Below are 130,780 nucleotides of genomic sequence, written 5' to 3'. Positions count from 1 at the left end.
TGGGCTTTGACTAGGCCATTCCAATACATTTAAATGTTTTCCATTAAACCACTCGAGTGTTGCTTTAGCAGTATGCTTAGGGTCATTGTCCTGCTGGAAGGTGAACCTCCGTCCCAGTTTCAACTCTCTGGAAGACTGAAACAGGTTTCCCTCAAGAATTTCCCTTTATTTAGCATCATCCATAATTCCCTCTATTCTGACCAGTTTCCCAGTCCCTGGGATGGGGTTCTCAGGGTGATGAGAGCCAGACATAGCGTTTTTCCTTTATGACCAAAATGCTCAATTTTAGTCTCATCTGACCAGAGTACCTTCTTCCATATGTTTGGGGATGTCACGTTCATTATAGCGATGAGACCAAGGCGCAGTGTGATGTGAATACATCTTCTATTTTAATGAAACGAAGAACACTTCAACAAACTTACAAAAACGAACGTGAAGCTATATAGAATAAGTGCAGACACAGGCAACTGATACATAGACAATCACCCACGAATTACCCAAGGAATATGGCTGCCTAAATATGAGACAACGATAAACAGCTGCCTCTAATTGAGAACCAATCTAGGCAACCATAGACATACAAAACACCTAGACTAGTAAAACCCCATAAACATACATAAACCCTAGACAGGATCAAACACAACAAACCACCCCTTGTCACACCCTGACCTAACCAAACTAATAAAGAAAACAAAGATAACTAAGGTCAGGGCGTGACAGGGGAGTCTCCCACTAACCGTTTGGCTAACACCAAATGTGTTTGCTCATTTTTTTCTTTAAGCAATGTTTATTTTCTGGCCACTCTTCCGCAAAGCTCAGCTCTGTGGAGTGTACGGCTTATAGTGGTCCTATGGACAGATACTCCGATCTCCATTGTGGAGCTTTGCAGCTCTTTCAGGGTTATCTTTGGTCTCATTTGTTGCCTCTCTGATTAATGCATTCCTTGCCTGGTCCGTGAGTTTTGGTGGTCGACCCTCTCTTGGCAGGTTTGTCATGGTGCCCTATTCTTTCCATTTTTTAATCATGGATTTAATGATGCTCCGTGGGATGTTCAAAGTTTCGGATATTTTTTTATAACCCAACCCTGATCTGTACTTCTCCACAACTTTGTCCCTGACCTGTTTAGAGAGCTCCTTGGTCTTCATGGTGCCGCTTGCTTGGTGGTGCCCTTTGCTTAGTGGTGTTGCAGACTCTGGAGCCTTTCAGAACAGGTGTATATACAGTTTAAGTCTGAAGTTTACATACACTTAGGTTGGAGTCATTAAGATTCATTATTTTAACCACTTCACAAATTTCTTGTTAACAAATTATAGTTTTGGCAAGTCAGTTAGGACAATACTTTGTGCATGACACAAGTAATTTTTCCAGAAATTGTTTACAGACAGATTATTTCACATATAATTCACTATATCACAATTCCAGTGGGTCAGAAGTTTACATACACTAAGTTGACTGTGCCTTTAAACAGCTTGGAAAATTCCAGAAAATTATGTCATGGCATTAGAAGCTTCTTATAGGCTGGTTGACATCATTTGAGTCAATTGGAGGTGTAGCTGTGCATGTATTTCAAGGACTACCTTCAAACTCAGTGCCTCTTTACTTGACATCATGGAAAAACCAAAAGAAATCAGCCAAGACCTCAGAAAAGAATTGTAGACCTCCACAAGCCTGGTTCATCCTTGGGAGCAAATTCCAAACGCCTGAAGGCACCACGTTAATCTGTACAAACAATAGTGCGCAAGTATGAACACCATAGGACCACGCAGCTGTCATACCACTCAGGAAGGAGACATTTTCAGTCTCCTAGAGATGAACGTACTTTGGTGTGAAAAGTGCAAATCAATCCCAGAACAACAGCAAAGGACCTTGTGAAGATGCTGGCGGAAACAGGTACAAAAGTGTCTATATCTACACAAAAACGAGTCCTATATCGACATAACCTGAAAGGCCGCTCAGCAAGGAAGAAGCCACTACTCCAAAACCGCCATAAAAAAGTCAAGACTGCGGTTTGCAACTGCACATGGGGACAAAGATCGTACTTTTTGGAGAAATGTTTTCTAGTCTGATGAAACAAAAAAATAACTGCTTGGCGATAATGACCATCATTATGTTTGGAGGGAAAAGGGGGAGGCTTTCAAGCTGAAGAACACCATCCCAACCGTGAAGCACGGGGGTGGCAGCATCATGTTGTGGGGGTGCTTTGCTGCAGGTGTCACGCCCTGACCTTAGATATCTCTGTTTCTATATATTTTTGTTAGGTCAGGGTGGGTAATCTAGTTGTTGTATGTCTAGGGTTTTTGTCATCCAGTGTTTTTGTTCGTCTATGTTGGCCTGACATGGTTCCTAATCAGAGACAGCTGTTTATCGTTGTCTATGATTGGGGATCATATTTAGGTAGCCATTTTCCCCATTGTTAGTTGTGGGATCTTTTTTATGTTTAGTTGCCTTTCAGCACTAGTTTGTATAGCTTCTCGTTTCGTTTGGTTGTTTGGTTGTTTTTGTTCATTCATTAAAAAGAGAATGTAGGTATACCACGCTGCGCCTGGTGGCGCTATCATGGAATACATTTAGCACTGTAGACACTGTAAATCAATCAACTCTAATTATCACATGTAGGACAGTATGTAGGTGTGTGTGTGCATGGACTTTGCAGATGTATTTCTCACATGTGCAGCACATAGTATTCATTTTACAGTCCTTCTTTGGGGGGCAGAATTGGCATATCCTCCTCTTGCCTTCCCCAGCTCAGGTGGATCAGGACAAGATTTGAACCTGAACAGCTTTCACAAGCGCTGCAGAGGCTGCTGTGCGGGGGAGGAACTACCTTCTTTGAATGTGTGGGGTTACAAGTGCCTTCCCCAGCTGCTCCAGGAACACCCTCCTCTTGTTCCACTTATCAGGCATCCAGGTAGGGTTGATCTAGTTCCATATCATGAAGGCATTGTATGAGGACACATCAATGATGTTATGGAAGATGACCAGGGGTCAGCGGGGGGGGGGGGGGGGGCGTGTTGCAGTCATCCTCCTCCAGCTGTAAGTTCCAATCACCTTGTCCAGGTTGTACACGCCTCCTTTGCTGTGGTTGTAGTCCAGGATGATGGCTGGCTTCCTGTCCTCACCATCACTGATCTCAACCGTTTTGTGCAGTGTGCTCAGGAGGACCACATTCTTGTTCCTCTTTGGGAGGTAAGAAACTAGAGTGGTGGTGGGGGTGAAGGCAAACTTTGATGAGAAGGCCTCTCTCCCCTTTGTTAAGAGGAGTTCAGGGGGAGCTCAGGTTTGTTCTTTCTAACTATGCCAACCATGGTGATCTTCCTCTTCAGCTGCTGGCTGAGTTCAATCAGTAGCACATAATCTCAATTTCTCATTGTGTTTCTGTGTGTATTTGTGGTTTTTGTGGTGTGTAAATGATTGTATAAATGCCGGGTCAAAAATGACCTCAAGACAATCTTTGTACCCTGATGGTGTACAGCTTTAATGGAAATATGCACCAAGGCGATCTTTCACTTTTTCTAATGTTGAGGTCACTTTAGGAAAAGTCATAAAATTTCATGAGAAAAAATATAATTTAGGGGGTTTTCTCTGCTGTTAAACATAGTTGCGGGTCATTTTCTTTTTACCCTTGAGACAACACAAGGGTTAAACAAAGTTATACGACACCCAATGCCCCGGTGTGAAAAAATAATTGCCCCTTTACACTCAATACGTGGTTGTGCCACCTTTAGCTGCAGTGACTCCAACCAACCACTTCCTGTAGTTGTTGATCAGTCCACCTTTACCTGCAATGACTCCAACCAACCACTTCCTGTAGTTGTTGATCAGTCCACCTTTAGCTGCAATCACTCCAACCAACCACTTCCTGTAGTTGTTGATCAGTCTCTCACGTCACTGTGGAGGAATTCTGGCCCCCTCTTCCATGCATAACTGCTTTAACTCAGTGACATTCGTGGGTTTTCAAGCATGAACTACTCATTTCAAGTCCTGCCACAACATCTCAATGGGGATTAGGTCTGGACATTGACTAGGCCATTCCAAATGTGTTGCTTTTTAGCCATTTTCATATAGACCTGATTGTGTGTTTTGGATCATTGTCTTACTGCATGACCCAGCTGTGCTTCAGGTCACAAACAGAAGGCCTGACATTCTCCTGTACAATTCTTTGATACAGAGCAGAATTCATGGTTCCTTCTATTAAGGCAAGTCGTCCAGGTCCTGAGGCAGCAAAGCATCTCCAAACCATCACACTGCCACCACCACGCTTCACTGTTGGTACGAGGTTCTTACTGTGGAATGCAGTGTTTTAGTTTTCATCAGACATTATGGGACCCATGTCATTAAATTAATACGTATATTGTTGTTTTTCGTTCACTCAGGTTCCCTTTTATCTAATATTAGGTTTTGGTTGATGATTTGATTTACATTCAGTATCAAAAATATGCAAAAATAGAGAAAATCATAAATCGGGGGTCAAATATTTTTCCACGACATTGTAGGTTTTCAGGGTGTCATTTTGGGATGGATGCTGTCTGTCTCGCAGGACACGGTTCTATTCTTTAACATGGCTCTGTGGTTCTTGTGTAAACTACATGGTGATTTTGTGTGTGTTGTTCAAACGGCTATGTGTCATCCAGCAATTGGAGTCCCCCCCACCCCATTGGAGTCCCTAGCACCCCATTGGAGAACCCCCACCCCATTGGAGTCCCCCCCACCCCATTGGAGTCCCCTCCCCCCATTGGAGTCCCCCCCCACCCCATTGGAGTCCCCCCCACCCCATTGGAGTCCCCTCCCCCCCATTGGAGTCCCCTCCCCCCCATTTTTACTCTAATTAAACTCAACCAGAATCACAAATCTTAAAATGAGAAAAAAAACAGACACGCACATGTTTGAAATACACAAGGTATATTTGTCATTGATTCAGATCAAAACAGGAAGAAACATCACAATCTTTGTTGGAGGTTTTCATGCAACAGAAAAAATAATAATACTATTGATCCAACTGAAGGTACCAGTTTTAGAGGCAGTGGGAATTGAAGAGGGGTAGGTAGGATGGAATAGAAGAGGAGTAGGTAGGACGGAATTGAAGAGGAGTAGGTAGAACGGTAGAGAAGAGGGGTAGGTGGGACGGAATAGAAGAGGGGTAGGTAGGACGGAATAGAAGAGGGGTAGGTAGGACGGAATTGAAGAGGGGTAGGTAGGACGGTAGAGAAGAGGAGTAGGTAGAACGGTATAGAAGAGGGGTAGGTAGAACGGAATTGAAGAGGGGTAGGTAGGACGGAATAGAAGAGGGGTAGGTAGGACGGAATTGAAGAGGGGTAGGTAGGACGGTAGAGAAGAGGAGTAGGTAGAACGGTATAGAAGAGGGGTAGGTAGAACGGTATAGAAGAGGGGTAGGTAGGATGGAATAGAAGAGGGGTAGGTAGAACGGTATAGAAGAGGGGTAGGTAGGACGGAATAGAAGAGGGGTAGGTAGAATGGTATAGAAGAGGGGTAGGTAGGACGGAATAGAAGAGGGGTAGGTAGAACGGTATAGAAGAGGGGTAGGTAGGACGGAATAGAAGAGGGGTAGGTAGAACGGTATAGAAGAGGGGTAGGTAGGACGGAATAGAAGAGGGGTAGGTTGAACGGTATAGAAGAGGGGTAGGTAGGACGGAATAGAAGAGGGGTAGGTAGAACGGTATAGAAGAGGGGTAGGTAGGACAGAATAGAAGAGGGGTAGGTTGAACGGTATAGAAGAGGGGTAGGTGGGACGGTAGAGAAGAGGGGTAGGTAGGACGGAATAGAAGAGGGGTAGGTAGGACGGAATAGAAGAGGGGTAGGTGGGACGGAATAGAAGAGGGGTAGGTAGGACGGAATAGAAGAGGGGTAGGTAGGACGGAATAGAAGAGGGGTAGGTAGAACGGTATAGAAGAGGGGTAGGTAGGACGGAATAGAAGAGGGGTAGGTAGAACGGTATAGAAGAGGGGTAGGTAGGACGGAATAGAAGAGGGGTAGGTAGGACGGAATTGAAGAGGGGTAGGTAGGACGGTAGAGAAGAGGAGTAGGTAGAACGGTATAGAAGAGGGGTAGGTAGAACGGAATAGAAGAGGGGTAGGTAGGACGGAATAGAAGAGGGGTAGGTAGGACGGAATAGAAGAGGGGTAGGTAGGACGGTAGAGAAGAGGAGTAGGTAGAACGGTATAGAAGAGGGGTAGGTAGAACGGTATAGAAGAGGGGTAGGTAGGACGGAATAGAAGAGGGGTAGGTAGAACGGTATAGAAGAGGGGTAGGTAGGACGGAATAGAAGAGGGGTAGGTAGAATGGTATAGAAGAGGGGTAGGTAGGACGGAATAGAAGAGGGGTAGGTAGAACGGTATAGAAGAGGGGTAGGTAGGACGGAATAGAAGAGGGGTAGGTTGAACGGTATAGAAGAGGGGTAGGTAGGACGGAATAGAAGAGGGGTAGGTAGAACGGTATAGAAGAGGGGTAGGTGGGACGGAATAGAAGAGGGGTAGGTAGAACGGAATAGAAGAGGGGTAGGTAGAACGGTATAGAAGAGGGGTAGGTAGGACGGAATAGAAGAGGGGTAGGTGGGACGGAATAGGGTTGCAAAATTCTGGTAACTTTTCCAAAATGTCCAGTTTTTTTCCAGAAATCCCTGTTGGAAAAATCCCTGGAATCAGCAGGAAATCTGAGAATCTTCCTACTGAGATTTCTGGAAAACCTGTCAAATAATTTAGCAGCAGTGTAGCAGCGACTGTTCCTCATCCAACCAGCAGGGGGCAGTGACACTGGGAGACCATTAGCAGAGGTGCAGTGTAGTATACATTCTGAAGTATGCACTGGTCCAGAGCCCTATGGGGCCTTGGTCAAAAAGTAGTGCACTATATAGGGAATAGGGTGTCATTTGGGACACATTTTTCTTGGTGATCAGTGTCTTAAAACAACTCTACCTACTGCCTGTTGGCTAAGTACACATAGGAAGATAACACAAACGCATTGGGATTGAGAATGATAATGAAGCCCTTAGTGTGTTCTCTATGTCTAGGAGACGAGGGAGGGAAGGAGGGATGGAGGGAAGGGGTCTGTCTCAAAGTGGCACACACGGACACACACGAGTGCGCAAAGACGGGACATGCATCTTCTGTGTGTAGTCTGGTAGGCTACAGTAAGAGTGGTCTGGTAGACTACAGTAAGAGTGGTCTGGTAGACTACAGTAAGAGTGGTCTGGTAGGCTACAGTAAGAGTGGTCTGGTAGACTACAGTAAGAGTGGTCTGGTAGGCTACAGTAAGAGTGATCTGGTAGACTACAGTAAGAGTGGTCTGGTAGGCTACAGTAAGAGTGGTCTGGTAGGCTACAGTAAGAGTGGTCTGGTAGGCTACAGTAAGAGTGGTCTGGTAGGCTACAGTAAGAGTGGTCTGGTAGGCTGCAGTAAGAGTGGTCTGGTAGGCTACAGTAAGAGCGGTCTGGTAGGCTACAGTAAGAGTGGTCTGGTAGGCTACAGTAAGAGTGGTCTGGTAGGCTACAGTAAGAGTGGTCTGGTAGGCTACAGTAAGAGTGGTCTGGTAGGCTACAGTAAGAGTGGTCTGGTAGGCTACAGTAAGAGTGGTCTGGTAGGCTACAGTAAGAGTGGTCTGGTAGGCTACAGTAAGAGTGGTCTGGTAGGCTACAGTAAGAGTGGTCTGGTAGGCTACAGTAAGAGTGGTCTGGTAGGCTACAGTAAGAGTGGTCTGGTAGGCTACAGTAAGAGTGGTCTGGTAGGCTACAGTAAGAGTACTGCTGAAGAGAGAAAAGCTACTAATCTTATTTTCGGTGTTTTTTTTTGTGTGTTTGTACCATGCAGTGTTTGTTGACAATGTGACGACTTTACTGCTCAGTGATGTAATAAAGTGTTCAAATAAATAACTTTTAAATACTTTATATTACATGTCAATAAACAACATTATTGATTAGACTGTTAAGTTAGCCTGGACATACACAAACTGTACACATGCATACTGTACACACATGCACACACACACACACACTCAGACACACACACACACACACACACACATGCATGCATGCATACATACACTCGTGGCGTCTCAAATGATATGATTTGCTGCTACCGGTTTCGTTGATCAAATGCATTATGTTATCAAATGTTCTTCGTTTTCCATCGTGGACAGATATGAGACAGACGGTCTCCAAAGACAAGTCATTATCCAAGTATCTTTCTATTTCTCTCTCTATCTTTCTTTCTTTCTTTCTTTCTTTCGATTCATCTCCAGTATTGGGTTACGATCGTCTTCAATGGCAAAATCAAAAATAACAACCACAATAATTAAAATGAATCAATATTAGTAAACAACATGAGGAGGAAAAACAATAGTATGTAATAAAATAATAACAATCAATAATAAAAACCAAATGGTATTTTCAACAGCTTTTTTTCCCCCCCAGTGGAAGATCAGTTAGCAGGAAAATTCCCAACTCCTTTCCTTCCCCTGTCTCATAATTCCCTCTACGGAAAACCACTACGGAATTCCCAGATCGGAATCAGAGCAAGCACAGCTCCATAATACTGCCTTCTGAATGCAACGACTTATGAAAGACAGATATACTTGGCTATTCATTTTGTATGATGTCATATATATATATATATATATATATATATATATATATATATGCATTCTTTTTACACATCAACATGTAAGAGAATTCTAGAAGCTGTGCCTTGATTGGAGGAGAAACAGAATCTATTGAACAGAATAATTAGAACACAGAGGGCCATGGATGGTTCTCAGGATGGAATGTCCCCTTAATTCTCTCCCCCAAAAATTCCCGACTGTAAAAAATGGCAGACGGACTTCCCGGGCATTGTGAGGCAGCGGAGCTCAGCAGAATTCCATTCCATCCTTCCAGAATTCCATCCTTCCGGAATTCCATCCTTCCGGAATTCCATCCTTCCAGAATTCCATCCTTCCGGGTCCGGAGAGAGACAGGAAAACACATCGGACAACGAAATGCCTTGGCAACGCCTTGTTTTTTGTATTCTCAGTTGTCGTATTATCGTCTTAATAATAATCTATGCATGTCCCTTCTTTCATTTATATTCATAAAAAACAAACAAAAAAACTTAGAATGATTTTAGTTTCATCTCATTTTAAAACTCTTCTTCCAACTTGTACAACAAAAGATATGAGAGACGAGAACCATCATGCACTGATTTGAGCGTTTCCATAGCAACCGGGGTGGACGTGGCAGGCCAGGTGGGCGGGATTAGAACTGGGAGGCGGAGCTGGGGTCACACTGGAGTAGCCGCACGATGGAGGGATCACTTTTGGCACCTTTAATGAACTCCTCCAGGGACAGTTTACCTGGGGGGAGGGGGAGAGAGAGACAGAGGGAGAGACAGAGAGACAGGGAGCGAGACAGGGAGAGAGAGAGACAGAGACAAAGAGAGAGACAGGGGGAGAGACAGAGAGACAGGGAGCGAGACAGAGAGAGATAGAGAGAGAGGAGAGAGACAGAGAGAGAGAGAAACAGAAGAGAGAGAGAGACAGGAGAGAGAGAGAGAGAGAGAGAGAGAGAGAGAGAGAGAGACAGAGAGAGAGAGAGACAGGGAGAGAGACAGAGAGAGAGACAGAGAGAGAGAGACAGAGAGAGAGACAGAGGGAGAGAGAGACAGAGAGCGAAGAGAGAGAGAGCGAGAGCGAGAGAGCGAGAGCGAGAGAGAGCGAGAGAAAGAGAGAGCGAGAGCGAGAGAGAGCGAGAGCGAGAGAGCGAGAGAGAGCGAGAGAGCGAGAGCGAGAGAGCGAGAGCGCGAGAGAGAGCGAGAGAAAGAGAGAGAGCGAGAGAGAGAGAGAGAGAGAGAGAGAGAGAGAGAGAGGAAAAGAGATACAGGGAGGGGAATATTAAAAGAGGACAGAGAAGAGAAAGAAGAAGAGAACAAGAATAGAGAGAGCGTGAGAGAGAAACATTAGGTTCACTATGGGAAGAACTGAAATACAAATAATGTTCAGGCGCACTCAGAACTATATCACCTGACAGTGACCCGAACCCAACCTCCCCCTTCATTTGTCCTTCCCTTCCATCCTCCCTCCCTTTCCTTCTCTCTCACCATCGTTGTTGAGGTCCATCTGTCTGAAGATCTTGTCTGTTCTCTTCTCCGGCGTGGACTCATCCTCCGGCATCTTCATCACAGACGACACCATTTTATAAATGGCCTGAGGGAGAGAGATGGAGAGAGACAGAGAGAGAGAGAGAGAGAGAGAGAGAGAGAGAGAGAGAGAGAGAATGTAAAGAAAGAACTGTAGGATTTCTTGAACTGCCTGTTGAGGAGAGAATCTGCATTTGGTCTCCAGATTATGTTCTGTTCTGTCATAATATAATAGAGACAATAGATCTATCTGGTCTGTCATAATATAACAGAGACAGTAGATCTAGCTGGTCTGTCATAATATAATAGAGACAGTAGATCTATCTGGTCTGTCATAATATAATAGAGACAGTAGATCTTGCTGGTCTGTCATAATATAGTAGAGACAGTAGATCTAGCTGGTCTGTCATAATATAATAGAGACAGCAGATCTATCTGGTCTGTCATAATATAATAGAGACTGTAGATCTAGCTGGTCTGTCATAATATAATAGAGACAGTAGATCTATCTGGTCTGTCATAATATAATAGAGACAGTATATCTATCTGGTCTGTCATAATATAATAGAGACAGTAGATCTAGCTGGTCTGTCATAATATAATAGAGACAGTAGATCTAGCTGGTCTGTCATAATGTAATAGAGACAGTAGATCTAGCTGGTCTGTCATAATATAATAGAGACAGTAGATCTAGCTGGTCTGTCATAATGTAATAGAGACAGTAGATCTAGCTGGTCTGTCATAATATAATAGAGACAGTATATCTATCTGGTCTGTCATAATATAATAGAGACAGTAGATCTAGCTGGTCTGTCATAATATAATAGAGACAGTAGATCTAGCTGGTCTGTCATAATGTAATAGAGACAGTAGATCTAGCTGGTCTGTCATAATATAATAGAGACAGTAGATCTAGCTGGTCTGTCATAATATAATAGAGACAGTAGATCTAGCTGGTCTGTCATAATATAATAGAGACAGTAGATCTAGCTGGTCTGTCATAATGTAATAGAGACAGTAGATCTAGCTGGTCTGTCATAATATAATAGAGACAGTAGATCTAGCTGGTCTGTCATAATGTAATAGAGACAGTAGATCTAGCTGGTCTGTCATAATATAATAGAGACAGTAGATCTATCTGGTCTGTCATAATATAATAGAGACAGTAGATCTAGCTGGTCTGTCATAATGTAATAGAGACAGTAGATCTATCTGGTCTGTCATAATATAATAGAGACAGTAGATCTAGCTGGTCTGTCATAATGTAATAGAGACAGTAGATCTAGCTGGTCTGTCATAATATAATAGAGACAGTAGATCTAGCTGGTCTGTCATAATATAATAGAGACAGTAGATCTAGCTGGTCTGTCATAATGTAATAGAGACAGTAGATCTAGCTGGTCTGTCATAATATAATAGAGACAGTAGATCTATCTGGTCTGTCATAATATAATAGAGACAGCAGATCTATCTGGTCTGTCATAATATAATAGAGACTGTAGATCTAGCTGGTCTGTCATAATGTAATAGAGACAGTAGATCTATCTCCAGATTATGTCCTGAGAGAGTAAGAGCAGAGAGAGATAGGATTGGATGGTTTAATGGGAAGAGGGAGTGACAACAGAGAGAGATAGGATTGGATGGTTTAATGGGAAGAGGGAGTGACAACAGAGAGAGATAGGATTGGATGGTTTAATGGGAAGAGGGAGTAACAGATAACATGGAGTGGGAAATCCACTTGAGTCATTGCTGTAGGCTGAAGAGAGCAAAGCTTTCTGTATTGATCTCATCCGTCCTCTATCTGCCCGTCCTCTACCCTATATAGTGCACTATTTTAGACCAGAGCCCTATTCCCTATATAGTGCACTATTTTAGACCAGAGCTCTATTCCCTATATAGTGCACAACTTTAAACCAGAGCCCTACTCCCTATATAGTGCACTACTTTAGACCAGAGCCCTATTCCCTATATTGTGCACAACTTTAAACCAGAGCCCTACTCCCTATATAGTGCACAACTTTAAACCTGAGCCCTATTCCCTATATAGTGCACTACTTTAGACCTGTATAGTGCACTACTTTAGACCAGAGCCCTATTCCCTATATAGTGCACTACTTTTGACCAGAGCCCTAATGGGCCTTAAATAGGGAATATGGTGCAATTTTGGGATGCAACCTTTCCTGCAAGAGCTACAGTGCATGCAGTGTTTTGGTCCAGCCCATCACTAACACGCCTGATTCAGCTACGTAGTAGCATAACTAATAACTAATCATGGGTTGCACGCCTGATTCAGCTACGTAGTAGCATAACTAATAACTAATAATGGGTTGCACGCCTGATTCAGCTACGTAGTAGCATAACTAATAACTAATAATGGGTTGCACGCCTGATTCAGCTACGTAGTAGCATAACTAATAACTAATAATGGGTTGCACGCCTGATTCAGCTACGTAGTAGCATAACTAATAACTAATAATGGGTTGCACGCCTGATTCAGCTACGTAGCAGCATAACTAATAACTAATAATGGGTTGCACGCCTGATTCAGCTACGTAGTAGAATAACTAATGACTAATAATGGTTTGCAAGCCTGATTCAGCTACGTAGTAGCATAACTGATAACTAATAATGGGTTGCACGCCTGATTCAGCTACGTAGTAGCATAACTAATGACTAATAATGGTTTGCAAGCCTGATTCAGCTACGTAGTAGCATAACTAATAACTAATAATGGGTTGCATGTTTCGTCACAATATTGTTTTTTTAATTAACGTTCGTTTTAGGACTGATGCACTACTGGGTATTCTTCTTGGTGCATTATTAATGTGAGCTATAGAAGACTTCTTCTAAAGTGCATTAATGTGGATGGATTTTCAAAAAAGGAGGCAAAAAATTAATAGGACAACCTTTTGTCAAGGTTGAGAGGACTAAATGTATAATTGCTCGCAATTTTTTTATGAACTTTGCTAGCTAACGTTAGCATTGCTAGCTATATTTTATAAACTTTGCTAGCTAACATTAGCATTGCTAGCTACATTTTATTAACTTTGCTAGCTAATGTTAGCATTGCTAGCTATTTGTTATGAACTTTGCAAGCTAACCTTAACATTGCTAGTTATTTTGTATGAACTTTGCTAGCTCTTGACCGCATGATCACATTGCCCACTGTCTAAAGTACATTTTACAACATCATAATGATCTTTAGGGGTAGCCTAGTGGTTAGAGTGTTGGGCTAGTAATCGGAAGGTTGCAAGTTCAAACCCCTGAGCTGACAAGGTACAAATCTGTCGTTCTGCCCCTGAACAGCAGGTTCAGCAGAACACCACTGTTCCTAGGCTGTCATTGAAAATAAGAATTTGTTGACTTGCCTAAAATAAAGTAAATAAAATAAAGGTAAAAAAATGATGGCAAAGTTGTTTTCCTACAAATGATTTGCCTACGTTAGCAACGTAATCGTATTTCCAGGTCACTGTAGTGTCATTTTGACGAGACAGCCATTAGCCCCCATTCAGAATGACTGGGCACCTTTAGGAGGCGTTTTTTGTACCTGGAATCAGCAGTTAAAACAATAACAAAGTGGCCACCCACCACTAATTTGGTCAATAATATTCACCCTCTTGGCATTTTTCCTATTTTGTTGCCTGACAACCTGGAATTTTTACAACCATTTGTATAATTTGATTTACACAACATGCCTATCACTTTGAAGATGCAAAATATGTTTTATTGTGAAACAAACAAGAAATAAGACAAAAAAAACTTTGTAGAGACACCTTTTGCAGCAATCACAGCTGTAATGTCTCTATCAGCTTGGCACATCTTGGCCACTGGGATTTTTGCACATCCTTCAAGGCAAAACTGCTCCAGCTCCTTCAAGTTGGATGGGTTCCGCTGGTGTACAGCAATCTTTAAGTCATGCCACCGATTCTCAATTCGATTGAGGTCTGGGCTTTGACTAGGCCATTCCAAGACATTTAAATGTTTCCCCATAAACCACTCAAGTGTTGCTTTAGCAGTATGCTTTGTACTGCTGGAAGGTGAACCTCCATCACAGTCTCAAATCTCTGAATGACTGAAATAGGTTTCCCTCAAGCATTTCCCTGTATTTAGCGCCATCCATCATTCCTTCAATTCTGACCAGTTTCCCAGTTTCCCTGCCGATGAAAAACATACCCACAGCATGATGCTGCCACCACCATGCTTCACTGTGGGGATGGAGTTTTCAGGGTGATGTGAGGTGTTGGGTTTGCGCCATATATAGCGTTTTCCTTGATGGCCAAAAAGTTAATTTGAGTCTCATCTGACCAGAGTATCTTCTTCCACATGCCTCTTGGTGAACACCAAAAGTATTTGCTTATTTTTTTCTTTAAGCAATGGCTTTTTTTCTGGCCTCTCTTCCGTAAAGCCCAACTCTGTGGAGTGTACGGCTTAAAGTGGTCCTATGGACAGATACTCCAATCTCCGCTGTGGAGCTTTGCAGCTCCTTCAGGGTTAACGTTGGTCTCTTTGTAGCCTCTCTGATTAATGCCCTCCTTGCCTGGTCTGTGAATTTTGGTGGGCGGCCCTATCTTGACAGGTTTGTTGTGGTGCCATATTCCTTCCATTTTTTAATAATGGATTTAATGGTTCTCCGTGGGATGTTCAAAGTTTCGGGTACTTTTTTCTAACCCTACCCTGATCTGTACCTTCTCCACAACTTTGTCCCTGACCTGTTTGGAGAGCTCCTTGGTCTTCATGGTGCCGCTTGCTTGGTGGTGCCCCAGGCTTAGTGGTGTTGCAGACTCTGGGGCCTTTCAGAACAGGTGTATATATACTGAGATCATGTGACACTTAGATTGCACACAGGTTGACTTTATTTAACTAATTATGTGACTTCTGAAGGTAATTGTTTGCCCCAGATCTTATTTAGGGGCTTCATAGCAAAGGGGGTGAACACATAAGCGTAGCACCTTAAGCAACATCATATTACCGTTCTAGAATAAGTGTTTCGTTGAGTTTCTTTCATCACACAAGGACATTGCATGCTATCACAAGTGGCAAACTGAAATAACAGAATCTTTAAAGATGAATACCACAGCTAAGGGCCATTGTTGTTCTTTCCAGGTATTTTCAAGTCCAACATTTATTACATTCAGTTGAAGGATGTTCTCATATCTGACTGAGGGAAAATTACCAGATGTGATGTTGAGATATGAATTAGGGAGACATTTCCTGTTGTCTATGGCAGAGTGAAGTGTGGCAGCGACAGAGAGGCCAAGCCTTCGTGACGCACAATCACACACTCATTATTTTCACAACTCAGTTCACAAGGATTTCCTAATAATGTTTACAGGGTAGATCCCTCCTTCCTCTGTCGTTATCTGTCCCTCTCTATCTTCTCCCCCTTCATCACCCCTCATCCAACTCTCACACATCTATATCTCTCCATCACCCAACACAGTGATAATAGCGTGAACTCTCCCTCTCCTCTCTTATCTCGTCCTCTTCTCCTCACGCTCTCCTCGCTCCCTCTCGCTCTTCTCTCCTCTACCTTTCTCCTTCCTCTCCCTCTCTCCTCCCCTCCGTCTCTCTTTCCTCTCCCTCTCTCCTCCCCTCCGTCTCTCCTTCCTCTCCCTCTCTCCTCCTCTCCCTCTCTCCTCCCCTCCGTCTCTCCTTCCTCTCCCTCTCTCCTCCTCTCCCTCTCTCCTTCCTCTCTCTCTCTCCTCCCCTCCGTCTCTCCTTCCTCTCCCTCTCTCCTCCCCTCCGTCTCTCCTTCCTCTCCCCTCCCCTCCGTCTCTCCTTCCTCTCCCTCTCTCCTTCCTCTCCCTCTCTCCTCCCCTCCATCTCTCCTTCCTCTCCCTCTCTCCTCCTCTCCCTCTCTCCTCCCCTCCGTCTCTCTTTCTCTCATTCAACAGGGCATAACCAGGGGATAATCCCAGTATTCTGCACACTGAGGGATAAACCCGGGTTAAATTTAACTCACTAATCCTGGAGCACACAGTGCATGTAGCCGTACATGCTCTCAGAACAATACAGAACCCGTGTCTGTCTGTCTGTCTGTCTGTCTGTCTCTTTCTCTCTTGTTACTCGCTCCTTCGGCTAAACATGGTGAATAACGTAATAACTGACACCAAATATTAAAGGCCATTCCTATCTAACCTCTTTACTGGCCAGCTAAAATACAAACTGTCAACATGCCTGCAAAGGAAGGGTATACTACTGGAAACTTTCTAAATTTGCCAGTAAACTACCAGAATGTTGGTAAAATTCAAAGACATCTAGTGGCCATTTTGGGTACTTCAGCGGTATTCATCTCTGGCCCTTTGTCTTATCACAGGTAAAATTAAGTATTCTGAATTCTCTGTCTGTCAATCTAAGGATCCGTTATCCGTTGAGACTGAACGTTTAAACTGGAATTAGAAGAGGTACAACACCACTGTGTTCTAAATCTAAAATATTGGCAAGTTTCCCTGTTTAAATCATCCGTCAGATGATGACGGCTTCATGGCCTGAATGGTTTATGACTTAAAATGTCTATTTATTTGTTTTTGGGGGGGGGGGGGCGCCCAAAATCTCAAATGTTCAATGATTATCAGAGTAACAAGACCCTACTTTAGGACATCCAGATTCTGTTTGATGGGTATTTCACATTTCCTGACATTTAATCTGAGTAAATATTACCTGTTTTAGGTCAGTTAGGATCACCACTTTACTTTAAAGAATGTGAAATGTCTGAATAATAGTAGAGAGAATGATTTATTTCATCTTTTATTTGTTTCATCACATTCCCATTGGGTCAGAAGTTTGCATACACTCAATTAGTATTCGGTAGCGTTGCCTTTAAATTGTGGGTCAAACATTTCGGGTAGCCTTCCACAAGCTCCCACAATATGTTGGGTGAATTTTGGGCCATTCCTCCTGTCAGAGCTCATGTAACTGAGTCAGGTTTGTAGGCCTCCTTGCTCGCACACGCTTTTTCAGTTCTGCCCACAAGTTTTCTATAGGATTGAGGTCAGGGCTTTGTGATGGCCACTCCAACACCTTGACTTTGTTGTCCTTAAGCCATTTTGTAACAACTTTGGAAGTATGCTTGGGGTCATTGTCCATTTGGAAGACCCATTTGCGACCAAGTTTTAACTTCCTAACTGATGTCTTGAGATGTTCCTTCAATATATCCACATCATTTTCCTGCCTTATGATGCAATCGATTTTGTGAGGTGCACCAGTCCCTCCTGCAGTTCTTCGGCTTGCAAGCCTCCCCTTTTCCTTCAAACATAATGATGGTCATTATGGCCAAACAGTTCTATTTTTGTTTCATCAGACCAGAAAAAGTACGATCTTATGGCCAAACAGTTCTATTTTTGTTTCATCAGACCAGAAAAAGTACGATCTTTGTCCCCATGTGCAGTTGCAAACCGTAGTCTGGCACATATTTTGAGGTTTTGGAGCAGCGGCTTCTTCCTTGCAGAGCGGGCTTTCAGGTTATGTAAATATAGGACTTGTTTTACTGTGGATATAGATGCTTTTGTACCTGCTTCCTCCAGACTCTTCACAAGGTCCTTTGCTGTTGTTCTGAGATTGATTTGCAATTTTCGCACCAAAGTACGTTCATCTCTAGGAGACAGAACGCGCCTCCTTCCTGAACGGTATGACGGCTGCGTGGTCCCATGGTGTTTATACTTGCATACTATTGTTTGTACAGATGAACGTGGTACCTTCAGGAGTTTAACAATGGCTCCCAAGGATGAACCAGACTTGTGGAGGTCTACCATTTTTTGGCTGCCTTCTTTTGATTTTCCCATGATGTCAAGTAAAGAGGCACTGAGTTTGAAGGTAGGCCTTGAAATACATCCACAGGTACACCTCCAATTGACTCAAATTATGGCAAATAGCCTATCAGAAGCTTCTAAAGCCATGACATCATTTTCTGGAATTTTCTAAGGTGTTTAAAGGCACAGTCAACTTACTGTATGTAAACTTCTGACCCACTGGAATTGTGATACAGTGAACTATACTACAGTAGGCCTCTGGTATTGTAGGCTAAGCTAGCAATGACCAGTTTGCCTCTGTTACAGTAGGTTAAGATAACAATGACCCGTTTTACTCAAAATTTGGTTGTAAAATACAACAACATTCTTTAATTGAACTACATACAGCTCACACAAAAACCGTCTCCCTGTTCGCTCTGTTTCTCCTGTAGGATCTCCTTCCCCTCATCATAACTGGTGTGTCTATTCTCCTGTAGAATCTCCTTCCCCTCATCATAACTGGTGTGTCTGTTCTCCTGTAGGATCTCCTTCCCCTCATCATAACTGGTGTGTCTATTCTCCTGTAGGATCTCCTTCCCCTCATCATAACTGGTGTGTCTATTCTCCTGTAGGATCTCCTTCCCCTCATCATAACTGGTGTGTCTGTTCTCCTGTAGGATCTCCTTCCCCTCATCATAACTGGTGTGTCTGTTCACCAATTGTTCAGGGGCGGCAGGTAGCCTAGTGGTTAGAGCTTTGGGCCTGTAAGCGAAAGGTTGCTAGATCGAATCCCTGAGCTGACAAGGTAAAAACAAGGCAGTTAACTGTTCCTAGGCCGTCATTGTTAATAAGAATCTGTTCTTAACTTACTTGCCTAGTTAAATCAAATTCAAATGTATTTTATGAATCATTTTTATATCAGCAGTTGTCACACAGTGCTTTACAGAAACCCAGCATGAAACCCCAAAGAGCTTTACAGAAACCCAGCATGAAACCCCAAGGAGCTTTACAGAAACCCAGCATGAAACCACAAAGAGCTTTACAGATACCCAGCATGAAACCCCAAAGAGCTTTACAGATACCCAGCATGAAACCCCAAAGAGCTTTACAGAAACCCAGCATGAAACCCCAAAGAGCTTTACAGATACCCAGCATGAAACCCCAAAGAGCTTTACAGAAACCCAGCATGAAACCCCAAAGAGCTTTACAGAAACCCAGCATGAAACCACAAAGAGCAAGCAATGCAGTAGCAGAAGCACAGTGGCTAGGGAAAACTCAGCGGAAGACAGGAACCTAGGAAGACACCTAGAGAGGAACCAGTAGGAAGTCTTCATCCACTTTTGAATGAGAAGCATTGACTACAGATAACAAGCTGGGCAAGCTGGAGCAGAAACTGAAGTGGACCGTCTCACCTGTACAACCTCCACAAGGACTACAAATCCCATGTCTCACCTGTATGACCTCCGACAGGACTACACATCTCATGTCTCACCTGTACAACCTCCACCAGGACTACAAATCCCATGTCTCACCTGTATGACCTCCGTCAGGACAACACATCCCATGTCTCACCTGCATGACTTCCATCAGGACGACAAATCCGATATCTCACCTGTACGACCTCCACCAGGACTACAAATCCCATGTCTCACCTGTACGATCTCCAGCATCTCATCACGGCTGATGTACCCATTCCCATCCAGGTCATACATGCTGAAGGCCCACTTCAGTTTCTGCTCCAGCTTTCCCCGTGACGTGACACTCAGCGCGATGATGAACTCCCGGAAGTCGATGGTTCCGTCGCTGTTGGTGTCGAACGTTCGGAAGACGTGCTCGGCGAACTTGGAGGCATCTCCGTACGGGAAGAAGTTGGCGTAGATCTTCTTGAACTCCTCTACGTTCAGGTTGCCGCTGGGACAGTCCTTTAGGAATCCCTAGGGGGGGAGGGGTGGAGGAAGAAACAAGATTAAATATACGGTATGTCAAAGAATGACCTATTCTAGCCTGAGAGAGAGACGGAGGATGTTATATTTGGCCCTAAACAGAGAGTACACAGCGGCAGAATACCTGACCATTGTGACTGAACAAAAATGTATTACATCTTTGACTATGTACAGACTCAGTGAGCATAGCCTTGCTATTGAGAAAGTAGGCAGACATGGCTCTCAAAAGCGCACTGCCCACAAAATGAGGTGGAAACTGATCTGCACTTCCTAACCTCCTGCCAAATGTTTGTCCATATTAGAGACACATATTTCCCTCAGATTACACACACAATTTTGATAAACTCCCATATCTATTGGTTGAAATACCAGTGTACAATCACAGCAGCAAGATTCGTGACTAGTTTCCTCAAGAAAAGAGCAACCAGTGAAGAACAAACTCCATTGTAAATACAACCCATATTTATGTTTATTTATTTTCCCATTTGTACTTTAACTATTTGCATATCATTACAACACTGTATATATACATAATATGACATTTGAAATGTCTTTATTCTTTTGGAACTTTTATGAGTTTAATGTTTACCTTACATTTTGTATTGTTTATTTCACTTGTGTTTATTATCTACTTCACTTGCTTTGGCAACGTTAACATATGTTTCCCATGCCAATAAAGCCCCTTGAATTGAAATTGAAAAAATTGAAATCGGGGGATGACATAGTACTTGTTACTGGTAAGCAATATGTTGATAACTGATAATGTACCCAAAATAGTCATTAAAGGAAATGACATGCTATGTTAAACCTCTGGGTCCAAACCAATCACAGCTAATAGATCATGAGCATTGCTTTAGATCAAACCCAGTGATGTCACACAACATACATTCATTACGGTCTTCTGGGAAAATGTATGTGACAATACGACAAAATTTATATTACACCACCCCCAGGCGACACAGGGACACAGAGATTCACAAACCTATTTTTTTTTAAATAATAACACACTCAACCATAACTATGTCACAATATAATCCCGGGAATTATGTCATTTCATACTAAAGTTGTGTAGATCCACTGTCAACACCAGCAGTGAGTATTAACCCTAGGAGAGAAGTTTAATGGCTAACGCAGAGACTTTTATGTCCCAACGTGAATCTATGACAACATTACAACGGTGTTAAAACACCACAGTGATGATCTACTGCAGCTGGACATAGCAGTCTCAGGCTGCACCCTATCCATATATAGTGTACTACTTTTGACCAATGCCAAAAGGGACCAGAACATACTGTATAGGGTGATATTTGGGATGCACACCCAGCCTGTTAATCTAGGAGGAGGGAAGAGGAAGGAGACGGACAGGGGACACACCCAGCCTGTTAATCTAGGAGGAGACAGACAGGGGACACACCCAGCCTGTTAATCCAGGAGGATGGAAGAGGAAGGAGACAGACAGGGGACACACCCAGCCTGTTAATCCAGGAGGAGACAGACAGGGAACACACCCAACCTGTTAATCCAGGAGGAGACAGACAGGGGACACACCCAACCTGTTAATCCAGGAGGATGGAAGAGTAAGGAGACAGACAGGGGACACACCCAGCCTGTTAATCCAGGAGGATGGAGAAGGAAGGAGACAGACAGGAGACACACCCAGACTTTTAATCTAGGAGGAGACAGACAGGGGACACACCCAGCCTGTTAATCCAGGAGGATGGAAGAGGAAGGAGACAGACAGGGGACACACCCAGCCTGTTAATCCAGCAGGAGACAGACAGGGGACACACCCAGTTTGTTAATCCAGGAGGAGACAGACAGGGGACACACCCAACCTGTTAATCCAGGAGGATGGAAGAGGAAGGAGACAGACAGGGGACACACCCAGCCTGTTAATCCAGCAGGATGGAAGAGGAATGAGACAGATAGACGACATCCCCAGCTGTTAATCCAGGAGGAGGGAAGAGGAAGGAGACAGACAGGGGACACACCCAGCCTGTTAATCCAGGAGTAGGGAAGAGGAAGGAGACAGACAGGATACACACCGAGCCTGTTAATCTAGGAGGAGGGAAGAGGAAGGAGACAGACAGGAGACACACCCAGCCTGTTAATCCAGGAGGAGGAAAGAGGAAGGAGCCAGATAGACGACACACCCAACCTGTTAATCTAGGAGGAGGGAAGAGGAAGGAGACAGACAGGAGACACACCCAGCCTGTTAATCCAGGAGGAGGGAAGAGGAAAGAGACAGATAGAGGACACACCCAGCCTGTTAATCTAGGAGGATGGAAGAGGAAGGAGACAGATAGACGACACACCCAGCCTGTTAATCCAGGAGGATGGAAGAGTAAGGAGACAGACAGGGGACACACATAGCCTGTTAATCCAGGAGGATGGAGGAGGAAGGAGACAGACAGGAGACACACCCAGCCTGTTAATCCAGGAGGAGGCAGACTGGGGACACACCCAGCCTGTTAATCCAGGAAAAGGGAAGAGGAATGAGACAGACAGGGGACACACCCAGCCTGTTAATCCAGGAGGATGGAAGAGGAATGAGACAGACAGGGGACACACCCAGCCTGTTAATCCAGCAGGATGGAAGAGGAATGAGACAGATAGACGACATCCCCAGCCTGTTAATCCAGGAGGAGGGAAGAGGAAGGAGACAGACAGGGGACACACCCAGCCTGTTAATCCAGGAGGAGGGAAGAGGAAGGAGACAGACAGGGGACACACCCAGCCTGTTAATCCAGGAGGAGGGAAGAGGAAGGAGACAGACAGGAGACACACCCAGCCTGTTAATCCAGGAGGATGGAAGAGGAAGGAGACAGACAGGAGACACACCCAGCCTGTTAATCCAGGAGGAGGGAAGAGGAAGGAGACAGACAGGAGACACACCCAGCCTGTTAATCCAGGAGGAGGGAAGAGGAAGGAGACAGATAGACGACATCCCCAGCCTGTTAATCCAGGAGGAGGGAAGAGGAATGAGACAGACAGGAGACACACTCAATTTGTTAATCCAGGAGGAGGGAAGAGGAAGGAGACAGATAGACGACATCCCCAGCCTGTTAATCCAGGAAAAGGGAAGAGGAAGGAGACAGACAGGGGACAGACCCAGCCTGTTAATCCAGGAGGAGGGAAGAGGAAGGAGACAGACTTGGGACACACCCAGCCTGTTAATCCAGGAGGAGAGAAGAGGAAGGAGACAGGCAGGGGACACACCCAGCCTGTTAATCCAGGAGGAGGGAAGAGGAAGGAGACAGACAGGGGACACACCCAGCCTGTTAATCCAGGAGGAGGGAAGAGGAAGGAGACAGACAGGAGACACACCCAGCCTGTTAATCCAGGAGGAGGGAAGAGGAAGGAGACAGATAGACGACATCCCCAGCCTGTTAATCCAGGAAAAGGGAAGAGGAAGGAGACAGACAGGGGACACACCCAGCCTGTTAATCCAGGAGGAGGGAAGAGGAAGGAGACAGACAGGAGACACACCCAGCCTGTTAATCCAGGAGGAGGGAAGAGGAAGGAGACAGATAGACGACATCCCCAGCCTGTTAATCCAGGAAAAGGGAAGAGGAAGGAGACAGACAGGGGACAGACCCAGCCTGTTAATCCAGGAGGAGGGAAGAGGAAGGAGACAGACTTGGGACACACCCAGTTTGTTAATCCAGGAGGAGAGAACAGGAAGTAGACAGGCAGGGGACACACCCAGCCTGTTAATCCAGGAGGAGGGAAGAGGAAGGAGACAGATAGACGACATCCCCAGCCTGTTAATGCAGGAGGAGGGAAGAGGAAGGAGACAGACAGGGGACACACCCAGCCTGTTAATCCAGGAGGAGGGAAGAGGAAGGAGACAGATAGACGACATCCCCAGGCTATTAATCCAGGAGGAGGGAAGAGGAAGGAGACAGACAGGGGACACACCCAGCCTGTTAATCTAGGAGGAGACAGACAGGGGACACACCCAGCCTGTTAATCCAGGAGGAGGGAAGAGGAAGGAGACAGACAGGGGACACACCCAGCCTGTTAATCTAGGAGGAGGGAAGAGGAAGGAGACAGACGGGACAGCACCATATGCTTGCCGTTATGTTGCTCAGTGCACCATGATACTTCTTCCACAGTGAGAACATTTCTGGTCCAAATCTCAGCATGAGGTGACAGTTGACCGATGAACTGCCTCATCAACAGTGTGTGTGTGTGTGTGTGTGTGTATGTGTGTGTGTGCGTGCGTGCGTGTGTGCGTGTGCGCGCGTGTGTGTGTGTGTGTGTACAGTATACGTTTCCGCATGCATATACAGTACCAGTCAAAAGTTTGGACACACCAATTAATTTAAGGATTTTTCATAATTTTATACATTGTAGAATAATAGTGAAGACATCAACACTATGAAATAACACTTATGGAATCATGTAGTAACCCCAAAAAAGAGTTAAACAAACCTAAATATATTTCGTATTTGAGATTCTTCAAAGAAGCCAACCTTTGCCTTGATGACAGCTACTGCATTTAACACTAGTGCTACCACCACCACTACTGTTTTTATAGATTTTTATTTAACCTTTATTTAACTAGGTAAATCAGTTAAGAACAAATTCTTATTTACAATGACGGTCTAGGAACAGTGGGTTAACTGCCTTGTTCAGGGGCAGAACGACAGATTTTGACCTTGTCAGCTCAGGGATTCGATCCAGCAACCTTTCAGCAACTGGCCCAACACTCTAACCACTAGGCTACCAGCCACCCCAATACTACTGTTGTTACTAATACTACTGTTACTGGCCCAACACTCTAACCACTAGGCTACCAGCCACCCCAATACTACTGTTGTTACTAATACTACTGTTACTGGCCCAACGCTCTAACCACTAGGCTACCAGCCACCCCAATACTACTATTGTTACTAATACTACTGTTACTGGCCCAACGCTCTAACCACTAGACTACCTGCCGCCCCCAATACTACTGTTGTTACTAATACTACTGTTACTACTACTGTCACTACTACTACTGTTACCACTACTACTACTACTACTGTTACTGGCCCAACGCTCTAACCACTAGGCTACCTGCCACCCCAATACTACTACTGTTACCACTACTACTACTGTTACCACTACTACTACTGTTACTACTACTGTTACTACTACTACTGTTATTGGCCCAACGCTCTAACCACTAGACTACCTGCCGCCCCCAATACTACTGTTGTTACTAATACTACTGTTACTACTACTGTCACTACTACTACTGTTACCACTACTACTACTGTTACCACTACTACTACTACTGTTACTACTACTACTACTACTGTTACCACTACTACTACTACTGTCACTACTACTACTGTTACCACTACTACTACTACTGTTACCACTACTACTACTGTTACCACTACTACTGTTACCACTACTACTACTACTGTTACTACTACTACTACTGTTACCACTACTACTACTGTCACTACTACTACTGTTACCACTACTACTACTACTGTTACTACTACTACTACTACTGTTACCACTACTACTACTACTGTCACTACTACTACTGTTACCACTACTACTACTACTGTTACCACTACTACTACTGTTACCACTACTACTACTGTTACCACTACTACTACTACTGTTACCACTACTACTACTACTGTTCCCACTACTACTACTACTGTTACCACTACTACTGTTACTACTACTACTACTGTTACCACTACTACTGTTACTACTACTACTGTTACTACTACTACTACTACTACTACTACTACTGTTACCACTACTACTACTGTTACCACTACTACTACTGTTACTACTACTACTGTTACCACTACTACTACTGTTACCACTACTACTACTGTCACTACTACTACTGTTACCACTACTACTACTGTTACCACTACTACTACTACTGTTACCACTACTACTACTGTCACTACTACTACTACTACTGTTACCACTACTACTACTGTCACTACTACTACTGTTACCACTACTACTACTGTTACCACTACTACTACTACTGTTACCACTACTACTACTGTTACCACTACTACTACTACTGTTACCACTACTACTACTGTCACTACTACTACTGTTACCACTACTACTACTACTGTTACCACTACTACTACTACTGTTACCACTACTACTACTGTTACCACTACTACTACTACTGTTACCACTACTACTACTACTGTTACCACTACTACTGTTACTACTACTACTACTGTTACCACTACTACTGTTACTACTACTACTGTTACCACCACTACTACTACTGTTACCACTACTACTGTTAGTACTACTACTACTGTTACTACTACTACTGTTACTACTACTACTACTGTTACTACCACTACTACTACTGTTACTACTACTACTACTACTGTTACCACTACTACTACTACTGTTACCACTACTACTACTGTCACTACTACTACTACTGTTACTACTACTACTACTACTACTGTTACTGATACTAATACTACTGTTACTATTACTGTTACTACTACTACAACTGTTATTAATACTACTGTTACTGATACTAATACTACTGTTACTATTACTGTTACTGTTACTACTACTACTGTTACTGCTACTACTACTACTGTTACCACTACTACTACTACTGTTACCACTACTACTGTTACTACTACTACTACTGTTACCACTACTACTGTTACTACTACTACTGTTACTACTACTACTACTGTTACCACTACTACTACTACTACTGTTACCACTACTACTACTACTGTTACCACTACTACTGTTACTACTACTACTACTGTTACTACTACTACTGTTACTACTACTACTACTGTTACCACTACTACTACTACTGTTACTACTACTACCACTACTACTACTGTTACTACTACTACTACTACTGTTACCACTACTACTACTACTGTTACCACTACTACTACTGTTACTACCACTAATACTACTGTTATTAATACTACTGTTACTGATACTAATACTACTGTTACTATTAATGTTACTGTTACTACTACTACTGTTACTGCTACTACTACTACTACTACTGTTACTACTACTACTACTGTTGTTATTAATACTACTTCTACTGTTACTACTACTACTGTTACTACTACTAATGTTACTACTACTAGTACTACTGTTATTAATACTACTGTTACTGATACTAATACTACTGTTACTACCACTGTTACTACTACTGCTACTACTGTTACTGCTACTACTACTACTGTTATTAATACTACTGTTACTGATACTAATACTACTGTTACTACTACTGTTACTACTACTGTTACTACTACTACTACTGCTACTACTGTTACTACTACTACTACTGTTACTGCTACTACTACTGGTACTACTGTTACTGCTACTACTGTTATTAATACTACTGTTACTACTGTTACTACTACTGTTACTACTACTACTACTACTACTGTTATTAATACTACTGTTACTGATACTAATACTACTGTTACTATTACTGTTACTACTACTACTACTACTGTTATTAATACTACTGTTACTGATACTAATACTACTGTTACTATTACTGTTACTGTTACTACTACTACTGTTACTGCTACTACTACTACTGTTACCACTACTACTACTGTTACCACTACTACTACTGTTATTAATACTACTGTTACTGATACTAATACTACTGTTACTATTACTGTTACTGTTACTACTACTACTGTTACTGCTACTACTACTACTACTGTTGTTATTAATACTACTACTACTTCTACTGTTACTACTATTACTACTGCTACTACTACTGTTACTACTACTACTACTACTGTTATTAATACTACTGCTACTGATACTAATACTACTGTTACTATTACTGTTACTACTACTACTACTACTGTTATTAATACTACTGTTCCTGATACTAATACTACTGTTACTATTACTGTTACTACTACTACTACTACTGTTATTAATACTACTGTTACTGATACTAATACTACTGTTACTATTACTGTTACTACTGTTACTGTTACTGTTACTACTACTACTACTACTACTGTTATTAATACTACTGTTCCTGATACTAATACTACTGTTACTATTACTGTTACTACTACTACTACTACTGTTATTAATACTACTGTTACTGATACTAATACTACTGTTACTATTACTGTTACTACTGTTACTGTTACTGTTACTACTACTACTACTACTGTTATTAATACTACTGTTACTGATACTAATACTACTGTTACTGTTACTGTTACTACTACTACTACTACTGTTATTAATACTACTGTTACTGATACTAATGTTACTATTACTGTTACTACTACTGCTACTACTACTACTACTGTTTTGCAGACTTGTTTTTGAGTTGCTGTGCGTTTTGTTGCCAACCTGTTTTGCTACCTGACAAATTTACGGTTTTTACTTTTTAATTACCGTTTATATTTTTGTTTTTTCCTCAACTTTTTCACTCCGGACGCTTTATCTGGACGTGGTTCGTCAGGACCTCCACCAGCCGAAGCTAAGTAGTAACATTAACATGATGCCTTCTAATTGCAGTCGCTGTACTCGCCTTACGGCGAGGATAGCTGTGCTACAAGCCCAGCTTCAGACGCAATCGCTAGGCAAGGGTAATTTCAGTGTAGGAAAGGATGAAACAGCGTCTGTGCCACCAGTAAATACAGATAGTAGTATAAATCCCCTGGCACAGTCCCCGCAGCCGGACAACTTTCTCACGGTTTCTGGAAGGAAATGCTGTAGGAACGCTCAACCGGTGTCGCTCATTCAGCCGACAGAAACTTTCAACCGGTTTTCCCAATTAAGCAGCGGGTCGGAGTCAGAGGCCGAGTCTTCTCTGGTCTCTACTCCTCCCGTTACGGGGTCTGAGACGCCGAAGCTTCCCACCATTAGCTCTGACAAATTGAAAACTCTAGTCATTGGCGACTCCATTACCCGCAGTATTAGACTTAAAACGAATCATCCAGCGATCATACACTGTTTACCGGGGGGCAGGGCTACCGACGTTAAGGCTAATCTGAAGATGGTGCTGGCTAAAGCTAAAACTGGCGAGTGTAGAGAGTATAGAGATATTGTTATCCACGTCGGCACCAACGATGTTAGGATGAAACAGTCAGAGATCACCAAGCGCAACATAGCTTCTGCATGTAAATCAGCTAGAAAGATGTGTCGGCATCGAGTAATTGTCTCTGGCCCCCTCCCAGTTAGGGGGAGTGATGAGCTCTACAGCAGAGTCTCACAACTCAATCGCTGGTTGAAAACTGTTTTCTGCCCCTCCCAAAAGATAGAATTTGTAGATAATTGGCCCTCTTTCTGGGACTCACCCACAAACAGGACCAAGCCTGACCTGCTGAGGAGTGACGGACTCCATCCTAGCTGGAGGGGTGCTCTCATTTTATCTACCAACATAGACAGGGCTCTAACTCCTCTAGCTCCACAATGAAATAGGGTGCAGGCCAGGCAGCAGGCTGTTAGCCAGCCTGCCAGCATAGTGGAGTCTGCCACTAGCACAGTCAGTGTAGTCAGCTCAGCTATCACCATTGAGACCGTGTCTGTGCCTCGACCTAGGTTGGGCAAAACTAAACATGGCGGTGTTCGCCTTAGCAATCTCACTAGGATAAAGACCACCTCCATTCCTGTCATTATTGAAAGAGATCATGATACCTCACATCTCAAAATAGGGCTACTTAATGTTAGATCCCTTACTTCAAAGGCAATTATAGTCAATGAACTAATCACTGATCATAATCTTGATGTGATTGGCCTGACTGAAACATGGCTTAAGCCTGATGAATTTACTGTGTTAAATGAGGCCTCACCTCCTGGCTACACTAGTGACCATATCCCCCGTGCATCCCGTAAAGGCGGAGGTGGTGCTAACATTTACGATAGCAAATTTCAATTTACAAAAAAAATTAAATACGTTTTCGTCTTTTGAGCTTCTAGTCATGAAATCTATGCAGCCTACTCAGTCACTTTTTATAGCTACTGTTTACAGGCCTCCTGGGCCATATACAGCGTTCCTCACTGAGTTCCCTGAATTCCTATCGGACCTTGTAGTCATAGCGGATAATATTCTAATCTTTGCTGACTTTAATATTCACATGGAAAAGTCCACAGACCCACTCCAAAAGGCTTTCGGAGCCATCATCGACTCAGTGGGTTTTGTCCAACATGTCTCTGGACCCACTCACTGTCACAGTCATACGCTGGACCTAGTTTTGTCCCATGGAATAAATGTTGTGGATCTTAATGTTTTTCCTCATAATCCTGGACTATCGGACCACCATTTTATTACGTTTGCAATTGCAACAAATAATCTGCTCAGACCCCAACCAAGGATCATCAAAAGTCGTGCTATAAATTCACAGACAACACAAAGATTCCTTGATGTCCTTCCAGATTCCCTCTGTCTACCCAAGGACGCCAGAGGACAAAAATCAGTTAACCACCTAACTGAGGAACTCAATTTAACCTTGCGCAATACCCTAGATGCAGTTGCACCCCTAAAAACTAAAAACATTTCTCATAAGAAACTAGCTCCCTGGTACACAGAAAATACCCGAGCTCTGAAGCAAGCTTCCAGAAAATTGGAACGGAAATGGCGCCACACCAAACTGGAAGTCTTCCGACTAGCTTGGAAAGACAGTACTGTGCAGTACCGAAGAGCCCTTACTGCTGCTCGATCATCCTATTTTTCTAACTTAATTGAGGAAAATAAGAACAATCCGAAATTCCTTTTTGATACTGTCGCAAAGCTAACTAAAAAGCAGCATTCCCCAAGAGAGGAGGACTTTCACTTTAGCAGTGATAAATTCATGAACTTCTTTGAGGAAAAGATTATGATTATTAGAAAGCAAATTACGGACTCTTCCTTACATCTGCGTATTCCTTCAAAGCTCAGTTGTCCTGAGTCTGCACAACTCTGCCAGGACCTAGGATCAAGAGAGACGCTCAAGTGTTTTAGTACTATATCTCTTGACACAATGCTGAAAATAATCATGGCCTCTAAACCTTCAAGCTGCATACTGGACCCTATTCCAACTAAACTACTGAAAGAGCTGCTTCCTGTGCTTGGCCCTCCTATGTTGAACATAATAAACGGCTCTCTATCCACCGGATGTGTACCAAACTCACTAAAAGTGGCAGTAATAAAGCCTCTCTTGAAAAAGCCAAACCTTGACCCAGAAAATATAAAAAACTATCGGCCTATATCGAATCTTCCATTCCTCTCAAACATTTTAGAAAGGGCTGTTGCGCAACAACTCACTGCCTTCCTGAAGACAAACAATGTATACGAAATGCTTCAGTCTGGTTTTAGACCCCATCATAGCACTGAGACGGCACTTGTGAAGGTGGTAAATTACATTTTAATGGCATCGGACCGAGGCTCTGCATCTGTCCTCGTGCTCCTAGACCTTAGTGCTGCTTTTGATACCATCGATCACCACATTCTTTTGGAGAGATTGGAAACCAAAAATTGGTCTACACGGACAAGTTCTGGCCTGGTTTAGATCTTATCTGTCGGAAAGATATCAGTTTGTCTCTGTGAATAGTTTGTCCTCTGACAAATCAACTGTAAATTTCGGTGTTCCTCAAGGTTCCGTTTTAGGACCACTATTGTTTTCACTATATATTTTACATCTTGGGGATGTTATTCGAAAACATAATGTTAACTTTCACTGCTATGCGGATGACACACAGCTGTACATTTCAATTAAACATGGTGAAGCCCCAAAATTGCCCTTGCTAGAAGAATGTGTTTCAGACATAAGGAAGTGGATGGCTGCAAACTTTCTACTTTTAAACTCGGACAAAACAGAGATGCTTGTTCTAGGTCCCAAGAAACAAAGAGATCTTCTGTTGAATCTGACAATTAATCTTAATGGTTGTACAGTCGTCTCAAATAAAACTGTGAAGGACCTCGGCGTTACTCTGGACCCTGATCTCTCTTTTGAAGAACATATCAAGACAATTTCAAGGACAGCTTTTTTCCATCTACGTAACATTGCAAAAATCAGAAACTTTCTGTCCAAAAATGATGCAGAAAAATAAATCCATGCTTTTGTCACTTCTAGGTTAGACTACTGCAATGCTCTACTTTCCGGCTACCCGGATAAAGCACTAAATAAACTTCAGTTAGTGCTAAATACGGCTGCTAGAATCCTGACTAGAACCAAAAAATTTGATCATATTACTCCAGTGCTAGCCTCTCTACACTGGCTTCCTGTCAAAGCAAGGGCTGATTTCAAGGTTTTACTGCTAACCTACAAAGCATTACATGGGCTTGCTCCTACCTATCTCTCTGATTTGGTCCTGCCGTACATACCTACACGTACGCTACGGTCACAAGACGCAGGCCTCCTAATTGTCCCTAGAATTTCTAAGCAAACAGCTGGAGGCAGGGCTTTCTCCTATAGAGCTCCATTTTTATGGAACGGTCTGCCTACCCATGTCAGAGACCCAAACTCGGTCTCAACCTTTAAGTCTCTACTGAAGACTCATCTCTTCAGTGGGTCATATGATTGAGTGTAGTCTGGCCCAGGAGTGGGAGGGTGAACGGAAAGGCTCTGGAGCAACGAACCGCCCTTGCTTTCTCTGCCTGGCCGGTTCCCCTCTTTCCACTGGGATTCTCTGCCTCTAACCCTATTACAGGGGCTGAGTCACTGGCTTACTGGGGCTCTCTCATGCCGTCCCTGGAGGGGGTGCGTCACCTGAGTGGGTTGAGTCACTGATGTGGTCATCCTGTCTGGGTTGGCCGGCCCCCCCCCCCCCCCTTGGGTTGTGCCGTGGCGGAGGTCTTTGTGGGCTATACTCAGCCTTGTCTCAGGATGGTAAGTTGGTGGTTGAAGATATCCCTCTAGTGGTGTGGGGGCTGAGCTTTGGCAAAGTGGGTGGGGTTATATCCTTCCTGTTTGGCCCTGTCCGGGGGTGTCCTCGGAATGGGCCACAGTGTCTCCTGACCCCTCCTGTCTCAGCCTCCAGTATTTATGCTGCAGTAGTAGTTTATGTGTCGGGGGGGCTAGGGTCAGTTTGTTATATCTGGAGTACTTCTCCTGTCCTATTCGGTGTCCTGTGTGAATCTAGGTGTGCGTTCTCTAATTCTCTCCTTCTCTCTTTCTCTCTCTCGGAGGACCTGAGCCCTAGGACCATGCCCCAGGACTACCTGACATGATGACTCCTTGCTGTCCCCAGTCCACTTGGCTGTGCTGCTGCTCCAGTTTAAACTGTTCTGCCTTAATATTATTTGACCATGCTGGTCATTTATGAACATTTGAACATCTTGGCCATGTTCTGTTATAATCTCCACCCGGCACAGCCAGAAGAGGACTGGCCATCCCACATATGCTCTCTCTAATTCTCTCTTTCTTTCTCTCTCTCGGAGGACCTGAGCCCTAGGACCATGCCCCAGGAATACCTGACATGATGACTCCTTGCTGTCCCCAGTCCACCTGACTGTGCTGCTGCTCCAGTTTCAACTGTTCTGCCTTATTATTATTCGACCATGCTGGTCATTTATGAACATTTGAACATCTTGACCATGTTTTGTTATAATCTCCACCCGGCACAGCCAGAAGAGGACTGGCCACCCCACATAGCCTGGTTCCTCTCTAGGTTTCTTCCTAGGTTTTGGCCTTTCTAGGGAGTTTTTCCTAGCCACCGTGCTTCTACACCTGCATTGCTTGCTGTTTGGGGTTTTAGGCTGGGTTTCTGTACAGCACTTTGAGATATCAGCTGATGTACGAAGGGCTATATAAATAAATTTGATTTTGATTTGATTTACTGTTACTACTACTACTACTACTACTACTACTACTACTACATTTACTAATGTTGTAGTTATTAATTGTCCCATCAACAATCATCCATATTAGCAAACATATTTAATTTCAAACTTCACATTTCTCTAGAAGGACCCTGTAGGTTATTTATGGTAATATCAGCTATAAGTGGCCGGTCAGGTCAGTTTATCGTCTCAGCTCTACTTTATCTGCCATACGAGGCTGAGGGAGGTTAAATATCACAGACACGATGTGATTTATAGACGCCAAGGGGTCTCTGAGGTTGGACGTCAATACTCTCTTTCCTGGTATTACAGTATAGGGGAGGCAGCGTAGCCTAGTGGTTAGAGCATTGGACTAGTAACCGAAAGGTTGCAAGATTGAATGCCCCTGAACAAGGCAGGTTAACCCACTAGGCCGTCATTCTAAAATAAGAATTTGTTCTTAACTGACTTGCTTAGTTAAATAAAGATAAAATACATTTTAAAAAGTACTGGGCTAGCCGCTCTGTAGCCCCATGGCAAGGAGCTCAGTCCCAGTGACGTGCTGGTCTATCCGTGGTATTGCTGTACCAAGCAGTGACGCAGCCAGCCGAGATGCTCTCAATGGTACAACTGTAGGCACCACACTGTCAGGTCACTGACCTCCTAAACTGTAGGCTGACTCATCGTCAACGGTGACCAGGCCTACCACTGTTGTATCTTCAGCAAACATGATGATGGAGTTGGAGTCGTGGGTGAACAGGAGGGACCATTTCTCAACGGAGCGAGTCACGGGTACTTCCTATTTGAGCTTCTGCTTGCAAACAGGAAGCAGGCGTACAGAGTCATGATCTGATTTGCCGAATGGCAGACAAGAGAGGGAAGGCCTCGTATGCATGCTTCATGGTAGAATGACAGTGGTCATGGATTGTATCACCCCCTAATGGCAAGGGAGATGTGTAATAGCCTCGTACAGTTTGATGAATGCCAGCTTGTTATTTGTATATTTGTTATATTACAGCCTCTGGATGTAGGGTTTCCTGCTTGGTTATAGCCTCGTACAGTTTGATGAATGCCAGCTTGTTATTTGTTATATTACAGCCTCTGGATGTAGGGTTTCCTGCTTGGTTATAGCCTCGTACAGTTTGATGAATGCCAGCTTGTTATTTGTCTTGTCCTGAGATGGAACGTATACAGCAGTCACAATAACAGCTGAAAAGTCCTTTCCTGAAAAGGCATTTGATCATCAGTTATTCCAAGGCGGGTGAACACACTTCTACCGCGCTCGAGTCAGCACACCAGTTGTTGTTGATGAAGAAGCAAAGCCCTCCCCCCCTCCACTTCCGACTCCACTATCCTGTCGGTATCTTATAGCCACGGGGGTGTATCTTATAGCCACGGGGGGGGGGGGGGGGGGTACCTTATAGCCACGGGGGGGTATCTTTTAGCCACGGGGGGGTATCTTATAGCCACGGGGGGTGTATCTTTTAGCCACGGGGGGTATCTTATAGCCACGGGGGGTATCTTATAGCCACGGGGGGGTGTCTTATAGCCACGGGGGGGTGTCTTATAGCCACGGGGGGGTGTCTTATCCGAGAGCCATGTTTCAGAAAAGCAGAGAATATTACAGTTTCGAGAGTCCCACTGGATCAGAGATTATCCATTTTATTATCAAGTGGCTGTACATTAGCCAATAGAATGGAGAGAAGAGGTGGCCGGTTCTCCCTTCAGCTCAATCTCACCAGCTGTCCCTCTTTGGTAGCTCGAAAATTGGGTTGGGAATTCCAGAAAGCGTCCAGGGCGAACTTGAAGCCGGAATTGATGTAAGTAGCTGCCCATCTGATGTTCAAACGTTCTTGTCGTTTGTATGAAATGATAGCAGATACATTTAGAGAAAAAAATAAACGGCAACAGAATCACAAAATAGCAAAGTTGGGTTGAAGTTTGCAAAACAACTGCCATCCGGGATAGCAACAACTTATCTGTGTGTGTGTGTGTGTGTGTGTGTGTGTGTGTGTGTGTGTGTGAGTGTACTGTGTAGTGACCTTGTACCACTCCTGTAGTTCGTGGTCAGAGAACTCTGTGTTCTCTCTCAGGTCCTGAAGCATCTCTGGCCGTAGCTTGCTGTTCTGTTTCCCCATGGCAACGACGCAACTCCGTGGCGACACACACTCGGTCTCAGTGGCAACAACACCTACCAGGCCCCTGGTTACAACCTGCCAATCACAGTGAAGAGAGAGTGTGAGTGACCAATCACAGATGACGGAAAGAGAGTGAGTAACCAATCACAGAGGGTGAGTGGCCAATCACAGACTAGAGAGAAAAGGTCAGCGACCAATTAAATCAGGAAGCAATCTGAAACCAAATAATAAATGACAGAAGTGTCTACGGGCTGTAACCATGACAACAGGGGTCTGCTGTCCAATCAAAAATCATCCCTACAGTGGCTTTCAGAAAGTACTTACGCCTCTTGATGTTTTCCACATTTTGTTGTGCAACATCCTACATTTAAAATTGCTTTAAAAAGCTACGGCAAGACTTGAAAATGGCTGTCTAGCAATGATCAACAACCACAGTGAGTGTACATTTAGTCCAATCCAGGTGTGTAAAGCTCTTACAGATTTACCCAGAAAGACTCACCGTTGTAATCACTACCGATGTGGATTCAAACATGTTGTGACTCGTGGGGTGTTAATACTTACGTAAATGAGATATTTCTGTATTTCCTTTTCAATCATTTCTAAAAATTATGATTTCACTTTGTCAGTACGGGGTATAGTGTGTAGATGGGTGGGATTTAAAATATATATATTTAATACATTTTGGATTCAGTCTGTAACACAACAAAATGTGGAATAAGTCAAAGGGTGTGAATACTTAGTGAAGACTCTGTATATAGTCTTCCATCAAAAGTAAGTCAAATAAAACATCATACACTTTGAGCCCAGGATTACACCAATTGCAGGGTTTTACCCACAGTATTACAAACTGTGTAACGCATTTCAGTTCAGCAATGTTGTACCTCACATGCAACAGTTCTATTTCTGGTCTCTCCTATTTCACTTATAACCACTTCCTCACCCATTACAGGCATAAAACAATTCACAACCGTTCGATAATCCTGAAGGTCCCTTTAGCCTTTACTATGACGTCAATGAGACAGACTGGGTTCATATGCAACCAACTGAGAGTTTAATATGAGTCAGCAGAGAGGGGAGGAGCAGAGAGGGGAGGAGCGGAGAGGGGAGGAGTGGAGAGGAGCAGAGAGGGGAGAAGAGGAGGGGAGCAGAGAGGGGAGGAGCAGAGAGGAGATGAGCAGAGGGGATGAGCAGAGAGGAGAGGAGCAGAGAGGGGAGGAACAGAGAGGAGAGGAGTGGAGAGGGGAGGAGCAGAGAGGGGAGGAGCAGAGAGGAGAGGAACAGAGAGGAGAGGAGCAGAGAGGCTACATTCAGTAGGGAGGCTATATACAGTAGAGAGGCTATATACAGTAGAGAGGCTACATACAGTAGAGAGGCTACATACAGTAGAGAGGTTATATACAGTAGAGAGGTGATATACAGTAGAGAGGCTATATACAGTAGCGAGGCTACACACAGACCAGTTAGTCAGGCTGATTGAGGTAGTGTGTACATGTAGATATGGTTAAAGTGACTATGTATTTGCGTAGTCAGGTGCAGGAGTGCAGGAAATCGTGAGCACACTTTATTTCGGCAGGAGAGAATATACAGACGGACACAGCTGCGTCCAAAAACCTCCAGCCAACAAAGTGTATAACGCGCAAAACAGTCACAACACATCAAATGGATACAACACAGGCCTCGTGAATAAAAAACACGTGAAAAACGCACACAAGCCTAGTGCGTTCAAAACGCGTAACACACAAACAATCTTCCACAAAAGACATGAGGGGGAACAGAAGAATAAATACGTGTAGTGTGATCGGTGGCTGACTAAATACCTTTTTTGCCCACTGTGTATATATATATATATAATATACACACACACAGTTCAATCGGAAGTTTACATACACTTTAGCCAACTACATTTAAACTCAGTTTTTCACAAATCCTGACATTTATAATCCTAGTAAAAATTCCCTGTTTTAGGTCAGTTAGGATCACCACTTTATTTTAAATAATGTGAAATGGGCGCAGTGGTTAAGGGCGCTGTACTGCAGCGCCAGCTGTGCCATCAGAGTCCCTGGGTTCGCGCCCAGGCTCTGTCGTAACCGGCCGTGACCGGGAGGTCCGTGGGCGACGCACAATTGGCCTAGCGTCGCCCGGGATAGGGAGGGCTTGGTCGGTAGGGGTGTCCTTGTCTCATCGCGCACCAGCAACTCCTGTGGCGGGCTGGGTGCAGTGTGCGCTAACCAAGGTGGCCAGGTGCACGGTGTTTCCTCCGGCTCATTGGTGCGGCTGACTTCCGGGTTGGATGTGCGCTGTGTTAAGAAGCAGTGCGGCTTGGTTGGGTTGTGTATCGGAGGACGCACGACTTTCAACCTTCGTCTCTCCCGAGCCCGTACGGGAGTTGTAGCGATGAGACAAGATAGTAGGTACTACAACAATTGGATACCACGAAATTGGGGAGAAAAAGGGGTAAAATAATAATTAAAAAAAGTGAAATGTCAGAATAATAGTAGAGAGAATGATTTATTTCAGCTTTTATTTCTTTCATCACATTCCCAGTGGGTCAGAAGTTTACATACCCTCAATTAGTATTTGGTAGCATTGCCTTTAAATTGTTTAACTTGGGTTAAACGTTTCAGGTAGCCTTCCACAATAAGTTGGGTGAATTTTGTCCCATTTCTCCTGACAGAGCTGGTGTAACTGAGTCAGGTTTGTAGGCCTCCTTTTTCAGTTCTGCCCACATATTTTCTATAGGATTGAGGTCAGGGATTTGTGATGGCCACTCCAATACCTTGACTTTGTTGTCCTTAAGTCATTTTGCAGAAACTTTGGAAGTATGTATCCCTCTTTTCCTTCCAAACATAACGATGGTCATTATGGCCAAACAGTTATTTTTTTGTTTTAATCAGACCAGAGGACATTTGTCCAAAAAGTACAATCTTTGTCCCCATGTGCAGTTGCAAACTGTAGTCTGACTTTTTTTATGGCGGTTTTGGAGCAGTGGCTTCTTCCTTGCTGAGCGTCCTTTCAGGTTATGTCGATATAGGGACTCGTTTTACTGTGGATATAGATACTTTTGTACCTGTTTCCTCCAGCATCTTCACAAGGTCCTTTGCTGTTGTTCTGGGATTGATTTGCACTTTTCACACCAAAGTACATTCATCTCTAGGAGACAGAACACTTCTCCTTCCTGAGCGGTATGACGGCTGTGTGGTCCCATGGTGTTTATACTTGCGTACTATTGTTTGTACAGATGAAAGTGGTACCTTCAGGCATTTGGAAATTGCTCCCAAGAATGAACCAGACTTGTGGAGGTCTACAATTGTTTTTCTGGGGTCTTGGCTGATTTCTTTTGATTTTCCCATGATGTCAAGCAAAGAGGCACTGAGTTTGAAGGTAGGCCTTGAATTACATCCACAGGTACACGTCCAATTGACTCAAATTATGTCAATTAGCCTGTCAGAAGCTTCTAAAGCCATGACATCATTTTCTGGAATTTTCCAAGCTGCTTAAAGGCACAGTCAACTTAGTGTATGTAAACTTCTGACCCACTGGAATTGTGATACAGTGAATTATAAGTGAAATAATCTGTCTGTAAACAGTTGTTTGAAAAATGACTTGTGTCTTGCACAAAGTAGATGTCCTAACCGACTTGCCAAAACTATAGTTTGTTAACAAGAAAATTGTGGAGTGGTTGAAAAACAAGTTATAATGACTCCAACCTAATTGTATGTAAACTTCCAAATTCAGAGAGAGAGAGGCCCTTTAAAGAGAGAGAGAGAGAGAGAGAGAGAGAGAGAGATAGAGAGGAACTTGAGAGAGAGGCCCTTGAGAGGTCCTTCAGAGAGAGAGGGGCCCTTCAGAGTGTTTGTGAGAGAGAGAGGCCCTTCAGAGAGTGAGAGAGAGAGAGAGAGAGAGAGAGAGAGGCTCTTCAGAGAGAGAGCGAGGTCCTTGAGAGAAAGGCCCTTGAGAGATAAAGGCCCTTGAGAGAGAGAGAGTGAGAGGCTCTTTAGAGTGAGAGAGAGGGAGAGGCCCTTCAGAGTGAGAGTCTCATCAGAGAGAGAGAGAGAGACCCTTCAGAGAGAGAGGCCCTTCAGAGAGAGAGAGGTCCTTCAGAGAGAGAGAGAGAGAGAGAGACCGTTCAGATCCACAGGGGAATGTTTGGAGAACACACACACACACACACACACACTGGAGAAAATCAGTACCTGCAGTAATTAATAACCCTGCCTACTTTGTGTCGGCAAGCAACCCCCAGCCACACTGTGTGTGTGTGTGTGTGTGTGTGTGTGTGTGTGTGTGTGTGTGTGTGTGTGTGTATATGAGTGCAAGTGTGCGTATCTTCAGGATTCAAAGCGGTGTGTGTGGGGAGGAATGGACTGTTGAATAATGATTTGATCATTCATTATATTCATCCCAGGTTTTTCATTTCCATAATCAAATCCAAAGTGATGGTCTGGCTTGGTGTGTTAAAATGAGATTGACATTTTCTTTCAGTTGATAAATCACAAATGCTTTCACAACCAAAGCATAGCAATGAGCATTACATAAGAACATAAATCAACCCTCACAGAACCTGTCACGTTCGTTAGAATGAGGAGACCAAGGCGCAGCGTGGTAGGCGAACATCTTACTTTTGTGTTTGAAATAGCCTACTTTCAGCATTTATGATACTAATTAAGATAGATACCATCTGTAGCCTAGAGGTACTAACTGTGCATTAGCATTGCCATGTGTGCTCCCTCTCCGAGCCTCAGAACCATCATAGAACCAACTCTTAACCAAATCAATCAGATTTATTTCATGAATCCCATTTTCTTTTTTACATCAGCAGTTGTCACAAAGTGCTTTTACAGAGACCCAGCCTAAAACCTCCTATAGCAAGCAATGCAAATAGGAACTAGACTCCAAGGTGTGGAACCAGGCTATCCAAAACGTGGGTTTAGTGAAAACTACTTGCCTGCATGTCATGTAGATACCAAAGGCTCTAATATCATTCTAAGAATCCTAAAAGAGATTTGTTATCATTCTAAGAATCCTAAAAGAGATTTGTTATCATTCTAAGAATCCTAAAAGAGATTTGTTATCATTCTAAGAATCCTAAAATAGATTTGTTATCATTCTAAGAATCCTAAAAGAGATTTGTTATCATGGAACACTTGGTGACATCTTGGAGGATATTTTGCCAAACTGAATATTTATGGTTTGTGTTTGGAGCTGGAACTATGGATTTAGGACAGAGACCAGGGTTTAGGCCTGGTAGATCGAGAGATAGAGAGATAATCCAGCGACATGTACAATTCAGTGGTGACCTAAATGCCAAAACCTGACACCCTCAGGACAAACACCTGCCTGCAGGTGACAGCATACCCTCCCCCATGTGCCCCCCAAGGCACAACTTTGACAACATAACCAAAAAAATCAGGTCACAATTCCTGCAGCTCTGTTGCACTCTGGGTATGTACATAGTCAATTGTAGGCTTCGAGGGGACTCCTACGATAGGTACACCTATAGCTCATCTCTTGGCAGTAGTACTGTGGACTACTTTATCACTGACCTCAACCCAGAGTCTCGCAGAGCGTTCACAGTCAGTCTACTGACACCCCTATCAGAACAACAATGACAAATGGTTTGAGAAAGAAATTGAGAAACCTGTCCAACCAGAAACACAGAGACCCAGAAAACCTGAGCCTACGCCTTCACTCTGGTGAATCACTAAAATAATACAGAAATACACTACGGAAAAAGAAGGAACAGCATGTCAGAAATCAGCTCAATGTAATTGAAGAATCCGTAGAATCTACCCACTTCTGGGTTAATTGGAAAACACTAAACAAACAACAACATGAAGAATTATCTATCCAAAACGGAGATGTGTGGATAAACCACTTCTCCAATATTTTTGGCTCTATAACAAACAGCAAAAAACATATACATGATAAAATTCAATATACATGTTAAAATTCAATATACATGTTAAAATTCAATATACATGTTAAAATTCAATATACATGTTAAAATTCAATATACATGATAAAATACAAATCTTAGAATCAACTATTAAAGACTTCAATTACATTGAATGAACTACAGGACAAAACACAAACAGTCCAACCCAAAAAGGCCTGTGGTGTTGATGGTTTCCTCAATGAAATGATAGAATATACAGACCACAAATTACAATTGGCTATACTAAAACTCTCTAACATCATCCTTAGCTCTGGCATCTTCCCCAATATTTGGAACCAAGGACTGATCACCCAAATCCACAAAAGTGGAGACAAATTTGACCCCAATAACTACCGTGGGATATGCGTCAACAGTAACCTTGGGAAAATCCTCTGCATTATCATTAACAGCAGACTTTCCTCAATGAAATGTACTAAGCAAATGCCAAATTGGCTTTTTACCAAATTTACGTAAAACAGACCACGTATTCACCCTGCACAGCCTAATTGACAAACAAGTAAACCAAAAAAAAAGGAAAAGTCTTCTCATGTATGTTGATTTTCAAAAACTTTTTGATTAACTCCCATATCTACTGGGTGAAACACCACGGTGTGCCATCACAGCAGCAAGATGTGTGACCTGTTGCCACAAGAAAAGGGCAACCAGTGGAGAACTAACACCATTGTAAATACAACCCATATTTATGTTGATTTCTCTTCCCTTTTCTACTTTAACTATTTTGCACATAATATGACAATTGAAATGTCTTTATTCTTTTTTTGAACTTTCATGAATGTAATGTTTTCTGTGTTTAATTTGTATTGTTTATTTCACTTTTGTTTATTATCTAGTTTACTTGCTTTGGCAACGTTAACATATGTTTACCATGCCAATAAAGCCCATAAATTGAACTGATTTGAATTGAGAGAGAGAGAATTAAGAGAGAGAGAATTGAGAGAGAGAGAGAATTAAGAGAGAGAGAGAGAATTGAGAGAGAGAGAGAGAATTGAGAGAGAGAGAGAATTAAGAGAGAGAGAGAGAATCGAGAGAGAGAGAATTGAGAGAGAGAGAATTAAGAGAGAGAGAGAGAATTGAGAGAGAGAGAATTAAGAGAGAGAGAGAGAATTGAGAGAGAGAGAATTGAGAGAGAGAGAGAAAATGGAGAGACCAACGCTGAATCAAATCCACTGTCAATCAGCTCTTTCCCTTACAGCATTATAGTGTATCATGAAAACTACAAGACTCCCTGCTGCATCACTAGAGAGAGAAAGGATAGAAGAGACGATAGAGAGGCATAGAAGGACAGGCTGGTTGTGTTATCAAAGGAACGATTTCATCCCACGTTATTTTGTCATTAGGCTAGAGAGGGGGATAGGATGGAGACAGAGAGACGGGGGGTTAGGATGGAGACGGGGGATAGGATGGAGACAGAGAGACGGGGGACAGGATGGAGACAGAGGGACGGGGGACAGGATGGAGACAGTGAGACGGTGGACAGGATGGAGACAGAGAGATGGGGGATAGGATGGAGACAGAGAGACGGTGGACAGGATGGAGACAGAGAGACGGTGGACAGGATGGAGACAGAGAGACGGGGGGATAGGATGGAGACGGGGGATAGGATGGAGACAGAGACGGGGGATAGGATGGAGACAGAGAGACGGGGGACAGGAGAGGAGAGAGAGGGATATAGAGACGGGGGATAGGATGGAGACAGAGAGACGGGGGACAGGATGGAGACAGAGAGACGGTGGACAGGATGGAGACAGAGAGACGGGGGGATAGGATGGAGACGGAGGATAGGATGGAGACAGAGAGACGGGGGATAGGATGGGGACAGAGAGACGGGGGACAGGATGGAGACAGAGAGACGGGGGACAGGATGGAGACAGAGAGACAGTGGACAGGATGGAGACAGAGAGACGGTGGACAGGATGGAGACAGAGAGACGGGGGACAGGATGGAGACAGAGAGACGGTGGACAGGATGGAGACAGAGAGACGGTGGACAGGATGGAGACAGAGAGACGGGGGGATAGGATGGAGCCGGGGGGGGGTAGGCTCGAGACAGAGACGGGAGATAGGATGGAGACAGAGAGACGGGGGACAGGAGAGGAGAGAGAGAGATATAGAGAAGGGGGATAGGATGGAGACAGAGAGACGGGGGACAGGATGGAGACAGAGAGACGGTGGACAGGATGGAGACAGAGAGACGGGGGGATAGGATGGAGACGGGGGATAGGATGGAGACAGAGAGACAGGGGATAGGATGGGGACAGAGAGACAGTGGACAGGATGGAGACAGAGAGACGGGGGACAGGATGGAGACAGAAAGACGGGGGACAGGATGGAGACAGAGAGACGGGGGACAGGATGGAGACAGAGAGACGGGGGGATAGGATGGAGACGGGGGATAGGATGGAGACAGAGAGACGGGGGATAGGATGGGGACAGAGAGACGGTGGACAGGATGGAGACAGAGAGACGGTGGACAGGATGGAGACAGAGAGACGGTGGACAGGATGGAGACAGAGAGATGGGGGGATAGGATGGAGACGGGGGATAGGATCGAGATAGAGACGGGGGATAGGATGGAGACAGAGAGACGAGGGACAGGAGAGGAGAGAGAGAGATATAGAGACGGGGATAGGATGGAGACAGAGAGACGGGGGGATAGGATGGAGACGGGGGGTAGGATGGAGACAGAGAGACGGGGGATAGGATGGGGACAGAGAGACGGGGGACAGGATGGAGACAGAGAGACGGGGGACAGGATGGAGACAGAGAGACAGGGGACAGGATGGAGACAGAGAGACGGGGGACAGGATGGAGACAGAGAGACGGGGGATAGGATGGAGACAGAGAGACGGGGGATAGGAGGGAGACAGAGAGACGGGGGGATAGGATGGAGACGGGGGATAGGATGGAGACAGAGAGACGGGGGATAGGATGGGGACAGAGAGACGGTGGACAGGATGGAGACAGAGAGACGGTGGACAGGATGGAGACAGAGAGACGGTGGACAGGATGGAGACAGAGAGACGGGGGGATAGGATGGAGACGGGGGATAGGATTGAGACAGAGACGGGGGATAGGATGGAGACAGAGAGACGAGGGACAGGAGAGGAGAGAGAGAGATATAGAGACGGGGGATAGGATGGACACAGAGAGACAGGATAGGATGGAGACGGGGGATAGGATGGAGACAGAGAGACGGGGGATAGGATGGGGACAGAGAGACGGGGGACAGGATGGAGACAGAGAGACGAGGGACAGGATGGAGACAGAGAGACGGGGGACAGGATGGAGACAGAGAGACAGGGGACAGGATGGAGACAGAGAGACGGGGGGATAGGATGGAGACGGGGGATAGGATGGAGACAGAGAGACGAGGGACAGGAGAGGAGAGAGAGAGAGAGAGAGATATAGAGACGGGGGATAGGATGGAGACAGAGAGACGGGGGGATAGGATGGAGACGGGGGATAGGATGGAGACAGAGAGACGGGGGATAGGATGGGGACAGAGAGACGGGGGACAGGATGGAGACAGAGAGACGGGGGACAGGATGGAGACAGAGAGACAGGGGACAGGATGGAGACAGAGAGACGGGGGAAAGGATGGAGACAGAGAGACGGGGGACAGGAGAGGAGAGAGAGAGATATAGAGACGGGGGATAGGATGGAGACAGAGAGACGGGGGGATAGGATGGAGACGGGGGATAGGATGGAGACAGAGAGACGGGGGATAGGATGGGGACAGAGAGACGGGGGACAGGATAGAGACAGAGAGACGGGGGACAGGATGGAGACAGAGAGACGGGGGACAGGATGGAGACAGAGAGACAGGGGACAGGATGGAGACAGAGAGACGGGGGACAGGATGGAGACAGAGAGACGGGGGATAGGATGGAGACAGAGAGACGGGGGATAGGAGGGAGACAGAGAGACGGGGGATAGGATGGAGACAGAGAGACGGGGGATAGGATGGAGACAGAGAGACGGGGGATAGGATAGAGACAGAGAGACGGGGGATAGGATGGAGACAGAGAGACGGGGGACAGGAGGGAGACAGAGAGACGGGGGACAGGAGGGAGACAGAGAGACGGGGGACAGGATGGAGACAGAGAGACGGGGGATAGGATGGAGACAGAGAGACGGGGGATAGGAGGGAGACAGAGAGACGGGGGATAGGATGGAGACAGAGAGACGGGGGATAGGATAGGATAGGATAGAGACAGAGAGACGGGGGATAGGATGGAGACAGAGAGACGGGGGACAGGAGGGAGACAGAGAGACGGGGGACAGGAGGGAGACAGAGAGACGGGGGACAGGAGAGAGATATAGAGATGGGGGATAGGAGGGAGACAGAGAGACGGGGGACAGGATGGAGACAGAGAGACGGGGGATAGGAGGGAGACAGAGAGACGGGGGATAGGATGGAGACAGAGAGACGGGGGATAGGAGGGAGACAGAGAGACGGGGGATAGGATGGAGACAGAGAGACGGGGGATAGGATGGAGACAGAGAGACGGGGGATAGGATAGAGACAGAGAGACGGGGGATAGGATGGAGACAGAGAGACGGGGGACAGGAGGGAGACAGAGAGACGGGGGACAGGAGGGAGACAGAGAGACGGGGGACAGGAGAGAGATATAGAGATGGGGGATAGGAGGGAGACAGAGAGACGGGGGACAGGATGGAGACAGAGAGACGGGGGAAACAGAGAGATGGGGGTAGGAGGGAGACAGAGACGGGGATAGGATGGTTCCAGAAGGCATTTAGTGACGTAGTGACGTAGTGACGTAGTGAAGTAGTGACGTAGTGAAGTAGTGACGTAGTGACGTAGTGAAGTAGTGAAGTAGTGACGTGTGACGTAGTGACGTAGTGACGTGTGACGTAGTGACGTAGTGACGTAGTGACGTAGTGACGTAGTGATGTAGTGATGTAGTGACGTGTGACGTGTGACGTGGTGACGTAGTGACGTGTGACGTAGTGATGTAGTGACGTGTGACGTAGTGACGTAGTGATGTGTGACGTAGTGATGTAGTGACGTGTGACGTAGTGATGTAGTGACGTGTGACGTAGTGATGTAGTGACGTGTGACGTAGTGATGTAGTGAAGTAGTGATGTAGTGACGTGTGACGTGTGACGTGTGACGTAGTGATGTAGTGACGTGTGACGTAGTGACGTGTGACGTAGTGACGCAGTGACGCAGTGACGTAGTGACGTAGTGACGTAGTGATGTAGTGACGTAGTGAAGTAGTGACGTAGTGACGTGTGACGTAGTGACGTAGTGACGTGTGATGTAGTGACGTAGTGATGTAGTGAAGTGTGACGCAGGGATGTAGTGACGTGTGACGTAGTGACGTGTGACGTAGTGACGTAGTGATGAAGTGACGTAGTGACGTAGTGACGTAGTGACGTAGTGACTTAGTGACGTAGTGACGTAGTGACGTGGGACGTGGTGACGTAGTGACGTGGTGACGTGGTGACGTAGTGACGTAGTGACGTAGTGACGTGGTGACGTGGTGACGTAGTGACGTGGTGAAGTAGTGACGTGTGACGTACGCCTAGTTTCCTGAAACGGGTCACATGATGAACAGCTGCTCTTCCTCTGTTGCTATATAAGCCTGTACAGTATGGACACATGTTCATCATAGGCTTGCACACACACACACACACAAACACACACACACACACACACACACACACATACAGTCTTCTACAGCTAACCTTGTGGGGACACATAATTCAGTCCATTTCAAAATCCTATTTTCCTGAACCCTAACTCTAGCTCCTGACCCTAAACCTAATTCTATCTCCTAACCTTAAACCTAACTCTAGCTCCTGACCCTAAACCTAATTCTATCTCCTAACCTTAAAACTAACTCTAGCTCCTGACCCTAAACCTAACTCTAGCTCCTGACCCTAAACCTAACTCTAGCTCCTGACCCTAAACCTAACTCTAGCTCCTGACCCTAAACCTAACTCTAGCTCCTGACCCTAAACCTAACTCTAGCTCCTGACCCTAAACCTAACTCTAGCTCCTAACCCTAACCATCTCCTAACCTTAAACCTAACTCTAGCTCCTGACCCTAAACCTAACTCTAGCTCCTGACCCTAAACCTAACTCTAGCTCCTGACCCTAAACCTAACTCTAGCTCCTGACCCTAAACCTAACTCTAGCTCCTGACCCTAAACCTAACTCTAGCTCCTAACCCTAAACCTAACTCTAGCTCCTGACCCTAAACCTAACTCTAGCTCCTAACCCTAAACCTAACTCTAGCTCCTGACCCTAAACCTAACTCTAGCTCCTGACCCTAAACCTAACTCTAGCTCCTGACCCTAAACCTAACTCTAGCTCCTGACCCTAAACCTAACTCTAGCTCCTAACCCTAAACCTAACTCTAGCTCCTGACCCTAAACCTAACTCTAGCTCCTAACCCTAAACCTAACTCTAGCTCCTAACCCTAAACCTAACTCTAGCTCCTGACCCTAAACCTAACTCTAGCTCCTGACCCTAAACCTAACTCTAGCTCCTAACCCTAAACCTAACTCTAGCTCCTAACCCTAAACCTAACTCTAGCTCCTAACCCATAACCTAATTCTAGCTCCTGACCCTAAACCTAACTCTAGCTCCTAACCCTAAACCTAAGTCTAGCTCCTGACCCTAAACCTAACTCTAGCGCCTGACCCTAAACCTAACTCTAGCTCCTGACCCGAAACCTAACTCTAGCTCCTAACCCTAAACCTAACTCTAGCTCCTGACCCTAAACCTAACTCTAGCTCCTAACCCGTAACCTAACTCTAGCTCCTGACCCTAAACTTAACTCTAGCTCCTGATCCTAAACCTAACTCTAGCTCCTAACCCTAACTCTAGCTCCTAACCCTAAACCTAACCCTAGCTCCTAACCCTAAACCTAACTCTAGCTCCTAACCCTAAACCTAACTCTAGCTCCTGACCCTAAACCTAACTCTAGCTCCTAACCCTAAACCTAACCCTAGCTCCTAACCCTAAACCTAACTCTAGCTCCTAACCCTAAACCTAACTCTAGCTCCTGACCCTAAACCTAACTCTAGCTCTTAACCCGTAACCTAATTCTAGCTCCTGACCCTAAACCTAACTCTAGCTCCTAACCCTAAACCTAACTCTAGCTCCTAACCCTAAACCTAACTCTAGCTCCTAACCCTAAACCTAATTCTAGCTCCTAACCCGTAACCTAACTCTAGCTCCTAACCCGTAACCTAATTCTAGCTCCTGACCCTAAACCTAACTCTAGCTCCTGACCCTAAACCTAACTCTAGCTCCTGACCCTAAACCTAACTCTAGCTCCTGACCCTAAACCTAACTCTAGCTCCTAACCCTAACCATCTCCTAACCTTAAACCTAACTCTAGCTCCTGACCCTAAACCTAACTCTAGCTCCTGACCCTAAACCTAACTCTAGCTCCTGACCCTAAACCTAACTCTAGCTCCTGACCCTAAACCTAACTCTAGCTCCTGACCCTAAACCTAACTCTAGCTCCTAACCCTAAACCTAACTCTAGCTCCTGACCCTAAACCTAACTCTAGCTCCTAACCCTAAACCTAACTCTAGCTCCTGACCCTAAACCTAACTCTAGCTCCTGACCCTAAACCTAACTCTAGCTCCTGACCCTAAACCTAACTCTAGCTCCTGACCCTAAACCTAACTCTAGCTCCTAACCCTAAACCTAACTCTAGCTCCTGACCCTAAACCTAACTCTAGCTCCTAACCCTAAACCTAACTCTAGCTCCTAACCCTAAACCTAACTCTAGCTCCTGACCCTAAACCTAACTCTAGCTCCTGACCCTAAACCTAACTCTAGCTCCTAACCCTAAACCTAACTCTAGCTCCTAACCCTAAACCTAACTCTAGCTCCTAACCCATAACCTAATTCTAGCTCCTGACCCTAAACCTAACTCTAGCTCCTAACCCTAAACCTAACTCTAGCTCCTGACCCTAAACCTAACTCTAGCGCCTGACCCTAAACCTAACTCTAGCTCCTGACCCGAAACCTAACTCTAGCTCCTAACCCTAAACCTAACTCTAGCTCCTGACCCTAAACCTAACTCTAGCTCCTAACCCGTAACCTAACTCTAGCTCCTGACCCTAAACTTAACTCTAGCTCCTGATCCTAAACCTAACTCTAGCTCCTAACCCTAACTCTAGCTCCTAACCCTAAACCTAACCCTAGCTCCTAACCCTAAACCTAACTCTAGCTCCTAACCCTAAACCTAACTCTAGCTCCTGACCCTAAACCTAACTCTAGCTCCTAACCCTAAACCTAACCCTAGCTCCTAACCCTAAACCTAACTCTAGCTCCTAACCCTAAACCTAACTCTAGCTCCTGACCCTAAACCTAACTCTAGCTCTTAACCCGTAACCTAATTCTAGCTCCTGACCCTAAACCTAACTCTAGCTCCTAACCCTAAACCTAACTCTAGCTCCTAACCCTAAACCTAACTCTAGCTCCTAACCCTAAACCTAATTCTAGCTCCTAACCCGTAACCTAACTCTAGCTCCTAACCCGTAACCTAATTCTAGCTACTGACCCTAAACCTAACTCTAGCTCCTGACCCTAAACCTAACTCTAGCTCCTGACCCGTAACCCAACCCTAGCTCCTGACCCTAAACCTAACTCTAGCTCCTAACACGTAACCTAATTCTAGCTCCTGACCCTAAACCTAACTCTACCTCCTGACCCTAAACCTAACTCTAGCTCCTGACCCTAAACCTAACTCTAGCTCCTAACCTTAAACCTAACTCTAGCTCCTGACCCTAAACCTAACTCTAGCTCCTAACCCTAAACCTAACTCTAGCTCCTGACCCTAAACCTAACTCTAGCTCCTAACCCGTAACCTAATTCTAGCTCCTGACCATAAACCTAACTCTAGCTCCTGACCCTAAACCTAACTCTAGCTCCTAACCCTAAACCTAACTCTAGCTCCTAACCCTAAACCTAACTCTAGCTCCTAACCCTAAACCTAACTCTAGCTCCTGACCCTAAACCTAACTCTAGCTCCTAACCCGTAACCTAATTCTAGCTCCTGACCCTAAACCTAACTCTAGCTCCTGACCCTAAACCTAACTCTAGCTCCTGACCCTAAACCTAACTCTAGCTCCTAACCTTAAACCTAACTCTAGCTCCTGACCCTAAACCTAACTCTAGCTCCTAACCCTAAACCTAACTCTAGCTCCTGACCCTAAACCTAACTCTAGCTCCTAACCCGTAACCTAATTCTAGCTCCTGACCATAAACCTAACTCTAGCTCCTGACCCTAAACCTAACTCTAGCTCCTAACCCTAAACCTAACTCTAGCTCCTAACCCTAAACCTAACTCTAGCTCCTGACCCTAAACCTAACTCTAGCTCCTAACCCGTAACCTAATTCTAGCTCCTGACCCTAAACCTAACTCTAGCTCCTGACCCTAAACCTAACCCTAGCTCCTAACCCTAAACCTAACTCTAGCTCCTAACCCGTAACCTAACTCTAGCTCCTAACCCTAAACCTAACTCTAGCTCCTGACCCTAAACCTAACTCTAGCTCCTAACCCGTAACCTAATTCTAGCTCCTGACCCTAAACCTAACTCTAGCTCCTGACCCTAAACCTAACTCTAGCTCCTAACCCTAAACCTAACTCTAGCTCCTAACCCGTAACCTAATTCTAGCTCCTGACCCTAAACCTAACTCTAGCTCCTGACCCTAAACCTAACTCTAGCTCCTAACCCTAAACCTAACTCTAGCTCCTAACCCGTAACCTAACTCTAGCTCCTGACCCTAAACCTAACTCTAGCTCCTAACCCTAAACCTAACTCTAGCTCCTAACCCGTAACCTAATTCTAGCTCCTGACCCTAAACCTAAGTCTAGCTCCTGACCCTAAACCTAACTCTAGCTCCTAACCCTAAACCTAACTCTAGCTCCTGACCCCTAAAGTAATTCTAACCTTAACACTAATTCTAACCTTAACCCTAATTCTAACCTTAACCCTAATTCTAACCTTAACCCTAAACCCCTTGGAAATAGCATTGGACTAACTACATGTCTCCAGTTGGTCAAATTTAGACCGGACAAATTTCAGTTGCTCTGTGTGTGTGTGTATCTGTGTGTGTGTCGGTCTGTGTATCTGTGTGTGTCTGTGTGCTCTGTGTGTGTTCTCTGTGTGTGTGCGTTTGTTTGCTATGTGTGTGTGTATCTGTATGTGTGCGTGCTCTGTGTGTGTGTGCTCTGTGTGTGGTCCCTATTGGACACATCTATTCTGGCTGGGCCTTGTGGGACTCATTCTTATGTAGAACACCTCCATTTAATCTCTCTCTCTCTCTCTCTCTCTCTCTCTCTCTCTCTCTCTCTCTCTCTCTCTCTCTCTCTCTCTCTCTCTCTCTCTCTCTCTCTCTCTCTCTCTCTCTCTCTCTCTCTCTCTCTCTCTCTCTCTCTCTCTCTCTCTCTCTCTCTCTCTCTCTCTCTCTCTCTCTCTCTCTCTCTCTCTCTCTCTCTCTCTCTCTCTCTCTCTCTCTCTCTCTCTCTCTCTCCACACGAACCGAGACCCGTAAAAACAACACACGGGATGAGACCCGTAAAAACAATACACGGGATGAGACCCGTAATAAGAAGTACACAATAACACACAGCACGAAAGCCCGAAACAACAGTGCACAGGTACTCACTCACAAGACCAACAGACATGGGAACAATAACCCCCACGGGAACGACCTCTGGGAGGACCTCGGGGACGACCACGGGAACGACCACGGGAACGACCACGGGAACGACGTCAGGGACGACCACGGGAACGACCTCAGGGACGACCACGGGAACGACGTCAGGGACGACCACGGGAACGACCACGGGATCGACGTCAGGGACGACCACGGGAACGACCACGGGAACGACCACGGGAACGACCTCAGGGACGACCTCGGGGACGACCTCAGGGACGACCACGGGAACGACCTCAGGGACGACCACGGGATCGACGTCAGGGACGACCACGGGAACGACCTCAGGGACGACCTCAGGGACGACCTCGGGGACGACCTCAGGGACGACCTCAGGGACGACCTCAGGAACATACCGACACTGTTTTGGGAAAACATTTCTTTTCTTATATTTCTGGTTTGAGTCCATAAAGGGGTATAATCTGTGGCTCTGTGTGTGTCCTCAGTGGGTATTGGGGGGCGGGGTTGTCAGGATGGCTATTGGGGTGGCTGTTCAGAGGGGGTGCGATCCCCTGGGCTTGGGGTTCTTCATTTGTCTGTTCTGCTGTGATGTCGAGGCCATGGTCAGGGTCTGAGGTGGGCTGTTCTGCTGTGAGGTTGAGGCCATGGTCAGGGTCTGGGGTGGGCTGTTCATCTGTGAGGTTGAGGCCATGGTCAGGGTCTGAGGTGGGCTGTTCTGCTGTGATGTCGAGGCCATGGTCAGGGTCTGAGGTGGGCTGGTCTGCTGGCTTCTCTGCAGGTGTGGCCAGCTCTCTAATGGGTTGTTCTCTGTCACACGCCATCCCCGTCACCCTCACCTCCAGCACTCTGATCCTCTCCTTTAGTGCTCTGTTATTCTCCTGCTCTTTCTCCTGTAGATGTTGTCTCAGCACAGTTCAGAGTGCAGACGTGTCTCTCTTCCCCTCCAGCTCTCCGGGTCTGCTTGAGGGAGTATTGATGTGCTGGAATGTTGTCTGGGTCTTTGCTGACTGGAGTGTGTTCCCCTGCTGTTCCAGCTCCACCTGCATTACCTCTATCTGGGTGAATATATCCTTCATTTCAATAAGGAAATAGTGCTCTTGGCTGGGAAGTTTGGGGTTGCTCGTCTGTGGGGTTATTTAATGAAGAGGTCTGGTCTGACACGCTTGGGGTGGGGTTATCTTTCTCAACAGAGAACTTCTCCTGCTGGGCTAATTCTTTGATTATGTGAAAGTCCAGCTGAAACAGTTTGGAGTTACCCTGTACCATTACTGTTCCAGATTTATATTAGCTGACTCAGAGTCCTCGTTGTCAGGTATCCTCAGTTTCCACCCATCGTTAGCACTGTGCCATGCCAGGGGATGGTCTGTGTGGAAGAGGAAGTTGCTTATGTTTCCATTTCTATAATATAGTCAGCCAAAAAAGTGTCTCTTGATTTTCCATAACAAGATTATTTTTGTTCTCTTTTCGTGCTTTTCAAATGTTTTACATCCAAAGGGCAGTGTGTTGTAATGACCTCTGAACAATGGGAGGGGGCTTCAAAGATCTCTGCATTTAGTTTAGTGGAGGCTGTGAAACTCTCTTGCCACTGTTGGGCTCAAGGGCTTTGACACCTCTCACTTCACACCTCATTGCTAATTTAAGTAGCAGTCAGATCTGCTCTGTCCTAGCAAGCTTGGTAGTGTTTCCTGTATAGCTTGGAAACATGAATCTTTGGTAGTAGGAAATCCTTGCAGGTCATTTTGAGTTTTGATTTGGCGTGAAGGTTATGTTGTGGAGGGTGGTATCCTGTATCTGTCCTTGCCGAAAAATACAAGTTTATCTATCTAAAATCTCTCTCTCTCTCTCTCTCTCTCTCTCTCTCTCTCTCTCTCTCTCTCTCTCTCTCTCTCTCTCTCTCTCTCTCTCTCTCTCTCTCTCTCTCTCTCTCTCTCTCTCTCTCTCTCTCTCTCTCTCTCTCTCTCTCTCTCTCTCTCTCTCTCTCTCTCTCTCTCTCTCTCTCTCTCTCTCTCTCTCTCTCTCTCTCTCTCTCTCTCTCTCTCTCTCTCTCTCTCTCTCTCTCTCTCTCTCTCTCTCTCTCTCTCTCTCTCTCTCTCTCTCTCTCTCTCTCTCTCTCTCTCTCTCTCTCTCTCTCTCTCTCTATACCAGTCTTTACAATGAGCACAATGGGGGCATACACTGGTGCACACGCATATATATATATATATATATACACACACAGACACACACAAACACGTAAAAAATACGTACACACAACCCCCCCCCCCCCCCCCCCCCCCCCCCACACACACACACACACACACACACACACACACACACACACACAGTGGAAAAGACCTGCATTTGGAAGGTCAGAGCTTCCTTCAGGAACAGACCTTTGTGGGGGCTCAGAGCAGAGTCCTGGTTTCAGGAACAGACTTGTGTGGAGGCTCAGAGCAGAGTCCTGGTTTTAGGAGCTCAGTCATTATGGGAACTATTTCCATCTGGGTCAAATAGGCAGGGAATACTGCTGGTCTCCAATCCAATCTGACCGTGATTGTTAACTGCCAACCGTGTTTCAATCAAGAACACCTGAGAGTGTGTACACCTCTCTAAAAAGTCTATACAATGGACCCACAATCTTTTACTGGACTTATGAGGACTCCTGACCAATGTTCCCTCTAATGGTCTTTCGGCTTTGAGCAAATTTCTTTTTTTAAATGGCCCGAACAACAATACATTGGCAGAGCAATTCAAGCAAAGCCAATATGCCAACATTATATCAATATCACGGCATATTGGCTTTGCTTGAATTGCTCTGCCAATGTATTGTTGTTCGGGCCATTTAAAAAAAATATATATATATATATATATATATATATATATATATATATTTCAACATTTGAGGTCGGCTATATGATCACACCGGTAATAGATCCATTGTTGTACTACTTGTGAAGTACAGCTGAGTGAGCACACATTTAAATAATTTTCTTTTTATTTGTATATTTACTGGGCTGATTGTGCCTGCAATCTGATGGTCAGTCTCAGTGTAGGGAGAGATCAACAGACTGAGAGTCCCCCTCTCAATATCCCTCCACTCTCCCTTTCCTCCACTTACACTGACCTAAAATGGACTCCGTCTTCAAGCTGATGGCGAAACTGGAGTCGCATTATTTCTACCTCATGCAGAAATTCATGTTGCTACTCCGATGACAAGACAAAGTGAAATATTCCTCGATATTAAAGAAAAAAGACCCAAGACGCTAATAATAACAACACCTATAGAGACACTTTCCTACTCATTCATTACTGCTGCAGTGCTTGTTGTAGCGCTGAGTGGAAGTAGGAAGTGTTGAATACAAAGTGTTGACAGTGCCGAGTAAGACATGAAGTCGGCCATAGAAACAGCAGCTCTTTGCTGTGTCCGTTGACAGTCTCTCTCTCTCTAGTCATGGTTTTAAACATTTTAAAATCTCACAGTATCAACTATGCTGTAGCTTTCTTTTATGCCTGCTAGGTTACTGCAGACACGGTCATCTGAGCCATCTGAGTGGCCAGCGGTGGGCCTATAGTACACTTGATTTGCTCTTTGAGCCCGCAGAGAAAGCAGTGTTTCTATCTTCAGACACAGGAAATGGTTCAAAATGGGAACAGTTGGCTTACTCAGCATGCAGGACAGATGATTTGGGTGCACCTACCACCAACAGCCCGAGACCACTAAATAAAATAGTAACACGAGGCTTTATCGTTGTTTTTTTTTGTGTTTTTTTTTACAGAAATATTTGCCAATCAACTATGAATGCCTTGGAGCTGAACCGGTGGATCGCAATCGACCGGTTGGTGATCAACTGCTCTAGAAAGTTGAGTGAAGTTCAATCTGGTGTTTCTGTCTGTGTTTCGATGCAGCCATCAGTCTCTGAGGGAACATTTGACTCATTCACCTTAAACACAAACAGATATGGAACACAATGTTTATCCTTTATTTAACCAGGCAAGTCAGTTAGGAACAAATTCTTATTTACAAATGACGGCCTGCAACTGCCTTGTTCAGGGGGCAGAACGACTGATTTATACCTTGTCAGCTGAGGGATTCGATCTCGCAAGCTTTTGGTTACTTGCCCAAATGCGCGCTATCCACTAGGCTACCTACCGACCCAAATAGGGGACATGTGGTGGACGGTAGCTTGTTGAGAATATTTTAGCATCACATAGTAAAATCACCATACTGAGATCTGAGGTATTGACGACCACGACCAACAAATGCCTTGCTTTCTCATGGACTCACACTAATGAATGAATGTTTACATTGTAATCACGTAGAGAAAAGACACCAGACCAAGACCAGTGCTTAATGGACCCTACGTATCTGAACCGATCTACCTGATAGAATGATGCGTACCACTCACTCTCTCTCTCTCTGTCTCTATATCAATGGGTTCAGACACACACAAATACACGTTCTCCCTTTTCGTATGCGTCTTCACTCAGTTACAACCAGAGCTTCTATTTCCAAGCAGAACACATTCCTTTAGAAATCTTTTTTTTCTTCTTTTTTTCAGGAGCCCCATCAAAAGCACAGCTACCTATAAAACGCTAATGCTCATCTAACTCTCTCTCCTTCAAAGAAGTCTCTCCCGTTCAGAGCTGGCAAAGAGAATTCACATGATGGAGAAAATGTGTTTTTCTCCTTTTTTCTAACTCATCTGTGTCTGGGTTCCAAATGACACTATATTGACTAGTGCACTACTTTCGATAAGAGCCCTGGGCCCTGGTCAACAGTACTGCACTATACAGTATACACTGTAAAAATAAATAGATAGATAGATAGATCTGAGATCAATTTTGAGTCTCATAACAGAGGGTCTGCTTTGTCATTATGGGGTATTAAGAGTAGATTGATGAGTATTTTTGATTTTTTTAATCCATTTCAGAATGAGGATGTAACGTAACAAAATGTGGAAAAAAGGGTGTGACAATTATCCCAACAGTAAGTTTTACGGTAAGTATTACGGTAAGTAGTTTGTTGGGCCACGGGGTGTACATTTATATTCAATGATGAGATTATCCTACCGTCAGCATTCTTAATTACAGAGGCACAATCAGAATCACGAAATGCTTGCAGTTCTGTCTCCAGTTACCGCTGGTGGACTGAACCTCCAGGGAGGTTATAGCTGGTGGACTGAGCCTCCAGGGAGGTTATAGCTGGTGGACTGAGCCTCCAGGGAGGTTATAGCTGGTGGACTGAGCCTCCAGGGAGGTTATAGCTGGTGGACTGAGCCTCCAGGGAGGTTATAGCTGGTGGACTGAGCCTCCAGGGAGGTTATAGCTGGTGGACTGAGCCTCCAGGGAGGTTATAGCTGGTGGACTGAGCCTCCAGGGAGGTTATAGCTGGTGGACTGAGCCTCCAGGGAGGTTATAGCTGGTGGACTGAGCCTCCAGGGAGGTTATAGCTGGTGGACTGAGCCTCCAGGGAGGTTATAGCTGGTGGACTGAGCCTCCAGGGAGGTTATAGCTGGTGGACTGAGCCTCCAGGGAGGTATATAGCTGGTGGACAGGGAGGTTATAGCTGGTGGACTGAGCCTCCAGGGAGGTTATAGCTGGTGGAATGGGAGGTTATAGCTGGTGGAATGGGAGGTTACCACTCAATAATGCCTATCAAAGTGGTTTAAAACGGCAAATGATTAAATACATTAAATAATGTTAAACATTACGTTGTTATTTAAAAACACTAATATGATGACTTTACAACATAATTGTGAAACAACTCATATGTGATCATATTATTATTTTATAGCTATTATAAATTCCCTGCACTTACTTTATTTGTGTTGCCTTCATTCCTCAACACTTCATTGTTTAGGGAACAGGGTGCCAGGGTAGGGAACAAGGAGCCAGGGTAGGGAACAAGGAGCCAGGGTAGGGAACAAGGAGCCAGAGTAGGGAACAAGGAGCCAGGGTAGAGAACAAGGAACCAAGGTAGGGAACAAGGAGCCAGGGTAGGGAACAAGGAACCAGGGTAGGGAACAAGGAACCAGGGTAGGGAACAAGGAGCCAGGGTAGGGAACAAGGAGCCAGGGTAGGGAACAAAGAACCAGGGTAGGGAACAGGGTTCCATTTGGGATTCAGCCTGTGTATAATTCATTTTGATAAGACTTCTCTGATAATGGATAATGTATAATGGATAATGTATAATGGATAATGGATAATGGATAATGTATAATGGATAATGGATAGTTTGAATGTATTTTTACATCTCTGTTTTAACAGTTATAACTCTGGCACTAACAATAACAGCCAAGGCATCATTTATTTCCCATACAGTTGTATGGCTGTGGAGGGTGAAGTTAACGCACAAACAAACGCAAGCAAGCACACACACACACACACACATGCATGCACTTACACACACACATGCGCACACACACACGCACAACACTCATCTAATTGAGAACGCACATGCACTCAGTCCATTTTCATACTGACATCTTAATGCATGCACTTTGAAATAGACAATTAAATAGACAATTAGGAGAACGAGAGGAGGAGATGGACGGAGAAAGAAAGAGGGAGAAAGGACAGAGAGAAGAGAGAGACAGAAAGGAGAGAAAGAGAGAAGGAGAGAGAGAGAAAGGAGAGAGAGGCAGGAAAGAGAGATAAAGAGAGAGGAGAGAAGGAAGGGGAAAGGAGGGAGAGAGAGAGGGAGAAAGGAGAGAAAGTGTGTGCTAAGAGAGAATATAACAGAGGCATATAGAGAATAAAGATTTCCAAATGATGTAACCACAGATGCAATAACGACCGTCAGCGACAGTAATATCATCCCTCTCTTTACTCTTTCCATTTCTCTTTCTTCTCACTCACCATTTGACTCATGTCCCAAACACTGGGGCTTAACCTGATATGGCTGCAATCCCCCTATCAGGATGAGTGGCATCGTCAACCGCTGAATAGCATAGCGCTACATACTATAAATATTACTATAAATATTTATATTGATGAAATCACAAGTGCAATAAAGGAAAACACAGCTTAGACTTTTGTTAATCCACCTGTCGTCTCAGATTTTGAAATGATGCTTTACAGCGAAAGCAATCCAAGCGTTTGTGTAAGTTTACCGATAGCATGACAAAACATTAAGTACACTTAGCATCAGGAAGCTCGGTCGAGAAAATCAGAAAAGCAATCAAATTAATCGTTTACCTTTGATGATCTTCGGATGTTTTCACTCACGAGACTCCCAGTTACACAACAAATGTTCTGTTTGTTCCATAAAGATGATTTTTATATCCAAAATACCTCTGTTTGTTTGTTGCGTTATGTTCAGAAATCCACAGGAACGAGCGGTCACGACAACGCAGACGAAAATTCAAAATAGTTTCCATTATGTCCACAGAAACATGTCAAACGTTTTTTATAATCAAGCCTCAGGTTGTTTTTAAAATATATAATCGATAATATATCAAGTGCAAATGTCTTTCACAGTAGGGGAAAACAATGGCTGTCCAAATTCTGTTGTGCAAGCAAAACTCATGTGACCACTTGACGCGAAGTTATCGTTCTGGCTCATTTTTCTAAATAAAAGCCTGAAACTATGTCTGAAGACTGTTGACACCTTGAGGAAGCGATAGGAAAAGGAATCTGGTTCATATCCCTTTAAATCCAGCAAAGGGAGGCTATGGAACATGGAGTTTTCAAAATAGAAGCCATTTCCTGTTTTGATTTTCCTCAGGGATTCGCCTGCAATATCAGTTCAGTTATACTCACAGACAATATTGTGACAGTTTTGGAAACTTTAGAGTGTTTTCTATCCAATACTAATAATAATATGCATGTATTAGCAACTGAGACTGAGTAGCTGGCCGTTTACAATGTGCACCTTTTCATCCAAGCTACTCAATACTGCCCCTGCAGCCGTAAGAAGATAATAAAGCACTGCAGCCCATGGAACATCTGGAATGGAACTGATGCAGCCCATGGAACATTTAGAATAGAACTGATGCAGCCCATGGAACATTTAGAATAGAACTGATGCAGCCCATGGAACATTTGGAATGGAACTGATGCAGCCCATGGAACATTTAGAATAGAACTGATGCAGCCCATGGAACATTTAGAATAGAACTGATGCAGCCAATGGAACATTTGGAATGGAACTGATGCAGCCCATGGAACATTTAGAATGGAACTGATGCAGCCCATGGAACATCTGGAATGGAACTGATGCAGCCCATGGAACATCTGGAATGGAACTGATGCAGCCCATGGAACATCTGGAATGGAACTGATGCAGCCCATGGAACATCTGGAATGGAACTGATGCAGCCCATGGAACATTTAGAATAGAACTGATGCAGCCCATGGAACATTTGGAATGGAACTGATGCAGCCCATGGAACATTTAGAATAGAACTGATGCAGCCCATGGAACATTTAGAATAGAACTGATGCAGCCCATGGAACATTTGGAATGGAACTGATGCAGCCCATGGAACATTTAGAATAGAACTGATGCAGCCCATGGAACATTTAGAATAGAACTGATGCAGCCAATGGAACATTTGGAATGGAACTGATGCAGCCCATGGAACATTTAGAATGGAACTGATGCAGCCCATGGAACATCTGGAATGGAACTGATGCAGCCCATGGAACATCTGGAATGGAACTGATGCAGCCCATGGAACATCTGGAATGGAACTGATGCAGCCCATGGAACATCTGGAATGGAACTGATGCAGCCCATGGAACATCTGGAATGGAACTGATGCAGCCCATGGAACATTTAGAATAGAACTGATGCAGCCCATGGAACATTTAGAATAGAACTGATGCAGCCCATGGAACATTTAGAATGGAACTGATGCAGCCCATGGAACATTTGGAATAGAACTGATGCAGCCCATGGAACATTTGGAATGGAACTGATGCAGCCCATGGAACATTTAGAATAGAACTGATGCAGCCGATGGAACATTTGGAATGGAACTGATGCAGCCCATGGAACATTTGGAATGGAACTGATGCAGCCCATGGAACATTTAGAATAGAACTTATCCAGCCCATGGAACATTTGGAATGGAACTGATGCAGCCCATGGAACATTTGGAATGGAACTGATGCAGCCCATGGAACATCTGGAATGGAACTGATGCAGCCCATGGAACATTTGGAATGGAACTGATGCAGCCCATGGAACATTTGGAATGGAACTGATGCAGCCCATGGAACATTTGGAATAGAACTGATGCAGCCCATGGAACATTTGGAATGGAACTGATGCAGCCCATGGAACATTTGGAATGGAACTGATGCAGCCCATGGAACATTTAGAATAGAACTGATGCAGCCCATGGAACATTTAGAATGGAACTGATGCAGACCATGGAACATTTGGAATAGAACTGATGCAGCCCATGGAACATTTGGAATAGAACTGATGCAGCCCATGGAACATTTGGAACGGAACTGATGCAGCCCATGGAACATTTGGAATAGAACTGATGCAGCCCATGGAACATTTGGAATGGAACTGATGCAGCCCATGGAACATTTAGAATGGAACTGATGCAGCCCATGGAACATTTGGAATAGAACTGATGCAGCCCATGGAACATTTAGAATGGAACTGATGCAGCCCATGGAACATTTGGAATGGAACTGATGCATCCCATGGAACATTTGGAATAGAACTGATGCAGCCCATGGAACATTTGGAATGGAACTGATGCAGCCCATGGAACATTTAGAATGGAACTGATGCAGCCCATGGAACATTTGGAATAGAACTGATGCAGCCCATGGAACATTTGGAATAGAACTGATGCAGCCCATGGAACATTTGGAACGGAACTGATGCAGCCCATGGAACATTTGGAATAGAACTGATGCAGCCCATGGAACATTTGGAATGGAACTGATGCAGCCCATGGAACATTTAGAATGGAACTGATGCAGCCCATGGAACATTTGGAATAGAACTGATGCAGCCCATGGAACATTTAGAATGGAACTGATGCAGCCCATGGAACATTTTGAATGGAACTGATGCATCCCATGGAACATTTGGAATAGAACTGATGCAGCCCATGGAACATTTGGAATGGAACTGATGCAGCCCATGGAACATTTAGAATGGAACTGATGCAGCCCATGGAACATTTGGAATAGAACTGATGCAGCCCATGGAACATTTAGAATGGAACTGATGCAGCCCATGGAACATTTGGAATGGAACTGATGCAGCCCATGGAACATTTAGAATGGAACTGATGCAGCCCATGGAACATTTAGAATGGAACTGATGCAGCCCATGGAACATTTGGAATAGAACTGATGCAGCCCATGGAACATTTAGAATGGAACTGATGCAGCCCATGGAACATTTGGAATAGAACTGATGCAGCCCATGGAACATTTAGAATAGAACTGATGCAGCCCATGGAACATTTAGAATAGAACTGATGCAGCCCACGGAACATTTGGAATAGAACTGATGCAGCCCATGGAACATTTGGAATAGAACTGATGCAGCCCATGGAACATTTGGAATAGAACTGATGCAGCCCATGGAACATTTAGAATAGAACTGATGCAGCCCATGGAACATTTAGAATAGAACTGATGCAGCCCACGGAACATTTGGAATAGAACTGATGCAGCCCATGGAACATCTGGAATGGAACTGATGCAGCCCATGGAACATTTAGAATAGAACTGATGCAGCCCATGGAACATTTGGAATGGAACTGATGCAGCCCATGGAACATTTAGAATAGAACTGATGCAGCCCATGGAACATTTAGAATAGAACTGATGCAGCCCATGGAACATTTAGAATAGAACTGATGCAGCCCATGGAACATTTAGAAAAGAACTGATGCAGCCCATGGAACATTTAGAATAGAACTGATGCAGCCCATGGAACATTTGGAATAGAACTGATGCAGCCCATGGAACATCTGGAATGGAACTGATGCAGCCCATGGAACATTTAGAATAGAACTGATGCAGCCCATGGAACATTTGGAATGGAACTGATGCAGCCCATGGAACATTTAGAATAGAACTGATGCAGCCCATGGAACATTTAGAATAGAACTGATGCAGCCCATGGAACATTTAGAATAGAACTGATGCAGCCCATGGAACATTTAGAATAGAACTGATGCAGCCCATGGAACATTTAGAATAGAACTGATGCAGCCCATGGAACATTTGGAATAGAACTGATGCAGCCCATGGAACATCTGGAATGGAACTGATGCAGCCCATGGAACATTTAGAATAGAACTGATGCAGCCCATGGAACATTTGGAATGGAACTGATGCCGCCCATGGAACATTTAGAATAGAACTGATGCAGCCCATGGAACATTTAGAATAGAACTGATGCAGCCCATGGAACATTTAGAATAGAACTGATGCAGCCCATGGAACATTTAGAATAGAACTGATGCAGCCCATGGAACATTTAGAATAGAACTGATGCAGCCCATGGAACATTTAGAATAGAACTGATGCAGCCCATGGAACATTTGGAATAGAACTGATGCAGCCCATGGAACATTTGGAATAGAACTGATGCAGCCCATGGAACATTTGGAATAGAACTGATGCAGCCCATGGAACATTTGGAATAGAACTGATGCAGCCCATGGAACATTTAGAATAGAACTGATGCAGCCCATGGAACATTTGGAATGGAACTGATGCAGCCCATGGAACATTTAGAATAGAACTGATGCAGCCCATGGAACATTTGGAATAAAACATTTCACCAACATTCTGTTAAACATCTCTAGAATGATCAACAGCCTTCTGTTCTAGACCATAAGGACAGAGTCAGGGATTCATCAAGTATTTAGTCTAATTTAAACCAGGGATGTTGGATATCTCCCACACTACTTTAGACCAGAGCCATTTGGACCCTGCTGTCATTTAGGATGTAACTATACTCTGCCAGTAAACCTCCCCCATGTGACTGGGTTAACCATCGAAATACAGGGCCAGTTGATGGATCTGAGAGGGAGTGTGTGTCCCAAACGAAACCCATTACCCCTATGGGGCCCTGGTCAAAAGTCGTGTACTACATAGGGAACAGGGTGATACTTGAGACACAGTCGGAGAGACAGCCCTTCACATCCTCATCTGTTGATTAGTAAATCACTGAACGTTTAAAATACTAAATAATTGGATGTTTGAAAGTGGTTGGCGTATCTGTCTGTACGTGTTTTTAATTGATAGGAGAGAAGCACACCCTCCACTCTGTCCATTTACTCACTAGCATGTTAATGCATATTACAGAGACAGAGAGAGACAGAGAGAGACAGGGAGAGACAGAGAGTCAGAAAGAGACAGGGACAGACAGAGAGAGACAGAGAGAGACAGGGAGAGAGAGAGAGTCAGAGAGAGACAGGAAGAGACAGAGAGAGAGGACACTACCACGCCTTCCCCCTGTTGTTGTGTCATTGTGAGTGTCTCTCCAGTGAAGTGACCTTTACCAGTGAGTGTAATTTTTTGTATAAATTGATATAGTCAAGTGTCAATATATTCTGTCCTCTTCTGAACTCTGTAGCCAACACACAGTCAAGCAAGACTAATGTACAGTCAAGCGAATAGATTTCTGTGTGTGTTGACTGAGGCAATACTTTGTCATGGGAGAGATGAAAGCACTGCTCTGCTCGGTCACCCAAGACTGAGGTTACTGTAAGGTAAGGTTACTGTAACCCCAAGGTTAACTCTGCATTGTTGGGAATGCGCTTGTAATTAAGCATTTCCCGGTAAAGTCCACACCTGTTGTATTCGGCGCATATGACCAATAAAATTGGATTTATCTTGATTTGATTTAGTTCTGGATCTGAAAATGAAACTGCTGAAGCTACCAACATCTTGGACTAATCTTGTACAACTAATATTTATCCAGACAATCCTGGCGAAATAAATATTTCAGACACCACCAAGCTGCAGGAAGAAAGTTGGGAGTCTGCAGGAAGTAACAAAGTCGGGAGTCTGCAGGAAGTAACTAAGTCGGGGGTCTGCAGGAAGTAACTAAGTTGGGAGTCTGCATGAAGTAACTAAGTTGGGAGTCTGTACGAGGTCAGTCTGCATGAAGTAACTAAGTTGGGGGTCTGCAGGAAGTAACTAAGTCGGGAGTCTGCAGGAAGTAACTAAGTCGGGAGTCTGCAGGAATTAACTAAGTCGGGAGTCTGCATGAAGTAACTAAGTCGGGAGTCTGCATGAAGTAACTAAGTCGGGAGTCTGCAGGAAGTAACTAAGTCGGGAGTCTATAGGAAGTAACTAAGTCGGGAGTCTGCAGGAAGTAACTAAGTCGGGAGTCTGCAGGAAGTAACTAAGTCGGGAGTCTGCATGAAGTAACTAAATCGGGAGTCTGCATGAAGTAACTAAGTCGGGAGTCTGCATGAAGTAACTAAGTTGGGAGTCTGCAGGAAGTAACTAAGTCGGGAGTCTGCATGAAGTAACTAAGTCGGGAGTCTGCAGGAAGTAACTAAGTTGGGAGTCTGCAGGAAGTAACTAAGTCGGGAGTCTGTATGAAGTAACAAAGTTGGGAGTATGCAGGAAGTAACTAAGTCGTGAGTCTGCAGGTAGTAACTAAGTTGGGAGTCTGTACGAGGTCAGTCTGTATGAAGTAACTAAGTTGGGAGTCTGCAGGAAGTAACTAAGTTGGGAGTCTGTATGAAGTAACTAAGTTGGGAGTCTGTACGAGGTCAGTCTGTATGAAGTCAGAGTCTGTATGAGGTAACTAAGTCAGAGTCTGTATGAGGTAACTAAGTCAGAGTCTGTATGAGGTAACTAAGTCAGAGTCTGTATGAGGTAACTAAGTCAGAGTCTGTATGAGGTAACTAAGTCAGAGTCTGCATGAGGTAACTAAGTCAGAGTCTGTATGAGGTAACTAAGTCAGAGTCTGTACGAGGTCAGTCTGTATGAGTTAACTAATTCAGAGTCTGTATGGGGTAACTAAGTCAGAGTCTGTACGAGGTCAGTCTGTATGAGGTAACTAAGGCAGAGTCTGTATGAGGTAACTAAGTCAGAGTCTGTACGAGGTCAGTCTGTATGAGGTAACTAAGTCAGAGTCTGTATGGGGTAACTAAGTCAGAGTCTGTACGAGGTCAGTCTGTATGAGGTAACTAAGTCAGAGTCTGTATGGGGTAACTAAATCAGAGTCTGTATGAGGTAACTAAGTCAGAGTCTGTATGAGGTAACTAAGTCAGAGTCTGTACGAGGTCAGTCTGTATGAGGTAACTAAGTCAGAGTCTGTATGAGGTAACTAAGTCAGAGTCTGTATGAGGTAACTAAGTCAGAGTCTGTATGGGGTAACTAAGTCAGAGTCTGTATGGTAGGGATGTTACGTTGACCGTATTACTGCTACACCGGTGGTCAGGATGGCAGTCAAATTACATGTGATCGCTTCAATTCAAATCAAATCAAATCCCGATGCTTTAGTCACGGTATTAGGCTTCTACGTGCTCTGATGCTGCTGATTGGTCATTAGTAACCTACCAAACTTGCTAACTGCCTGGTACTCAGCACTCTATTGTCCCTCTAATCACTAACATCAATGCAAATATAAGGATAAATCTAATCAAACACTTCATGAGAGTCCTTGAGCTCATGTTGCGCAACATTTCTATCGGCTATGAAATTGAGAAAACAGAGTGATGGCCTCTTTTAAAACGAGGATGATCCCGTCAGCTTTATATAGTCTAGGCCTACTATATTTATTTCTCAACTTTCCTAATATTAAGCACATTGCTTCTCTTTACAACAGGAGTATAGCCTACCTGGGCTGGCATGAAAATGAACCACAGGAAAAGTCAATGGTTTCTGAAAACAAGGCCGCCAAAGTTTCTTACTCAATCTCAAAGATATGTTTCTGTTTGTCTGTCCGTCGTCATTAAGTCTCTTTTGTCAATTGGGAGTTTTTTTTTTCTCACTATTTATTAAGTGCGAGGATGACTGTATTTTTTTCCCCCTGCCCCTGTTGAGACATGTGCATGATAATGGTCCATTCTAAATTTCACACATATATTATTTAGTACATGTAAAGACAAGATTAATTCAAGAATAGTCTGACGGGTGACAATATTAGTCTATCACTTGTGTATATGATGGCCAGCTTAACGCAAACAGCGCATACATTTTTTGCAACTTTTTCAAATCATAGTCGCACACCTCATGTAGCCTAGCCCATAGTCCTATATGTTTAGTATCACACCTCATGTAGCCTAGCCCATAGTCCTATATGTTTAGTATCACACCTCATGTAGCCTAGCCCATAGGCCTATATGTTTAGTATCACACCTCATGTAGCCTAGCCCATAGGCCTATATGTTTAGTATCACACCTCATGTAGCCTAGCCCATAGGCCTATATGTTTAGTATCACACCTCATGTAGCCTAGCCCATAGGCCTATATGTTTAGTATCACACCTCATGTAGCCTAGCCCATAGGCCTATATGTTTAGTATCACACCTCATGTAGCCTAGCCCATAGGCCTATATGTTTAGTATCACACCTCATGTAGCCTAGCCCATAGACCTATATGTTTAGTATCACACCTCATGTAGCCTAGCCCATAGGCCTATATGTTTAGTATCACACCTCATGTAGCCTAGCCCATAGGCCTATATGTTTAGTATCACACCTCATGTAGCCTAGCCCATAGGCCTATATGTTTAGTATCACACCTCATGTAGCCTAGCCCATAGGCCTATATGTTTAGTATCACACCTCATGTAGCCTAGCCCATAGGCCTATATGTTTAGTATCACACCTCATGTAGCCTAGCCCATAGACCTATATGTTTAGTATCACACCTCATGTAGCCTAGCCCATAGGCCTATATGTTTAGTATCACACCTCATGTAGCCTAGCCCATAGACCTATATGTTTAGTATCACACCTCATGTAGCCTAGCCCATAGGCCTATATGTTTAGTATCACACCTCATGTAGCCTAGCCCATAGGCCTATATGTTTAGTATCACACCTCATGTAGCCTAGCCCATAGGCCTATATGTTTAGTATCACACCTCATGTAGCCTAGCCCATAGGCCTATATGTTTAGTATCACACCTCATGTAGCCTAGCCCATAGGCCTATATGTTTAGTATCACACCTCATGTAGCCTAGCCCATAGGCCTATATGTTTAGTATCACACCTCATGTAGCCTAGCCCATAGGCCTATATGTTTAGTATCACACCTCATGTAGCCTAGCCCATAGTCCTATATGTTTAGTATCACACCTCATGTAGCCTAGCCCATAGGCCTATATGTTTAGTATCACACCTCATGTAGCCTAGCCCATAGGCCTATATGTTTAGTATCACACCTCATGTAGCCTAGCCCATAGGCCTATATGTTTAGTATCACACCTCATGTAGCCTAGCCCATAGGCCTATATGTTTAGTATCACACCTCATGTAGCCTAGCCCATAGGCCTATATGTTTAGTATCACACCTCATGTAGCCTAGCCCATAGGCCTATATGTTTAGTATCACACCTCATGTAGCCTAGCCCATAGGCCTATATGTTTAGTATCACACCTCATGTAGCCTAGCCCATAGGCCTATATGTTTAGTATCACACCTCATGTAGCCTAGCCCATAGTCCTATATGTTTAGTATCACACCTCATGTAGCCTAGCCCATAGGTCTATATGTTTAGTATCACACCTCATGTAGCCTAGCCCATAGTCCTATATGTTTAGTATCACACCTCATGTAGCCTAGCCCATAGGCCTATATGTTTAGTATCACACCTCATGTAGCCTAGCCCATAGGCCTATATGTTTAGTATCACACCTCATGTAGCCTAGCCCATAGGCCTATATGTTTAGTATCACACCTCATGTAGCCTAGCCCATAGGCCTATATGTTTAGTATCACACCTCATGTAGCCTAGCCCATAGGCCTATATGTTTAGTATCACACCTCATGTAGCCTAGCCCATAGGCCTATATGTTTAGTATCACACCTCATGTAGCCTAGCCCATAGGCCTATATGTTTAGTATCACACCTCATGTAGCCTAGCCCATAGGCCTATATGTTTAGTATCACACCTCATGTAGCCTAGCCCATAGGCCTATATGTTTAGTATCACACCTCATGTAGCCTAGCCCATAGGCCTATATGTTTAGTATCACACCTCATGTAGCCTAGCCCATAGGCCTATATGTTTAGTATCACACCTCATGTAGCCTAGCCCATAGGCCTATATGTTTAGTATCACACCTCATGTAGCCTAGCCCATAGGCCTATATGTTTAGTATCACACCTCATGTAGCCTAGCCCATAGGCCTATATGTTTAGTATCACACCTCATGTAGCCTAGCCCATAGGCCTATATGTTTAGTATCACACCTCATGTAGCCTAGCCCATAGGCCTATATGTTTAGTATCACACCTCATGTAGCCTAGCCCATAGGCCTATATGTTTAGTATCACACCTCATGTAGCCTAGCCCATAGGCCTATATGTTTAGTATCACACCTCATGTAGCCTAGCCCATAGTCCTATATGTTTAGTATCACACCTCATGTAGCCTAGCCCATAGGCCTATATGTTTAGTATCACACCTCATGTAGCCTAGCCCATAGGCCTATATGTTTAGTATCACACCTCATGTAGCCTAGCCCATAGGCCTATATGTTTAGTATCACACCTCATGTAGCCTAGCCCATAGGCCTATATGTTTAGTATCACACCTCATGTAGCCTAGCCCATAGTCCTATATGTTTAGTATCACACCTCATGTAGCCTAGCCCATAGGCCTATATGTTTAGTATCACACCTCATGTAGCCTAGCCCATAGGCCTATATGTTTAGTATCACACCTCATGTAGCCTAGCCCATAGGCCTATATGTTTAGTATCACACCTCATGTAGCCTAGCCCATAGGCCTATATGTTTAGTATCACACCTCATGTAGCCTAGCCCATAGGCCTATATGTTTAGTATCACACCTCATGTAGCCTAGCCCATAGGCCTATATGTTTAGTATCACACCTCATGTAGCCTAGCCCATAGGCCTATATGTTTAGTATCACACCTCATGTAGCCTAGCCCATAGGCCTATATGTTTAGTATCACACCTCATGTAGCCTAGCCCATAGGCCTATATGTTTAGTATCACACCTCATGTAGCCTAGCCCATAGGCCTATATGTTTAGTATCACACCTCATGTAGCCTAGCCCATAGGCCTATATGTTTAGTATCACACCTCATGTAGCCTAGCCCATAGGCCTATATGTTTAGTATCACACCTCATGTAGCCTAGCCCATAGGCCTATATGTTTAGTATCACACCTCATGTAGCCTAGCCCATAGTCCTATATGTTTAGTATCACACCTCATGTAGCCTAGCCCATAGGCCTATATGTTTAGTATCACACCTCATGTAGCCTAGCCCATAGACCTATATGTTTAGTATCACACCTCATGTAGCCTAGCCCATAGACCTATATGTTTAGTATCACACCTCATGTAGCCTAGCCCATAGGCCTATATGTTTAGTATCACACCTCATGTAGCCTAGCCCATAGGCCTATATGTTTAGTATCACACCTCATGTAGCCTAGCCCATAGGCCTATATGTTTAGTATCACACCTCATGTAGCCTAGCCCATAGTCCTATATGTTTAGTATCACACCTCATGTAGCCTAGCCCATAGGCCTATATGTTTAGTATCACACCTCATGTAGCCTAGCCCATAGTCCTATATGTTTAGTATCACACCTCATGTAGCCTAGCCCATAGGCCTATATGTTTAGTATCACACCTCATGTAGCCTAGCCCATAGTCCTATATGTTTAGTATCACACCTCATGTAGCCTAGCCCATAGGCCTATATGTTTAGTATCACACCTCATGTAGCCTAGCCCATAGGCCTATATGTTTAGTATCACACCTCATGTAGCCTAGCCCATAGGCCTATATGTTTAGTATCACACCTCATGTAGCCTAGCCCATAGGCCTATATGTTTAGTATCACACCTCATGTAGCCTAGCCCATAGGCCTATATGTTTAGTATCACACCTCATGTAGCCTAGCCCATAGGCCTATATGTTTAGTATCACACCTCATGTAGCCTAGCCCATAGGCCTATATGTTTAGTATCACACCTCATGTAGCCTAGCCCATAGGCCTATATGTTTAGTATCACACCTCATGTAGCCTAGCCCATAGGCCTATATGTTTAGTATCACACCTCATGTAGCCTAGCCCATAGGCCTATATGTTTAGTATCACACCTCATGTAGCCTAGCCCATAGACCTATATGTTTAGTATCACACCTCATGTAGCCTAGCCCATAGACCTATATGTTTAGTATCACACCTCATGTAGCCTAGCCCATAGACCTATATGTTTAGTATCACACCTCATGTAGCCTAGCCCATAGGCCTATATGTTTAGTATCACACCTCATGTAGCCTAGCCCATAGGCCTATATGTTTAGTATCACACCTCATGTAGCCTAGCCCATAGGCCTATATGTTTAGTATCACACCTCATGTAGCCTAGCCCATAGGCCTATATGTTTAGTATCACACCTCATGTAGCCTAGCCCATAGTCCTATATGTTTAGTATCACACCTCATGTAGCCTAGCCCATAGTCCTATATGTTTAGTATCACACCTCATGTAGCCTAGCCCATAGGCCTATATGTTTAGTATCACACCTCATGTAGCCTAGCCCATAGGCCTATATGTTTAGTATCACACCTCATGTAGCCTAGCCCATAGGCCTATATGTTTAGTATCACACCTCATGTAGCCTAGCCCATAGGCCTATATGTTTTGATAAGGTTAGTATCACACCTCATGTAGCCTAGCCCACAGGCCTATATGTTTTAATAAGGTTAGTATCACACCTCATGTAGCCTAGCCCATAGGCCTATATGTTTTAATAAGGTTAGTATCACACCTCATGTAGCCTAGCCCATAGGCCTATATGTTTTGATAAGGTTAGTATCACACCTCATGTAGCCTAGCCCATAGGCCTATATGTTTTGATAAGGTTAGTATCACACCTCATGTAGCCTAGCCCATAGGCCTATATGTTTTGATAAGGTTTGTATCACACCTCATGTAGCCTAGCCCATAGGCCTATATGTTTTGATAAGGTTAGTATCACACCTCATGTAGCCTAGCCCATAGGCCTATATGTTTTGATAAGGTTAGTATCACACCTCATGTAGCCTAGCCCATAGTCCTATATGTTTTGATAAGGTTAGTATCACACCTCATGTAGCCTAGCCCACAGGCCTATATGTTTTAATAAGGTTAGTATCACACCTCATGTAGCCTAGCCCATAGGCCTATATGTTTTAATAAGGTTAGTATCACACCTCATGTAGCCTAGCCCATAGGCCTATATGTTTTGATAAGGTTAGTATCACACCTCATGTAGCCTAGCCCATAGGCCTATATGTTTTGATAAGGTTAGTATCACACCTCATGTAGCCTAGCCCATAGGCCTATATGTTTTGATAAGGTTTGTATCACAGCTAAAGTGGCCAAATAACTTCTTAAAATTAAGCACATTAATCTGCTTTACAAGGGGTGTAGAGCCTAACTGGCAAACATAAACAGTGAGTGAATTTCATGTTTGGGGAAGATAATTTTAACCATAAATAAATGCACATTTATAATAAAAGCATTACATGCACAACTGCATTTGCGGTCACTTTTGATAATGATGTTTTCCCGCTAACGGAACAATTGCGATTGTATTCTACTGCCATGAGCGAATTGTTGCGTTTATAATGTGAAGAAATAGCCTAATAGTTTATCACCATTTTAAGCTAAACGTTCCGATCTGCTGCGTCAGGTTCATTACTGAAAGAAATAACGAAAATATGTTTTATGCCTAGTGGTTTTATTCATTTGGGATCTATCGTATCCCACAACTGTCCCAGACTATGTTTGGAATATTTATTTCCTCGCAAAGAATACAATAGGTCCCTTATAGTATTTTTGTACTATGGGGCATAGTAGATTGACATAATAGGCTAGCGCTTTTGCTGTTCGTTACTCATCTCGTTGGCTGACGAAAAGTAAAATGGGGATAGTTCTTCCAATATCTTTAATATGCGCATCGGATTTGAATAAAGATGCGCGCAGTTCCGCGAGTAGCCTGTGAGAAAGACCCGATCAGGTGACAAGAGCCATTTGAGGGAGGGGTGCTTTGGCATGTAGCCGGAAGAAGGGAATTTTAATGATTATATTCAGCCCAAGGGCACAACAGCCACTAGCTACAAAATACATAGATTTTTTTTTCAGGGGGCATTACGGCCACCCAAAGGGGATGCCGCCATTATCAGGAGTGTACAGCCTGTGGGAAAACAAAACAAAGCAGAACTCATGCCTTTCATGCAACTTTTTCCAAATCATCATTAGAGTCGCATCATGCAGCCTTACAACGTATTAAACATCAAAACATACATCCCGACGTTTATAGAACAAAGTCACATTAATAACTCTAAATTAAGCATCTAGGATGACCTATTTCTATGTTAACCACTAAACACAGAATAGCCACTTGTGCGCATACTCCCTCAAACCGTTTGGAGGAAACTACAAAATAATATAAAATAATGCCACAGAATTCCAAGCAAATCTTGTCTGCTAAATGAACTAGTGTAGCCCACAGCCATATGGCATAGCCAGATCAGGACCTGACATAAGGACATCTCAGAGGATGCTATTCTGTTCTTCTGAAATAGAATACATTTCATTCATTCCTGTTTCTTTAGACCTGTCTGTGTGGAAGCCAGGAGATGCTAAATGTGTTTATCTTAATTAACCGGCCATTACCGGCCAGAAGTAACTAAGTCAGAGTCAGTATAAATGAACTAAGTCAGAGTCTGTATGAAGTAACTAAGTCAGAGTCTGTATGAAGTAACTAAGTCAGAGTCAGTATGAAGTAACTAAGTCGGAGTCTGTATGAAGTAACTAAGTCAGAGTCAGTATAAATTAACTAAGTCAGAGTCAGTATGAAGTAACTAAGTCAGAGTCAGTATGAAGTAACTAAGTCAGAGTCAGTATGAATTAACTAAGTCAGAGTCCGTATAAATGAACTAAGTCAGAGTCAGTATGAATGAACTAAGTCAGAGTCAGTATGAATGAACTAAGTCAGAGTCAGTATGAAGTAACTAAGTCAGAGTCAGTATGAAGTAACTAAGTCAGAGTCCGTATAAATGAACTAAGTCAGAGTCAGTATGAATGAACTAAGTCAGAGTCAGAATGAAGTAACTAAGTCAGAGTCCGTATAAATGAACTAAGTCAGAGTCAGTATGAATGAACTAAGTCAGAGTCAGAATGAAGTAACTAAGTCAGAGTCCGTATAAATGAACTAAGTCAGAGTCAGTATGAATGAACTAAGTCAGAGTCAGAATGAAGTAACTAAGACAGAGTCTGATTGAAGTAATTAAGTCAGAGTCTGCATCTATTAACTAAGTCAAAGTCAGGGGAATGATTTCTGGACAGGACATTAAAGGTAAAATCCTCTGTATGTAAGTATATTACAGTGTATTAGAGCTAGGGAAAATGTCCCATTAATGTGATGAGACTTTGGGGCAATGCTCAGACCCCCTTAATCAGTGAGAACGCCCTCTACCTCTCTCTCTCTCTCTCTCTCTCTCTCTCTTTCTTTTTTGAGTCACACACTTTGTTTGTGAATGAGAGGGTGAGGGAAGGTGAACTTCATTATTTTAAAGTTGTTCTTCACAGAGGTGATGAAAAAGGATGCATGAATAGAGGAGGGGCTCCCGGACTGTTTTCCAGCTCTCTGATGAGAAGACCTTGTTGCTGTAACTCTCCTTCAGACCTGTCTACTTCTCTCACCCGCTTCTATAACTCTCCATCTCTCTCACCAGCTTCTATAACTCTCCATCTCTCTCACCCGCTTCTATAACTCTCCACCTCTCTCACCAGCTTCTATAACTCTGCATCTCTCTCACCAGCTTCTATAACTGTGCATCTCTCTCACCAGCTTCTATAACTCTCCACCTCTCTCACCAGCTTCTATAACTCTCTACCTCTCTCACCAGCTTCTATAACTCTCTACCTCTCTCACCCGCTTCTATAACTCTCCTTCAGAACTCTCCCCTTTACCCCTCACCCCTTTTTCAGACCTCTCTCCCCTCACCCCTCCTTCAGAACTCTCTCCCCTCCCTGTCACTCCCTGACCGTAGAGCTTTTTATGTCTCTATTTTTGGGCTGGTCAGGGTGTGATTTGGGTGGGCATTCTATGTTATTTTTCTATGTGTTTCTATTTCTTTGTTTTGTTTCTTTGTTTCTCAATCAGGGACAGCTGTCGATCGTTGTATCTGATTGAGAACCATACTTAGGTAGCTTTTCCCCACAGGGTTTTTGTGGGTAGTTGTTTTCCGTATCAGTGTTTGCACCTTACGGGACTGTTTTGGTTTCATTTATTCTCTTGTTATTTTGGTATTTAGTGTTCAGTTCAATAAATAAATATGAACACTTACCACGCTGCACCTTGGTCCTCTCCTTCCAACAGCCGTTACACTCCTTCAGACCTCTCTCCCTAGTCTTAACCCTTTAACCTGACCCCTAAACTTAACCCTAACCCCTAGCCCAGCTAATGTCAGCCACCTAGCTAGAATTCGTAACACATCACATGTATGCATATAATTAGTAAAATATAGTACATTTAGCAAATTTGTTACATATTGTACGTTTTGCAAATTCGGATCATATAATACACATTTTAATTTGTAACATACAGTAGCTGTCACAACCTGATCTGTTTCACCTGTCTTTCAGCTTGGCTCCAACCCCCTGCAGGTGTAGCCCATCTTCCCCAGTATCCCCGGTGTATTTATACCTGTGTTGTTCTCTGTTTGTCTGTTCGTCTTGTCAGCTCTTACCAGCGTGCTTTCCCGCCTTCCTGTTTGTCTAGTTCTGTTTCTTAGTTTTTCCCGGTTCTGACCATTCTGCCTGCCCGGACCCGGACCCCGAGCCTGCCTGTCGTCCTGTACCCGCCTGACTCTGACCTGATCACAAACCCCTGCCTGCCCTGACCCCGTGGCTGCCTCCGTCCTTTACCCGCCTGACTCTGACCTGATCACGAACCTCTACCTGTCCTGTGTTTCTAATAAATGATCTGAGAAGTGTACTATCTGCCTCCTGTGTCTGCATCAGGGTCATATCCTGAGTCTTGAAAGTATCACATGAAATGGGGGGGTTGTACATCCAAAAATGAATAGGCTACCTGGGGCCGCAGGTAGCCTAGAGTGTTGGACTTGGAACCAAAAGGTTGCAAGATCAAATCATCAAGCTGACAAGGTTACAAAAAACTGTTGTTCTGCCCCTGAACAAGGCAGTTAACCCACTAGGCGGTCATTGACAATAAGAATTTGTTCTTAACTGACATGCCTAGTTAAATAAAAGTGAACATTGTTTTTGAAAAATACATACCAAAGGAAAAGTAACATCATATTTACATACTGAATAATACTAAATGCTGTGAGAACAGGTTGAAAATAACACATTAGGAGACAGAACAGTATGTAGAGTATGGCAAAAACACAAAATGCCATTCCATTTGCTCCGTTCCAGCTGTTATTATGAGCCGTTCTCTCCTCAGCAGGCTCCTGTGACACAAACACACACGCACACACAAGCAGGCACACATACATTCCAGGGCCAGAGGTTACAGCTTTCCCAAATAAGGTTAAAACAAATCCAGCATATACTGTCGGAGCATTCAGGGGAGAGAGAAAAAGCCTGGGAAACAACCTCAATCTAGTCTGCTATGCTAACTTCCCACATTCTAGAAGCCTAGACTGCTATGCTAACTTCCCACATTCTAGAAGCCTAGTCTGCTATGCTAACTTCCCACATTCTAGAAGTCTAGACTGCTATGCTAACTTCCCACATTCTAGAAGTCTAGACTGCTATGCTAACTTCCCACATTCTAGAAGCCTAGACTGCTATGCTAACTTCCCACATTCTAGAAGTCTAGACTGCTATGCTAACTTCCCACATTCTAGAAGCCTAGTCTGCTATGCTAACTTCCCACATTCTAGAAGTCTAGACTGCTATGCTAACTTCCCACATTCTAGAAGTCTAGACTGCTATGCTAACTTCCCACATTCTAGAAGTCTAGACTGCTATGCTAACTTCCCACATTCTAGAAGTCTAGTCCGCTATGCTAACTTCCCACATTCTAGAAGTCTAGTCCGCTATGCTAACTTCCCACATTCTAGAAGTCTAGTCCGCTATGCTAACTTCCCACATTCTAGACGTCTCGGCCCTGCATGTCATGACGAAGGGGGACTAAAAATACCTCACACACACGACTCTCATCAGAAAGGCCCTCTAAGCGAGAATTTCTCCTTCACCAGAGATCATGTGGCACCGTGTGTGTGTCACTGGGAGGGCTGAGCTGAGAGAAGAGGCACTAGCTACCTGGGAGTACATTTCCCACAATACACTGCTTCAGCCTGTACTAATCTGTACTCTATGTGCTGGATACCAGGTGAAATAAAAATCTGTTGGTGAGACCTAGAGCAAGGCACTTAAAACCAAATTGCTCCTGCAAGTCCCTCTGGATAAAGAGTGTCTGCAAAATGATGACAACATAAAATGTATTTCCATTTCAGCCAGCCACTACACCCACCATCTCAGATCTGAAATCGTTTCCATAGTTAGAGAGAGAAGATGAGCACTCCTATACCATTATTAGGTTGAAATATTAGTTTGATCTCTGAGAAATTAAACTAATTGATTTCACCCAAATGTGGCCATTTTAACATTTACAGGATTCATTTAACATTCATTAAAGAAATGTATAAAAAAAAAAAATCAAAAACCAAAATACCTTATTTACATAAGTATTCAGACCCTTTGCTATGTGACAAGAAATTGAGTTCAGGTGTATCCTGATTCCATTGAACATCATTGACATGTTTCCTCAAATTGTTTGGAGTCCACCTGTGGTAAATTCAATTGATTGGAAATAATTTGGAAAGGCACACAACTGTCTATATAAGGTCCTACAGTTGACAGTGGATGTCAGTGCAAAAACCAAGCCATGAGGTCGAAGGAATTGTCCATAGAGCTCTGAGACAGGATTGTGTTGAGGCAGAGATCTGGGGAAGGGTATCCTCAAAACCATTCTGCAGCATTGAATGTCCCCAAGAACACAGTTGAACACAGTTGCCTACATCATTCTTACTAGGCAATCGCGGGGAGAAGGGCCTTGGTCAGGGAGGTGACCAAGAACCAGATGGTCACTCTGAGAGTCCTCCAGAGTTCCTCTGTGGAGATGGGAGAACCTTCCAGAAGGACAACCATCTCTGCAGCACTCCACCAATCACGCCTTTACGGTAGAGTGGCCAGACGGAAGCCACTCTTCAGCAAAAGGAACATGACAGCCCACTTGGAGTTTGCCAAAAGGCACCTAAATACTCTCAGACCAGAAGAAATAAGGATCTCTGGTCTGATGAATCCAAGATTAAACTCTTTGGCCTGAATGCCAAGCGTTACGTCTGGAGGAAACCTGGCACCATCCCATTGGTGAAGCATGGTGGTGGCAGCATCGTGCTGTGGGGATGTCTTTCAGCGGCAGGGACTGGGAAACTAGTCTCTGCACACTGCCCTATCCCATCTGGACAAGAGGAATACCTATGAAAGAATGCTGTTTATTGACTATAAATCAGCATTCATCACCATAGTTCCCTCCAAGGTTGTCATTAAGCTTGAGGCCCTGGGTCTGAATCCCGCCCTGTGCAACTGGGTCCTGGACTTCCTGACAGGCTGCCCCCAGGTGGTGAAGGTAGGAAACAACACCCCCACTCTGCTGATCCTCAACACTGGGACCCCACATAGGTGCGTGATCTGCCCCATCATGTACTCCTTCTCTTAGGTCAGTTAGGATCACCACTTTATTTTAAGAATGTGAAATGTCAGAATAATAGTAGAGAGAATTATTTATTTTAGCTTTTATTTCTTTCATCACATTCCCAGTGGGTCAGAAGTTTACATACTCTCAATTAGTATTTGGTAGCATTGCCTTTAAATTGTTTAACTCGGGTCAAACGTATTGGGTAGCCTTCCACAAGCCTCCTGTTTTTGTTTTATTATTTCATACTGTGTTGTATCACTAGCCACTTTAAACTATGCCACTTTGTTTATTTAGTGTTTTCCTAGCCACCGTGCTTCTACACTTGCATTGCTTGCTGTTTGGGGTTTTAGACTGGGTTTCTGTACAGCACTTTGAGATATCAGCTGATGTACGAAGGGCTATATAAATACATTTGATTTGATTTGAATTTGATTTGTTTACACACCCTATATTATTCATCTCATATGTATTAACTGTACTCGATAACATCTACTGCATCTTGCCTATGCCGTTCTGTACCATCACTCATTCATATATCTTTATGTACATATTCTTGATCCCTTTACACTTGTGTGTATAAGGTAGTAGTTTTGGAATTGTTAGGTTAGATTACTCGTTGGTTATTACTGCATGGTCGGAACTAGAAGCACAAGCATTTCGCTACACTCGCATTAGCATCTGCTAACCATGTGTATGTGACAAATAAAATTCGATTTGATCTTGTCCAGCCATCTTGTCTCAAGATGGAAATAAGTCCCAGACTTTGTCCTCCATGATTTTATTAACGTGCTTTTTCAAGTTTTATGCTTGTTTATTTTTAAATGGTCGTATTAATAAACTAAACTAAAAATCCCTTTAAATTGTTTAACTCGGGTCAAATGTTTCAGGTAACCTTCCACAAGCTTCCCACAAAAAGTGGGGTGAATTTTGGCCCATTCCTCCCAACAGAGCTGGTGTAAGTGAGTCAGGTTTGTAGGCCGTCTCTCTCTCTCTCTCTCTCTCTCTCTCTCTCTCTCTCTCTCTCTCTCTCTCTCTCTCTCTCTCTCTCTCTCTCTCTCTCTCTCTCTCTCTCTCTCTCTCTCTCTCTCTCTCTCTCTCTCTCTCTCTCTCTCTCTCTCTCTCTCTCTCTCTCTCTCTCTCTCTCTCTCTCTCTCTCTCTCTCTCTCTCTCTCTCTCTCTCTCTCTCTCTCTCTCTCTCTCTCTCTCTCTCTCTCTCTCTCTCTCTCTCTCTCTCTCTCTCTCTCTCTCTCTCTCTCTCTGACCACTGCACTAGAGCACAGCACCAGTCACTGTCTGAACTGACCACTCAGTACAGAGACCAGAATAAAGACACCTATTGACCAGGAATATTAACGCCAAGTCCTCTTTGAGAACGCAATAAATCATTTAGAGGATGTTCTGAGGGCAAGGGGGGGGGGGGGGGGGTGCTCAACTCAATATTAGGGTGGTGTTCCTAATGTTTTGTGTACCCAGTGTAGTACCACGTCTTCTAGGAGTTTTTCACTGTGTGAACAAAAATATGTTATTATTCCTGCCATTACCCACAAATCCTGGATAACAGTTATAATTAAATAGGGTCCTTAGGTGTTTTTCACAGCCCTAGGGTAGCTGTATTCTGCTCCAGAGAGGAGAAACACACACACACACACACTTTCCAAAGCCTCTCAGAATGTCTGTATGACAGAGAGGAGAGAAGGCCCCTTACAGTCATTACAGCTGCTTATAAAATGCCTCCAACCTACACAGAGAGAGCTGCACTCGCTGCATGCATCCCAAATGCCACACTATTCCCTATATAGTGCACTATACCAGGGCCCATAAGGGAACAGGGGGCCATTTGAGCCACATCCCACCAGTCTGTTTGGATTGAAGATACATACACAGCTGGGGGGGAATCCTAGCATGGCATTCTCCAGATTCTGTTCAGGCATAAGAGAGTCTCCTAAATTGAAAGGACCCTTGAGGACTTAATAAAAGGAAAATTCCACCCAGAAACTATATTTTGGTATTTGTTTCATTAGTCCATTGTTGACCCAGTCCCACATTGTTTTGTTTGTCAGCAATCAAGTTGTCAAGATGTGTAACTTTCAAAATACAGAAATGCAAGATGGGGCGGCAGGGTAGCCTAGTGGTTAGAGCGTTCGACTAGTAACCGGAAGATTGCAAGTTCAAATCCCTGAGCTGGCAAATCTGTTGTTCTGGCCCTGAACAAGGCATTTAACCCACTATGCTGTCATTGAATATAAGTATTTCTTCTTATTAACTACCTTGAGGTTAAAAAAAAGGTTTAAAAAAAAGATGCAAAGCTTTGACAAAAGGCTGTGAGGCCAATAACTAAGCTCAATACTGGCAAGCGCAGTGAACTGTTTTTCATTTTTTGTTGTTGATTTGATTAGAAAATAGGAAGAAAATAGAATAAGTATTGGGCTATAGTCAGAGGTAGAACAGAGGTAATGAGAGGAGGAGAGGATGGATTTGTGTAGTGATATGATCTTGCAGGGTCATCAGTACAGAGGGTACATAATGCCTTATCTCAATCACAACAACCCAGAGATATTAACTCAACAACACACTTTAGGCCCACTAATGGAAAGGAGAGGAGAGGAGGAGGTGGAGGAGAGAGGAGAGAGGAGGTTTGGAGAGGAGGGAGGAGGGGAGGATAGGAGAGGAGGAGGATTGGAGAGGAGGAGAGAGGAGAGGAGAGGAGGAGGGGAGGATTGGAGAAAGAAGAGGAGAGAGGAAGGAGGAGGGGAGAGAGGAGGATTGGAGTGGAGGAGAGAGGAGAGGATTGGAGAGGAGGAGGGAGGAGAGGAGGGGAGGAGAGGAGGATAGGAGTGGAGTGGAGTGGAGGAGAGGAGGAGAGAGGGGGTAAAGGAGAGTAGGATTGGAGGAGAGAGGAGAGATTGTGGATGTACTGTAGTGTATGGGAGGAGAGTGTAGGAGAAAGGAGAGTGTAGGAGAGATTGTGGATGTACTGTAGTGTATGGGAGGAGAGTGTAGGAGAAAGGAGAGTGTAGGAGAGAGGAGAGTGTAGGAGAGAGGAGAGTGTAGGAGAGAGGAGAGTGTAGGAGAGAGGAGAGATTGTGGATGTACTGTAGTCTATAGGAGGATAGTGTAGGAGAAAGGAGAGTGTAGGAGAGAGGAGAGTGTAGGAGAGAGGAGAGTGTAGGAGAGAGGAGAGTGTAGGAGAAAGGAGAGTGTAGGAGAAAGGAGAGTGTAGGAGAGAGGAGAGTGTAGGAGAGAGGAGAGTGTAGGAGAGAGGAGAGTGTAGGAGAGAGGAGAGTGTAGGAGAGAGGAGAGTGTAGGAGAAAGGAGAGTGTAGGAGAAAGGAGAGTGTAGGAGAGAGGAGAGTGTAGGAGAGAGGAGAGTGTAGGAGAGAGGAGAGTGTAGGAGAAAGGAGAGTGTAGGAGAGATTGTGGGTGTACTGTAGTGTATGGGAGGAGAGTGTAGGAGAAAGGAGAGTGTAGGAGAGAGGAGAGTGTAGGAGAGAGGAGAGTGTAGGAGAGAGGAGAGTGTAGGAGAGAGGAGAGATTGTGGATGTACTGTAGTCTATAGGAGGATAGTGTAGGAGAAAGGAGAGTGTAGGAGAGAGGAGAGTGTAGGAGAGAGGAGAGTGTAGGAGAGAGGAGAGTGTAGGAGAGAGGAGAGTGTAGGAGAGAGGAGAGTGTAGGAGAGAGGAGAGTGTAGGAGAAAGGAGAGTGTAGGGGAGAGTGTAGGAGAGAGGAGAGTGTAGGAGAGAGGAGAGTGTAGGAGAGAGGAGAGTGTATGAGAGAGGAGAGTGTAGGAGAGAGGAGAGATTGTGGATGTACTGTAGTCTATAGGAGGATGGTGTAGGAGAAAGGAGAGTGTAGGAGAGAGGAGAGTGTAGGAGAGAGGAGAGTGTAGGAGAGAGGATAAAGAAGAAGGTACACGTCTCCTGCCCCACAAGAGGATCCAGCATGCTTGACCATGTATACACAAACATCCATGACATGAACAAAGCCATCCCCCGCCCCCCACTTCGGCCAATAAGATCACGTCTCACTGTTCCTAGAGGGAGCCACCAACACAGAGAATAGTGAGGCGCTGGACAGAGGACGCAGACTCAATGCTGCAGGATGGTTTTGAGAATACTGATCGGAATATGTTCAAAACATTCATCCACCAACATTGAGGAATATACATTGTCCGTCAAAGGCTTCATTAGGAAATGTGTTGATGATATTGTACCCACAATAACATTCCGGACATACCCCAACCAAAAACCCTGGATGAACGGAGAAATCCATAGCATGCTGAGAGACCAAACTGCAGCATTCAATGTCAGCAGAACAAACTCCGATGACAAAGTGGCGCGCGACGCATACGAGGCATACAGACTCAAACTTTAATTGATCTTCGACCCCTCAGACTCTCGTTGCATGTGGCAAGGACTACAGACTATCACAAACTATAAGGTAAATCCAGCTGTGTGGTGCCAACTGAAGCCTCACTCACAGAAGAGCTTAAGAGCTGCTCGCATCGAGGCAGACAATACCGAGCCATCCAGGAGGACTCTCGCTGTTCTGGACGACCAGGTGCTTTCGCTCTCCTAGGCTGACGTGAGGAAAACTCTCAAAAAGAGTGAATACTCACAAAGCCGCAAGCCAACATGGAATCCCCGGGCCGCATCTCAGACATCTTCAACCTGCCCCCGTCCCAGGCTGTAATCCCAACCCCCCCTGTTCCAGGCTGCAGTCCCAATCCCCCATGTCCCAGGTTGTAATCCCAACCCCCCCTGTCCCAGGCTGCAGTCCCAATCCCCGATGTCCCAGGTTGTAATCCCAATCCCCCATGTCCCAGGTTGTAATCCCAACCCCCCCTGTCCCAGGGTGCAATCCCAACCCGCCCCTGTCCCAGGCTGTAGTCCCAATCCCCCCTGTCCCAGGTTGTAATCCCAACCCCCCCTGTCCCAGGGTGCAATCCCAACCTGCTTTAATAGACCACCATTGTCTGGACAAGAGAAACACCTATGTGAGAATGCTGTTCATTGACTACAGTTCAGCATTTTAACACAATTGTTCCCTCCAAGCTCAGAGCCCTGGGTCTGAACACCACCCTCTGCAACTGGATCCTGGATTTCCTGACGGGCCGCCCCCAGGCTGTGAGGACTGGCAACAACACGTCCTTCACACTGACTCTTAAACCCAGGGATCCCCCAGGGGTGTGTCCTTAGTCCTCTGCTGTACTTCCTGTTCATCCACGACAGTGTGGCATTGCACCACACCAACTCCCATCATCAAGTCTCCATGACGACACCGCATTTGCAGGCCTGATAATCAACAATGACAAGTCAGCCTATAGGGAGGAAGTAAGTGAACTGGCATAGTGGTGTCATGACAACAACCTCTCTCTCACATCAGCAAAACAAAAGAGTTGATTGTTGACTTCAGGAAGCAGAGTCAGCAGTTTTAAGTTCCTCAACGTCCACATCGCAGAGGACTTGACATGGACCAACAACAAAAGGTCAAGAGGTCGCAACAGCATCTCTACTTCCTAAGGCGGCTGAAGAAATTCGCAGTCCCCCCCCTTCTCCAAATACTTTCGCTGCACCATCGAGAGCGTCCTGACCGATTGCATCACAGCCTAGTACGAGAAATGGTCTGTCAGCGACCGCAAGGCCCTCCAGCTGGTGGTGTATAGGCTCAGGCGATACACCGTTTATACCGTATGAACGGTTACAGCAGAGACATCTCTCTGACATCTCTCCTGGATCAAGATCCTTGTTGTTCACCAATGTGTTTAAAAAATAAAATGTTTATAGCGCCCATTTGTTTGCACATTCGGTAATACCTTAGATGGTACTTAATGCAAATAAGTCTGAGCATAGATCAGCTGAGTTCACCTAAATAACCCTTTCAATGTATAAAAAAGACTGACCTTAGATCAGTCTAAGGGCAGCTTCCTCCAACTCCTTTCCTGTAGGCTACTGATGGCACTCTTAACCAGATAATGCTATTGCTATCACATTTATAAGATGCATTAATGGCACACTACTAACAAATCTTGCGCATTCGCTTGAAACGGACTCGGTAATGCATCAGCAGTGATGGCTCCATTCATTCTCTCTCTCTCTCTCTCTCTCTCCACCGTGCCATTCAACTACCGGTAAACACTACAGGCCTTGATCTTAAGTATCGATGAAGTGGTTAAAACAAGGGATTTTACGTGACTCATAAAATATTATTGACATGTTGTTTCTTTTAACAGGCAGGGAGGAAGTAAACCGTGACGCGAGAGGTCATTATAGAATGCAATTGCTCATTCTGCTATTTTATTTAGACTTTTGCAAGAGTAGGCTATGATATTAGGCCTATATCATGTAACATGTAAATAGTATATGCCAAAGCATTGGTTTAATATGTTTGTTTTATCTTTAGATTGTGGAGGCTACATACAACACTAGACCCAGGCTGATATCACTGTCAACAAATACACAGGATAGGCTAAATAACAAATATCGGTCCCGCTATGGGAAAGCATCAACTTAGCATAAGCCTCTGAGCCACATGTATAGGCTAATTATTAAAACCATAATCCTTAACGTCACTGCGTCCACACACCGTGACACCGTCTACTGTAGACTACTGTACAGCGCATCATAACCTAACACATTCCATAACCTATACAATTCAACAATCTTTCAATTCCCAAACAACAGCATTACATCGTCTGAAGAGGGCAGAAGAAGAGAACAACGTGAGATTCTGACGAGAGAGGGAGAGAGATTCCTAGGAGCACATTGAGCGCACCGCGTCGTGAATGTTACCGTCTCATCTCATTCTTTTATCCCGCGTTTCAATAGATTAATTTAATACATACAAATGATAATCATATTTATGATATCGTTGTTGTTTTGCAATCATTGAATCCGGTTTATACAGCCTATTGTATATGGAAAGGGCTACCGTCCAATCATTGAATCCGGTTTATGCAGCCTATTGTATATGGAAAGGGCTACCGTCCAATCATTGAATCCGGTTTATGCAGCCTATTGTATAAGGAAAGGGCTACCGTCCAATCATTGAATCCGCTTAATACAGCCTATTGTATATGGGAAAGGCTACCGTCCAATCATTGAATCCGCTTTATACAGCCTATTGTATATGGGACAGGCTACCGTCCAAGCATTGAATCCGGTTTATGCAGCCTATTGTATATGGGAAAGGGCTACCGTCCAAGCATTGAATCCGCTTCATACAGCCTATTGTATATGGGAAAGGGCTACCGTCCAAGCATTGAATCCGCTTCATACAGCCTATTGTATATGGAAAGGGCTACCGTCCAAGCATTGCACACTCTATAATTGAACAAACAAAACATGATCATTAGGCCTATATAATGGAAACAACGGTTCTCCAAGACGAAATAAATATATTTCTTGCACATCTTTCAGAGAGAACGCACGCGGTATTCGATCAACAATAGCGAGCCCAACGTACCAGTGCAACGCTGTCAAACCATTAACTATTCAAAACCGATATAAAACATTTCAGGCAGATGTGAAAGATGTGTTGATTGATTGGAAACAAGCATCATTCATTCATTCGGTTAATTCTTACCCTTTATCTAAGAGAGAGCTCCGCAAGCTCCTGATCACCGAGCGTCGCGATGGGGACGTGGGAGCGAGAGAGACGGGAAGAGATGGGGGGAAGTTCGGTTTTGTCTGGCTGCGTCCTCCGGTCGATAGATGTGAGATGGGAGAGAGTCCGGACTGGCTGCTTCGAACACACAGCTACTGTCTCTACTTCTTTCTCCTCTTATGCTGCTACTGCGGCTGAGCCCTGCAAACCATGTTAACGTGACACCGTCACACTCAAGCCTCGTGAGACAACAACCAGCGGACAGAGAGAGGCAGATAACGGGCGGGTGGGCGCGTGCTTCCACGGGGATAAGAGAGCGAGAGAGTTGGTAGATGGGATTTAAGGAGGGGGGGGGGGGGGGGGGTATCCGAGGGATTGCGTGGTACGAGTTTAATTAGATAGCCATACGCCTATTGGCACAGCAGTTTGTGTGTCAGGGCGCACAGGCAGCTCTTTCTCTCTCGCTCTCTAGACTTGAGAGGATGGAGTTCAGTAGACATTATGGATAAAAGATAGAGCGCCGCTATATCCTCCTAGAATATTACAGGCTATTTACAAATAGTGGCCACAATCATTTCCGTTAACCCTTTCATAAATAGACCATTTGCCAACTAGGCTTACTGGTTACTAACACTTTGGGTTCAAATGTATATCATCTTACCAATTTGACAAGCCTTCAATTGACCAGGTGTCATATTAAAGTTTGGATGAATGTTGCTGTATAGCACATTATTACTTTAAACAACTGATATAAGAACCGGGACATGAGATGAAGTAGAAATGACCGTGGGCATTGTTTAATGCGTTTCATTCGACAAGACATTCCACTCGTTCCAATGTAACTCAGCAGAGGAGCATTACGGTTGCCTTGAAAAGACAGCCAGAATATCAACGCACAACATATTTCCCCTTACCCTTTACTTTTGATGCCTCATAAGGAAAAAAAGTGAATATTCATTTGTTTTGCACATGATTTTATTTTTCAGTCTTTATCAGTAAAGAAACGTCATTCTTTATGTTTAATATAAAAGTTATTCAAGTTATGTAACAATGGAACTATTTCGGCGAGGCCATTCTCTGGCGGGTGACATGGCCCTGATTTGTCATGCTGGATTCCATTTGCTTCCATGAATGAGCAGAACTCTTCAGACACAAGTTAGGGAGCCATTATCGCTGTCGTGTCTTTGGCATCATTAAAACTGAAGACTTATTTATCAACTCTCTGTAATTATTATTACACGATTAAACTGATTTAATCACGTAACTGTAATTAACTAGGAAGTCGGGGGCACCAAGGAAAATATTCAGATTACAAAGTTATAATTTTCCTAATATAACTTTTCAGATATTTGATCAATTAGTCTTCTGATTAATGACTTATTCTTTATTTTACCTCACGTTAGTCTCATTCCAAACGTCGTAAATTGTTGGTTATCTGCACGAACCCAGTCTTCACTATGAGTCATCCATACATCAATTGTCTTAAATTATTTATTTACTAACTAACTAAATAATCACAGAAATGCATAAACAAACAGTAGATAGTTACAAGGAAATGATAACAGTGTTTCCCTAGTGGGATAAACCGGCATCGTGGCTTGGTGTACAAAAGGGAAGTGGGGGTCGACTGAGATAAGACAACACACAGTTGATAATTCTAACAATTGAAATGCTAATCCTTTGCACATGAACGCTCACTCATTCGGGAATAATTGCAATCAATATATATATATATATCTACGCTCAGCGTGTTGTCGGGATCTCTGTTGAAAAGTTCGCTTCTGTTGGAGAGTCTGTCCATCCATTGTTCTCTCTCTCTCTCTCTCTCTCTCTCTCTCTCTCTCTCTCTCTCTGTGTCATGGTTAGAATGGATATTTCAGAGTGTCGTTATAGAATAGATGTTTCGGCGGTTGTCAGTTTTCGCGTTCAATGACGCCGAATTCCTAGGTGCAGACTAGTAATTCATTTCAAAGACATGTTCTTATTCTGTCGGTATCGATAGTATAAGAGTTTAATTAACCATGTGGGATGGTTAAAAGATTCAGCAGTCTGGTCTCAAACCTTGGCCCTCTCGTTATCGGGGTAAGCTGGTCTGCAACCTTTGTCGTCTCGTAATTGAGAGGTCTGTTGAGAAATTCTCACGGTGGGAGTTTTATTCTGAAGAGCAGAAAAAGGCTGTCTCATGATACCAGGTCCTAACTGTGTTCATGGGGGCGTGCCAGTGACTTAAGTGAAACTTTACACACAAATACAATTCTCTCACATTAAATCATTACATAGCATCCCATAATTTCACAAATAGTTTCATCTTTCCTCATTCATCCTGTACAGCAATTAGATGCAAGCCTCATAACTGAGGCTATTATATAAACAGCGTTATGGTACGTACTGTGGTCGTATTGTCTCTCATGAGTTTCACAAATTGTAACAAACAGACCAGTTCGTAGCTTAACCGATCTTTTATACCTTCTCTGGAACATAAATGTTGTTCGGACCTCAAGTTCTGTGAGGTGGAAGAAATTCCTTTGTTCTCTCTATGAAAACTCACTCTGTCTCTATACTGTGGCCATGAGGAGATTTTCTCCAGGAATTTACGACCTCTCTCTGACCACAGCAGCCTGGGTGTAGGAGACAGGGGGGGTAGGGGGGTGGTGCATAGAAAAGGGCAGAGGGAGGGGTGCTCGCTGTACCCAAAGAGGGCAATGTCATGACATCACTAATGAGTTGCATTATCAATTCGTAGCTCTCCTGCTGAGTCTCCTCTAGGAAATCCCATGAGTACACTGGCCACACTAGCTGAGGAATGTTCCATCTTTTGACTTCCATAACATGGTCTTGGCCTTGTCTTCCATAGCTGCATCCAAGCGGTATGATGACTCGAAAGCCCCGTAGCAAGCGTCCAGACTTAACAGTGAGCTCGTTTCTCCTCACTAGGTAAGGTTTTAGGCTGTCCGACAGCTCTCCTCCTTTCCCATGAGTAACAATGTCCACAAACTCAGAAATCACTGGTTCATTGCGGGTGAACTTTTTCCCTTGGACAGATGTAACTGGGGCGTTCATCACTTCCTTGAAGTAGAAGATTTCAGCCTGGGAGTGCTCAGTGTGTGTGACAGGTAAGGGAAGGATTGAGAGGCCGTCTGCATTGCAGTCTGTCCAGACCTTCTGTACTTGATGCCGTGGGAAGATAACTGTAAGGCCCATCGCTGAATGCGGCAGGCAGGCTGGAGATTGAGGTAAAAGGTCTATGGTCCGTCACCAATTACAAATCGCCGTCTGAACAGAAACTGATGGAATTTCTTAACTCTGAATACGATGGCGAATGCTTTATGCTTCTTTCTGTTCATAATTGCTCCCGGCTTTACTTAGCATCCGTGATGCGAAAGCAATTGGCCTTTCTTCACCTGATGGCATGATGTGTGACACCACACCAGCACCATAAGGCGATGCGTCACATGTCAACTGTAACGACAAGTTGGGGTTGAAGTGGGGATAAGGGCCTCTGACTGAGATCATTTTTCACTTTCTTGAAGGCTTCCTCACATCTGTCTGTCCACTTCCACCGTTTAGTTTTGGTTCACAAGTTCAAGCAGTTGCTTTAGCTTGTTAGCTAGGTTCTGCACAATCTTTGCGTCGTATGTTGGTAGTCCTAAGAAGGATCTCAGCTGACTCGCGTTCTGTGGGGTTGGAGGTTTATTTGACGGCCTTCACCTTTGATTGGCGCCTTGTGGAGCCCCGAACTGTCGATGACATTGAAACAGGTACTCAATGGAAGGCTGGAAAAACTCACATTTGACCCTCACTCTGAATCTTATTCTAGTCCTATAAGACAAGGACAACAGAACTTATTTCATTTAACTTTTGAAAGCGAGGAAGAAATGAAGCAACAACAGAGAGAGAAAGAGGAGGAAGGCTAATAACGTGAAGGGAAATATTATGAAAGGTCATTATGCGTCAGCGTACTAATTATGCAAATAGGCCCAATTATATTTCAAAATTAAAATCAAATTCACTAGCCTATACTTGTAACTCTGTAGGCCTCATATGCTGCACCAGTATCGCAGTTTCTCTCCCAGCTTTATCGTGGTTTGAACGATGTGTGTAACTCCAGTCCTTATAATACAGTGTAATACAGTTCACACTCAAAGAAGATTAGCCTACTGGAGCTAGTTTAATTGATTTACCCAGGAGAGCATACAGCTAGCTACATCTATGGGCTGTTATGTTCTTTTGTGGTGTGTAATGTGCAGTAGACTATATTATAATATACTGTATGTTTTTGATAACGTATGATATCACGTTAAGCATCTCCAATCAAAAATTAAATCTAGAATCGGCTTCTTATTTCGCAAACAAAGCTTCCTTCACTCATGCTGCCAAACATACCCTCGTAAAACTGACTATCCTACCGATCCTTGACTTCGGCGATGTCATCTATAAAATAGCCTCCAACACTCTACTCAGCAAACTGGATGTCGTCTATCACAGTGCCATCTGTTTTGCCACCAAAGCCCCAAACACTACTCACCACTGCGACCTATACGCTCTCGTTGGCTGGCCCTCGCTTCATACTCGTCGCCAAACCCAATGGCTACAGGTTATCTACAAGTCTCTGCTAGGTAAAGCCCCGCCCTATCTCAGCTCGCTGGTCACCATAGCAGCACCCACTCGTAGCACGCGCTCCAGCAGGTATATCTCACTGGTCACCCCCTCTTTGGTCGCCTTTCCTTCCAGTTCTCTGCTGCCACTGACTGGAATGAACTGCAAAAATCACTGAAGCTGGAGATTCCCATCTCCCTCACTGGCTTTAAGAGCAGCTCACAGATCACTGCACCTGTTCATAGCCCATCTGTATACAGCCCATCTATCTACCTCATCCCCATACTGTATTTATTTATTTTGCTCCTTTTGCACCCCAGTATCTCTACTTGCACATCCATCTTTTGCACATCTACCATTCCAGTGTTTAATTGCCATATTGTAATTACTTCGCCACCATGGCCTATTTATTGCCTTAACTCCCTTATTTGATCTAATTTGCACTCACTGTATATAGACTTTGTTTTCTTTTTTTCTACTGTATTATTGACTGTATGTTTTGTTCATTCCATGTGTTGTTGTATGTGTCGAACTGCTATGCTTTATCTTGGCCAGTTGCAAATGAGAACTTGTTCTCAACTAGCCTACCTGGTTAAATAAAGGTGTTCTCAACTAGCCTACCTGGTTAAATAAAGGTGTTCTCAACTAGCCTACCTGGTTAAATAAAGATGAAATAAATAAATAAATAATAATAAACATGTCCTGCATATGTATTGGATAACGGCATAATCATTAAGGCTTGGGCTCATTAAATGTCTTTAATGTAGGGCTCATTAAATGTCTTTAATGTAGAGCTCATTAAATGTCTTTAATGTAGGGCTCATTAAATGTCTTTAATGTAGGGCTCATTAAATGTCTTTAATGTAGGGCTCATTAAATGTCTTTAATGTAGAGTTCATTACATGTCTTTAATGTAGGGCTCATTAAATGTCTTTAATGTAGAGCTCATTAAATGTCTTTAATGTAGGGCTCATTACATTTATTTAGTACAGGGCTCATTAAATGGATTTAAACTAGCTTGAATTTTCGATCAAAGCTCTAATCAAATCAAGACATAGGCCTATTTGTATTCTTTAAAATGCTTTTGAATGACACTTCCGGTTTTGGCCGGAAATCCCGTGTTTCCCAGGAGAAAAGTGATTAAATAGCGGAATGGAAATGTTTTAAAATACTGGGAAAATATTCACCCCTAATTAACATTGACTTTGATGTCACCGCAGAGTCTGATGGTTCCATCTTTATTCATTACTGGAACGACAGGTGTAGCCCATTCACTAACACTCAGGACAGGTGTAGCCCATTCACTAACACTAAGGACAGGTGTAGCCCATCCACTAACACTCGGGACAGGTGTGGCCCATTCACTAACACTCAGGACAGGTGTAGCCCATTCACTAACACTCAGGACAGGTGTAGCCCATTCACTAACACTCAGGACAGGTGTGGCCCATTCACTAACACTCAGGACAGGTGTCGCCCATCCACTAACACTCAGGACAGGTGTAGCCCATTCACTAACACTCAGGACAGGTGTAGCCCATTCACTAGATCCAGTACTCCACACTTGTTTGACTCGCTCAGTTTCTACTGTTGGTTTTATGGCGTATGGGACAGGCCAAGCTTTGAAGCCTGGTTCCCCACAGCGATAGCACGGCTTGGTGACCTGGTTCCCCACAGCGATAGCACGGCTTGGTGAGCTGGTTCCCCACAGCGATAGCACGGCTTGGTGACCTGTTTTCCCACAGCGATAGCATGTCTTAATACATACTGCCTCTTTAAAAAAAAATTGTAAACACCTTATCGGTCGACGCACTTAACCGTCATGCGTGTCTATTTGCCATTTCCATTGATGTACTCACTTCTATTGCTCTCTGCAATGTTACGTTACTCTCAGTCAAAAGGTGTTTCTGAATTACCTCGCTGAGCATTCCACACTGTAACATATCACGTATAGTGTTACTCAGTGAGCGCCCAAATTCACAGTGTTCAAAGAACAGTTTCAATAGAGCCACGAGCTGTAAAATTGACTCCCTCTCCTTTCGATTTGTCTTATGAAACCTGAATCTCTTTGTGAGGACCAGGGGTTTGGTAGAATAACGTCCTTTTAATGTAGCCACAATTTCATCATACGATTTGTCAGCAGTTTTTTTTTAGGCGTTCGCTAAGCTGCGTAATAGATTAATTTTTTTGCCTCCTATAACATTGGAAAAATGTGGCACAACTACTTATGCTTTACTTCCAACACAAACCACTCAAAACGTTCTGTGTAAGAATTTCCTATATTTTAAACCAAAACGTTTTCCGTTTTTTTTTCTAACACTTTTTAGATGGTCCCTTACTCACTGCCCTTCTGTTATTTTCACACACAGCTATTCCTCTTTCTTCCGCTGAGAAACCCTTCCTCTCCCTCGAGGCTGTCATTGCATTGACAGAGGAAGCTAGTTAGCATCGCTCTTGACCGACTAGCTTTTACGTTTTATTTGACGAAAAAAGCTAATTACACTCAGACTTTCTACCGAAAATAATGAACACAAACGTCGTTCTTTCTTCCTCGTCCCCAGTTGTGTTGTATAACACACTGTATTACCAATACAAATAATACAAGGACAGGACATGAGACGGAAGTAGAAACTAACTTGGGCATTGTTTCATGCGTTTTGGGGGACAAAACAGTCCAAGCATTCCAATGTACAGCACATTCGGACAGTATTCAGACCTCTTGACTTTTTCCACATTTTGTTACGTCACAGCCTTATTCTAAAAATGTATGAAATAGTTTTATCCTCATCAATCTACACACAATAAAAAAAAAAAAATACCTTATTTACATAAGTATTCAGGCCCTTTGCTATGAGACTCGAAATTGAGCTCAGGTACATCCTGTCAACATTGATCATCCTTGAGATGTTCCACCTGTGGTAAATTCAATTAATTAATTTGACATTATTTGGAAAGGCACACACCTGTCCGTATAAGGTTCCACAGTTGACAGCGCAAACCAAGTCATCATGTCGAAGGAATTCTCCATAGAGCCCCGAGACAGGATTTTGTCAAGGCACAGATCTGGGGAAGGGTACCAAAAAAGTCTGCAGCATTGAAGGTCCCCAAGAACACGGTGACCTCCATCATTCTTAAATGGAACCACCAAGACAGTTCCTAGAACTGAGCAAATTGGTGGAGAAGGGCCTTGGTCAGGGAGATGACCAAGAACCTGATGGAACTCTGACAGAGCTCTAGAGTTCCTCTGTGGAGATGGGAGAAGGACAACCATCTCTGCAGCACTCCACCAATCAGGCTAGACGGAAGCCACTCCTCAGTAAAAGGCAAATAACAGCCCCAGGGCTACACCCCCTGGAAGCCGAGACCTTTCCCTCCTGCTCCAAAATCATTAGCCCCTCTGCTCTTCGTCCTCTGTTGCCCCGTACCCTTCGTACCCTCCATATACTTCCTACTTTTCATGTCTCTCGATCTAAACCCATGTCTCACAGCTCTTTGTCTGCTGTTTCCTGATAACTGGGAGAAACTCCCTAATTACAGGTGTGCCAAGCTTGTAGCTTCATACCCAGGAAGACTCTAGGCTGTAATCGCTGTGAAAGGTGCTTCAACAAAGCACTGAGTAAATGGTCTGAATGCGTATGTAAATGTAATATTTCTGTTTTTTTATTTTTAATATATTTGCAAACATTTCTAAAAACCTGTTTTTGCTTTGTCATTATGGGGTATTGTGTGCTGAGGGGGGAAAAAACGATTTAGTCAATTTTAGAATAATGCTGTAATGTAACGAAATGTGGAAAAAGGTAAATGGGTCCTATTACTTCCTGAATGCATTGTACATAAGCAGGAGGGGGGGGGGGGGGGTGATACGGGTGCCCTAAAGGTACAAACTAGAATCTCAACACACAACAAATGTATGTTCATCCATCCTTAAAATAAAAGCTATTTTTTTGCAGTCATAAGCTACTGAAATATCCTACAGTCCTGTCAGTACACACACACACACACACACACACACACACACACACACACACACACACACACACACACACACACAGAGAGAGAGAGCAGAACAAACCTGTATTAACTCTAAAGGTCGAGAGTGAGTCACAGTATCTTTATCTGAGCTCAGGGTCGAATGGGAAGAATATGAAGTAATATTTAATATGACACATCCTCAAACTGACACAAACTGAAAGCAATACAAAATCAACTACAGAATCATACATTCTATCGAAGACATTGAAGACTGTCAGGGATGGATAGAGAGAGAGAGAGAGCGATCAGCTACTCATTGTTTCTCCTTATTTTGGTATCATTAAATGCTATAGTTTTTTTTTAAATTGTGACCTTCCTATCCTCATCCAGCCTTTCCGAAGCTTTTCCTGTGTGGGCTCAGTATTTTGTCAGGTAATCAGGCTGTTAATCAAACCGTCAGTCAGTCAAAGTGAGGTGAAGGTACCAACTGCATCACTTCTTATTTTTTTTAGAAAGAAACATTGTTTTGAAAATCCCAAATTGTTTGCAGAGTCAACTTACACACAGCGCTGACACACACACTTACCCCACCAGACATGCCACCAGGGGTCTTTTCACAGTCCCCAAATCCAGAACAAATTCAAGAAAGCCTACAGTATTATATAGAGCCCTTATTGATCCCATATTGCTCAAATAAACAGCAAACCTGGTTTAAAAAACAGATAAAGCAACACCTCGTGGTGTGTTAATACAGTATTTAGGCTAAGTGTGCCTTTATAAAAAAAAAAATGGTACTTCTGTCCTTGACCTGTTCTTGTCTATTAATGTTCTGTATTATGTCATGTTTTGTGTTCTGTCTTCTGTGTTTTGTGTTTTGTGTTTTGTGTTTTGTGTTTTGTGTTCTGTGCTCTGTGTTCTGTGTTCTGTGTGGACTCCAGGAAGAGTAGCTGCTAGTTTTGCAACAACACTAATGGGGATCCTAATTGTCACGGATCCCTCCGGAACTTTCGTCACGCACACCTGTCCCCTATTCCCACTGATTAGTATTTGTCTATATGTGCAGTTTGGTTTCCATGGTCTGGTCGATGATTGTTACAATGTCCGTTGGTGCGTATGAGTACCTGTGCTGTGTTGTTTTGGGCTTTCGTGCCCTTGTGTGCAGATGATTACGGGTCTGGTCCCGTGTCGGATCATTGTGCAGATGATTACGGGTCTGGTCCCGTGTGGTATCATTGTGTATTGTGCAGATGATTACGGGTCTGGTCCCGTGTGGTATCATTGTGCAGATGATTACGGGTCTGGTCCCGTGTGGTATCATTGTGCAGATGATTACGGGTCTGGTCCCGTGTCGGATCATTGTGTATTGTGCAGATGATTACGGGTCTGGTCCCGTGTGGTATCATTGTGCAGATGATTACGGGTCTGGTCCCGTGTGGTATCATTGTGCAGATGATTACGGGTCTGGTCCCGTGTGGTATCATTGTGCAGATGATTACGGGTCTGGTCCCGTGTGGTATCATTGTGCAGATGATTACGGGTCTGGTCCCGTGTGGTATCATTGTGCAGATGATTACGGGTCTGGTCCCGTGTGGTATCATTGTGCAGATGATTACGGGTCTGGTCCCGTGTGGTATCATTGTGCAGATGATTACGGGTCTGGTCCCGTGTGGTATCATTGTGCAGATGATTACGGGTCTAGTCCCGTGTGGTATCATTGTGCAGATGATTACGGGTCTGGTCCCGTGTGGTATCATTGTGCAGATGATTACGGGTCTGGTCCCGTGTGGTATCATTGTGCAGATGATTACGGGTCTAGTCCCGTGTGGGATCATTGTGCAGGTGATTACGGGTCTGGTCCCGTGTGGTATCATTGTGCAGATGATTACGGGTCTAGTCCCGTGTGGGATCATTGTGCAGATGATTACGGGTCTGGTCCCGTGTCGGATCATTGTGTATTGTGCAGATGATTACGGGTCTGGTCCCGTGTGGTATCATTGTGCAGATGATTACGGGTCTGGTCCCGTGTGGTATCATTGTGCAGATGATTACGGGTCTGGTCCCGTGTGGTATCATTGTGCAGATGATTACGGGTCTGGTCCCGTGTGGTATCATTGTGCAGGTGATTACGGGTCTGGTCCCGTGTGGTATCATTGTGCAGATGATTACGGGTCTGGTCCCGTGTGGTATCATTGTGCAGATGATTACGGGTCTGGTCCCGTGTGGTATCATTGTGCAGATGATTACGGGTCTAGTCCCGTGTGGTATCATTGTGCAGGTGATTACGGGTCTGGTCCCGTGTGGTATCATTGTGCAGATGATTACGGGTCTGGTCCCGTGTGGTATCATTGTGCAGATGATTACGGGTCTGGTCCCGTGTGGTATCATTGTGCAGATGATTACGGGTCTGGTCCCGTGTGGTATCATTGTGCAGATGATTACGGGTCTGGTCCCGTGTGGTATCATTGTGCAGATGATTACGGGTCTAGTCCCATGTGGTATCATTGTGCAGATGATTACGGGTCTGGTCCCGTGTGGTATCATTGTGCAGATGATTACGGGTCTGGTCCCGTGTGGTATCATTGTGCAGATGATTACGGGTCTAGTCCCGTGTGGGATCATTGTGCAGGTGATTACGGGTCTGGTCCCGTGTGGTATCATTGTGCAGATGATTACGGGTCTAGTCCCGTGTGGGATCATTGTGCAGATGATTACGGGTCTGGTCCCGTGTCGGATCATTGTGTATTGTGCAGATGATTACGGGTCTGGTCCCGTGTGGTATCATTGTGCAGATGATTACGGGTCTGGTCCCGTGTGGTATCATTGTGCAGATGATTACGGGTCTGGTCCCGTGTGGTATCATTGTGCAGATGATTACGGGTCTGGTCCCGTGTGGTATCATTGTGCAGATGATTACGGGTCTGGTCCCGTGTGGTATCATTGTGTATTGTGCAGATGATTACTGGTCTGGTCCCGTGTGGTATCATTGTGCAGGTGATTACGGGTCTGGTCCCGTGTGGTATCATTGTGCAGATGATTACGGGTCTAGTCCCGTGTGGGATCATTGTGCAGATGATTACGGGTCTGGTCCCGTGTCGGATCATTGTGTATTGTGCAGATGATTACGGGTCTGTTCCCGTGTGGTATCATTGTGCAGATGATTACGGGTCTGGTCCCGTGTGGTATCATTGTGCAGATGATTACGGGTCTTGTCCCGTGTGGTATCATTGTGCAGATGATTACGGGTCTGGTCCCGTGTGGTATCATTGTGCAGATGATTACGGGTCTGGTCCCGTGTGGTATCATTGTGCAGATGATTACGGGGTCTAGTCCCGTGTGGTATCATTGTGCAGGTGATTACGGGTCTGGTCTCGTGTGGTATCATTGTGCAGATGATTACGGGTCTGGTCCCGTGTGGTATCATTGTGCAGATGATTACGGGTCTGGTCCCGTATGGTATCATTGTGCAGATGATTACGGGTCTGGTCCCGTGTGGTATCATTGTGCAGATGATTACGGGTCTGGTCCCGTGTGGTATCATTGTGCAGATGATTACGGGTCTGGTCCCGTGTGGTATCATTGTGCAGATGATTACGGGGTCTGGTCCCGTGTGGTATCATTGTGCAGATGATTACGGGTCTGGTCCCGTGTGGTGTCATTGTGCAGATGATTACGGGTCTCGTCCCGTGTGGTATCATTGTGTATTGTGCAGATTATTACGGGTCTGGTCCCGTGTGGTATCATTGTGCGAGTGTGTTATTTATTCAAGGTACTCCTCGCTCTTGTGTTTGGGTTTCTACCCTTTGTTTGTTTGCTCATAGTCCTCGTGCCTTTACACAGCACGCCGTAATATTGGGTATAATAACAAACCCTATTATGCATTCCTGCGCCTGCCTCTCCATCTTTCATGCCAACCTGACACTAGTAAAATACCAAATACTAAATACAACAAAGGAGATAGCAGGATGGCGCTGGACAAAACTGTGTCAGGTGAATTCCGGTCACCTACAGCAAGGTGTTCAATGTTCAGAAGTCGACTTACTTGAATATCCGAATTAATTAAAGAAAATGAAGAATATAAAAATGACCAGCAAACAGTCTTTACAGTGAACTAGGTATTACTATTGAGTTAAATGTAACGACGCCTCACAACGAGCATCACACATTGAAAATGGTGGACGGACAGGCAGGTAGCTATCAGCAGTCTTCCTCCTGGCATAAATACCAGTTAAACCTCCCACCTGGATTGGGTCATACCAACTCCCATCCTATAGTCATAAAGGCAAAAGACTGGCATAAACATCAGTTTTAACCCTCCCACCTGGATTGGGTCATACCAACAGCCTTCCTCTAGTGCTAAAGGCATGCAACAGAATGGCACCAACTCCCTTATTAAGCAGCAAGTTAATGTTTTCACTCTAAAATAAAATAAAAATTACAGTATTTCCACTCATAATAAATTAATCAGTTCAGAACCACATAGGATACAAAGCCATACAGTTCATCCATTCATAATAACCAGGAAACACAAGTAAGAAATGTTTTGTCCTGTGAGGATCAGACGTGGTCAGGTCAGACTGGGTCAGATCAGACTGGGTTGGGTGACAGTGACAGTAACCAGGCCTCTCTCTCTTCCCCCGCAGAGAGGAGAGTGCGAGTTGCTGAATGGTTGACCGTTCGCACCCTGTCATAAATTACAAGAGAGGGAGACTTTCTCTCTTTACCCTCCAGTATTGGCTAAAGGAATGTTAGTTTGTCTCCTGAGAGTTTTTCCCGCCCAAATTCTTAACGTCCAAAAAAGTGGATAATGGAACAATAATTCTAACATGAAGAATGTGGGGAATGGTCAGTGGGGAGATGAGGAAAACAAACGGCATATGGTTGCAGCCTTTAGAGTTTGGTAACTCTTTAAACAAACTCTTCCGCGGTGCCCCAACATCCTAATGAGTTAATTGTTACATGATTAATTTAATGGGGTAACAATTAAACATAGTTAGTTGATTAGATATATAACAGGAATCAGATTCATGAAAGTAGCGGGAAACATCACAATGGTGATTAACATTTATAAAGTGAGCAATAGATAAACATTTTTTATAATAGGAAAATGCATAATCATTAGTGGACCCTTAGTATTTAATATAATAATAATAATAATATAGTTAAATTAGCGAAATGCTTGTCTGACAGAAGCCTTAGCTGCAGATGTTTATATCAGATAATGTAATTTAACCAACATTGTTTTGTTATCCATTACTTGGAGTTACAGGATAGGTACTGTTTGAGAGAATTTTCTAACAACATTAAATATCTTCATTCTCGTTTCGGCCCAAAACATAAGTCCCCAGGGGTGCAAGGTGGTGCTCTGTTTATTTAAAATAAATAAATGTTTTGCTCCATCAAGTAATCCAACAATGTGTACGTCACCATCTTGTCTATTTCAAATCTTCTCTCAATGATTGAGACTGATGGGTCCATCCCAAACTACCAAAGAGAAGATTTTGAAATAAGGGCGTGTGCACAAAATGAAAGTACATGCACGCAATGCATACTAACCGAAGTCTCGCAGGTTGTGCGCCTGTACCAGGTGTTTCCATGGTTGTGCCTCTGTACCAGGTGTTGTCATGGTTGTGTGCCTGTACCAGGTGTTGACATGGTTGTGTGCCTGTACCAGGTGTTGACATGGTTGTGTGCCTGTACCAGGTGTTGTCATGGTTGTGCCTCTGTACCAAGTGTTGTCATGGTTGTGCTTCTGTACCAGGTGTTTCCATGGTTGTGCTTCTGTACCAGGTGTTGTCATGGTTGTGCTTCTGTACCAGGTGTTGATATGGTTGTGCTTCTGTACCAGGTGTTTCCATGGTTGTGCACCTGTACCAGGTGTTTCCATGGTTATGTGCCTGTACCAGGTGTTGACATGGTTGTGCACCTGTACCAGGTGTTTCCATGGTTGTGTGCCTGTACCAGGTGTTTCCATGGTTGTGCGCCTGTACCAGGTGATAGACATTTAAACTTCAATCCTTTCGTGTGGATATTTTGTCTCACATTTCAACCATCTGAATGACCAACCGCACAGACAACCGGTATGGTACGTTTAAAAGTAATTATATTCTACATTCTGGCTTGAAAGGAAACTTTCCATGTTTCTGCACTGCTTAGGTTTCAGACTGTGTAGCAAGAATTGGTATCGCAGTCTGAGTTATTAGCACACAGACACACACACTACTCTATAATTGACTCTGTTCCATCTTGTTAGGCATTGTTAGTGACCCTGTCATGATGCAGGAGGTACCCTGGTGCTGCACAAGTGAAGAGGAGAAGGAGGAAGAGAAGGAGAAGAGGAGGAGGAAAGGGAAGAAGAGAATGAGAAGCAGGAGGATGAAGAGAATGTGGAGGAGGAAGAGAAGGAGGAGGAGAAGGAGGAGGTGGAGGGGGATGAGGAAGAGAAGAAGGAAGATAAGGAGGAATAGAAGAAGGAGGAGGAGGAAGAGAAGAAGGAGGAGGGAAGGAGTAGGAAAAGGAGGAGGAAGAGGAGGAAGAGAAGGAGGGGGAGGAGGAGGAGGAAGAGGAGGAGCAGGAGGAGGAGAAGGAGGAGGAGGAGGAAGAGGAGGAGGAGAAGGAGGAAGAGAAGGAGGAGGAGGAGGACGAGAAGGAGGAGGAGGAGAAAGAGGATGTGAAGGAGGAGGTGAAGGAGGAAGAGAAGGAGGATAGAGGAGGAGGAGGAAGATGAGATGATCCTGTCTATCCGAGAGGGAATGTCGACTGAAGGGTGAGTGATATGGAGTGGTGCCTGGAAGTGTGTATGGGGGGAGGGGGTTGTGTGTGTGTCTGTGTTAAGCAATATGATAATACTGTAGATCCATTATAGAGGGTAAGTGAAATTGTAACCATATAGGATACAGCTATCTTAACCCGCTTCATTCCGTTCCATTCAAATCTACAGTAAGTAGAGAGGGCATCTTTTAACCTTATCTCTACTCTCTCTGTCTCGCTCTACTCTCTCTGTCTTGCTCTACTCTCTCTGTCTCGCTCTACTCTCTCTGTCTCAGTATACTCTCTCTGTCTCTCTCTACTCTCTGTCTCTCTCTGTCTCTCTCTGTCTCCCTCTCTCTCTCTCTCTCTCTCTCTCTCTGTCTCCCCCTCTCTCTCTCTGTCTCTCTCTGTCTCCCCCCACCCCTCTCTCTCTCTGTCTCTCTCTACTCTCTCTGTCTCCCCTCTCTCTCTGTCTCTCTCTGTCTCGCTCTACTCTCTCTGTCTCTCTGTCTCCCTCTCTCTCTCTCTCTCTGTCTCTCTCTACTCTCTGTCTCTCTCTGTCTCTCTCTGTCTCCCTCTGTCTCTCTCTGTCTCGCTCTCTCTCTCTCTCTCTCTCTCTCTCTCTGTCTCCCCCTCTCTCTCTCTGTCTCTCTCTGTCTCCCCCCACCCCTCTCTCTCTCTGTCTCTCTCTACTCTCTCTGTCTCTCTGTCTCCCCTCTCTCTCTGTCTCTCTCTGTCTCGCTCTACTCTCTCTGTCTCTCTGTCTCCCTCTCTCTCTCTCTCTGTCTCTCTCTACTCTCTGTCTCCCCGTCTCTCTCTCTGTCTCTCTCTGTCTCCCCCCACGCCTCTCTCTCTCTGTCTCCCCCCCTCTCTGTCTCACCCCCCTCTCTCTGTCTCTCTCTACTCTCGCTGTCTCGCTTTACTCTCTCTGTCTCGCTCTACTCTGTCTCGCTCTACTCTCTCTGTCTCGCTCTACTCTCTCTCTACTCTCTCTGTCTCTCTCTACTTTCTCGGTCTCTCTCTGTCTCCCCCTCTCTCTCTCTCTGTGTCTCTCTCTGTCTCTCTCTATTTTCCCCTCCCCCTCTCTCTCTCTTTCTCTCTCTACTCTCTCTGTCTCTGTCTCTGTCTCTCTCTGTCTCTCTCTCTCTCTCTCTCTCTCTACCCTCTGTCCCCTGTCTACCCTCGCTCTCCCCTCTTTTCTCCCTTTCTCACCTCTCTCTCTCTCTCTCTCTCTCACTCTCTCCGCTTGTGGTCACGTCATGTTCTCTGTTCTCTGCACTTTCTCCGAGGTTCAGAGTTCAATGCTGGGGTTGCACTTTCTCTCTGTCTTATGTAACAGTAGCCTTATGTACAGCAGTCATGTTGCCTCACATTCTCCTCCTCGTCCTCAGGCATCGCAGTGGATGCCTCCCAAATGGCACCCTATTCCCTTTACAGTGCACTACTTTTGATACGGACCCTCGTCAAAAGTAATGCACTACATAGGGAATAGGGTGCTATTTGGGTCACACATTGAGTTTGGTGACCCTGGAAAAAACAGTTCCCAAGAAAATCTGTGGCATTTCCAAGTTGTCTAATGTGACATCCTAGCTTCCTCTCCTTTCTTCATATAAAAATCTTAAAGTGTGTTTGTGTGTCTTCTGTCCAGATATTTGAGTCTATGATGCTGGGGGTTTTTCTTAGATGGTCATATGGAATTGTTTTAAGATGGTCATATGGAATTGTTTTAAGATGGTCATACTATGGATCGTTCAGCTATTTGATTTAAGATTTTTGGTGCTGGTCATAATAGTTCTGTAGGTCTAACCGTTCAGACGCTACAGACGTTTTTCATGAGAAGACGGGTTTTCGTGATGTCTCATGGTCTGACAAACACCTCTCCTAGCTCTGCCACCTTTCACCGCAGATGAGGAAGTTTGACATCGGCGGATGTGGTGGATTGAGACGCAGCCAATCTTTTCTTCTGTTCCGTTTCAAACGGAACTATTTCAAATAGTGCTTAAACCCAGGTCTAGTGTGTTTGAGGCAGACAGGAGGACACGTTTCAGTTTGACTGAACACAACCCAGGTGTCTCATGCCCCCTGTAGTGAGATGGTTAGTTCAGGAGCAGCTGATGTCACCCTATACTCAGCTGGGGGGGGGTCAAAGGTGCTGGAGCTGAGCTATTTATGGGGATTCGGGGCATACTTTTAATCGTAATGAGAATCTTAACATACACACACACACATACACACACACATACTCTCCCTCTCTCTCTCTCTCTCTCTCTTTCTCACCTGCCCCCCCCCCCCCCCATCACAAACAGACCTGTGTTCAAATACTATTAAAAATCATTGCGAAATGCATTATCTGTGATTGATTTAGGTTGCCTTTGTTGCAGTGGCAACAAATAGAAAAATACCCAAATTCCAAACCCCGCCAATCTGGCAGTCAAGACAGGCTAAAGCAAACACTGAAAGGTTTTGAAAGATTTCAAACAATATTTGAACCCAGATGGGATCAGAATTAATGAATCATGTTCTGGTGGGATCAGAACCACTGAATCATGTTCTGGTGGGATCAGAACCACTGAATCATGTTCTGGTGGGATCAGAACCACTGAATCATGTTCTGGTGTGATCAGAACCACTGAATCATGTTCTGGTGGGATCAGAACCACTGAATCATGTTCTGGTGGGATCAGAACCACTGAATCATGTTCTGGTGTGATCAGAACCACTGAATCATGTTCTGGTGTGATCAGAACCACTGAATCATGTTCTGGTGGGATCAGAACCACTGAATCATGTTCTGGTGGGATCAGAACCACTAAATCATGTTCTGGTGTGATCAGAACCACTGAATCATGTTCTGGTGGGATCAGAACCACTGAATCATGTTCTGGTGTGATCAGAACCACTGAATCATGTTCTGGTGTGATCAGAACCACTGAATCATGTTCTGGTGGGATCAGAACCACTGAATCATGTTCTGGTGGGATCAGAACCACTGAATCATGTTCTGGTGTGATCAGAACCACTGAATCATGTTCTGGTGGGATCAGAACCACTGAATCATGTTCTGGTGTGATCAGAACCACTGAATCATGTTCTGGTGGGATCAGAACCACTGAATCATGTTCTGGTGGGATCAGAACCACTGAATCATGTTCTGGTGGGATCAGAACCACTGAATCAGGTTCTGGTGTGATCAGAACCACTGAATCATGTTCTGGTGTGATCAGAACCACTGAATCATGTTCTGGTGGGATCAGAACCACTGAATCATGTTCTGGTGGGATCAGAACCACTGAATCATGTTCTGGTGGGATCAGAACCACTGAATCAGGTTCTGGTGTGATCAGAACCACTGAATCATGTTCTGGTGTGATCAGAACCACTGAATCATGTTCTGGTGGGATCAGAACCACTGAATCATGTTCTGGTGGGATCAGAACCACTGAATCAAGTTCTGGTGTGATCAGAACCACTGAATCATGTTCTGGTGGGATCAGAACCACTGAATCATGTTCTGGTGTGATCAGAACCACTGAATCATGTTCTGGTGTGATCAGAACCACTGAACCATGTTCTGGTGGGATCAGAACCACTGAATCATGTTCTGGTGGGATCAGAACCACTGAATCATGTTCTGGTGGGATCAGAACCACTGAATCATGTTCTGGTGGGATCAGAACCACTGAATCATGTTCTGGTGGGATCAGAACCACTGTCGTCCAGCCGAGCAGAATCATGTTCTGGTGTGAACAACCTCTCTCTCAGACGTGACATCGATAAGTCATACGTCACTCGATTGGTGCCTTTGTTAAGCTATGTGGACAAACACACACACACACACACACACACACACACACACACACACACACACACACACACACACACGCACAAACACACACCTTGTAATTTGACATCTAGCTGCACTGGAAATCCTCTCCCACTTATTCTCAAATTCTCTTTGAGATAGACAGGGATGGTACAGCAACACTCAACAACCAAGGATGGACCACACACACACACACACACACACACACACACACACACACACACACACACACACACACACACACACACACACACACACATACCCACATACCAGTGGAGGCTGATGAGGGGAGGACGGCTGATAGTATTGTCTGGAACAGAGTGAATGGAAATGCATTAAACCATTGGTTGCAGCAAGCTCTCACAATGTCATTGCAGAATGAGACGTTCGTCCACGTTCTCCTACATCAAATTTCAAGAGATTTTTGTTGTTCCACGGTGGCTAGGAAAAACTCCCTAGAAAGGCCAAAACCCAGGAAGAAACCTAGAGAGGAAACAGGCAATGAGGAGTGGCCAGTCCTCTTCTGGCTGTGCCGGGTGGAGATTATAACAGAACATGGCCAAGATGTTCAAATGTACATAAATGACAGCAGGGTCAAATAATAATATTCACAGTAGTTGTCGAGGGTGCAACAAGTCAGCACCTCAGGAGTAAATGTCAGTTTGCTTTTCATAGCCAATCATTGAGAGTATCTCTACCGCTCCTGCTGTCTCTAGAGAGTTGAAAACAACAGGTGGCACGTCCGGTGAACAGGTCAGGGTTTCATAGCCGCAGTCAGAACAGTTGAAACTGGAGCAGCAGCACGGCCAGGTGGACTGGGGACAGCAAGGAGTCATCATGCCAGGTAGTCCTGAGGCATGGTACTAGAGCTCAGGTCCTCCTCCAAAAGAAAGAAAGAAAGAAAGAAAGAAAGAAAGAAAGAAAGAAAGAAAGAAAGAGAGAGAGAAAGAGAACGAGAATTAGAGAGAGCATACTTAAATTCAAACAGGACACCAGATAAGACAGGAGAAATACTCCAGATATAACAGACTGACCCTAGCCCCCCGACACATAAACTGCTGCAGCATAAATACTGAAGGATGAGATAGGAGGGGTCAGGAGACACTGTGGCCCCATCCGATGATACCCCCGGACAGGGCCAAACAGGCAGGATATAACACCACCCACTTTGCCAAAGCACAGCCCCCAACCACCAACTTACCATCCTGAGACAAGGCCGAGTATAGCCCACAAAGATCTCCTCCACTGCACAACCCAAGAGGGGGGCTCCAACCTGGACAGGAAGACCACGTCACCGACTCAACCCCCTCAAGTGACACACCCCTCCAAGGGACGGCATGGAAGAGCACCAGTAAGCCAGTGACTCAGCCCCTGTAATGGGGTTAGAGGCAGAGAATCCCAGTGGAAAGAGGGGAACCGGCCAGGCTGAGACAGCAAGGGCAGTTCGTCACTCCAGAGCCATTCCGTTCACCTTCACACGCCTGGGCCAGACTACACTCAATCACTGAAGAGATGAGTCTTCAGTAAAGACTCAAAGGTTGAGACCGAGTTTGCGTCTCTCACATGGGTAGGCAGACCATTCCATAGAAATGAGGCTCAATAGGAGAAAGCCCTGCCACCAGCTGTTTGCTTAGACATTCTAGGGACAATTAGGAGGCCTTCTTCTTGTGACCGTAGCGTACGTGTAGGTATGTACGACAGGACCAAATCGGAAAGATAGGTAGGAGCAAGCCCATGTAATGCTTTGTAAGTTAGCAGTAAAACCTTGAAATCAGCCCTTGCCTTAACAGGAAGCCAGTGTAGGGAGGCTAGCACTGGAGTAATATGATCCATTTTTTTGGTTCAAGTCAGGATTCTAGCAGCCGTATTTAGCACTAACTAAAGTTTATTTAGTGCTTTATCCGGGTAGCCGGAAAGTAGAGCATTGCAGTAGTCTAACCTAGAAGTAACAAAAGCATGGATTAATTTTTCTGCATTATTTTTGCAATATTACGTAGATGGAAAAAAGCTGTCCTTGAAACAGCGTTGATATGTTCGTCAAAAGAGAGATCAGGGTCCAGAGTAACATCGAGGTCCTTCACAGTTTTATTTGAGACGACTGTACAACCATCAAGATGAATTGTCAGATTCAACAGAAGATCTCTTTTTTCTTGGGACCTAGAACAAGCATCTCTGTTTTGTCTGAGTTTAAAAGTAGAAAGTTTGCAGCCATCCACTTCCTTATGTCTGAAACACATGCTTCTAGCGAGGGCAATTTTAGCTTCACCATGTTTCATTGAAATGTACAGCTGTGTGCCATCCGCATAGCAGTGAAAGTTAACATTATGTTTTCGAATGACATCCCCAAGAGGTAAAATATATAGTGAAAACAATAGTGATCCTAAAACGGAACCTTGAGGAACACCGAAATGTACAGTTGATTTGTCAGAGGACAAACCATTCACAGAGACAAACTGATATCTTTCCGACAGATAAGATCTAAACCAGGCCAGAACTTGTCCGTGTAGACCAATTTGGGTTTCCAATCTCTCCAAAAGAATGTGGTGATCAATGGTATCAAAAGCAGCACTAAGGTCTAGGAGCACGAGGACAGATGCAGAGCCTCGGTCTGACGCCATTAAAAGGTTATTTACCACCTTCACTAGTGCAGTCTCAGTGCTATGATGGGGTCTAAAACCAGACTGAAACATTTCGTATACATTGTTTGTCTTCAGGAAGGCAGTGAGTTGCTGTGCAAGTGGTTCAAGGTTTGACTTTTTCAATAGAGGCTTTATTACTGCCACTTTTAGTGAGTTTGGTACACATCCGGTGGATAGAGAGCCGTTTATTATGTTCAACATAGGAGGGCCAAGCACAGGAAGCAGCTCTTTCAGTAGTTTAGTTGGAATAGGTATGTATGCAGCTTGAAGGTTTAGAGGCCATGATTATTTTCATCATTGTGTCAAGAGATATAGTACTAAAACACTTGAGTGTCTCTCTTGATCCTAGGTCCTGGCAGAGTTGTGCAGACTCAGGACAACTGAGCTTTGAAGGAATACGCAGATTTAAAGAGGAGTCCGTAATTTGATTTCTAATGATCATGATCTTTGCCTCAAAGAAGTTCATTAATTTATTACTGCTAAAGTGAAATCTATTCTCTCTTGGGGAATGCTGCTTTTTAGTTATCTTTGCGACAGTATCAAAAATAAGGATTGTTCTTATTTTCCTCAATTAAGTTGGAAAAATAGGATGATCGAGCAGCAGTGAGGGCTCTTCGATACTGCACAGTACTGTCTTTCCAAGCTAGTCGGAAGACTTCCAGTTTGGTGTGGCGCCATTTCCGTTCCAATTTTCTGGAAGCTTGCTTCAGTGCTCGGGTATTTTCTGTATACCAGGGAGCTAGTTTCTTATGAGAAATGTTTTTAGTTTTTAGGGGTGCAACTGCATCTAGGGTATTGCGCAAGGTTAAATTGAGGTTCTCAGTTAGGTTGTTAACTGATTTTTGTCCTCTGACGTCCTTGGGTAGGCAGAGGGAGTCTGGAAGGGCATCAAGGAATCTTTGGGTTGTCTGAAAATTTATTGCACGTCTTTTGATGTTCCTTGGTTTGGGTCTGAGCAGATTATTTGTTGCAATTGCAAACGTAATAAAATGGTGGTCCGATAGTCCAGGATTATGAGGAAAAACATTAAGATCCACAACATTTATTCCATGGGACAAAACTAGGTCCAGCGTATGACTGTGACAGTGAGTGGGTCCAGAGACATGTTGGACAAAACCCACTGAGTCGATGATGGCTCCGAAAGCCTTTTGGTGTTATGGAGAGTGAATGAGGACCCAAAAGCGAACTAACTTAAACAGAGCTTCTTTAATGACCAAACATAGGTAGGCTCAGATAGACCGGCAGATTCCGACAGGACAGGACAAGGTTACAGCAAACATGACGATAGTCTGGCTCAGGCATGAAACACAAACAAGAATCCGACAAGGACAGGAACAGAAACAGAGAGAGATATAGGGACCTAATCAGAGGGAAAAAGGGAACAGGTGGGAAACGGGGTGAATGGGTAGTTAGAGGAGACAAGGAACAGCTGGGAGAAAGCGGGGGAGAAAAGGTAACCTAACAACGACCAGCAGAGGGAGACAGGGTGAAGGGAAAGGACAGAGACAAGACACAACATGACAGTACCCCCCCACTCACCGAGCGCCTCCTGGCGCACTCGAGGAGGAAACCTGGCGGCAACGGAGGAAATCCTCGATCAGCGCACGGTCCAGCACGTCCCGAGAGGGAACCCAACTCCTCTCCTCAGGACCGTACCCCTCCCAATCGACAAGGTACTGGTGACCACGGCCCCGAGGACGCATGTCCAAAATCCTGCGGACCCTGTAGATGGGTGCGCCCTCGACAAGGATGGGGGGGGGGGGGGGGGGAGACGAGCGGGGGCGCGAAGAACGGGCTTAATACAGGAGACATGGAAGACCGGGTGGACGCGACGAAGGTATCGCGGAAGAAGAAGTCGAACTGCGACAGGATTGATGACCCGAGAAATACGGAACGGACCAATGAACCGCGGGGTCAACTTGCGAGAAGCCGTCTTAAGGGGAAGGTTCTGAGTGGAGAGCCAAACTCTCTGACCGCGACAATATCTAGGACTCTTAGTTCTACGCTTATTAGCAGCCCTCACAGTCTGCGCCCTATAACGGCAAAGTGCAGACCTGACCCTCTTCCAGGTGCGCTCGCAACGTTGGACAAAAGCCTGAGCGGAGGGGACGCTGGACTCGGCGAACTGAGATGAGAACAGCGGAGGCTGGTACCCGAGGCTACTCTGAAAAGGAGATAGCCCGGTCGCAGACGAAGGAAGCGAGTTGTGGGCGTATTCTGCCCAGGGGAGCTGTTCTGACCAAGACGCAGGGTTGCGAAAAGAAAGACTGCGTAAGATGCGACCAATAGTCTGATTGGCCCGTTCTGCTTGACCGTTAGACTGGGGGTGAAAGCCGGAAGAGAGACTGACGGAAGCCCCAATCAAACGGCAAAACTCCCTCCAAAATTGAGACGTGAATTGCGGACCTCTGTCCGAAACGACGTCTGACGGAAGGCCATGAATTCTGAAAACATTCTCGATGATGATTTGTGCCGTCTCTTTAGCAGAAGGAAGCTTAGCAAGGGGAATGAAATGAGCCGCCTTAGAGAACCTATCGACAACCGTAAGAATAACAGTCTTCCCCGCTGACGAAGGCAGTCCGGTGACAAAATCTAAGGCGATGTGAGACCACGGTCGAGAGGGAATAGGAAGCGGCCTGAGACGGCCGGCAGGAGGAGAGTTACCGGACTTAGTCTGCGCGCAGACCGAACAAGCAGCCACGAAACGACGCGTGTCATGCTCCCGGGTGGGCCACCAAAAACGCTGGCGAATGGAAGCAAGCGTACCCCGAACGCCAGGGTGGCCGGCTAACTTGGCAGAGTGAGCCCACTGAAGAACGGCCAGACGAGTAGGAACGGGAACGAAAAGAAGGTTTCTAGGACAAGCGCGCGGCGACGGAGTGTGAGTGAGCGCTTGTTTTACCTGCCTCTCAATTCCCCAGACAGTCAACCCGACAACACGCCCCTCAGGGAGAATCCCCTCGGGGTCAGTGGAGGCTACTGAAGAACTGAAGAGACGAGACAAAGCATCAGGCTTGGTGTTCTTAGAGCCCGGACGATAAGAAATCACGAACTCGAAACGAGCGAAAAACAGCGCCCAACGCGCCTGACGCGCATTAAGTCGTTTGGCAGAACGGATGTACTCAAGGTTCCTATGGTCAGTCCAAACGACAAAAGGAACGGTCGCCCCCTCCAACCACTGTCGCCATTCGCCTAGGGCTAACCGGATGGCGAGCAGTTCGCGGTTACCCACATCATAGTTACGTTCCGACGGCGACAGGCGATGAGAAAAATACGCGCATGGGTGGACCTTGTCGTCAGAGAGGGAGCGCTGAGAAAGAATGGCTCCCACGCCCACCTCTGACGCGTCAACCTCGACAACGAACTGTCTAGAGACGTCAGGTGTAACAAGGATAGGAGCGGATGTAAAACGATTCTTGAGGAGATCAAAAGCTCCCTGGGCGGAAACGGACCACTTAAAGCACGTCTTGACAGAAGTAAGGGCTGTGAGAGGAGCGGCCACCTGACCGAAATTACGGATGAAACGACGATAGAAGTTCGCGAAGCCGAGAAAGCGCTGCAGCTCGACGCGTGACTTAGGGACGGGCCAATCAATGACAGCTTGGACTTTAGCGGGATCCATCTTAATGCCTTCAGCGGAAATAACAGAACCGAGAAATGTGACGGAGGAGGCATGAAAAGTGCACTTCTCAGCCTTCACAAAAAGACAATTCTCTAAAAGGCGCTGGAGGACACGTCGAACGTGCTGAACATGAATCTGGAGTGACGGTGAAAAAATCAGGATATCGTCAAGGTAAACGAAAACAAAGATGTTCAGCATGTCTCTCAGGACATCATTGACTAATGCCTGAAAGACAGCTGGAGCGTTAGCGAGGCCGAAAGGAAGAACCCGGTATTCAAAGTGCCCTAACGGAGTGTTAAACGCCGTCTTCCACTCGTCCCCCTCCCTGATGCGCACGAGATGGTAAGCGTTACGAAGGTCCAACTTAGTGAAAAACCTGGCTCCCTGCAGGATCTCGAAGGCTGAAGACATAAGAGGAAGCGGATAACGATTCTTAACTGTTATGTCATTCAGCCCTCGATAATCTATGCAGGGGCGCAGAGACCCGTCCTTCTTCTTGACAAAAAAAAACCCCGCTCCGGCGGGAGAGGAGGAGGGGACTATGGTACCGGCGTCAAGAGCTACAGACAAATAATCCTCGAGAGCCTTACGTTCGGGAGCCGACAGAGAGTATAGTCTACCCCGGGGGGGAGTGGTTCCCGGAAGGAGATCAATACTACAATCATACGACCGGTGTGGAGGAAGAGAGGTGGCCCTGGACCGACTGAACACCGTGCGCAGATCGTGATATTCCTCCGGCACCCCTGTCAAATCACCAGGCTCCTCCTGTGAAGAAGAGACAGAGGAAACAGGAGGGATAGCAGACATTAAACATTTCACATGACAAGGGACGTTCCAGGAGAGGATAGAATTACTAGACCAATTAATGGAAGGATTATGACAAACTAGCCAGGGATGGCCCAAAACAACAGGTGTAAAAGGTGAACGAAAAATCAAAAAAGAAATGGTTTCGCTATGATTACCAGAAACAGTGAGGGTTAAAGGTAGCGTCTCACGCTGAATCCTGGGGAGAGGACTACCATCCAGGGCGAACAAGGCCGTGGACTCCCTTAACTGTCTGAGAGGAATGTCATGTTCCCGAGCCCAGGTCTCGTCCATAAAACAGCCCTCCGCCCCAGAGTCTATTAAGGCACTGCAGGAAGCTGACGAACCGGTCCAGCGTAGATGGACCGACAAGGTAGTGCAGGATCTTGAAGGAGAGACAGGAGTAGTAGCGCTCACCAGTAGCCCTCCGCTTACTGATGAGCTCTGGCTTTTACTGGACATGAAGTGACAAAATGACCAGCAGAACCGCAATAGAGACAGAGGCGGTTGGTGATTCTCCGTTCCCTCTCCTTAGTCGAGATGCGGATACCTCCCAGCTGCATAGGCTCAGCTCCCGAGCCGGCAGAGGAAGATGGTAGTGATGCGGAGAGGGGGGCAACGGAGAACGCGAGCTCCTTTCCACGAGCTCGGTGACGCAGATCAACCCGTCGCTCAATGCGAATAGCGAGTTCAATCAGGGAATCCACGCTGGAAGGGACCTCCCGGGAGAGAATCTCATCCTTTACCTCTGCGCGGAGACCCTCCAGAAAACGAGCGAGCAAAGCCGGCTCGTTCCAGCCACTGGAGGCAGCAAGAGTGCGAAACTCAATAGAGTAGTCTGTTATGGATCGATTACCTTGACATAGGGAAGACAGGGCCCTGGAAGCCTCCTCCCCAAAAACAGATCGATCAAAAACCCGTATCATCTCCTCCTTAAAGTCCTGATACTGGTTAGTACACTCAGCCCTTGCCTCCCAGATTGCCGTGCCCCACTCACGAGCCCGTCCAATAAGGAGAGATATGATGTAGGCGACACGAGCAGTGCTCCTGGAGTAAGTGTTGGGCTGGAGAGAAAACACAATATCACACTGGGTGAGGAACGAGCGGCATTCAGTGGGCTCCCCAGAGTAACACGGCGGGTTATTGATTCTGGGCTCCGGAGATTCGAAAGCCCTGGAAGTGGCCGGTGGATCGAGGCGGAGATGGTGAACCTGTTCTGTGAGGTTGGAGACTTGGGTGGCCAGGGTCTCAACGGCATGTCGAGCAGCAGACACTTCCTGCTCGTGTCTGCCTAGCATCGCTCCCTGGATCCCGACGGCTGAGTGGAGAGGATCCGAAGTCGCTGGGTCCATTCTTGGTCGGATTCTTCTGTTATGGAGAGTGAATGAGGACCCAAAAGCGAACTAACTTAAACAGAGCTTCTTTAATGACCAAACATAGGTAGGCTCAGATAGACCGGCAGATTCCGACAGGACAGGACAAGGTTACAGCAAACATGACGATAGTCTGGCTCAGGCATGAAACACAAACAAGAATCCGACAAGGACAGGAACAGAAACAGAGAGAGATATAGGGACCTAATCAGAGGGAAAAAGGGAACAGGTGGGAAACGGGGTGAATGGGTAGTTAGAGGAGACAAGGAACAGCTGGGAGAAAGCGGGGGAGAAAAGGTAACCTAACAACGACCAGCAGAGGGAGACAGGGTGAAGGGAAAGGACAGAGACAAGACACAACATGACATTTGGAGTGCGTCTGTGGACTTTTCCATGTGAATATTAAAGTCAACAAAAATGTGAATATAATCTGCCATGACTACAAGGTCCGATAGGAATTCAGGGAACTCAGTTAGGAACGCTGTATATGGCCCAGGAGGTCTGTAAACTGTAGCTATAAAAAGTGTGGACTTTTCCATGTGAATATTAAAGTCACCAAAGATTAGAATATTATCTGCTATGACTACAAGGTCCGATAGGAATTCAGGGAACTCAGTTAGGAACGCTGTATATGGCCCAGGAGGTCTGTAAACTGTAGCTATAAAAAGTGTGGACTTTTCCATGTGAATATTAAAGTCACCAAAGATTAGAATATTATCTGCTATGACTACAAGGTCCGATAGGAATTCAGGGAACTCAGTTAGGAACGCTGTATATGGCCCAGGAGGTCTGTAAACTGTAGCTATAAAAAGTGTGGACTTTTCCATGTGAATATTAAAGTCACCAAAGATTAGAATATTATCTGCTATGACTACAAGGTCCGATAGGAATTCAGGGAACTCAGTTAGGAACGCTGTATATGGCCCAGGAGGTCTGTAAACTATAAAAAGTCCGTGGACTTTTCCATGTGAATATTATAGTCACCAAAATGTTGAATGTGCTTCACTAACCATTAGTTAAGATACCTAACTAGAATAACCTAAGCCAACTTGATGGTAATTAGGGCTCATTGTTGCCCCTAGTGGCCGGTTTTGAAGGCATTTCCCAAAGTGCTCAGGACATGGATAGACGTTCAATTTCCACATCAATCTTGAACGACCTGGCTAGTGTGTGTGTGTGTTTGTGTGTATGTGTTTGTGTGTCTGCGTGTGTAAAAACCGGGGAGGGAAATCTGAATTAATACAATAGGAAGTTGAGGGAGTTCTTGTCACTTAAAAATACATTTCCAAATACAGTCAAAGATCAATTGAAATATTATAATACACTTTTTTAAAGACTTCTCTGTGTAGTTTTTTTTTTATTTAGGATTTTTTTTCAGAGGGTCATTTTTATTTCAGGTCCCAAAGTTAATACTGTACCTCTTAGACACAATACATCAACCCCTGTCCACTTGAGGATGATGTTCATAACTACAGTCAGCGGTGGAGCCCTGAGGAAGAAAAACAAAATGGTGGTTGGCAGAAATTCTAATGTTTTGTTGTTGTGTAGAGCTAGGCAGCCATTTTGTGGTTAATTCTTTACAACGTAACAGGTATTTATCTTTTGGTTTTCTCATGATTTGGGTCTAATTGGGTTGCTGTCTTGAGGCTCTGTTCTCTCTCCCTCTATCTATCTCCACCTCCTCTCTCTCTCTCTCTCTCTCCACCTCCTCTCTCTCTCTCTCTCTGTCTCTCTCTCTCTCTCTCTCTCTCTCTCTCTCTCTCTCTCTCTCTCTCTCTCTCTCTCTCTTATTAGAGTCACTTTTACATTCATGCCCTTGTCTCTATGTGGAAGATAATCTAATTGGCAGCTATGAGGATGGATGGAGGACGGTCATCAGGACAAGGTGACAAGCCTTCCTTGAATCTCTTCTTTTTTACTCTCTCCTCAGAGGGGATCACCTCTACAGAGAGATGAAGAAAGTGTAGAGTGACGAGGGTGGAAGGTGTTGTTTTGGGTTGTGGAAGACAAGGCAGAAACCAGGGGCACATTTCAGTAGTCTAAAGTAAACCTCCTTTCCTTGCCTCCTCAAGTTCATATGTGTTGATATGAACACAAGGAGGAAAACCACAGACTATTGAGATGCAGTGGATTCCTTCTAGAGAGTCTAGTTCTCTGACAATAGTGCAAATGAAGAAGAGACAAGGAGGAAAACCACAGAGTTTTGAGATGTACCCTACACTTAGTACCGTAACGTTTTTTTTGCATGTCATGGTATGTCGCCAGCGGTCACTTCACATCTCTCTGGTCTTACCAGATGACCTAGTGTCTCATAAACTGGTAATCTGTTGGCCTATCTACTGTATGTCTCTCTGTCTCTCTCACGCCAGCAGTGACAGAGTCACAGGCAACTGACAGAGATAAATACTCTCCGTAGCGGATCCTAGAGAGAGAGAGAGAGAGATACAGGATTTGCAGGTTTTTTCCTAGCACACTTGATTACACTAATTGACTTGTCATCAGGACCTTGATTGGTTAAATTAGGTGATTTTGGTGTCAGTACTGTAATTTATAACGTATTTATGTAACACCACACTTTACAACCAGAGCCATACATGACTGAGCTGAGAACCAGCCGATATGTGAAAAAATGTATTATTCTAGCTCTGTTTCTAATTGCATGTGGATATCACTGACAAAATATCCTAATACGGCTATACTTATCTAACCTCTAGCTATCCAGGTTAGCTCCATTGAGATAGAATCTCATTGAGACGAGGCAGGCTAATGATGTACTTCAATCCCGGCCTAGTCCCAAATGGCACCCTATTCCCTGTGTAGTACACTACTTTTGACCAGAGTCATATGGGCACTGTCCAAAGAAGTGCACTACAAAAGGGATTAGGGTTCCATTTTGGGACTCGTTGCAGTGATCAGATCAGTGGGGATAGGTTGGCTTGGGGCCCAGCGCTGGTTGGCTAGGGTAATAGCATCTAGTCGTGAGCTAGACAGGGTTATAGCAAGGCTACACTGGTGTTACGTAATAGACACACACACACACACACACACACACACACACACACACCCTATGCAATATCCTCTTAATTAGATTAGAATAAACACACATATGTAAGCAAAAGCACATGCAAGCTTACACACGTGAGTTTGCACACACACACGCACGCACGCACGCACGCACGCACACACACACACACACACACACACACACACACACACACACACACACACACACACACACACACACACACACACACACACACACACACACACACACAGACACACACACACACACTATTTGTGTCTTAAGCTAGAACCATCTACAGCTGTTACATGCAAACAAAGTCATTTCCACACTGTGGGAGGAAAAGGTGATTGTTTGATATCAATCGTATACATAGTAGATCATCTATTAACTCCACCTGACACTAATGCAGAAGCCTGTACTTTACTTAAAAGGAGAATGCTCAATATTCCTCCCTTTTGGATCAATTTTGGATCAATATGTGAATCCATTTGGGAATTGTGTTAATTCTGACAGGCTTGGCAAAAAACCCCATTAAGATTGGATTTTGACCTCAACGCTCCAAGGACACGTACAGCTGGATCGATATCCAACCGATATCCTGTTGCTACTAGCAAAGACCAATAATAATCAAGAAAGCCGTTGGAGGGGTGTGGCCTGTTCAGCTGTTAGTGAAACTGATTATCCAAGCATCATGTCAAATTCCAGTCTGATCCCGGGAAACAGTTCCACTCCTGAGTTTCATTCTTTCCCTTTAATCCAGGTCTGATTTAGACCTGGGCACCATGGGTGGGTGCCGTTAATTACCAGGTAGAACAGAAACACAGCAGTACTCAGTACTCAGTATGCTCAGATTATAATTGCCTTTGAAAAGGCTTTACATCAAATCAATCTGTATTTGTCACATACTCCGAATGCAACAAGTGTGGACTTTACCGTGATCTTACTTATAAGCACACAACCAACAGTGCAGTTCAAGAAAAGAGTTAAGAAAATATTTACCAAATAAACTAAAGTAAACAAAAAGTAACACAATAAAATAACAATAACGAGGCTATATACAGGAGGTACTGGTACCGAGTCAATGTGGAGGCTATATACAGGGGGTACTGGTACAGAGTCAATGTGGAGACTATATACAGGAGGTACCGGTACAGAGTCAATGTGGAGGCTATATACAGGGGGTACCGGTACAGAGTCAATGTGGAGGCTATATACAGGAGGTACCGGTACAGAGTCAATGTGGAGGCTATATACAGGGGGTACCGGTACAGAGTCAATGTGGAGGCTATATACAGGGGGTACCGGTACCGAGTCAATGTGGAGACTATATACAGGAGGTACCGGTACAGAGTCAATGTGGAGGCTATATACAGGGGGTACCGGTACAGAGTCAATGTGGAGGCTATATACAGGAGGTACCGGTACAGAGTCAATGTGGAGGCTATATACAGGGGGTACCGGTACAGAGTCAATGTGGAGGCTATATACAGGGGGTACCGGTACAGAGTCAATGTGGAGGCTATATACAGGGGGTACCGGTACCGAGTCAATGTGGAGACTATATACAGGAGGTACCGGTACAGAGTCAATGTGGAGGCTATATACAGGGGGTACCGGTACAGAGTCAATGTGGAGGCTATATACAGGAGGTACCGGTACAGAGTCAATGTGGAGGCTATACACAGGGGGTACCGGTACAGAGTCAATGTGGAGACTATATACAGGAGGTACCGGTACAGAGTCAATGTGGAGGCTATATACAGGGGGTACTGGTACAGAGTCAATGTGGAGACTATATACAGGAGGTACCGGTACAGAGTCAATGTGGAGGCTATATACAGGGGGTACCGGTACAGAGTCAATGTGGAGGCTATATACAGGAGGTACCGGTACAGAGTCAATGTGGAGGCTATATACAGGGGGTACCGGTACAGAGTCAATGTGGAGGCTATATACAGGGGGTACCGGTACCGAGTCAGTGTTGGGGGGGGTACAGGTTAGTCGAGGTAATTTGTAAATGTAGTTATGGGTGAAGTGACTGTGAATAGATAATAAACAGCAAGTAGCAGCAGTGTAAAAACAAATGTGTGTGTGTGTGTGTGTGTGTGTGTGTGGGGGGGGGGGGGGGCAATATAAATAGTCGGTGGCTATTTGATGAATTGTTCAGCAGTCTTGGAGGTAGGAGCTGTTATGGAGCCTTTTGGTCCGGTACCGCTAGCCGTGCGGTAGCAGAGAAAATATTATATGACTTGGGTGACTGGAGTCTCTTACAAAACTTTGGGCTTTCCTCTGACACCGCCTAGTATATAGGTCTTGAATGGCAGGAAGCTTGGCCCCAGTGTTGCACTGAAAACTTACGTACTTGAAACTCACGACCCGCTCAGCTAGAGCCCTGTCGATGTTAACGGATGTCTGTTCGGCCCACCTTTTCCTGTAGTCCACGATCAGCTCCTTAGTCTTGCTCACGTTGAGGGAGAGGTTGTTGTCCTGGCACCACACTGCCAGGTCTCTGACCTCCTCACTATAGGCTGTCTCATCATTGTCAGTGATCAGGCCTACCACTGTTGTGTCATCAGCAAACTTAATGATGGTGTTGGAGTCGTGTTTGGCCACACAGTTGTGGGTGAACAAGGAGTAAAGGAGGGGACTAAGAACACACCCCTGAGGGGACCCAGTGTTGAGGATCAACGTGGCAGACGTGTTGTTTCCTACCCTTACCACCTGGGGGCGGCCCGTCAGGAAGTCCAGGATCCAGTTGCAGAGGGAGATGTTTAGACCCATGGTACTTGGCTTAGTGATGAGCTTAGAGGGCACTACGGTTTTGAACGCTGAGCTGTAGTCAATGAACATCATTCTTACATAGGTGTTCCTTTTGTCCTGGTGGGAAACCAGGATTGCGTCATCTGTGGATTTGTTGGGGCTGTATGCAAATTGGAGTGGGTCTAGGGTATCCGGGAGGATGGAGTTGACGTGATCCATGACCAGCCTTTCAAAGCACTTCATGGCTACCGATGTGAGTGCTACGGGGCGGTAATCATTTAGGCAGGTTAACTTCGCTTCCTTGGGCACATGGACTTTTGTGGTCTGCTTGAAACATGTAGGTATTACAGACTCGGTCAGGGAGAGGTTGAAAATGCTGGTTGGTGTGCGCATGGTTTGAGTACACATCCTGGTAATCCGTCTGACCTCGCGGTTTTGTGAATGTTGACCTGTTTTAAAGGTCTTTCTCACATTGGCTACCGAGAGCATTATCACACAGTTGTCCAGAACAGCTGGTGCTCTCGTTTATGCTTCAGTGTTGCCTGCCTCGAAGCGAGCTTAAAATACATTTATCTCGTCTGGTAGGCTCGCTTCACTGAGCAGTTCGCGTCTGGGTTTCCCTTTGTAGCCCGTAATAGTTTTCAAGCGTTCAACGAGCGTCAGAGCCGGTGTAGTTGGATTCAATCTTAATCCTGTATTGACGTTTTGCTTGTTTGATATTTCGTCTTAGGGCATTCCAGGATTTATTATAAGCGTCCAGATTATTGTCCCGCTCCTTGAAAGCGGCAGCTCTAGCCTTTAGCTCGATGCGCATGTTGCCTGTTATCCTTGGCTTCTGGTTGGGATATGTACGTACTGTCACTGTGGGAACGACGTCGTCATAGCACTTATTGATGAAGCCTATGACAGAGATGGTATACTCCTCAATGCCATTGGATGAATCACGGAATATATTCCAGTCTGTGCTAGCAAAACAGTCCTGTAGCATCCACGTCATCTGACCACTTCCGTATTGAGCGAGTCACTGGTACATTGAGCGAGTTTATAACTCAAAGACATCAGTCCAGATTTATAATGATCCATCCCAAGTCTTCTATAGACTAGGAATGATCCATCCCAAGTCAAGTTATACAGCAAGTCATACAGCAGTCTTTCCACATCTATACAACATACAACATTATACATTGCATTTGGAAAGTATTCAGACCCCTTGACTTTTTCCACATTTTGTTACGGTACAGCCTTATTCTAAACTGGATCAACTTCTTCAGGATCGGTGGGTCCCGTTGCGGGACGGTTGAGCTAATGTAGGCAAATAGCATAGACATATCTGATATTAGCAGAAAGCTAAAATTGTTACCTTTATTTAACTAGGCAGGTCAGTTAAGAACAAATTCTTATTTTCAATGGCGCCTAGGAACAGTGGGTTAACTGCCTTATTCAGGGGCAGAAGGACAGATTTTTACCTTGTCAGCTCGTGGATTTGATCTTGCAACCTTCTGGTTACTAGTCCAACACATCTAACTGCACTGTCCAAAAAGCAGTAGCTATTACAGTGAAAGAATACCATGTTATTGTTTGAAGAGAGTGCACAGTTTTGAACATGAAAAGTTATTAATAATCAAATTAGGCACATTTGGGCAGTCCTGATACAACATTTTGAACAGAAATACAATGGTTCATTGGATCAGTCTAAGACTTTGCACATACACTGCTGCCATCTAGTGGCCAAACCTTATTAAGGATCCTTATTAACAGTCTATGACATACACTGCTGCCATCTAGCGGTGAAAATATAAATTGCAACTGAGCTGGAATAATATATTATGGCCTTTCTCTTGCATTTCAAAGATGATGGAACAGAAAAACACCAAATAACGGTTGTTTTTTTCTTTGTATTATCTTTCACCATATCTATTGTGTTTTATTCTCCTACATTCCTTTCACATTTCCACAAACTTCAAAGTGTTTCCTTTCAAATGTTACCAAAATATGCATATCCTTGCTTTAGTGCCTGAGCTACAGGCAGTTAGATATGGGTACTATGTGTCATTTTTGGCGAAAATCCTCCTTAAGAGGTTAAATCATTTTATTTTCCTCATAAATCTACACACAATACCCCATAATGACAAAGTGAAAACAGGTTTTTATATATATATATATATATATATATATATATATATATATATATATATATATATATATATATATATATATATAGAAATGCATTACATTTACATAAGTATTCAGACCTTTTGCTATGAGACTCAAAATTGTGGTCAGTTGCATCCTGTATTCATTGATCATCCTTGAGATGTTTCTACAACTTGATTGGAGTCCACTTGTGGTAAAATAAATTGATTGATCATGATTTGGAAAGACACACAACTGTCTATATAAGGTCCCACAGTTGACAGTGCATGTCAGAGCAAAAACCAGGACATCATGTCGAAGGTATTGTCCATAGAGCTCTGAGACAGGATTTTATAGAGACATAGATCTGGGAAGTGTAACAAAACATTTCTGCAGCATTAACGGTCTTCAAGAACACAGTGGCCTCCATCATTATTAAATGGAAGAATTTTGGAACCACCAAGACTCTTCCTAGAGTTGGCCGCCTGGCCAAACTGAGCAATCGGGGGAGATAGGCCTTGTTCAGGAAGGTGACCAAGAACCCGATACTCTGATAGAGCTCCAGAGTTCCTCTGTGGAGATGGGAGAACATTCCAGAAGGACAACCATCTCTGCAGCACTCCACCAAAGCAGGCCTTTATGGTAGAGTGGCCAGATAGAAGCCACTCCTCAGTAAAAGACACATGACAGCCCGCTTGGAGTTTGAGAAAAGGCACCTAAAGGACTTTCAGACCATGAGAAACAAGATTCTCTGGACTGATGAAACCAAAATTAAACTCTTTGGCCAGAATGCCAAGCATCACATCTAGAGGAGACCTGGCACCATCCCTACCGTGAAGCATGGTGGTGGTAACATCCCTACGGTGAAGCGTGGTGGTGGCAGCATCGTGCCGTGGAGATGTCTTTCAGTGGCAGGGACGGGGAGACTAGTCAGGATCGAGGGAAAGGTGAACAGAGATCATTGATGAAAACCTGCTCCAGAGAGCTCAGGACCTCAGACTGGGGCGAAGGTTCACCTTCCAACAGAACAACAGCCCTAAGCGCACACCCAAGATAACGCAGGAGTGGCATCGGGACAAGTCTCTGAATGCCCTTGAGTGGCCCAGCCAGAGCCCGGATTTGAACCCAATTGAACATCTCTGGAGGGACCTGAAAATATCTGTGCAGCGACGCTCCCCATCCAACCTGACAGAGCTTGAGAAGATCTATAGAGAAGAATGGGAGAACCTCCCCAAATACAGATGTGTCAAGCTTGTGGCATTATACCATAGAATTATCCTTTGGTAAATTAAATATTTACGTAAAAAAAAAGTTAAATAAATTTGCAAAAATGCTAAAAAAAAACAACAACTATTTTTGCTTTGTCGTTATGGGGTATTGTGTGTAGATTGATGAGGATAAAAAATAATATTTATCAATTTCATAATAAGGCTGTAACGTAACAAAATGCGTAAAAAGTCAAGGGGCCTGAATACCTTCCCAATGCACTGTATAGGCAATTCGTAAGGCTCTATGGTATAACTCAAAGGTTTAGGGGTTTTAGTTGTGTATCCTACAACTTAGTGGGTTGTAGAGTTTGTAGACAGCTCAGGGTTAAGTTACCTACACCTTAGTGGGTTGTAGAGTTTGTAGACAGCTCAGGGTTAAGTTACCTACACCTTGGTGGGTTGTAGAGTTAGTAGACAGCTCAGGGTTAAGTTACCTACACCTTAGTGGGTTGGAGAGAGAGAGAGAGAGAGAGAGAGACACACACACAGAAAGATTTTTAATATTGATGAGTGGAGGGAATTATTTACTATTCCAGGCCTGGGAATGTATTTGGCTGTGTGTGTGTGTGTGTGTGTGTGTGTGTGTGTGTGTGTGTGTGTGTGTGTGTGTGAGTGTATGTGTGTGTGTGTGTGTGTGTGTCTCTCTCTCTCTCTCACTCAGAAACACATTCTGCAATAAACATGAGGAAAGGAAATAGAAAAAATACAGTTGATTGGATTCTGTTCATGTCTAGAGAGACGTCACTGAGTTCTCCAAACACACATAATGTCTCCCTGGGCTGGTACGTTACTGAGTTCTCCAAAAACACATAATGTCTCTCTGGGCTGGTTCATTACTGAGTTCTCCAAAAACACATAATGTGTCCCTGGGCTGGTACGTTACTGAGTTCTCCAAAAACACATAATGTCTCCCTGGGCTGGTACGGCAGATTTAATGTGTGTGTGTGTGTATGTATGCTTGCATATGTTATAGAGTGTTGTGTGAAAATGAGTCTTATGAGTGTTTTTATTAAATCTTATTAAAGTGTGTGTTTGTGTGTGTGTGTGTGTGTGTGTGTGTGTGTGTGTAGGTCTTTACACTTCCCCAGACCTCTGCCGTGGTTTAGCTAAATTAACTAGCTATGTGCTCTTTCTTATGCATCACACACACACACGCACACACACACACACACTAATGCAGAAGGAGAGGGATCAATATTCCTCCCTTTGGATCAATATGGGAATTGATTTGGGAATTGTGTTAACCCTTGTGTGAGGTTCATGTTTTTTGTTATTCACCCAATGTTCCCTGTGTCTGAAGGACCCACAACATTATTAGGTTTTTAAAACCGTACAGCAATAATAACAATATAGGTCAAAATACTAAACTCTTAGATGCTGACACATCAACATCACATCAATTACATTTATCATTAAAAGCTTTAATATATATTTTAAAATTATATATATATACATTTCTTTAACAAAATCAATCATAATAGAGACACGGGTGGAATAAATAATGTTTCTCTTGAACTAATGTAAATGAAACTATTAATGTTTATTGAACTGAACAAATTGGAAGGACACATTTTACATACAGTATTTTTTATGGGAATGATTAATGAGCCCCATTGAAGAACAAATTAATAAGGTCGGTCTACACACCACATGAGGGACAGAGTTTTACTGTGTGTTCTGTGACTTCCTGTCTTTCTTGGATCCACACACGTCACATCACTTCTTCTTGTTGCTACTGGCGATCTAGAATGATGAAAACACCTAGTTCATGAATTTTACTAGCATCTCACTCACTCACGTATATAGTTACAGCAGACCAAGGTAGGAGAGTCAGACACACACACGTACATGCAACAACATCACTCACACTTACTTCCTGTATTGGAGTTGTTGGTTCTGTGGGTCGGGAGGATGGGGGCACCAGCATCCTCCTCCTGAATCCTCCTCACGATGGCTGCAGAAGCTGGGGTCCTTGGGACATGTTGCCTCCTCTGGATTCGAGGTCTTACCAATGCCTTTCCCAGCTCCTCGAGAAAGAGCCGTCTCCTCTGGAACTTCCCTCTGATGCCAGCGTAGGGTTCTTCATTTGAAGCTGTAGTCAGTCACCAGCTTGTCCAAATTGTCTATCCCTTCTTGTGTGGCATTGTAATCCATGATGATTTCTGTTTTTTTATGTTCTTGACCACAGATTCTTCCATCCCTATGCAGCGTACTCCTTAGTACCACATTTTTGCCTTTCTTTGGCACGTATGACACTAGGGACGTGTCGGCCGTGAACACAAACTTAGAGGGATTGAAAGGCCTGTTCCGTGTATTCAACAGCTGAGGTGGGAGCTCTGGCTTGTTTTTTCATACTGTTCATACCATCGTCAGCTTCCTCTTTGAGGAGCTCCTGTCCCAGCTTGTGCGAAGTAAAAAAGTTATTGCATGTGATGCTGTGGCCACGGAGTCCCTGTGTCACGTCCAGGACAACCCGCATCCCTTAGTTCTTCTCAGGGGCTCCTCCATCTGGCTTCCCCGTATACACTGCCAAGTTCCACACATTTGATGAAGCAGCATCACAGGAAGCCCAGATCTTCAGTCCATATTTAGCGGATTTAGACGGTATGTACTGCCTGAAGGGACAGCGGCCCCTAAATTACATAAGCTGTTTATCTACAGTAACTTTGGACCCAGGGTTGTTAAACAGGGGAAGGCGGTCCACCCACTTGGATCTGAAAACACCAGTAAGAACCACAAAAGTGTGCATGTAAATGAGTTTGGTTAATTTCCTTCGATCTCGCTCCAAAAAAAACATGCCTTCCCTCCAATGTAGTGCTGTCCAGAATGATTTTCTGGATGGTGTCTGGGATGAACAGTACAAAATCAGACAGTTAAAATATACATTTAACACACACACACACACACACACACACACACACAGTCACAATCAGTACAGACAGAAACACACACAACACTCCCACACTTTCCTAGAAAATGTCATCCAGAAAGTGAGGTTAAAGTAATGATGATATCTGCGGCGTGAACACAATCTGATGAGGGAATTATGGGGAGTGAGGAGAAATGTTGCCTAGGCAACAGGCTGCTGTGTTGCTGAGCCCCTCTTTATATCACCTCTCGAATGAGGTGCTGACTCCCTCCTTATATCACCTCTCTAATGAGGGGCTGACTCCCTCCTTATATCAACTCACTCAACCCCCCCCCCCCCCCCCATTAGATGGTGTCTGTGCTGGTCCTGTGGGCACCCCCCCCCCCCCCCCCCCCCCATTGGATAGGGTCTGGTCCTGTGGGCACCCCCCCCCCCCCCCCATTGGATAGGGTCTGAGCTGGTCCTGTGGGTTTCCCTCCCCATTGGATAGGGTCTGATCTGGTCCAGGAGTGTGTATTGTGGTATGTAAAGGGTTATTATACCACACCCGGTTAAATTGGGCCTATTGAAAACTGTTACTGAAATGTAATCTGAATTCGGATGCTCAATAATTAGTTCCAAACTGCCTCAGCAAGCAGCTGTTTGATGACTGGGTTCATCAGGAAGTGCAGGAAGTGCATAAAGGATGTTGTTCTCACTGTGATGATTAGATCTTATTCAAACCAAAATCCATGGATAGATGGCAACATTCGAGCAAAACTGAAAGAGCAAACTACCTCATTTAACCATGGCAAGGTGACTTGGAATATGGATGTGTACAAAACAGACCAACTATGTGTCACGAACTTCGTCAGGGAAATGTCCGGACCAAGGTGCAGCGTGGTGAGTGTACATTTTACACAAGAAACAATAAATAACAACGGTGATGCTGACTAGGGCTATACAGGCCACTAACACAGACAACTACCCACAACTAAGGTGGGAAAACAGGCTGCCTAAGTATGATTCCCAATCAGAGACAACGATAGACAGCTGTCCCTGACTGAGAACCATACCCCGGCCAAAACATAGAAACAGAAAACATAGAAATAAAGAAACTAGATTGCCCACCCCACATCACACCCTGACCTAACCAAATAGAGACATAAAACGGTTCTCTAGGGTCAGGGCGTGACACTATGACCTCCGTAAGGCAATCAAAGAGGGCAAAATTACAGTACAGGGATCAGGTGGAGTTGCAATTTCAACGTCTCAGAAATTACAATTTTCAATCATGAATTATAAAGGGAAAACCGGCCATGTCGCGGACACAGATGCCTCACTCCCGGACGAGATTAACATCCGCTTCGAGGAAAGCATAATCGAGCCTCTGATGCGGGCCCCCGACTACCATCTAGAAGATAATCAAGGACCTCAGCCAACCGAGCCACGGCCTGTTCACCCCACTACCATCTAGAGGATAATCAAGGACCTCAGCCAACCGAAATAGAGTCATTTAACACGAGTCACTTAAACATTGTTTACATACAAAACACACCATTACATGTATATACATACATACAGTCTCCAGATCTCAACCCCATAGAAAATCTTTGGAGGGAGTTGAAAGTCTGTGTTGCCCAGCAACAGCCCCAAAACATCACTGCTCTAGAGGAGGTCTGCATGGAGGAATGGGCCAAAATACCAGCAACAGTGTGTGAAAACCTTGTGAAGACTTACAGAAAACGTTTGACCTCTGTCATTGCCAACAAAGGGTATATAACAAAGTATTGAGATAGACTTTTGTTATTGACCAAATACTTATTTTCCACCATCATTTGCAAATAAATTCATTAAAAATCCTACAATGTGATTTTCTGGATTTTTTTTCTCATTTTGTCTGTCATAGTTGAAGTGTACCTATGATGAAATTTACAGACCTCTCTCATCTTTTTAAGTGGGAGAACTTGCACAATTGGTGGCTGACTAAATACTTTTTTGCCCCACTGTATATATTTCTATACATTATATCTACTTATATTTATATTCCGGTCTCTGTCATTGCTTGATCTGATATTTCTCAATTTCTTTATTTTTCTGGATTGTGAGTACAGTATATGTTATTATATTTTATTGCTAGGTATTACTGCAATGTTGGAGCCAGAGTTCTGGAAGATGGAGCGATGCAGGGTTGAAAGAGAGTACAAACCTCTGTTTGACCTGTGACTGGTAGTCTTTTTCTCTCACTCTGTCAATCTAATACTCACTTTGTTTATCAGCCTCTGTCTCTTTATCATCTCCATCTGTTCAACCCTTTCAAAATCTCTGTAATGCTCCATTGTTTTCTCTCGCTCTCTCTCTGCCTCTCTCTCTCTCTCTCTCTCTCTCTCTCTCTGCCTCTCTCTCTCTCTCTATCTCTCTCTCTCTCTCTCTCTCTCTCTCTCTCTCTCTCTCTATCTCTGTCTCTCTCTCTCTGCTTCCTCTTCCTCCCTTTTCATCCCTCCTTTCTTTCTGATCTCCTCATCATAAACCATTCTGCTGTCGTAAACCACTTGTTCTCCCACTCTCTCTTTCTTTCTAGTTTTATTTCGTACTTTTTTCTTCATCTAAACGCTCTCTTTTTCTTCTTCCTTTACTTTCTCTCTCTGTCATTTTCATAATGTTTATTTCTTCCCCACTCATGTCCTCAATTAGTTGCAATAGGATCGACCTCCTCCTCCCTCTCTCTGGTCAATAATGTCATCCTCCTCCATCTCCCTGGTCAATAATGTCCTCCTTCCTCTCTGATCAATAATATCCTCCTCCCTCTCTGGTCAATAATGTCCTCCTCTCTCTCTCTGGTCAATAATGTCCTCTTCCCTCTCTCTGGTCAATAATGTTCTCCTCCCTCTCTCTGGTCAATAATGTCCTCCTCCTCTCTCTCTGGTCAATAATGTACTCCTCCCTCTCTCTGGTCAATAATGTCCTCCGCTTCTCTCTCTCTGGTCAATAATGTTCTCCTCCCTCTCTCTGGTCAATAATGTCCTCCTCCTCTCTCTCTGGTCAATAATGTACTCCTCCCTCTCTCTGGTCAATAATGTCCTCCGCTTCTCTCTCTCTGGTCAATAATGTCCTCCGCCTCCCTCTCTCTGGTCAATAATGTCCTCCTCCTCTCTCTCTAGTCAATAATGTCCTCCGCCTCCCTCTCTCTGGTCAATAATGTCCTTCCTCCTCCTCTCTCTCTCTGGTCAATAATGTCCTCCGCCTCCCTCTCTCTGGTCAATAATTTCCTCCTCCTCCCTCTCCTTGATATATCAATTCCTTCTCCTACATCTCTCTTGTCAGTAATGTCCAACTCCAGCCTGGCTTCAGATGTTCAGCAAATACATATTGTTTTAAAGAATAAAGACAGACATAATTTCCTGCATTTGGTCTTTTGCATGTTATGATCATACTGTGTATATGGTGTTCTGTCTAACATAATCTGTGTGAGCCTTACATAACACACACACACACACACACACACACACACACACACACACACACACACACACACACACACACACACACACACACACACACACACACACACACACACACACACACACACACAGACACACACACACACATCAAAAAGAGGAGAACCATCTACCTCCCCAGACATTAATACTAAGCAGTTTGCTATGGCAACCATTCTCAGTCCTGGTCCCAGTTTGGCTATTCAGTTTCTTTCTATCTTTCACTTCACTGGTTCTCTCTCTCTTTACCTCTCTCTTCCTCTCTTTACCTCTCTCTTCCTCTCTTTACCTCTCTCTTCCTCTCTCTTCCTCTCTCTACCTCTCTCTCTCTCTCTCTCTCTCTCTCTCTACCTCTCTCTGTCTCTCTCTCTCTCTCTCGCTACCTCTCTCTCTCTACCTTTCTCTCTCTCTACCTCTCTCTACCTCTCTCTCTCTCTCTTCCTCTCTTTACCTCTCTCTTCCTCTCTCTTCCTCTCTCTGTCTCTCTCTCTCACTCTCTACCTCTCTCTCTCTACCTCTCTCTACCCCTCTCTCTCTTTCTACCTCTCTCTGTCTCTCTCTCTCTCTCTCTCTCTCTGTCTCTCTCTCTCTCTCACGATGCAGTGACTTAGGCCACTGCGCCACTCGGGGGCGCACTAGCGACTCCTGTTGCCGGTCGGGCGCAGTGCACGCTGACCAGGTTGCTAGGTGTACGGTGTTTCCTCCAACACATTGGTGCGGCTGGCTTCCGGGTTGGATAGTTACTATCTTGTCTCATCGCTACAACTCCCGTACGGGCTCGGGAGATGTCGATGTCAATGGGGGAGTGCTCGGACCTCCTTTTCCTGTAGTCCACGATCATCTCCTTTGTCTTGATCACATTGAGGGA

General features: G+C 44.7%; 2 protein-coding genes across 2 annotated transcripts in view; one reads left to right on the top strand and one right to left on the bottom strand.

Moving 5' to 3' along the window:
- LOC139392445 (transmembrane protein 54-like) overlaps window positions 1-5,109 on the top strand; it is a 17,427-nt gene extending 12,318 nt beyond the window's left edge. Inside the window, exon 6 of the mRNA XM_071140438.1 lies at window positions 1-5,109. This exon is cut by the window's left edge and continues 2,052 nt beyond it. The gene's annotated coding sequence lies outside the window, so the exon portion shown is untranslated.
- A 4,006-nt stretch (window positions 5,110-9,115) lies between these two features.
- On the bottom strand, window positions 9,116-87,097 carry LOC139392446 (hippocalcin-like protein 1). Its single transcript, XM_071140439.1, has 5 exons — window positions 86,785-87,097; window positions 35,602-35,772; window positions 19,501-19,782; window positions 10,083-10,188; window positions 9,116-9,339 (listed from the first exon to the last, which is right to left on the bottom strand). Exons 2-5 carry the CDS (start codon window positions 35,695-35,697, stop codon window positions 9,242-9,244), a joined length of 582 nt encoding a protein of 193 aa, XP_070996540.1. The 5' UTR covers window positions 35,698-35,772; window positions 86,785-87,097; the 3' UTR covers window positions 9,116-9,241.
- Window positions 87,098-130,780: the final 43,683 nt, after the last annotated feature.

Source organism: Oncorhynchus clarkii, chromosome 32 (assembly GCF_045791955.1).
Source record: "Oncorhynchus clarkii lewisi isolate Uvic-CL-2024 chromosome 32, UVic_Ocla_1.0, whole genome shotgun sequence".
NCBI classification, from domain to species: domain Eukaryota; kingdom Metazoa; phylum Chordata; class Actinopteri; order Salmoniformes; family Salmonidae; genus Oncorhynchus; species Oncorhynchus clarkii.
This window is presented reverse-complemented; position numbering and strand designations above follow the sequence as displayed.

Coding starts and splice junctions, on each gene's coding strand:
- LOC139392446 (XM_071140439.1), bottom strand. CDS start 35,697: ATGGGGAAACAGAACAGCAAGCTACGGCCAGAGATGCTTCAGGACCTG. Junction 19,783..35,601: donor AACTACAGGAGTGGTACAAG/GTCACTACACAG, acceptor CTCCCCCCCTAG/GGATTCCTAAAGGACTGTCC. Junction 9,340..10,082: donor GATGGACCTCAACAACGATG/GTGAGAGAGAAG, acceptor CCCTCCCCCCAG/GTAAACTGTCCCTGGAGGAG.